Here is a 141442-nt window from a genome sequence, read left to right as displayed (position 1 = left end):
GCTGGTCACCATAGCAGCACCCACCTGTAGCACGCGCTCCAGCAGGTATATCTCTCTGGTCACCCTCAAAACCAATTCCTCCTTTGGCCGCCTCTCCTTCCAGTTCTCTGCTGCCAATGACTGGAACGAACTCCAAAAATCTCTGAAACTGGAAACACTTATTTCCTTCACTAGCTTTAAGCACCAGCTGTCAGAGGAGCTCACAGATTACTGCACCTGTACATGGCCTATCTATAATTTAGCCCAAACAACTACCTCTTCCCCTACTGTATTTTTATTTTTATTTATTTTGCTCCTTTGCACCCCATTATTTCTACTTTGCACATTCTTCCACTGCAAATCTACCATTCCAGTGTTTTACTTGCTATATTGTATTTACTTTGCTACCATGGCTTTTTTTGCCTTTACCTCCCTTATCTCACCTCATTTGCTCACATTGTATATAGACTTATTTTTCTACTGTATTATTGACTGTATGTTTGTTTTGCTCCATGTGTAACTCTGTTGTTGTATTTGTCGAACTGCTTTGCTTTATCTTGGCCAGGTCGCAGATGTAAATGAGAACTTATTCTCAACTTGCCTATCTGGTTAAATAAAGGTGGGGGAAAAAAAGAAAAAAATTGCTACATCAATTTTTGGATTTAGAAATTAATGACATTACAGTGCTTTCACAAAGTATTCACACCCATTGAATTTTTCCACATTTCGTTGTGTTGGATTCAAACCACCATTGCTTTTAACCAGGGCAAGGTGACTGGTAACATGACCGAATACAAACAGTGCAGCTATTCCCTCCGCAAAGCTATCAAACAAGCTAAGCGTCAGTATAGAGACAAAGTAGAATCTCAATTCAACGGCTCAGACACAAGAGCTATGTGGCAGGGTCTACAGTCAATCACGGACTACAAGAAGAAAACCAGCCCAGTCACGGCCCAGGATGTCTTGCTCCCAGGCAGACTAAATAACTTTTTTGCCCGCTTTGAGGACAATACAGTGCCACTGACATGGCCTGCAACAAAAACATGTGGACTCTCCTTCACTGCAGCCGAGGTGAGTAAAACATTTAAACGTCTTAACCCTCGCAAGGCTGCAGGCCCAGACGGCATCCCCAGCCGCACCCTCAGAGCATGCGCAGACCAGCTGGCCGGTGTGTTTACGGACATATTCAATTAATCCCTATACCAGTCTGCTGTTCCCACATACTTCAAGAGGGCCACCATTGTTCCTGTTCCCAAGAAAGCTAAGGTAACTGAGGTAACTCATCATGAAGTGCTTTGAGAGATTAGTCAAGGACCATATCACCTCCACCCCTACCTGACACCCTAGACCCACTCCAATTTGCTTACCGCCCAAATATGTCCACAGACGATGCAATCTCAACCACACTGCCCTAACCCATCTGGACAAGAGGAATACCTATGTGAGAATGCTGTTCATCGACTACAGCTCGGCATTCAACACCATAGTTCCCTCCAAGCTCGTCATCAAGCTCGAGACCCTGGTTCTCGACCCCGCCCTGTGCAACTGGGTACTGGACTTCCTGACGGACCGTCCCCAGGTGGTGAGCGTAGGCAACAACATCTCCACCCCGCTGATCCTCAACACTGGGGCCCCACAAGGGTGCGTTCTGAGCCCTCTCCTGTACTCCCTGTTCACCCACGACTGCGTGGCCACGCACGCCTCCAACTCAATCATCAAGTTTGCGGACGACACAACTGTGGTAGGCTTGATTACCAACAATGACGAGATGGCCTACAGGGAGGAGGTGAGGGCCCTCGGAGTGTGGTGTCAGGAAAACAATCTCACACTCAACGTCAACAAAACTAAGGAGATGATTGTGGACTTCAGCAAACAGCAGAGGGAACACCCCCCTATCCACATCGATGGAACAGTAGTAAAGAGGGTGGTAAGTTTTAAGTTCCTCGGCATACACATCACAGACAAACTGAATTGGTCCACTCACACAGACAGCATCGTGAAGAAGGCGCAGCAGCGCCTCTTAAACCTCAGGAGGCTGAAGAAATTCGGCTTGTCACCAAAAGCACTCACAAACTTCTACAGATGCACAATCGAGAGCATCCTGGCGGGCTGTATCACCGCCTGGTACGGCAACTGCTCCGCCCACAACCGTAAGGCTCTCCAGAGGGTAGTGAGGTCTGCACAACGCATCACCGGGGGCAAACTACCTGCCCTCCAGGACACCTACACCACCCAATGTTACAGGAAGGCCATAAAGATCATCAAGGACAATAACCACCCGAGCCACTGCCTGTTCACCCCGCTATCATCCAGAAGGTGAGGTCAGTACAGGTGCATCAAAGCTGGGACCGAGAGACTGAAAAACAGCTTCTATCTCAAGGCCATCAGACTGTTAAACAGCCACCACTAATATTGAGTGGCTGCTGCCAACACACTGACACTGACTCAACTCCAGCCACTTTAATAATGGGAATTGATGGGAAATGATGTAAAATATATCACTAGCCACTTTAAACAATGCTACCTAATATAATGTTTACATACATTTACATTTACATTTAAGTCATTTAGCATTATTCATCTCATATGCATACGTATATACTGTACTCGATATCATCTACTGCATCCTTATGTAATACATGTATCACTAGCCACTTTAACTATGCCACTTTGTTTACATACTCATCTCATATGTATATACTGTACTCGATACCATCTACTGTATCTTGCCTATGCTGCTCTGTACCATCACTCATTCATATATCTTTATGTACATATTCTTTATCCCCTTACACTGTGTATAAGACAGTAGTTTTGGAATTGTTAGTTAGATTACTTGTTGGTTATTACTGCATTGTCGGAACTTGCAGCACAAGCATTTCGCTACACTCGCATTAACATCTGCTAACCATGTGTATGTGACAAATAAAATTGGATTTGATTTGAAATTGATTTAACTGTAATTTTTTTGTCAACTATCTGCACAAAATACTCTGTCAAAGTGGAAGGAAAATTCTAACATTTGATTTTTTTTTATTCAACCCCACAAGTCAATGCATGTTAGAATCACCTTTGGCAGAGATTACAGCTGTGAGTCTTTCTGCGTAAATCTCTAAGAGCATTCCAAACCTGGATTGTGAAACATTTTCCCAGGATTATATTCAAGACTATTCAATTTCTTTGTGAAATTGGTTGTTGATCATTGCTAGACAAGCATTTTCAGTTCTTCCATAACATTTTCAAGCAGATTTAAGTGGAAACAACAATTCGGCCACTAAGAAACTGTGTTCTTGGTTTTTGTCTCCAGTGTAGATTTGGACTTGTGTCTTAGAGTATTGTCCCGAAGAAAGGTGAATGCATCTACCAGTGTCTGCTGGAAAGCAGACTGAACCAGGTTTTCCTCTAGGATTTTGCCAGTTCTTAACGGTTACAAGCATACCCATAACATGATGCAGCCAGCACTATACTTGAAAATATGGAGAGTGGTACTCAATAACGTGGTGTATTAGATTTGCCCCAACCATAACACTTTGAATTCAGGATTTTTATTTTTTTGCAGTATTACTTCAGTGCCTCGTTGCAAACAGGATGCATGTTTTGGATTATTTTTATTCGGTACAGGTTTCCCTTTCACTCTGTCAATTAATTAGGTCAGTATTGTGGAGTAACTACAATGTTGGTCCATCCTTGGAGTTTAATGGATGTGATAGGAGAAAACTAACTGTTTTAATGTCTGCTTTAAAAATGTGTACCCATCTACCAATAGGTGCCTTTCTTTGCAGGGCACTGGGAATCCTCCCAGGTCTTTGTGGTTGAATCTGTTTGAAATTCACTGTTCGACTGAGGGACCTTACAGATAATTGAGTGTGTGTGGTACAGAGATGATGTAGTCATTCAAAGATCATGTTAAACACTATATAATTGCACACAGTCCATGCAACCTATTAAGCACATTTTTACTACTGAACTTATTTAAGCTTGCCCTTACGACAGGGTTGAATACTTATTGACTCAAGAAATTTCAGCTTAATTTGTAAAAAATAAAAAATATCCACTTACATTATGGGGTAGTGTGTGTGTGTGTGTGTGTGTGTGTGTGTGTGTGTGTGTGTGTGTGTGTGTAGGCTAGTGACAAACGAATACATTTTAAATTCAGGCTGTAACAACAAAATGTGTAAACTCAAGGGGTGTGAATACTTTCTAAAGGCACTGTATATCCTCATGACTTATGAGCTTAGTTCAACCGTTTTCCCCTATCAGAACCCATAATATAAGCATGCTTTACTGTCTGTTAACAATGTAAATGTAAACAAACGCTGTATAGCCATAAAACATGGTTAAAACTATAATTGTTATATCACGGATGGTCAGTCCTTGCATCCATAACTCTGTCTATGAATTTGAGTGGTTGCAGTATCTACGCCCATACCTCAGCTTTTAACCAAAACAGAGGCGGGGTGGACACTTAGAAGCCATAATTGAAACAAGAACTATCTTTGAACCATGTAATCTCTTCACAGTGGCCATGATACAGCCAGTACTTCTACTCCTGCTACTGGGTAAGAGATCAGATGGGATGAATATTCCTCTCTTGGTATTATCAACCAACCTGCTATGACTTATCTAATGAGTCTCAGTTTAACCAACATTTACAGAATTTACAGACATTTACAGAACTCTCTCCTTGAGTGGACACGGTTGTATTCCAACTTCATAATCACTGAACTGAAAGAAATATAAGTCCTAAGGTTGATGTCAGTGTCACAATCTTAACAGAAAAAGAGATTGACGGTCCCAAAAATAACTGATGTGACATTTATCCCCACAGCAGCCAGGTTCTCACCAGTGTTTGGGACTGAGATATCAGTACTGGAGGGAACCTCTGTGACCCTTGTCTACAGATTTCCCAGTGAGGAGAATCACATACTTTATACAACCTTGAGTGAAACCAGTCCTTGCAAATGGTGGTCCTGTTGTAATCACACAGCTGTGACAACAATACCTACAATCGCACAAGAAAACAAATACAGATGTATAACTGGAGTTGAGATGGTGAACTTCACCATTTTAGACCTTCAGCCTGCAGACAGTGGGAATTACTTTTGCAGATCAGCGATCTCTACAGTGTTAAATAAACCTTCAGAATTCTACAGCCTGAGGGTAGTGAAAGGTATGTGTTGCACTTCATACTACTGATTGTCAATATGGATTTTGTTCAGTGCACATGTCACCATAAAGTAGGAAGGAACATGAAGGGTTGATCAACTTGTGTGTATTGTGAGGTGCACAAGCCAAAACCCGTCATGGTCAATGCTGTCTGTTACTGAATTTGAATTGAATCCTAACATTTTGTGTGTATTGAATGTTTGTGCACACCTACGACTTCCATCAAAAAGGCAAAAGTCAATGATTTGTGTCTTCATCTCTATGTATGAATGTTGCATTTATGCATCACTATTGTGCTCTTTCCCTAACAAAGTCGGAACTGCTGGTAATGTCATTTTTTTCCTGTCCCTTCCTGACGGTCTGTATCGTGAAATGCTTACAGGTCACACAGGTTGCAACAGGGATTTACTGGACGGATTGGAATTTCTGGGAAAAGATATTGAGAATCAGCCAATCCCAATCCAAAGTGCAAGTCAGTGCAGACAGGAATGCACCAATATTTACAAGTGCCAGTACTTCACATTCAGTTGGACGGAGACAGAAATGAGGTACATGCTCAAAGATTTTCCCCTTTGTGATTGGGCAAATTAGGACAGCCATATACTTTTTAGTTCAGCACCAGTCGTCTTTGTAACTACTACCACATTTTGTGATATTTATTCCTCAGAAACAAATGTTCCTTGAAGGCCTCAACTGGTGATCTGTTGAACTCAAGAATTACAATACAGCGCCTCCAAAATGCAACCTCGGGCTATTCCCTGAAAAACTGCAGTGGTAAAGGTGACTACAGACATGTACTAGATTCATATAGTATACGGTACCTAATGAGCAGAGATTGTTAATAGGTCCTAATAAACAGGGTAGTGTCATTGATACCAAACTCTGTTACACTGTTTCTGTATACATTACATCTGTTGAAGGTGTAATTTAAGGTACTGTACATCATCAAGCAAGCACCACAGCGCTCTGAGAGAAACTTTAAACTACATACCAACGATGTGTGATTTGAGTCTTTATTCTAGTGCCTGACGAATACACAGCAGAAAGTTGTCTCCACCCTATGTATATATTACATTTTTCTAAACACATACATATTCATAATAACTGACAGACTTTGGTAGGAGTTCGCAAATGTATTAATTTCTCCATGCCCCAGACATGGCATCTGTTGCTTTCATCAATTAAATCGATATCTCTATGTTACTCTCCTATCACACAGTATGTGTTGCCTATATTTCAGAATAGATAGTGGAAGCGAAACATAATGTTTGTCACTCAACACAACAAGCAGTCTGATAATCATTTTCCTATATTTCAAACAGTCACCTACTCAGCCAAAAAGTACAGCCTTGTCCTTAAGTGGAAAAACTGGACTGAAGCACAAGAGTACTGCAGACAACACTACACAAACCTGTCCATCATACACACAGAAGAGGATTGGAAGGCAATTCAATCCACTCTGAGTCATTTTAGTGGTGATGTGTGGATTGGCCTTAATGGAAATGGGCCTGTTCAAACTAAAAAGTGGAGTTGGTCTGATGGGGAGGAGTTGATGTTCTTAAACTGGGATGGTGGTTTTGGCAGCGTGCTCAACATTCATTGTGCCGTTTCAGTTTCTTCTCGGTTTCGACAACAGTTGTGTTACACCTCATTACCCTACATGTGTCAATACGGTATGGGCTCTCCCTTTCAGTCTCTAAAACCGTTATTGTTTCCATTTCAAATCACTGGATGTCAGATCTCAAAATATCCCCTGTAATTGACTTCCTGGATATTTTTCTTATTAACTGTTTTATGAAATCTGATAAATTACTTTTCACCTTTCCTCCTATAAGTTCGTCATGTCAATGGAGTAACAGAGAAGGTGTATCAGCTGATAATCAAACCAAAGAACCAGGAGGAGGCTGTGAAAGACTGCAAAGATCAACAAGGAGAACTGGCGAGTATCTGTAACCAGAAAGAGCAAGATGCCTTTGATGAGTTGAATAAAGGGATCACCTGGATTGGATTAAAGCATGAGAACAACACATGGAATTGGTCCAGTGGGGAACCATTTCAGAAATGGGACTATCCAATGCATTTGGGAGACGGAAAGTGTGTGAAGCTGAACTCAGAAAATGACAGAAAATGGACACCAGAAAATTGTTCTACTCAAAGTCCTTTCCTGTGCTATGGGGGTAAGTTGAACATCGTGAGAGTGTTATAAAACTAGTGTTGACATCATCAATGGCTAGGTTGTATCATCTATGACTAGGATGTATAGAATCTCCCAAATAATAAAAATGATTACAATTAGGATTACAATATTTCAGTATCACTGATACACATGACCGGAAACAGGCAGTAATTTGCATGTATTCTACTTATTTTTGACAGATGAACGTCCACTTAATAACACCACTGGGGATTTGACCACTCCTGTTGCCCCTGAAACCACCTGGCCTACTTCAACTGGTCCTCCCTCTACCAAAACCTCCACCACAACACCTACCACTTTACTACCTACTACTACTAATGGACAGTCCACCACCTCACCAACTACCACTACTAATGTACAGTCCACCACCTCACCAACTACCACTACTAATGTACAGTCCACCACCTCACCGACTACCACTACTAATGGACAGTCCACCACCTCACCAACTACCACTACTAATGGACAGTCCACCACCTCACCAACTAGCACTTCTAATGTACAGTCCACCACCTCACCAAATGCCACTCTTAATGGACAGTCCACCACCTCACCAACAACAACCACTACTAATGGACAGTCTACCACATCACCACCTACAACTACTAGCGGACAGTCCACCACCTCACCACCTACCACTACAAATGGACAGTCCACCACCTCACCAACTACCACTACTAATGGACAGTCTACCACCTCACCAACTACCAATACTAATGGACAGGCCACCACCTCACCAACTACCACTACTAATGGACAGTCCACCACCTCACCAACTACCACTACTAATGTACAGTCCACCACCTCACCAACTACCACTACTAATGCACAGTCCACCACCTCACCAACTACCACTACTACTAGACAGTCCACCACCTCACCACCTACCACTACTAGTGGACAGTCCACCACCTCACCACCTACCACTACTAGTGGACAGTCCACCACCTCACCAACTACCACTACTAATGGACAGTCCACCACCTCACCACCAACTACAACTAATAATGGACAGTCCACCACCTCACCACCTACCACTACTACTGGACAGTCCACCACCTCACCACCTACCACTACTACTGGACAGTCCACCACCTCACCACCACCTACCCCTACTAATGGACAGTCCACCACCTCACCACCAACTACAACTAATAATGGACAGTCCACCACCTCACCACCTACCACTACTAGTGGACAGTCCACCACCTCACCGTCTACCACTAATAATGGACAGTCCACCTCCTCACCAACTACCAATTCTCAGGGACAGTCCAACATCTCACCAACTACCATTACTAATGGACAGTCCACCACCTCACCAACTACCACTAGTAATGGACAGTCCACCACCTCACCACCTACCACTACTAGTGGACAGTCCACCACCTCACCAACTACCACTACTAATGGACAGTCTACCACATCACCAACTACCACTACTAATGGACAGTCTACCACATCACCACCTACAACTACTAGCGGACAGTCCACCACCTCACCACCTACCACTACTAATGGACAGTCCACCACCTCACCAACTACCACTACTAATGGACAGTCTACCACATCACCACCTACAACTACGAGTGGACAGTCCACCACCTCACCACCTACCACTACTAATGGACAGTCCACCACCTCACGAACTATCACTACTAATGAACAGTCCACCACCTCACCACCTACCATTACTAATGGACAGTCCACCATCTCACCAACTACCACTACTAATGGACAGTCCACCACCTCACCAACTACCACTAGTAATGGACAGTCTACCACATCACCACCTACAACTACTAGTGGACAGTCCACCACCTCACCACCTACCACTACTAATGGACAGTCCACCACCTCACCAACTACCACTACTAATGGACAGTCCACCACCTCACCACCAACGTCAACTTCCAGTGGACAACTGAGTTCATCAAATCCCACCTCCACAGACAGGGATCCCACATCCTCTCCCTGTTGTCTGTCTTCTCCACTCCATCCTGGTGAGTGTTAGACATGGAGCTACATTCTCTACCAATCTGCACAAAGGTGCACAAGTGGCAGTCGTTGTACATTTAATGGCAGATAAGAGCTTGAGTGTATTTGTATTCAGTGGTGTAAAAAGTACCCATTTGTCATCAGGTAAGATGACAATTGGTTAGTAATATACTACTTGAGTAAAATTATTTGGTTCTGAATATACATAAGTATCAAAAGTAAAAGTACATCTCGTTTCAAATTCCTTATAAAGTTTTTTATTTATTTTTTTAGTCAGGGGCACATTCCAACACTAATTGACAAATGAAGCATTTGTGCTTAGTCTGCCAGATAAGATCCAGAAGGGATGACCAGGGATGATAATTTGACCATTTCTGTCCAGCTAAGCATTCCAATTGTAACAAGTACTTATAGTTGTCAATGGAAAATGTAAGGAGTAAAACATATATCATTTTCTTTAGCAATGTAGAGAAGTAAAAGTTGTCAAAACTATAATAGTAAATTAATATACAGATACCCAACAAAAATTACTTTAGTGTCGTAGCTGAATCAGAATTAGTTCGGTAGCATTGATAAATAAGATGTTTTATTTACTTTCATAATATTCTTATGTGAGATAGTCACTTCGGGCCCAGAGATGGGAGAGGTCAGGATTGTCTTCATATTTGAATGTGTCTAACTATTCCTAAACCATGTGAAGGGCTCCACCATGTCTGTACTCCAGTCACTCCCTCCTTTTACCATTGGGGGAAGGATTATGGCAGTGTCTTGAACCATTGTATTACCCCTCTGATGTTGCATGAATCTTGACCTAGTATATGACCTAGAGGCTCACTCCCCTCTGTGAACTTGCCCAGGAGAGGGTGTATTTGAGATGGGAGTATCTAGAATTGACAATTGATATATGCCATTTTATGAGGTAATGTTTTGGTAATATGAAGTACCGAGAACGAGAAGTAGAACCCAGTCTACGTAGAGACCAAACTGAACGATAATTTATAGCTAATGCTATCTTGCTGTGGGATACTCCTCTTTCAAGTAAAAGGCTCTTTGTGAAGTTCCTAAGATCTGTGGTTCGTCATGTGAGTTGAGGGGTTTTTGTAAGCACTCTCGGAGAATTCATTTATAGACACTGAATTGATCTGAGAGTCACAGGACTATGGTGAAGCTCATATAATTAAAGATTAAGTTTGCAGTAGTACTTTCAAGTATTTTTATTTAGGTACTTTACACCACTGTGTGTTTTTTGGTTTATGAACTGAAATTTTAACAATTGCAATTTCATGTGTTTGTTTTGTCCATACAGATTATCTGCAATACATCAACAAGTCCAAGAGCTGGATCAATGCCATGGAGTTCTGCAGAAGCCGTGGCTCCAAGTCCAACCTGGTGCACATCACCAACCAGACTGTGCATGCTGACGTGACCCAGCTCATTGCCAATGTGGAGCTGGCATGTGGGGGAGTGTGGATTGGTCTGGAGCGGTCCATCTTTGAGTGGAACGCCCCCTGGCTGTGGACCAGTGGTGATGTTGATAAGGTGGTGAAGTACAGTGAGTGGCACAGCTGCTTCCCCCTCAACCCCATCAATTACCACTGTGGTAAGATGGTCCGGGTTGGTAACGGAGAACTGAAGTGGCTGGATGCTTCCTGTCATCAGGAATTACCCTTCATATGTCAAGGTACATTGCTCAACTTTGGAGCTCCTATTTTAGGGCTTGTTCTGTGAGGTGGGATATTCAAACCGCTGCAGATAAACAAATATTACATAGAACTGTCATGGTTTTGCAACGGCTTTCTTTAGGTGAAGTAGAGGCGGACCAAAACGCAGCGTGGTGGTTATTCATGTTTTTTAATAAAGACACTAGACATGAATAAACTAATTAATAAAAACAATAAACGTGGAAAACCAAAAACAGCCCTATATGGTGCAAAACACAGAGATGGGAACAATCACCCACAAACACACAGTGAAACCCAGGCTACCTAAATATGGTTCCCAATCAGAGATAATGACTAACACCTGCCTCTGATTGAGAATCATATCAGGCCAGACATAGAAATAGACAAACAAGACATCCAACATAGAATGCCCACTCAGATCACACCCTGACCAACCAAAACATAGAAACATACAAAGCAAACTATGGTCAGGGTGTGACAGGATTACTGCAGAATAGAGATGTCTTGACTGTCATGTCATCTCTATGAAATGTATTACTTTATGCAATGCTCTGATTATTCCTCCTTATTGAATAAGGCTCAACCCACATCCCAGAAACCCCCTCTCTACAGTTGGCTACTATCTGCATTGCTCTTTCCTCCCTTTAACTCCCTCCCTTTTACATTCTAGACTCACTCTACTAGTAATAGTCTTTAGAATGAGCCAAAACATAATGGCAAGTCCTGGACGTATACGATACATCAATGTCCTCTAATCCTGTATGTGATGTTTTAACAGATCTCCACTAGTGGGCTCTACATGGCAGCCTGGACAGTCTGCAGCCAGACACCACACTGATCTACCAGAGAGACTTCCACACTCATGGTCTGGAAGGAACCTGCATTTCAATTCATTATATTTTACACCAATATAACTATTACTATTATTAGGACTTTTTATTGTCATATTTTACATGATATTACTTAATGATACTGTACTTACATATACTGACTCGTAAGCATTGTTATTTGACCTATAGTTTACTGTAATACCTTGATTGTTTTAAAATAGAGTAAAGAAAGGTAAAGTAAAAGGTATTAACTGAACATGCAGTATTTAACTCCTGTGTGATATGTACTGTTACAGAACACTATTTAGTTAGAATGTAATTATTGTTATTTTGTATTTCCTTTCGTCTCTGCTCTGATTAAACATTCATTTACAGTTTGTTCAGTGTGGAATTTCATTCTTCATAGAAAGTGAATTGAGTGATTAAAATGGTCATAATATGACCTTGTTATTTGAGAGGTGTTCAGTGATCTCTAGCCTAAATTGACTTTATGATTATTTCCATCAGGACTGAAGGAGTCCATCTCAACTGCCAGGGACAATGAGCCTGGTATCTCAGAAAACAACTGAGATGTCTGAGACATCTGAGCCTTGGTCTTCGTATTTTGTGTTTTCTTTCTTTATTTGGTCAGGCCAGGGTGTGACATGGGTTATTGTGGTGTGTTTTTTGTCTTTGGGTTTTGTGGGGTGTCTAATTAGTCTATGGCTGCCTGAGGCGATTCTCAATCAGAGTCAGGTGATTATCGTTGTCTCTGATTGGGAGCCATATTTAGGCAGCCATATTCTGTGAGTGTTTCGTGGGTGATTGTTCCTGTCTCTGTGTCGTTTCACCAGATAGGCGCGGTCACTTTGGTTTTTCTTTTTCACGTGTTTTGGAAGAAGAGAACGAGTGCCATTCTCCTTGCGGAGATGGTGCTAAATACATCTACACGGTCGGTCCCTGGGATTGGGCTGGCCAACACGATTCGGTTTGCTTGGAAGGAAAAGGAGATGGAGCCTTTAGGACGGGAATCCTTTGGAAGGATAATATTGATGGGGATTCTAAAGCTGACGGTGAAGGACGTGTTTTGTTTCCAAGGCAACTCGTTGGAGGGAGCATACGACGTGGCGCTATATATAGAGGAAAAACACGATGATATCCTGAGAAGGGCAAGAGCGGTGGGAGGTGAGAGGCCGATGTGCCACTACGAAATAACAAGCCTGGCGAAGAATAACTTTAGGGTTGTAACTGTCAACATTTACAACCCTTACGTTAAGGACGAAGATGTGAGGGCTTTTCTGGGGAGATACATCGATAACGTCTCCTCAGCAAGGCACCTCAAAGACTCTCTTGGGTTTTGGAATGGGAGGAGAGGCTTCCAGGCCCTCCTCAGAGAGGACCCAAGGGGACATGGTGGCTACCTCCATCCTCCTGCTATGTTCTCCCTAGGGGCTGACAGGGGGACGTTGTTTTATGCACGTCAGCCCCCATTTTGCAGGCGCTGTATGGCCTACGGTCACATATTCGCCTCGTGCAGTGCAAGAAAATGCAGATTTTGTGCATCTGAGGATCACGAGGCGAGGGATTGTGACAAGCCTAAGACGTGCTATGGGTGTGGCTCGTCAGCACACCTGTGGAGGGGGTGCCCGGCCCGTCAGAGGTCCTATGCGTCTGCGGCTGGGGGGGGAACAGGAGCGGGTGATGGGGGAAGAAGAGGAGGGGAAGGAAGCACGCCTCATGACCAGAGTTCAGGTCCAGAGGGGAAGGCCACAAGGAAGGAGGAGGAGCCAGAAGCGGCGGATGGAAGAGAGAAGGAAACGGAAGGCACGGGAAGTAGGAGAACCAGAAAAAGCGGCGGAAGAAGGCAACCGAGTGGAGGAGCAAAGCGAGGGAGGAGTGGTGGAGAAGGAGACGGTGGAAGAGAAAGTGGACTGGGGGGAAAGTGCCCTGGTGGAAGAGATGAGGGGTATGGTGGAGGAGCTGGCGGGGGGGGTGGTATCTCTCCACTGCCGCCATCACCAAAGAAGAGTATGAAGAGGAGGGGCGATTGGCCAACAGTGAGGGGGAAGGGATGGCCAATAGAGTGATGGGGGCGGGAGAAACCTCTGGGTTGCTGCTGGTTTCCCCAGGCCCTCAACTTCTGTTGGGTGGGGACACACATAACAAGACTCAGGACTGGGTACAAGAGGAGGTGGGGAGTTTTTTGTTTGGGGTCTGCCCCAATTTTTTTCCAAACCAGCTGCAACACTGGGGAGGGGGAGGATTGTGGGGGTAGACCCAGGGTGCAGGGCACCCCGGAGCCAAACACTATTCCTGCATCCTGGGATGGTGTGATGGAGGAAGAGGGGGGGATGTCGGGATTACGAATGATGTTCTCACCAGTAGATATCTGGGTCTGTCTGGGTTTAGAATTTGAGTGCTTTTGTTGACTGGTTTTATGGTTTCTTTTGGAGGCTTGAGGGCCTCCGGTCCATGTGCGAGGGGGTGTTAGAGTGGTGGGAATTAGTTAAGGTGAGGATTAGGGCTTTTATAATAGGGTATTGCAAGAGGAAAAAAAGGGAGGAGAGGAGGGAGGTGGATCGTATCCAGAGGTTAATTGAACTCGAATACGAGGCAGGCAACCTCTGCGGTTCGTTTGACTGGCAGAGATCCGCAACCCTAAAGGCGCAGCTCATGGAGTTGCAGGAGTGGAAGGCTCGAGCTTTCCTTGAGCGTGCGCATAGTGGCTTTCTAGAACATAATGAGACTTGTTCTGCTATGTTCTTTAAGTTGGTTAGGGCAAGACCGAGTAGGAAGGTAATGCATGGTGTTAGGGAAGAAAATGGTAGTATAGTTAGAGAACCATAGGATATGGTTAGGGTGACAACTGATCATTTCCAATGTTTATTTAAGGAAAGGGAAATAGATGTAGAGCAGGGAAATGTGTATTTAGAACACTTGTCCAGGCAGTTGCCGGAGGACATTAGAGAAGTGATGGAGGCCCAGATCTCACTAGAAGAGGAAGATGGGAAAAGGGAAGGTGCCTGGGATAGATGGGCTGCCGACTGAGTTTTATCTCAAGTTTTGGGGTATACTTGGACCAGTGGTCCTCGAAGTCTTGAAGGCCATCCTTGAGACGGGGGTCCCGGGGGGATCAATGGCTGTTGGTGTGCTGTCACTTTTATATAAGAAGGGGGAAGTAACAGACCTTGGCAACTGGCGGCCGTTGACCATGCTGTGTGTAGATTACAAGCTACTTGCAAAGGTTTTAGCAGACCGGTTGCGCACAGCCCTTCCCTACGCTGTTCATGAGGATCAGACGTGCGGGGTAGAGGGCCGCTCTATTAGATGGAACCTACAGTTAATCAGGGACTCCATCGCTTGGGTTGAAGATAGAGGTCTGCCTTTAATGGTAGCAGCGCTAGATCAGGCGAAAGCCTTTGATCGCGTGAATAGATCCTTTTTATTCAGAGTGTTAGGTCGATTAGGATTTGGGGAGAAGTTTATAGGATGGATTCGTACATTATATGTCGGAGCGGGGTGCCGAGTTAGTGTAAATAGTCACTTGGGTGACGTTTTTGACCTCTCGTCTGTGGTCAGGCAGGGGTGCCCACTCTCGGCTCTCCTCTTCGTTCTGTACATGGAGCCTCTGGGGGCTGCCATTAGGGCAGACGCAGGGGCGGAAGGCTTGCTGATCCCTGGAAGTGGTGGGCTGTGTGTTAAGATGACGCAGTACGCCGACGACACTTCCTTGCTGTTGTGCAAGGACTCGTGCCTGACAAGGTCCCTTGCCATCTTTGGGGATTTCACTCGAGCGTCGGGAGCAGTTCTGAACCATGCAAAGTCTTCCGTCAAGTTTTTCGGAAGATGGCGCGGTAGAACGGATGTGCCTGGGGGGTTATCTCTCTGTGAGGGGGCCCTGAGGATTCTCGGGGGTCCATTTTGAGACCTCTGGCTCAGCGACGCTAAACTGGAACATGCGTATCGCAGTGGTACAGAGGAAGCTAGCGATGTGGAAAGCTAGGTATTTGTCTTTTATGGGCAAAGTCCTGGTCCTAAAGGTGGATGTGTTGCCGTCTCTTTTGTATTTGGCGTACATCTACCCATTGCCGGCGTGTCTGAGGAGGCCTCTAGTGAGGCTTGTGTTTCAGTTTATGTGGAGTGGCAGGTGCGAGTGGGTCGCCAGGGCACGCATGATCTGTCCCATCGGGGAGGGAGGTAGGGGGGTACCACATTTCCCCCTCAAGCTGGACACAATTTTTGTTTCTTTTTTGTTAACGGAGCTTGCTCAGCCAGTGATACACCCGTCCGGTTATCTCCTGCGGGTGTTTTTCTCGTATCAGGCGAGAAGCATAATGGTGTGGTCTAACACGGGTCCTCGGGCGGAACAGCTGCCGTGGCACTTTGGTCATGCGGCCAAGTGGCTGTGTGCGCACCCTGAGGTTGAAGTTGCCCGAGTAGGTTTAGATCACAGGCACCTGTACGAGGAGGTCAGAAAGGCAGGGAGTCCGGCGCCTGTAGTGGGCATCTCGGAAGTGGTCTGGGAGGGAGTGCAGGCGCGGGGTCTGGATAACAGGCTCAATGACCTGAATTGGTTGAGCCTTCATAAGTGTTTGCCGGTACGTTCCATCTTGTACCGGTATAATTTGGTGCAATCCCCCACCTGTCTAAGATCCTCTTGTGGCAGGGAGGAGACTGTGCGCCATGTCTTTTGGGACTGTGCCTTTGCAGGAGTAGTATGGGCTAGGGCACGGGTGTTGTTAGGTTTGGTAAATGGGGATTTTGTATTGACATGTCCCAGGTTAGAGAGGGGTGTAGGGAGAGCGAGAGGGACGGATAGGGACAGGTTTCTGCTCTGGCTTCTCATGAGTCTCTTTAAACGGGGGCTGTGGGAAGCAAGGCAGAACATGGTGAAGACAGGGAGAGATTGGGGGGTGGAAGGGATAGTGAGGAGGGTGGAAGGAGATTTGAGGGGGAGGATGAAGAGGGAGGAGAGGAAGTGGGGGCAGCATGCTGCTCGGGAGAGGTGGAAGGGGGGTTTAGGGCTGGGTGTCATTTAGATTTGTAAGAGGATAGATTAGGGACGGGGAGATAGGGAGAGGTATTTTGTAGGGTGACGGGGAGGGAAGATGCTCCCCTGAGGTTTTGTTTGGGGTTTATGTTTAGTTTAATTAGTTTATTTAAAATACCATTATTTGTGTATGTATGTAAATTATGAGTTGTAAAGAATGAATGGTATTGAAGATAATAAATGATTTTTTATAAAAAAAATAGGTTTTTCGCGTTTCGTTTGTTGTTTTGTTATTTAGTTATTTCATGTATCGTTCAGTTTTCATGAAAGAACATGAGTAACCACAACGCCGCATTTTGGTCCGACTCTCTTTCAACAGACGAACGCCGTTACAACATCTGTAATGTTGACACACAATTGCACTGATGGGCTATATTTATGCAACACTGCTCTCCAAACCATAGTCAAATCTGTTTCCCAGGTGCAGCCCCTGATCTCTTCAGCCAGCAGTCCTTGGATGAGTCCTTTGGTGATGTCTGAGCGGTCGACCCATGTGGGTGTATATGCTTATATACTGTTTGGTTCTGAGAATATGAAATATACTTATTCATGTCACTGAGGAGGAGCGGGTAAGATTTACATTATGTCAGAATATGTTATTTTTAGCCATCAGGGATCCTATGGGAGAGATCCTATGGGAGGAGATGAGACACTGTCTGGTACCAGTCACCATAACATCTGTGAGTTGGGTAGGAGTGAGCACTTTGGGGCAGAGGCCAGATGAAGTGAGGAAGAACATATCACTAAGGTTCTGTCTAGCAACAGAGATGCATTGGCTTTTCAGATGTGTGGGAGGAGACTCAGCATAGTTAAATAGTGCAGATGTTACCTTACAGTAGGAGGGAACATGAAGGTTTAACATCTTCATCTCCATGTATAAATTGTTGTATAGTTGTATTTCTGCATCACTATTGAGTATCAGTTTGTTCTGTCACTAACAAAGTCTGCACTACTGGTAATATTATTTTGCTGCCAAGTTGTGCTTTATCCTGTGTCCCTTTCTGATGGTCAGTGTGGTGAAATCCAGTATGTCTTGGTTACAGGTTGTGAGAGGGACCTACAGGACAAAGTCAATATTCTGGGAATTAATATTGTGAATCAGCCATTTACAACCGAAAATGCAAGTCAGTGCAGGCAGGAATGCACCAAAAATGACACGTGTCAGTTGTTCACATTTGTTGGGGAAACGGCAGATATAATAGTCCACAGGTACATGCTCAATTTTTTAATTTTTTAATGCTTGGGCAAATAAAGGCAGCACTATCATTTTTGAATCAGCACCATTCTGATAACTACTACCACATTCATTGTGATATTTATCAAACAGAAACAAATGTTTCCTGAAGGTCACAACTGGTGATACACCCGAAATTACAATACTGCACCTCCAACATGCAACCTCAGGGTACTCTCTGAGACACCGCAGTGGTAAAGGCGAGTACCTACAGTTAATGTATATTTGAGTTGTCAATTATTTTGGCCATTGAATATCTAGTCAATATCTAATAATCACAGAGGTAGACTTTACTAATAGGCCCTCTTAAACAGGATAACATAGACATGGATATCAAACTCTGTCATGTTGTGTTTCTGTTGATTCCATCATCTCTGTTGAAGGTGTAACTTAGTGAAGGTCATCAATCAAGCATCAGAGCTCTTTAAAGAGGGCTTTTACAGACCAATGATGTGTAAAGTCTATATTCTGTAGTCTATCGAGTAGAATACAGTACTAGCACTACTATTTATTCACTATTCGTCATTGATGCAGAGGACAAGTCCATATTCATAAAACAAATTGGTTGAAGGTTTGAGTTTGCAAATGTATGAATTTGCCTCTGTCACATGCTTCTACTACTCTGCTATCGAACATTGTGTTGCCTATATTTTAGAATAGATAGCGGAAGCTAAAGATGCTAATGTTTGCCACTCAACACAGCAAGCAGTATGAAGAGCATTTTCCTCTGTATTTGAAACAGTCACCTACTCAGCCAAAAAGTACAGCATTGTCCTTGAGGAGTTAAACTAGACTGAAGCACAAGAGTTCTGCAGACAACACTACACAAACCGGTACATCATACACATAGAAGAAGATTGGAAGGCAATTCAAACATCTTTGGGTAATTTCTTTGGTGATAAGTGGATTGGGCTCCATAGGTCTGGTCCAACTGAAAAGTGGAAGTGGTCTGAGGGAGAGGACTTCATGTTCTGTAACTGGGTAAAAGGTGTTGGTGTCCACGCCGTGGGTCATGACTGTGTTGTCTATTTCATCTCACTGGAAACCAGTGGCTTGTGCAGCTCAAAGACAGTATATGTGTCAACGAGGTAAGGACTGAATCACTCACTGTCTCTTTTTATCAATGGAAAATCCAATTTGTCATTTAACAAATGGGATTGATTGATTGCACAACACCTACTCAAAACCTGTATTCCTCAAGTAATCAGATCTCAAGCACTATACTAATTAGGTTATCACCTGTAACTTCCAAGTTATTTCTTATTGTGTGAAGTCATTAACTGTCTCATGAAATCTGATGCACAACTTTTCCCCTTCCCTCCTAGAAGTTCATCATGGTAATGGAACAACAGAGAATGTGTATGATCTGATGCCTGGGACAAAGACGCAGCAGGATGCTCTGAAAGACTGCAGGACAAACAAAGGCAGTGAACTGGCGAGTATTTGTAACCAGAAAGAGCAGGATGTCTTTGAGGTGACTAAAGGGATCACCTGGATTGGACTAAAGCATGAGTACAAGCTATGGGAATGGTCAAACGGGAAACATTTCAGCAATGCTAACCGACCTGGGGAGGTGGAAACCGTGTACAGCTGAACAGACAGAAAATGGACATCAAAAGATTTCTCTAATCAAAGTGCTTTCCCTTGCTATGGAGGTGAGTTCAACATTGCAAGAATGTTTTCAAACTTTTCAAACAATCTGTCATGTGAATAAATTGTATATAATCTCCACAAAGGTAATCCTAGTTTACTAGGCATACTTTGTTTTTGTATCAATGATAAAAATGACAGGAAACTTCAAATGTACTTAAATGTGTATGTATTCTACTTCATTCTTACAGATGAACATCCACTTAGCACCGCTGGAGATTTGACAACTCCTGTGACCCCTGAAACCAGCAGCCCTACTTCAACTGGACCTCCCTCTATCAAGATGTCCACCACAACACCTACCACTTTACTACCTACTACTACTAATGGACAGTCCACCACCTCACCACCTACCACTAGTAATGGACAGTCCACCACCTCACCACCTACCACTAGTAATGGACAGTCCACCACCTCACCAACTACCACTACTAATGGACAGTCCACCACCTCACCAACTACCACTACTAATGGACAGTCCACCACCTCACCAAATACCACTAGTAATGGACAGTCCACCACCTCACCAACTACCAGTACTAATGGACAGTCCACCACCTCACCAACTACCACTACTAATGGACAATCCACCACCTCACCAACTACCACAGCTAATGGACAGTCCACCACCTCACCAAATACCACTAGTAATGGACAGTCCACCACCTCACCAACTACCACTACTAATGGACAGTCCACCACCTCACCAACTACCACAGCTAATGGACAGTCCACCACCTCACCAACTACCACTTCTAATGGACAGTCCACCACCTCACCAAATACCACTAGTAATGGACAGTCCACCACCTCACCAACTACCACTACTAATGGACAGTCCACCACCTCACCAAATACCACTACTAATGGACAGTCCACCACCTCACCAACTACCACTACTAATGGACAGTCCACCACCTCACCAACTACCACTAATAATGGACAGTCCACCACACCACCAACTACCACTACTAATGGACAGTCCACCACCTCACCAACTACCACTAGTAATGGACAGTCCACCACCTCACCAACTACCACCACTAATGGACAGTCCACCACCTCACCAACTACCATTACTAATGGACAGTCCACCACCTCACCAACTACCACTACTAATGGACAGTCTACCACCTCACCAACTACCACTACTGGACAATCCACCACACCACCATCCTACAACTTCCAGTGGACAACTGACCTAATCAGTTCCCACCTCCCCAGACAGGAAGCCCACACCCTCCCCCAGTAGTACACCTTCTCCACTCCACCCTGGTGAGTGTCAGACTCACCAGAGTGAGCTACATTCTGTACCAATCTGCACAATGGAATACAAGTGACAGTTGTTGGGCTTTTATTGACAGACAAGTCCTTGAGAGTGTTTGTGGTCTTGTGTTAGTGAACATGCATTAACATGTATGCCATTACATGTGAGTTTGTGTCTTTTCCATGGAGATTACCTGCACTATTTCAACGAGCCCAAGAGCTGGATCAATGCCCTGGCGTTCTGTGAAAGACATAGCTCCAACCTGGTGCACATCACCAACCAGACCGTGCAGGCTGACTTGGCCGAGCTCCTGGCCAATGTGGAGCTGCCATGTATGGATTGGTCTAGAGCAGTCCGTCTTTGAGTGGAGCGCCCCCTGGCTGTGGACCAGTAGTGACGTTGATAAGGTGGCAAAGTACAGACAGTGGCACAGCTGCTTCCCCCTCAACCCCATCAATTACCACTGTGGTAAGATGTTCCGGGTTGGTAACGGAGAACTGAAGTGGCTGGATGCTTCCTGTCATCAGGAATGACCCTTCATCTGTCAAGGTGCGTTGTTCAACTTTGGAGATTTTGTTTTGGGCTTGTTCAGAGGGGTGGAACATTCAGAATGTTGCAGATAGACCAATGTTACATAGAACTGTCATGGTTTACTGTGGAATAGAGATTTACTGCCTTGACTCATTTCAGCTCAATTCAATGTATTACTTTATGCAATGCTCTGATTATATGAGTCAAAACATAACGGCAAGGCCTGGTCATATACAATACTGTACATTGATGTCCTCTTATCCATGTCCTCTTGTATATGATGACATGTATATGATGTTTCAACAGACCTCCACTAGAGGGCTCTCCATGACAACCTATGACAGTCTGCAGACAGACACCACACTGATCTGCTAGATAGACCACCACAATCATGGTCTGTAAGGAACCTGCCATTCAAATCATTATATCATTACACCACTATAACTACTATTATTAATAATACTATTATTACTATTACTATTACTTTTCTTATTATTATCATCTCTATTGCATGATATTACTTAATGATACTTAAATAGACTGACTCATTAGCATTGTTATTTGACCTATAATTTACTGTACTACTTTGATTGTTTAAAAGTAGAGTAAAGAAAGGTAGAGTAAAACTTATTAACTGAAAATGTACTATTTAACTCCTGTGTGATCTGTACTGTTTGAGAACGCTATTTAGTTAGAATGTAATTATTGATATTTTGTACTTCCTTTCAACTTTGTTCTGAATAAACATCCATTTAGCATTTGATCAGTGTGGAATTTCCTTCTTCATAGAAATTACATTGAGTGATGAATCAAAAGCAATTAATTAATTATTTTTGTAACTACACAATCAGCCATCCCGGATCCGGTATTGTGACTACAGCCTCAAGCTCATTACCATAACGCAACGTTAACTATTCATGAAAATCACAAATGAAATGAAATTAATCTATTTGCTCTCAAGCTTAGCCTTTTGTTAACAACACTGTCATCTCAGATTTTAAAAATATGCTTCTCAACCATTGCAAAACAAGCATTTGTTTAACAGTATTGATAGCTAGCGTAGCAGTTAGCGTTAGCATTCAGCAGGCAACATTTTCACAAAAACCAGAAAAGCATTCAAATAAAGTAATTTACCTTTGAAGAACTTTGGATGTTTTCAATGAGGAGACTCTCAGATAGCAAATGTTCAGTTTTTCCTGAAAGATTATTTGTTTAGGACAAATCGCTCCGTTGTCTGCGTCACGTTTAGCTACGAAAAAAACCTGTATCCAGGATTGTGTAAATCTATCCGCAAGCTCATTAGCATAACACAACGTCAACTATTCATGAAAATCGCAAATGAAATGAAATGAATCTATTTGCTCTCAAGCTTAGCCTTTTGTTAACAACACTGTCATCTCAGATTTTCAAAATATGCTTTTGAACCATAGCTAAACAAGCATTTGTGTAACAGTATTGATAGCCTAGCATAGGATTATGCCTGTCTTTCAGCATGCAACATTTTCACAAAAAGCAGAAAAGGATTCAAATAAAATCATTTACCTTTGAATAACTTCAGATGTTTTCAATGAGGAGATTCTCAGTTAGATAGCAAATGTTCCTTTTTTACAAAAAATATTATTTGTGTCGACTAATCGCTCCGTTTTGTTCATCACGTTTGGGTAAAAAATACAATTAAAATAAGTAAAGAAAGAAAGTCATTAAAACGCGAACTTTTTTCCAAATTAACTCCATAATATCGACAGAAACATGGCAAACCGATGTTTAGAATCAATCCTCAAGGTGTTTTTCACATATCTATCGACGATAAAATCCTTCGTGGCAGTTGACTTTCTCTTCTGAAGAAATGGAACGCGCATGGACCTACAGATTACGCAATAATTTCGACACAGGACACCAGGCGGGACACCAGGTAAATGTAGTCTCTTATGGTCAATCTTCCAATGATATGCCTACAAACACGTCACAATGCTGCAGACACCTTGGAGAAACGACACAAAGGGCAGGCTCATTCCTGGCGCACTGACAGCCATATAAGGAGACATTGGAACACAGCGCCTTCAGAATCTGGGGCATTTCCAGTATGACACTTCATCTTGGTTTCCCCTGTAGCATTAGTTCTGGGGCACTCACAGATAATATCTTTGCAGTTTTGGAAACGTCAGAGTTTTGTCTTTCCAAGGCTGTCAATTCCATGCATAGTCGAGCATCTTTTCGTGACAAAATATTGCGCTTAAAACGGGCACGTCTTTTTATCCAATAATGATATAGCGCCCCCATAGGTTGAAGAGGTTAAGAACAAATTCTAATTTACAATGACGCCTAGGAACAGTGGGTTAACTGCCTTGTTCAAGGGCAGAATAACAGATTTTTACCTTGTCAGCTCAAGGATACGATCAAGCAACCTTTCGGTTACTGGCCCACCGCTCTAACTACTAGGCTACCTTGCCGCCCCGAATAATCCAACCCTATGATTTAAGTGGTCTAGTCTAAATCGACTTGATCAATATTTTCAGCCGGACTGAAGGAGTCCATCTCAACTGTCAACGACAATGAACCTGACATCTTAGAAAACATATTTGGACCTAGTACTGTCTTTTGATTTGCAGGGGGGCGAGATGTCCCTATTGAATAAGGCTCAACCCACATCCCAGTAACCCCCTCTCTACAGTTGGCTACTATCTGCTATCTCCCTTTAACTCCTTACCTTTACCCCCCCTCCCTTTACAGTATAGACTCACTCTACTAGTAATAGTCTTTAGAATGCGCCCAAATAATAATGGCAAGGCCTGGACGTATACGATACATCAATGTCCTCTAATCCTGTATGTGATGTTTTAACAGATCTCCACTAGAGGGCTCTACATGGCAGCCTGGACAGTCTGCAGACACTCAGGGTCTGGAAAGGGCCTGCATTTCAATTCATTATATTAATAAACCACAATTACTATCATTACTATTACTTTTACTTATTATCAACTCTATTAGATTATATTACTTAATGGTACTATATTTACATATACTGACTCATAAGCATTGTTATTTTACCTATCATTTACTGTAATACTTTGATTGTTTAAAAACAGAGTAAAGAAAGGTAAAGTAAAAGGTATTAACTGAAAATATAGTATTTAAGTCCTGTGTAATTATATAATTATTCATCTATGTTCTGGGCTCCCGAGTGGCGCAGCAGTCTAAGGCACTGCTTCATCGAGAGCGTGACTGGTTGCATCTCAGCCTGGTATGGCAACTGCTTTGCATCCGACCGCAAGGCACTACAGAGGGCCAAGCTTCCTGCCATCCAGGACCTCTATACCAGGGGGTGTCAAAGGAAGGCCCTAAAAATTGTCAAAGACTCCAGCCACCCTAGTCTTAGACTATTCTCTCTGCTACCGCACGGCAAGCGGTACCGGAGCGTCAAGTCTAGGTCCAAGAGGCTTCTAAAATAGCTTCTACCCCCAAGCCATAAGACTCCTCAACATCTAGTCAAATGGCTACCCAGAGTATTTGCATTGCATTCCCCCCCTGCCCCCCTCTCCCCCTCTTTACACCACTGCTACTCTCTGTTTGTCATCTATGTAGTCACTTTCATAACTCTACATGTACATACTACCTCAACCAACTGGTGCCCCCGCATATTGACTCTGTATCGGTACCCCCCCTGTATATGGTCTCGCTATTCTCATTTTACTGCTGCTCTTTATTTACTTGTTACTTTTATCTCTTATTCTTATCCATATTTTTTGAAGCTGTATTGTTGGTTAGGGGCTCGTAAGTAAGCATTTCACTGTAAGGTCTACACCTGTTGTATTCGGCGCATGTGACTAATAACATTTGATTTGATCTCAGTGCTAGAGGTGTCATTACAGACACCTTGTTATTCAAGTTGTGAAAATTAGCTTCCTCTTATGAAATACAAAACAAAAATATAAAGTAAGTGTCACAGTCTGTTCTTTTTTTAATGTTGTGTTTGTATTTGGCCTGGTATGGTTCTCAATCAGAGGCTGGTGTCGTTCGTTGTCTCTGACCGAGGTGCTGGGAGGGTGCAGTGCGTTCTATGCCTGGTGAATGTGGGTATTGAGCCTTAGGGAGAGGTGCGAGTGGTATGCACCAGATCTCCAGTGCTCACCCACAGCCCGATTCAACCTGTGCATACACTCTGGATAATCCGGGCTAAAATGGTGATCCAGCCAGGAGGAGTGGTGCCACGGCTGCGCACCAGGGCTCCAGTGCTCCTCCACAGCCCGGTCCATCCGGTGCCTCCTCCATGCACCAAGCCTCCTGTAGGTCTCCCCAGCCTGGTGGGTCCTGTGGCAGCCCCACGCACCAGGCAGTCTCTCCGTCTCCTCCCTCCAGGTACGCCCGTCTGTCCTGAGCCGCCCGTCTGTCCTGAGCCGCCAGAGCCGCCCGTCTGTCCTGAGCCGCCAGAGCCGCCCGTCTGTCCTGAGCCGCCAGAGCCGCCCGTCTGTCCTGAGCCGCCCGCCTGTCCTGAGCCGCCCGTTTGTCCTGAGCCGCCAGAGCCGCCCGTCTGTCCTGAGCCGCCCTTCACTCCGGGGCTGCCGGAATCGCCCTGCACTCCGGACCTGCCCAGAATTGACCTACACTTCGGAGCTGCCGGAATCGCCCTTCACTCCGGAGCTGCCGGAATCGCCCTTCACTCCGGCGCTGCCGAAGTCTCCCGCCTGTCCGGCGCTACCGGAATCTCCCATCCATTCGGGACCCATGGCAAGGGTCCCCAATCCGAGGTCGGCACTCCCAAGGCGCCACTTAAGTGGGCAGAGACTATGGTGGAGTGGGGTCCACATCCCGCGCCAGAGCCGCCACCGCGGACGGGGGGGGGGGGGGGGGGGGGGGGGTACTGTCACGTTCCGACCTTAGTTCCTTTACTATGTCTTTGTGTTAGTTTGGTCAGGGCGTGAGTTGGGGTGGGTAGTCTATGTCCTTTTTTCTATGTTGTTTTTGTTTTTGGCCTGGTATGGTTTTCAATCAGAGGCAGGTGTCGTTCGTTGTCTCTGATTGAGAATCATACTTAGGTAGCCTGTTTTCCCCATTTTAGTTGTGGGTGATTATTTTCTGTTTAGTGTTTTCTGCACCTTGCAGGACTGTTTCGGTTTTTTTCACGTTGTTATTTTGTATTTCAGTGTTCAGTAATAAAACAACATGAACACATACCACGCTGCGCATTGGTCTGATATTTCATACTCGTCGTCAGGCGACGAAGACAACCGTTACAGTGAGGCTAGATTTAGATTTGACTATATTTTACTAATGCAACATACAATTATAATCTAGATGTTTTGTTGGTATTTGAACGTATTGTGATAAAGCTTGTTGGGCAATTTGATTAGTGAAGAGAAGTGGATTTTTAAGTTTGTAGTTAAAACATGTATAGTGACAGTGAAGGATTGTCAGAGTGTAAAAGTCTTCATAATGATGTTACACAACTCACTCATGTAACTGTTGACATTCTGACATAAAATATGTTTGGTTAGTGACATCAGTATTATCATTATTTTCACCCTCCAGCAAGAATGGTGAGATGGGACACAAATCACAACAATGTAGAATTACGTGCCCACTTCCAGGTTGCATGGTTCAGAGAACTGTAAAGAAGGAGACAGACAAACTCTTGTAGGTGTAACAGAATCCATGTTATGAAGATAATCAACGTTTGTATGTTCATTAGTTTTCCCTGGTGTGATGGTTTGTTGACTGTGTCAGCTATTGCAGTCATAAACACTGGCTCATGGATAGCAGGGGAGAGGTGTGGGGTTCTTGCCCTTATTCATGTAGTTGATGGCTGTTATACATGAATCAGTTAGTGAAGGTTCAAAAGATGACACCCTACATTTCTTGAATGATGTAGTCATTTAGCATTTATCCAAATTGACAAAAAGACAGGGAAGTAAAACCATATAGTAACTACTTGTAACACTAAACTCCAACTAAGTAAGCTATCAGGAACTATGGGCTTTGGAAAATACAGAATTACATAGCACTTTGTTAACACAATTGGGTATTAGGCTGCCATAGCCCTGCAGGTACCACAAATAAAACAGGACTTGATATACAATCACTGGAAGGTCTATAATACTCATGTATTCAAACAGCATGTTTCTAGCTATTGGCATAGACAGGGGTAATTGTAATTATACTGTAGTATGCTATTATTGTAGCATGTACAGGCTACTGCGGTCTAATTTTGATCAACTGACCTCTGATCTTGAACTCCCTCCCTCTAGTAAATAAAACGGATTGATTGGTCTGGCTGGGGCCCCAATGCTTTCCCTCACCTCGACGCTCTGAACACTGTGGCGTGCGTTATTATTGTAATGTAATATGTGGTTATCATATTGTTCAATATGTGCGCCCATGGCCTTAAAAGGCAAATGGCAATGGCCATGCATGCTTGATATGTTATTTAAAGTCACTAAAGGAAACCTAACCTAGTCAAGAGGGCCCAAAAATTAGTATACCTCTTCCAGAAAGACAGATTTAGGGTTAATACCATTACAGGGGAAGAACTGACGTGAACATTTTCTACTGAGATTTACCCATCATTTCCCTAAGCGCAAAGTCTTGATTTCCCAATCAAATGAAGAGCAGAACATATCATGTTATCTGAACTGAGTGGACAAATTATTAGGAACACCTTCCTAATATTGAGTTGCAGTTCTTGACACACTCAAACCGGTGTGCCTGGCACCTATTACCGTACCCCTTTCAAAGGCAATTAAATATTTTGTCTTGCCCATTCACCCTTTGAATGGCAGGCACACAATCCATGTCTCAACTGTCTCAATGCTTAAAAATAATTCTGTAACCTGTCTCCTCCACTTTATCTACACTGATTGAAGTGGATTTACAAGTGACGTCAATAAGGGGATCATAGCTTTCACCGGGATTTAGTCTATGTCATGGAAAGAGCAGGTGTTCCTGATGTTTTGTGCCCTCGGTGTATATCTCCTTGGGGATTGGAACTCTTGTCTTGGTCATATGCCAACCAAAAATAAATTGTTATCTTCATGTAAATGTTGGAATTTTTCAAATGTTTTGGCTCCTACCAGAACTTAAAAATTGTATAAAGTGACACTTAAAAATAAAAAATAAATCTATTACAGACTACAACATATTAATTAAATACAATTTAATTAAACAAATACAAATTTACAATTTACAATTTAAGTGGAGTCTCCCTTTTAGGTCATTTGATTTACAATATAGGGATATTAACACAGTTTTGGTGGGTCCACTCTTTCTAGAAGGATCTTTCAGCAAGACAACAGGGCGGAGGCTTGATGATGTTGACTGACACAAGGGTGTGTTCAAAGGAGGAGGAGAGCAGATCCTCTTCATAAACACTCCAGCTACAGTACTTCTCCACCTGTCTACTCATCAAAACCAAAGAAGCCTTGCAGAGAGAGGAGCCATAGAGGTATGTTTCATTTTACTTTAACTAATGGGATATTACAAGCCTTTTCTCACTATAACATCTCACATCATGACTGATATTTTGGTGTCAAAAAGCATTCTTTTAAAGTTGTTATCTTGTAAATATGCCTAGGTTGGATCACAGTGACTCTCATAATGGAATATTTATCAAGCAGAGAGTCAGTCAGAAAATGTGTTGTTTAAAAATAATTATGTAATGTAATACTGCACCAGCATGCCAGCTATAATTTTATCATATCACTTAACTTGATCAATGACATACGGTACTATTTGTTTCTAATCTATATAGCTCAAGTTAAAAAAAGGGATTCTGTCCGCAAAATATATTGTTTTACTTAAATAGTTAACAGAGCATTAATTTATGATCCCTAGTGTAACGGTTGTTGGAAGGAGAGGACCAAGATGCAGCGTGGTAAGTGTCCATGTTAGATTTATTTCGATAAGTGTACACTGAAACACAAAGTAAACAAAAGAGCAACCGAAACACTCCTGTCTGGTAGAGACACAGAGACAGAAAACAACTACCCGCAACTGCCTAACTTTGGTTCCCTAACTTCAGGCTGCCTAACTTTGGTTCCCAATCAGAGACAACGATTGCCAGGTGCCTCTGACTGGGAACCATACCAGGCCAAACACATAGAAATAGAAAACATAGAACACAAAACATAGAATGTCCACCCCAACTCACGCCCTGACCAAACTACAATAGAGACATACAAAAGGAACTAAGGTCAGGACGTGACACCTAGCCAGCTGTGTGTCACTTTGTCAAATATTGAATGCCTCATTACAGAATAGTTTTTTCCAAAAGATTCAGAGGTAGAATTTGAGCAAAACAGACGTTTTCCTGTTCAAGGTGAAAGGCAAAGGTACAGTTACTCCTGATTTCACTCAAAATCATCCAAAACAGTACATTTTTATGTCATAATACGAATATTTAAAAGCATCACAACACAACAAACGTTTCATATTTCTTGAGGACAGAAGGAGGAGCTGAAAGGTTGAATCAAGTCACTTTAGTCACTCTTTCCCTGTCAAATTAGTCAGAGTATCATACTCCATTTGCCTAGTTAAATCCACTGGCTATTTTACATACTGTAGTTTTTACATTCATCTTGTTCATCCAGAAACAAATCAGCTGCTCAATGTTCAGGCTGTCACGAGAGACTTCTCTTCCATAACAGTTTGCATTCGGCATCTCTTTTCTCTATCACAAAATCCTTATTTATCATCTTGTTTCTTTTACATATTTATTAAATATTTTCTAAAACAGGCAAACACCTTCTTGCCCCTTTTACATCTTTTCAGTGGCTATGTGGCTCCCAACAGTGTTGGCAGTGTTTCTGGGTAAGAATTGTCTTCCCTTTTCTCCAACATCTTTAAACTAAAAACATCAGCTAGACTGACCACAGTATGCTGATATAGTTACCTTATTTGCTCTATTGTGATACATATCCATGTTTTTAGATCTCACTATCTATGTACATGTTATACATGTGTAACAGATACAACATACGCATTACTTTTTGTGATCTTTCTTGTTAAATTTACAGTGTGGGAATGTTTTATTTGCCCAGGTGCAGCCCCTGACCTCTTCTTCAGCCAGCAGTCCTTGGATGAGTCCTTCAGTGACACCAGAGCAGTTGAACCATGTGAGTGAACATGTTAAAATGCTTTATAAGATAACACATATCCTTCATGGTTTAGTGTAAATCAATCTAAAATTGTAATATTGAGCATGGACAAAGCCATTTCTGTCACTATTGTGGTAGTCCTTTTCATTTACTTGTAATCTAATTGAAAACCACATTTGCCCCTATTCAACAGCTCACTGCTCACAGGGAATCAAGGTGGACAAAGACTTTGGTGGGAATGACATTCTGTCGGTGTATGAACGGGACCACCATCATTGCCAGCTTGCCTGCACTCAGAACCCTCAGTGTTCCTGCTTCAGCTACGTGGTTAAAGAGTATAATCTATTTGAGTATTTGGGTTGCCTGTTTGGGTGGTGGTCACACCACTTCTTTCCGTAAATAGTTGAAGGATAAATAGTTGAAGGCTAGAGAAATGTCACCTCTCTCATGGACTGACTATGCATGAGATCAAAATGATATACAGTATTTGTTTACAACTACATTGATTACAACTTTTTTTTACATGTAAAATAGAAATTAAATAGGAAGTGCATCAGTATTGTCTTTTCCTTTCATAACAGATTCCATTGCTATCAAAAGTATTCCTCTGGTCAACCAACTATGACAAACAATCCAGGAATCATATCTGGTTACACTAGGAAGGAATGCAGTGAAGGTATGGACCAATATAACAAACTGTACACATATTACTTACAATTCTTAAACATGTTTTCAGCATTCACATTGTCGATGAGTTGTAAATGAGCTCTAAATTGAGATGGAGTGATCTAGCTCAACAACATTAGTATGAAATGAGGTTCATTGAGTTTCAAATAACTTCAGCTCCATTTTAAATCCAAAGTCGTTTTATATTAACATTGATGTCAGATCGTGGGTGATTCCTACCAAAACCCAAACAAAAGTTTCATCCATAGAGGTGTCCTTTAGAGGAAGGATTGTTGAATTGAACAGTATTTGGCATTTGTACCTTGAAGCAGAGTTGAGAAGATTCTTTCTGAAGTTGGAATATTTGTGACATTCTGACCTTACTCAGTCTTCCTTTAAGACTCCAAGTGGAATTATGTTTATATATTTTTTTTTTACATGAATCAAAAATGAAAAGCTGTAATCTCTTGAGTCAATAAGTATTCAAACACTTTGTTATGGCAAGCCTAAATAAATTCAGAAGCAAAATGGCCTGAACAAGTCACATAATAAATTACATGGACTCACTCTTTGTGCAATAATATAGTTTAACATAATTTTTTAATCCCATAACGCTAAAAGTAGCAGAGATCCCAGTCTGGAACTTTGATATGGACGTAGAGTATATTATGAGTTGCACCCCATTTTGCCCTCAGAACAGCCTCAATTCGTCGGTACAATTCGTTGGGGAATCTACAAGGTGTCGAAATCGATCCACAGGGATGCTGGCCCATGTTAACTCCAATGCTTCCCGCAGTTGTTTCAGGTTGGCTGGATGTCCTTTGGGTGATAAACATTGTTGATACACATGGAAACTGTTGAGCTTGAAAAACCCAGCAGCTTCTTGACATACTCAAACAGGTGTGCCTGTCAACTACAACCATACCCTGTTCAAAGGCACTTCAATATTTTGTTTTGCCCATTCACCCTCTAAATGGCACACATAAACAATCCATGTTGCAATTGTCTCAAGGCTTAAACATCCTTCTTAAATATTTTGTCTTGCCCATTCATTCACCCTCTAAATTGCACACAAGCAATCCGTGTTTCAATTGAAAGGCTTTAACATCCTTCTTTAACTTCCTCCCCTTCATCTACACTGATTGAAGTGGATTTAACAGGTGACATCAATGAGGGAACATAGCTTCACCTGAATTCACCTGGTCAGTCTATGTCAAGGAAAGAGCATGTTTTGCACACTCAGTTTGTGTCAACAATTCTTCCTCTAACGGACCATTCTATGGATTATATTTAGTGATAATCACCAAAAGTTCTGTATTTATGTGGTTCTAGTTTCATGAGGAATCACCCCGTGCTTTGTCTGTCCACACAGGTCCAGCAGTAGAGATACCAGTGTTTACTCTGGTTAGTGAGGGGAGGAGCATGGTGGAAGCCCAGAAGTTCTGCAGGGAGTACTACGAGGAACTGGCCACCATCTTCAATGCTGAGGACCAGATAGCAGCTCTGAGAGCAGTGTCAGCACAGAGCCTCACTGACGCTGCCTGGGTGCACTCCCAATACAATGCTTTTTGTCCCAGAGTGGGCTTTTGGAATCCACCACATGCAAAGTGTGTTGTTCGTGGACAAAGTGCAAAAGTATGGGGTTTGAGAGATTGCACAAATCCATGTCAATTTGTGTGCCAGAAAAGTAAGTTGATTTTGCATCCATCCTCTCCCTTGTCTGATATTTGTAAACTATTACTCCAAAGTAATGTAAACACTTTACTTGAATAGGGTTATTCATTCAGAACACCTTGGGAAAGTACATAGTACATTTCAAATAATGTATCCTTTGACAACTATTTAGGTACATTTATTTAACATCAATGTCTGTGTCTTTCAGACATTTTTAGGACAATTGTGTATCTTCTGTCCTTAGGCACACAATCAAAAAATTCCTCAGAGCTTAAATATTACATGGGTCAAGGTTCATTGACGTGGGAGGGGGCACAGACGACTTGCCGAGCCAATGGAGATGACTTAGCGAGCATCCTCACCCAAGAGGATTACACAGCATTCCAAAGCATAACAGAGACACAGCAGTTTGATATGTGGATCGGACTCTACTGGAAGACTTCTACCAGAATGTGGCAGTGGTCCAATGGGGACCCCTTTCCATACTGTGTGTCTGAGCCTCAACTGGGTGCTAGTAACTGCTGCTCCCTGACCCGTCAGGGCCATGGACAGACTGAACACGCCTCCCTGGATAAGATAAACTGCTCTCTGAAGAGGCCGTTCCTTTGCACTGGAAGTAAGACTGACTTCTTTTATTGAACAGATAGAGAGAGGAAAATACAGGCAGAGGTTGAGTCAAAGGGCACTAGACAGGATTCAAACCTTTTCTGTCACCATAGACGTGTTCCAGAGGCTGTGGCATCACCACTAGACCAGACAGGACATAAGACTGCCATCTCAATGGGGACATTGGGGGTCGTAATACAGGGACAGGGACGGCATTTTTGCGCCAGTAGGATCCCACTGCAGTAAACACTGTCACATGGGACATTGAGATGCTACATGTAGCCTATTCCAGCCACCTCTCTCTCCCCACTCTCACTAGGAACAAATGCAAATGTTTGTTCATGTGGTTTCTATTATGATATGATAGTTCCATACTGGTAAACGTAGAACACAGAGGATTGCTACTACACAGTTACTAAGTAATTTACAGCCTTTAAAGAACATTGGAAGAAAAGTTTATTATTTATTGACAAATAAGCTGAATCTCATTTGAGTAGCTTTCTCATCGTATCATTCATATGTTCCTCTAGAAAAGAGAATGAAGCAGACCATTGTAAGGATGTCTCTGAAATCTAACTCAGGAGCTGACCTCAATGACCCAGTGGTAAAGGAACAGATGTTGGAGCAGGTACAGTAGTCCTACATCTCCCACATCAGAAATCAACATCATGCTCACTCATTTCACTCTTCTCATGATTAGGAATAAAACTAAAATCACATAGAATTACATTTAGGATGCTGTATTAAAATGAGGGCTGCTGACATTATCTGGTCTGATCATATCTCACAGATCAGAAAGGAGTTTGCCAAGAACGGGCACTTCCTCAAAGACCTGCGCTGGAGAGAACTGCCGAATGGAGACGTTTTTCACAAAATAGTTGAACTTGGAAGCCCTGAAGAAGGTAAACACTTTTTTTTGTTGGTTACGAAAATGACCCTCCTTAAGATTAGTATGCTGTTCAGAGTCCCTTGTACAGTGTGTTAGGTTTTGCATCCCATTGACAGTATGGAAATGAAGCAAGGTGTTCATGAACTAATTCCGGTGAGAGTCTTTGTACTGTTGTGTTTGTTTTCTAAGGTCACTGTGGGTCTGGATGAAGAGGACCAACCATGATGATGCAACAGGAGAGGGATGGAAGGTCCAAGAAAACTAAAATAGTCAAGCTCTCTGTAAATAATCCTAGTACCTCATAATATATGACCGTATATCAAAAACATTGTCTTAGAAATAAGATGTTATGTTGGGCTAGTTTTAAACTCTACAATGTTTTACTATTGTAAAATCAAATTAGACTTGGTGTATGAATTTAATGTAATAATGTTTGCTGTACATAAGGTCAATTTGATTAATGAAGAGAAGTTTGTAGTTTAAACATGCATAGTAACACCTTTTAGTGAGGGATCTGCATTGTATAATTCTTCATAATGATGTTACACACTCACTCATGGATGTAACTGTCGAATATGTTTTAATTAGTGGCATCAGTATTACCATTTGTTTCACCCTCCAGCAAGAATGGTGAGATGGGGACACAAATGACAACATAGAAGTACGTGCCCACTTCCATGTGGCATGGTTCAGAGAACTGTAAAGATGGAGACAGAGAGAATGTTGTGGGTGTGACAGAATGACACTATCCATGTTATCAAGCTAATCAAAGTTTGTATATCATAATTTTCCATTTTGTCATGGTTTGTTGACTGTGTCAGCTATTACAGTCATAAACACTGGCTCGTGGATAGCAGGGGAGAGGTGTGGGGTTCTTGCCCTTATTCATGTAGTTGATGGCTGTTATACATGAATCACCTTGATAAACCAAACACCACAGATCAGTTTGTACCTTCACTAAGATTTGACAACCTACATTTAATTTATCTTGTTGTTATTTAGCATGTATCTAAATTGACATAAAGACAGGGAAGTAAAAGCACATCCTAACTACTTATGACACTAAACTCCAACTAAATAGGATATCAGGAACTATAGGCTTTTGTACGTCCAGAATGGCATTTCACTTTGTTAACACAATTGGGTATTAGGCTGCCATAGCTCTGCAGGTACTGCATAGAAAACAGGACTTTACTTATGATCACTGGATACTATGATACTCCTATATTCAAACAGCATGTTTCTAGCCAAATGCATAGACAGGGGTAGTTGTAATTATACTGCAGTATGCTCTTATTGTACTATGTACAGGCTACTGCTGTCTAATTATGAAATATCTTGATCAACTGACCTCTGATCTTGAACTCCCTCTCTTTTATATTCAAAATACTGGTAAATATTTTTCAGACCGAAGATATATACTCTAATTGATTGCTCTGGCTGGGGCCCATGCTTCACCTCACCTAGCTTCTCTAAACACTGAGGTTTGAGTTATGATTGTAATGCAATATGTGGTTATCATATTGTTCAATATGAGTGTCCAATGGTCTTAAAAGGCAAATGAAAATGGCTAGGAATGCTTGCTAAGTTATTCAATAGAGTCTCCAAAGGAAAATTAGCCAAAAGGGCCCACAAACAGTGTACCTCTCCCAGAAAGACAGGTTTAGGGTTAATTCCATTACAGGGGGAGAACTGGCATGAAAATTGTCAATTAAGATTTACCTATAATTTCCCTGAGCCAAAGCCTTGATTTTACCAATCAAACGAGGAGCAGGACATATCAAGTCGTCTACATTGAGTGTACAAAACATTCGAAACAACTTTCGAATATTGATTTCCCACCCCCCCCTTTTCCCCTCAGAACAGCCTCAACTCTACAAGGTGTTGAAAGCAGGGGATGCTGGCCACAGTTGTGCAAAGTTGGCTGGATGTCCCCTGGGTGGTGGACCATTCTTGATACACACAGGAAACTGTTGAGCATGAAAAACCCAGCAGCGTGACAATTAATGACACAAAACGGCACGCCTTGCACCTACTGTTCAAAGACCCTTAAATGTTTTGCGCTGCATATTTACCCACTGAATGCACACACATACAATCCATGTCTCAATTGTCTCAAGGATTAAAAATCCTTCTGTAACCAGTCTTCTCCCCTTTATTAACATTGAAGTGGATTTAACAAGTGAGATCAATAAGGGCACATAGAATTCACCTGGATTCACCGTGTCAGTCTACTGTATGTCATGGAAATAGCAGGTGTTCCTATTGTTTTGTACACTCAGTGTATAACACCACGGTGATTTGAACTCTAGTCTTGGTCATATTCCATCCAAAGAATAGCTAATTGTAATTGGATTATTCCAAGCATAAGTTATGTTTATGTACAGTATTTGGGAAATGTTGATCTTAGGTTATGTTGATCCTACATGATCTTAACAATTATTTTGTAAGATATTATACCACCTAGAGCCCTGGTGCATGAAGTTAAGCAACATAATAAATAAAAAAATCACCATCAAAATATGTCAGTTTAATTTAGAGATGTCTGTTTATTTATGTGTCACACACACGCCTATGTCACACTTCCATATCTGTGGTGGAAAGTGGCAGAGCTACAGCCCTGTTCGTCAGTCCAGGAGACATCCTGAAAAATCGGTCTTCTCATTAAAAATGTCTGTAGTATCTGAACGGTTAGGCCTACAACTAATGAGAGACCGCAGATATGGAAGTGTGACATAGGCGGATGAGGTGGATTAAGATGCAGAACATGTAAATAAACAGATATCCCTAGCTGAAACTGACAGATTTGAATGGGTTTTTTTATGCTGTAGCTGAAACTGACAGATTTGAATGGGTTTTTTTATGCTGTAGCTTAACTTGACACACCTGTGCTCTAGGGGTATAATATATTATAAAATAATTGTTAAGATCCTTTAGGATCAAAACGTCCTAAGATCAACATTTACTAAATACTTCATAGAAAGGAGACATTCTCACAAACACGATGTTGTTTTGCTCTACAACCCACACAAGCCCCACAGGACCCGTCTGAAGTTGGCAATACTGATGTTTTGTCTGTACATTCCAAACCATTTGGGCTGCAATCTACTAAACTGAAAAAGCACAACATGCAACAATTTCAAAGATTTTACTGAGTTACAGTCCATATAAAGAAATCCATGTAAAGAAATCACATGACTGGGAATACAGATATTCATCTGTTGGTCACAGATACCTTAAAAAGAGGGCAAGGCACATGGATCATAAAACCAGTCAGTATCTGGTGTGACCACCATTTGCCTCATGCAGTGCCTGTGTTGCCTGTAGAATGTTGTCCCTACTCCTCTTTAATGGCTGTGCGTAGTTGCTGGATATTGGTGGGAATTGGAACACGTTGTCGTACACATCGAACCAGAGCATCCCAGTTTAGAACCTCCCCCTCTCCAACAGCTTAGATGCTTAAGAATTTTAAACTAACAATATATTATAACTTACTATACTACAACACATTTATTTCATATAATTTACTCAATGTGGATAAGTGGTGTCTCCCTTTCAAGTGGTTTGATTTACAATATAAGGACATAAACACAGTTTTGGTGGGTCCACTCTTTCTAGAAGGATCTTTCAGCAAGACAACAGGGAGGAGGCTTGATGATGTTGACTGACACAAGGGTGTGTTCAAAGGAGGAGGAGAGCAGATCCTCTTCATAAACACTCCAGCTACAGTACTTCTCCACCTGTCTGCTCATCAAAACCAAACAAGCCTTTTTAGAGAAAGAGAGGAGGAGCCAAAAAGGTACAGTATGTTTTAATTGAATTTTACTAATGGGATATTTGAAGCCCTTTCTCACTGTATAACATCTTACATCATGACCAATGTTTTGGTGTCAAAAAGCATTATTTGTTATCTAGTAAATATGTCTAGTTTGGATCACAGTAGCTCTCACAATGGGATATTAATCAAGAAAAAAAACAAGTCAGAAAATGTGTTTTGTTGCAGCATAAGTAAAGTGAATATGTATTGACATATATAATCACTTGATCAATGACATACAGTACAGTTTGTTTCTAATCTATATAGGTCAAGTAAAAAAAAAAGGAAATCTGCCTGCAAAATATATTGTTTTACTTAAATATTCAACAGAGCATTCATTTCTGATCCTTAGCCAGATTGGGTGGAGTTGAACTCATAAATTAGGGATCAGTCCTTAGTCCTAAATAACTTTTGGTTCACACGGTCTGCAGCTAAACTCACTACAATGACACACAAGATGATGTATCACTGACATTAACAGATTGACGCCTCATTATATAATATTTGTTCCAGAGGATGCTGAGGAAGAAATATCCTGTTAAAGGTGACAAGTAATGGCCAAGTTAGTCCTGAAATCACATAAAATCATCCAAACCACTATTTTATATAATAACATTAATTTTTATAAGCATCAAAACACTACAAACTTTTCATATTTTTGGGAGAAGAGAAGTGGGAGGAGAAAGGTTGAATTCATCCACTTCAGTCACTCTTTCCCTGTCAAATGAGCCAGAATAACATCCTATATTTGCCTAGTTAAATCCCCAGGCTTTTTCATTAAATATATTTTTTTTTAATGGAAAGTTTGTTGCTTTCAGTGGATGGAAGCAAACTTTTTTTTTTGCAAACTTTCTACTTTTAAACTTGGACAAAACAGAGATGCTTGTTCTAGGTCCCAAGAAACAAAGAGATCTTCTGTTGAATCTGACAATTAATCTTAATGGTTGTACAGTCGTCTCAAATAAAACTGAAGGACCTCGGCGTTACTGTGGACCCTGATCTCTTTTGACGAACATATCAAGACTGTTTCAAGGACAGCTTTTTTCCATCTACGTCACATTGCAAAAATCAGAAATTTCTGTCCGAAAATGATGCAGAAAAATTCATCCATGCTTTTGTCACTTCTAGGTTACACTACTGCAATGCTCTACTTTCCAGCTACCCGGATAAAGCACTAAATAAACTTCAGTTAGTGCTAAATACGGCTGCTAGAATCCTGACTAGAACCAAAAAAATGGCTAATTTTACTCCAGCGCTAGCCTCCCTACACTGGCTTCCTGTCAAGACAAGGGCTGATTTCAAGGTTTTACTGCTAACCTACAAAGCATTACATGGGCTTGCTCCTACCTCTCTCTGATTTGGTCCTGCCGTACATACCTACACGAACACTACGGTCACAAGACGCAGGCCTCCTAATTGTCCCTAGAATTTCTAAGCAAACAGCTGGAGGCAGGGCTTTTTCCTATAGAGCTCCATTTTTATGGAATGGTCTGCCTACCCATGTGAGAGACGCAAACTCAGTCTCAACCTTTAAGTCTTTCAGACTCATCTCTTCAGTGGGTCATATAATTGAGTGTAGTCTGGCCCAGGAGTGTGAAGGTGAACGGAAAGGCTCTGGAGCAACGAACCGCCCTTGCTGTCTCTGCCTGGCCGGTTCCCCTCTCTCCACTGCAATTCTCTGCCTCTAACCCTATTACAGGGGCTGAGTCACTGGCTTACTGGTGCTCTTTCATGCCGTCCCTAGGAGGGGTGAGTCACTTGAGTGGGTTGAGTCACTGATGTGATCTTCCTGTCTGGGTTGCCCCCCCCCCCTCTTGGGCTGTGCCGTGGCGGAGATCTTTGTGGGCTATACTCGGTCCTTGTCTCAGGATGGTAATTTGGTGGTTGAAGATATCCCTCTAGTGGTGTGGGGGCTGTGCTTTGGCAAACTGGGTGGGGTTATCCTTACTGTTTGGCCCTGTCCGGGGGTATCATCGGATGGGGCCACAGTGTCTCCTGACTCCTCCTGTCTCAGCATCCAGTATTTATGCTGCAGTAGTTTGTGTCGGGGGGCTAGGGTCAGTTTGTTATATCTGGAGTACTTCTCCTGTCTTATCTGGTGTCCTGTTTGAATTTAAGTACACTCTCTCGAATTCTCTCTCTCTCTCTCTCTCTCTCCCTTTCTCTCTCTCTCTCTCTCTCGGAGGACCTGAGCCCAAGGACCATGCCCCAGTCCACCTGGCCGTGCTGCTGCTCCAGTTTCAACTGTTTTGCCTGCGGCTGTGGAATCCTGACCTATTCACCGGACGTGCTATCTGTCCCAGACCTATTATTTGTCCATGCTGGTAATTTATGAACATTTGAGCATCTTGGCCATGTTCTGTTATAATCTCCACCCGGCACAGCCAGAAGGACTGGCCACCCCTCATAGCCTGGTTCCTCTCTAGGTTTCTTCCTAGGTTTTGGTCTTTCTAGGGAGTTTTTCCTAGCCAATGTGCTTCAACTCATGCATTGCTTGCTTTTGGGGGTTTTAGGCTGGGTTTCTGTACAGCACTTTGAGATATCAGCTGATGTACGAAGGGCTGGTCCTTCTGTAGCTCAGTTGGTAGAGCATGGCGCTTGTAACGCCAGGGTAGTGGGTTCGATCCCCGGGACCACCCATACGTAGAATGTATGCACACATGACTGTAAGTCGCTTTGGATAAAAGCATCTGCTAAATGGCATATATATGTTATGCTGGTGAATGAGGACCCAAAAGCGACTTAACAGAAACAGAGTCTTTATTCCAGTCTTTAACAAAAACGATAATCCTGGAAATTATCTCAGGAAAATACAAACAGGAAAACTGAAATCCTCTCGTCAGTAGAGAGGAACGACTAGAGACGCGACCACAGACTGCAGGTCGCTTCGGGAAGGCACAGGCCGTAGCTGACATAGACACCTGCTCACACGCAGCATCTGAAGAAGGCAAAAACACGACGGAACAAGAACACAGCACAGCAAACATCAAACAATGATCCGACAAGGACAGAAGCGGAAAACAGAGGGAGAAATAGGGACTCTAATCAGAGGGCAAAATAGGGGACAGGTGTGAAAGAGTAAATGAGGTAGTTAGGAGAATGAGGAACAGCTGGGAGCAGGAACGGAACGAGAGGGAGAGAGGGAGGGATAGAAAGAGGGAAAGAACCTAATAAGACCAGCAGGGGGAAACGAACAGAAGGGGAAGCACAAGTACAAGACATGACAATATATGACAAAACATGACAGTACCCCCCCACTCACCGAGCGCCTCCTGGCGCACTCGAGGAGGAACCCTGGCGGCAACGGAGGAAATCATAGATCAACAAACGGTCCAGCACGTCCCGAGAAAGAACCCAACTCCTCTCCTCAGGACCGTAACGGGAGACGATGAAGAGGGAATCTAGGGCTATTACTCTTATAAAAATGAGACACGGGTAGAGAACTGTAAGCGTTAGAGCAATCAGGACCAAACAGGCCAGGAGAGTAACAACTAGGGACAGACTGAGACACAGCAAGGCTAAGACCAGGAACAGGAGAGAGGCGGTGGCTGTGGACAGACTGAGACACAGCAAGTGCAGAAGCAGAACCAGGATAGATGCGGTGGCAGGGGACAGACTGAGACACAGCAAGGGCAGGAGAGATGCGGTGGCTGGGGACAGACTGAGACCCAGCAAGACCAGGAGCAGAAGCAGAAAAAAAGTTACCGGACTTATTCTGCGCGCAGTCCGAACAAGCAACCACGAAACGGCGCGTGTCACGCTCCTGAGTAGGCCACCAAAACCGCTGGCGAATAGAAGCAAGCGTACCCCGAACGCCGGGGTGGCCAGCTAACTTGGCAGAGTGAGCCCACTGAAGAACAGCCAGACGAGTAGAGACAGGAACGAAAAGAAGGTTACTAGGACAAGCGCGCGGCGACGGAGTGTGAGTGAGTGCTTGCTTGACCTGTCTCTCAATTCCCCAGACATTCAACCCGACAACACGCCCCTCAGGGAGAATCCCCTCGGGATCTAGACGCTACAGAAGAACTGAAGAGACGGGATAAAGCATGAGGCTTGGTGTTCTTAGTACCCGGGCGATAAGAAATCACGAACTCGAAACGAGCGAAAAACAACGCCCAACGAGCTTGACGCGCATTGAGTCGTTTGGCAGAACGGATGTACTCAAGGTTCTTTTGGTCAGTCCAAACGACAAAAGGAACGGTCGCCCCCTCCAACCACTGTCGCCATTCGCCTAAGGCTAAACGGATGGCGAGCAGTTCGCGGTTAGCCACATCATAGTTACGTTCCGACGGCGACAGGCGATGAGAAAAATACACGCAAGGGTGGACCCCATCGTCAGTATGGGAGCGCTGGGACAGAATGGCTCCCACGCCCACCCCCGACGCGTCTACCTCGACAATGAACTGTTTAGTGACGTCAGGTGCAACAAGGATAGGAGCGGATGCAAAACGCTTCTTGAGGAGATCAGTACAACAATCATACGACCGGTGAGGAGGGAGGGAGGTGGCTCTAGACCGACTGAAGACCGTGCGCAGATCATGATATTCCTCCGGCCCTCCTGTCAAATCACCAGGTTCCTCCTGTGAAGAGGGAGCAGAAGAAACAGGAGGAATAGCAGACATTAAACACTTCACATGACAAGAAACGTTCCAGGATAGGATAGAATTACTAGACCAATTAATAGAAGGATTATGACATACTAGCCAGGGATGACCCAAAACAACAGGTGTAAAAGGTGAACGAAAAATCAAAAAAGAAATGGTCTCACTATGGTTACCAGATACTGTGAGGGTTAAAGGTAGTGTTTCACATAATATACTGGGGAGAGGACTACCATCCAAGGCGAACATGACCTTGGGCTCCCCTAACTGTCTGAGAGGAATGTCATGTTCCCGAGCCCAGGCTTCGTCCATAAAACAGCCCTCCGCCCCAGAGTCTATTAATGCACTGCAGGAAGCTGCCGATCCGGTCCAGCGTTCCTGGGAGCAGGAATGGAACGATAGAGAGAGAGAGAGAGAGAGAGGGAGAGAGGGAGGGGGAGAGAGAGGGATAGAAAGAGGGAAAGAACCTAATAAGACCAGCAGGGGGAAACGAACAGAAGGGGAAGCACAAGGACAAGACATGACAATATATGACAAAACATGACAATATATATATATATAAATGGATTTGATTTGATTTGATTTATGCATAGATAGTCAACAGCCAGTAGTTGCAGCAGTATACAAAACAAATGGAGGGGTGAGGGGTCAATGTAGTAGTCCGCTGGCCATTTATGACGCATCCTTCATCGTTTAGTGTACATCAATCTAATACTGTAATATTGAGCATGGAAAAAGCCATTTGTCACTTGTGGCAGTTTATGTTATCCAAATTAACCACATGTGCCCCTATTCAACAGCTCACAGCTCACAGGGATTCCTGGTTGACAAAGACTTTGGTGGGAACGACATTCTGATGGTGTATGAACGGGACCACCATCATTGCCAGCTTGCCTGCACTCAGAACCCTCAGTGTTCCTACTTCAGCTAGATATTACTGCATTGTCGGAACTAGAAGCACAAGCATTTCGCTTCACTCGCATTAACTTCTGCTAACCATGTGTACGTGACCAATAAAATTGGATTTGATTTTAAGTAAGACTGACATGTTTTATTGAACAGATAGAGAGAGGAAAATACAGGCAGAGGTTGAGTCAAAGAGCACTAGACTGGATTCAAACCTTTTCTGTCACCATAGACGTGTTCCAGAGGCTGTGGCATCACCACTAGACCAGACAGACCACAAGACTGCCATCTTATTGGGGTTATTGGGGGATGTAATACAGGGACAGCATTTTACCCCCAACAGGGTCCCACTACAGCAAACACTGTCACATGTCAGACACAGAGATGCTACATGTAGACTACTCCAGTCACATTTCTCTCCCCACCTTTCAGATATATATGTGGTCATGTGGTTTCTATTATGAGATAATAGTTCCATACTGGTAAACATAGAATACAGAGGCTTGAACTACACAGTTCCAAAAGTAATTTACAGCCTTTAAAAGACAGGGGAAGAAAAGTAACTTATTTATTGTCAATAAGCTGAATATCATTTGAGTGGCTGTCTCATCTTATCATTCCTATGTCCTTCTAGAAAAGAGAATCAAGCAGACCATTGTAAGGATGTCTCTGAAATCTAACTATGAATCATATTATTAAACTCTGATGCTTGATTAAAATAGGAGGGCTTCTGGCTTTATCTGGTTTGATCACATCTCACAGATCAGAAAGGAGTTTATGAAGAATGGGAACATAATCCAACCCCTACGCTGGAGAGAACTGCTGAATGGAGACGTTTAATGCAAAACAGTTCAACTTGGAAGCCCTCTAAGCACTTTTTTTTGTGTCACAGTCATGAAAATGACCATCCTAATGTTTAGTCTGTTCTTTAGATTCCCTTGTATAGTGTGTTAGGTTTTGCATCCCATTGACAGTATGGAAATTAAGTAGTGTGTGTTTTCTTACAGTAGGTCAGTATATGCAGAGGACGAGCCATGAAGGTGCAACAAGACATGAATGGAAGGTCTAGGAATACTAAAATAGTCAAGCTTACTGTAAGTAACCCTAGTACCTCATAACATATTATATAAATAACATTATTTTAGTTCACAGGCAATGATTTTCAAATGCAAGTTGTGTTTTTGTTCAAAGGTTTTTTTAAACATCGAATGATAATCTATGATTTGTTGGTGTATGAATGTCATAATAAAGTGTGTTGTATAGGGCAATTCGATTAGTGAAGAGAGGAGGAATAAAAGAGACATTTGTGATTTTTGATGTTTGTAGTTTAAACATGTATAGTAACACATTTTAGTGAGGGATTTGCAGAGTGTAAAATTCTTCATAATGAGAAAAATAGGTTGCACACTTTTCATGGACTTGTAGGGTTTAAGTTGAATTTGGGGGTCTTCTAAAGGCCCCCACCATTGATTATGTTGTTATTAATTTGCTTATGTGCCATTGTACTTATGCTCACTGTATAGCTGAATGTTGAGGCCTCTCTCTGTGTCTAGCTCTGCCCTGTGTCTGTGAGAAAGGTGAGAAAAGGGACTGAGGGTGATAGCGAGACACAGAGAGACAGCTTCTGTTTTTCTCAGAAAAAAAGGGCAGATTTGCATACCGCTGAGACAGGTTCTCAGAAACCTTGTGTTAAGAATAACTTGTTCTTTAAACTGAACATGCAGGGTTTGACATAGGATAAGGTGTGATCTCGGGTATATAAGATGCTGTCTTTTTATTGTTCGGGGCAGAACTCAGGAGAGACATCAGTTGTATGTTGATATGACTTCTGTCTACAACTGTATTCTAATTAAAATCTTATTTTTTTTAGTCTTGGTCTTTAGTCTTGGTAAACTCTAACTCTACTCTAACCTGGTCTTACAAGCCACTTCATCAGTTTTTCATTCACACTCACTTATGGATGTTACTGTCGACATTCTTAAATAAAACATGTTTGATTAGTGACAACCGTATTACCATTATTTTCACCCTCTTGCATGAATGGTGAGATGGAGGCACAAATCGAAACAATGTAGAACTATTTGCCCACATCATGGTGGTATGGTTCAGAGAACTGTAAAGATTGAGACTGTTGTAACATCATTATAATAATTAGGTATGTGCTTACATTCGTCCTATTTCAAACAATTCTATTTTTCTTTTTGCACATCCCTCTCCCACTGAGAGGAATGTTTAGACTGCTTTCTTTGCCCAAGTGCAGCCCCTGACCTCTTCTTCAGTCAGCAGTCCTTGGATGAGTCCTTCAGTGATACCAGAGCAGTTGAACCATGTGAGTTTATATGCTTATATAATATACAAGACAGATCCTTCATTGTTTAGTGTAAATCAATCTAATATTGTAATATTGAGCATGGACAAGGCCATTTCTGCCACTTTTAATTAATAATTTACTTGTAATCTAATTGAAAATAATATTTCCCCTATTCAACAGCTTACTGCTCACAAGGATTCCTGGTTGACAAAGACTTTGGTGGGAATGACATTCTGATGGTGTATGAATGGGACCTACATCATTGCCAGCTTGCCTGCACTCAGAACCCTGGGTGTTCCTACTTCAGTTACGTGGTTAAAGAGTATAATCTATTTGAGTGTTTGGGTTGCCTGTTTGGGTGGTGGTCGCACCACTTCTTTCTGTAAATAGTTGAAGGATGGGGCTAGAGAAATGTCACCTGGACTGACTATGCATGAGATCAAAATGATACAGTATTTGTTTACAATTACATTTAAATAGAATGTAAAACAGAAATGACTGGGAAGTGCATAAGTATTGTCTTTTACTTTCAAAACAGATTCTGCTTTCAAAAGTATTCCTTTGGTCAACCAAACCATATCTGGTTACACTAGGACGGGCTGCAGTGAAGTTATGAACCAATCTAACCTACAATATGAATATTACTTACAGCTGTTAATAAACATATTTTCAGCGTTCAGTGTCAAGGAGTTGTAAATGTGTAACGGCAGATTTCCTCCTCTTCGTCTGAAGAGAAGGTATAGCAGGGATCGGACCAAAACGCAGCGTGGTAAGTGTCCATATCGTTTATTATAAAACAAACGGAACACTAAGAAACACAAAACAATAAATGTGAACATGAACGAAAACCGAAACAGTACCGTGTGGTGACAAACACAGACACGGAAACAAACACCCACAAACCAACAGTGAAACCCAGGCTACCTAAATATGGTTCCCAATCAGAGACCAAGACTAACACCTGCCTCTGATTGAGAACCATATCAGGCCAAACACAGAAACAGACAAACTAGACATCCAACATAGAATGCCCACTCAGATCACACCCTGACCAAACAAAACATAGAAACATGCAAAGCAAACTATGGTCAGGGCGTGACAAAATGAGCTCTAAATTGAGATAACGGAGTGATCTAGCACAACAACATTAGCATGTTCCTTTATAAATCCAATGTAGTTTTATATTAGTCATTGATATCAGTCCGTGGATGATCCTCACAAAACAGATAGTAAAAAAAAAAAAATTCATTCATAGGTTCCTTTGGGGGAAGGATTGTTAAAATATACAGTATTTGACATTTGTACCTTAAAGTATGTTTGAGAAATAATTACCTGAAGTTGGAATATGTTTTTGCATTTTGGCCTTACCAAGGCTTCCTTTATTAAGACGCCATAATCTGTAGGTGCTACAAAGTAAAAGTTGGTTTCACATGGACCTTTATCGCTTGTTCTATGATATGACTAGTATTTTTATTTCATTAACACATTTCTTACATATATTTTTCAATATTCATAAATGTAACCACGAACATAAAAAATTGAGGTACCCAGGGTCACAGCTTCATTGCTCCAGACCACCACAAGGGGGAGTTAGAGCACTCGTTATGCATTTGGGTTCCAATGACGAATTTGAAGCAAGCAACGGGTCCCTGGTGACTTTCTTAAGCAAAGATGGCTGACAAAACATTACGGTGGAAGAAAAAGTAAGTAGTTATAACGTCATAGTGAGTCAAGCAAAAAACGTACTATTGAGAGGAATATGTTAGTTAAATGTAGAGACAAATGATTGTGCCAATTATTTTGTCATAAAGTTAATTTACGAAAATTGCTATTTAGCAAGTTAGCTGACTAGCTAACATTATCCAGCTGGTGTAATTACATGGGTATGACATTGTAATTCGTGTTTAATGTTTTAGGGACTCCTGAGAAAACCAGCAAACCAGGCTGTCGTCTTGGGAAACAGTGGATGTTAAGAATCTAGCTAGCTAAAGCATTTACTGCAAATTGAATGTACATTTGTGTAAGATTGTCTTGCAATGCAGCTGAAGTAACATAGCTAGCTAACTATTTACTTGTTTATTGTGTAGTGGAGGATAAAATAACTGTATGCCTATTCAGGTGTAGCTCGCTATAGTATATAGCCGATCTGTGTATGAACCCTAAAACGTTAGTTTCTGAACTAATATTCATACCAATCTATGAACCTCAACTATCATAGTTGCTGTATCAATTTCAAGTCTGAATGGCATTAATGAAGCCTATGGATTGAGTAGAATATAATAACTTTATTGTGCCAATGATACAAGTCCTATATGCATGTACTGTAGTTATTACCACGCATGAGTTCCCCACATTGTAGCCTGTACATTGAATATATTCACTAATCATGTACTTCTATGGCAAATAAAGGTGTGGTTCAGGTATGCCCAGTACTGTACACCGTCACATTGTACAGCGCCATATTTTCCGTTCCATCCTAACAGAAACCCAGAGGGTTTTTAGTTTTTTATTGAATAGAAACAGCATAATATTAATCAAATGGCGCCGGAGCAGAAGGCAGACATTTTACGTGCCCCCAACCAAGTGTTTTTTTGTTTGTTTATCTGCATTGTTTGTTACTTATTTTTGTACTATTTATGTACATAATGTTGTTGCTACCATCTCTTATGATCGAAATTAGCTTCTAGACATCAGGACTGCGATTACTCACCATGGACTAGCAGAATCTTTTTTCTTCTTTCACGACTCTGACGAGCCCGAGGTGGAGGATAGACGGCTCCCTCGGGAACAGGCCCCGACCCCCGTGATCTGTGTGAAGAGGAGGCGGAGAAAGAGAGGCCAGAGCGGGCTGCCTTCTGAGGAGTAGGAGGCGATCGAATAAACCCCCACTTCCCTCAATTCTGCTCGCAAACATGCAATCATTGGACAATAAAATGGACAAGTTATTGGGAAGATTAAACTACCAACAGGACATTAAAAACTGTAACACAGAGTCATGGCTGAACGACTACAATATCAAAATACAGCTGGCTGGTTATATGATGTACCGGCAGGATAGAACAGCACATCTGGTAAGACAAGGGGCGACGGTCTATCTATTTTTGTAAACAACAGCTGTGCACGATATCTAAGGAAGTCTCGAGCTACTGCTCGCCTGAGGTAGAGTTGCTCATGATAAGCTTCAGACCACATTACCTACCGAGAGAGTTCTCAAATATATTTTTTGTAGCTGTTTACATACCACCACAGTCAGAGTGTCACGAACGTCGTCAGGGAAATGACCGGACCAAGGTGCAGAGTGGTGAGCGTACATTTTCTTTTAATGTTATCAATGTCGCCAACAAAACAAGAAACAACAACCCGACCGTGAAGCTGACTAGTGCTATACAGGCCACTAACACAGACAACTACCCACAACTAAGGTGGCAAAAGAGGCTGCCTAAGTATGATTCCCAATCAGAGACAATGATTGTCATGTTTTGTCTTATATCATCTTGTCATTTTGCTTTTCCTTCTGTTCGTTTCCCCCTGCTGGTCTTATTAGGTTCGTTCCCTTTTTCTATCCCTCTCTCTCCCCCTCCCTCTCTCTCCTCTCTCTATCGTTCCGTTCCTGCTCCCAGCTGTTCCTATTCCCCTAATCATCATTTAGTCTTCCCACACCTGTTCCCGATCCTTTCCCCTGATTAGAGTCCCTATTTATTCCTTTGTGTTCCGTTCCTGTCCCGTCGGTTCCTTGTTTTGTATTCACCATGCTGTGATTGTGTTTCGCCCTGTCCTGTCGTGTTTTTTGCCTTCATCAGATGCTGCGTGTGAGCAGGTGTCTCTGTCTACTACGGCCTGCGCCTACCCGAAGCGACCTGCAGTCTGTGGCCGCTTCTCTTGTCATTCCCCTCTACAGACTAGAGGATTTCTGTTATTCCCTGTTTGGACTTGAATAAACTCTGTTTCTGTTAAGTCGCTTTTGGGTCCTCTATCATCTGCATGACAGAAGGAACCGACATAGGAATGGACCCAGCGACTTCAGACGCTCGTTACACTGCCGTCAAGATCCAAGGAGCTATGCTCGGCAGACACGAGCAGGAATTGTCTGCTGCTCGCCATGCCGTGGAGAACCTGGCCGCTCAGGTTTCCGACCTCTCTGGACAGTTCCAGAGTCTACGTCTCGTGCCACCTGTTACTTCCTGGCCTGCCGAGTCTCCAGAACCTAGGGTTAATAACCCACCTTGCTACTCCGGGCAGCCCACTGAGTGCCGCTCCTTTCTCACGCAGTGTGAGATTGTGTTCTCTCTCCAACCCAACACATACTCTAGAGAGAGAGCTCGGGTTGCTTACGTCATTTCACTCCTTACTGGCCGGGCTCGAGAATGGGGCACAGCTATCTGGGAGGCAAGGGCTGATTGCTCTAACAAGTTCCAGAACTTTAAAGAGGAGATGATTCGGGTTTTTGACCGTTCAGTTTTTGGTAGGGAGGCTTCTAGGGCCCTGGCTTCATTATGCCAAGGTGAACGGTCCATAACGGATTATTCTATTGAGTTTCGCACTCTTGCTGCCTCTAGTGAGTGGAACGAGCCGGCGCTGCTCGCTCGTTTTCTGGAGGGACTCCACGCAGTGGTTAAGGATGAGATTCTCTCCCGGGAGGTTCCTTCAGATGTGGACTCTTTGATTGCTCTCGCCATCCGCATAGAACGACGGGTAGATCTTCGTCACCGGGCTCGTGGAAGAGAGCTCGCATCAACGGTGTTTCCCTGCTCCGCATCACAACCATCTCCCTCCTCTGGCTTTGAGACTGAGCCCATGCAGCTGGGAGGGATTCGCATCTCGACTAAGGAGAGGGAACGGAGGATCACCAACCGCCTGTGCCTCTATTGCGGAGTTGCTGGACATTTTGTTAATTCATGTCCAGTAAGAGGCCAGAGCCCATCAGTAAGCGGAGGGCTACTGGTGAGCGCTACTACTCAGGTCTCTTCATCTAGATCTTGTACTACTATGTCGGTCCATCTACGCTGGACCGGTTCGGGTGCTACATGCAGTGCCTTGATTGACTCTGGGGCTGAGGGTTGTTTCATGGACGAAGCATGGGTTCGGAAACATAACATTCCTTTCAGACCGTTAGACAAGCCTACGCCCATGTTTGCCTTAGATGGTAGTCATCTTCCCAGTATCAAATTTGAGACACTACCTTTAACCCTCACAGTATCTGGTAACCACAGTGAGACTATTTCTTTTTTGATTTTCCGTTCACCGTTTACACCTGTTGTTTTGGGTCATCCCTGGCTAGTATGTCATAATCCTTCTATTAATTGGTCTAGTAATTCTATCCTATCCTGGAACGTTTCTTGTCATGTGAAGTGTTTAATGTCTGCCATCCCTCCCGTTTCTTCTGTCCCTACTTCTCAGGAGGAACCTGGCGATTTGACAGGAGTGCCGGAGGAATATCATGATCTGCGCACGGTCTTCAGTCGGTCCCGAGCCAACTCCCTTCCTCCTCACCGGTCGTATGATTGTAGTATTGATCTCCTTCCGGGGACCACTCCTCCTCGAGGTAGACTATACTCTCTGTCGGCTCCCGAACGTAAGGCTCTCGAGGATTATTTGTCTGTGTCTCTTGACGCCGGTACCATAGTGCCTTCTTCTTCTCCGGCCGGGGCGGGGTTCTTTTTGTTAAGAAGAAGGACGGTACTCTGCGCCCCTGCGTGGATTATCGAGGCTGAATGACATAACGGTTAAGAATCGTTATCCGCTTCCCCTTATGTCATCAGCCTTCGAGATTCTGCAGGGAGCCAGGTGCTTTACTAAGTTGGACCTTCGTAACGCTTACCATCTCGTGCGCATCAGAGAGGGGGACGAGTGGAAAACGGCGTTTAACACTCCGTTAGGGCATTTTGAGTACCGGGTTCTGCCGTTCGGTCTCGCCAATGCGCCAGCTGTTTTTCAGGCATTAGTTAATGATGTTCTGAGAGACATGCTGAACATTTTTGTTTTTGTCTATCTTGACGATATCCTGATTTTTTCTCCGTCACTCGAGATTCATGTTCAGCACGTTCGACGTGTTCTACAGCGCCTTTTAGAGAATTGTCTCTACGTAAAGGCTGAGAAGTGCTCTTTTCATGTCTCCTCCGTTACTTTTCTCGGTTCCGTTATTTCCGCTGAAGGCATTCAGATGGATTCCGCTAAGGTCCAAGCTGTCAGTGATTGGCCCGTTCCAAGGTCACGTGTCGAGTTGCAGCGCTTTTTAGGTTTCGCTAATTTCTATCGGCGTTTCATTCGTAATTTCGGTCAAGTTGCTGCCCCTCTCACAGCTCTTACTTCTGTCAAGACGTGTTTTAAGTGGTCCGGTTCCGCCCAGGGAGCTTTTGATCTTCTAAAAGAACGTTTTACGTCCGCTCCTATCCTCGTTACTCCTGACGTCACTAGACAATTCATTGTCGAGGTTGACGCTTCAGAGGTAGGCGTGGGAGCCATTCTATCCCAGCGCTTCCAGTCTGACGATAAGGTTCATCCTTGCGCTTATTTTCTCATCGCCTGTCGCCATCTGAGCGCAACTATGATGTGGGTAACCGTGAACTGCTCGCCATCCGCTTAGCCCTAGGCGAATGGCGACAGTGGTTGGAGGGGGCGACCGTTCCTTTTGTCGTTTGGACAGACCATAAGAACCTTGAGTACATCCGTTCTGCCAAACGACTTAATGCCCGTCAAGCTCGTTGGGCGTTGTTTTTCGCTCGTTTCGAGTTTGTGATTTCTTACCGTCCGGGTAGCAAGAACACCAAGCCTGATGCCTTATCCCGTCTGTTTAGTTCTTCTGTGGCTTCTACTGATCTCGAGGGGATTCTTCCTTATGGGCGTGTTGTCGGGTTGACAGTCTGGGGAATTGAAAGACAGGTTAAGCAAGCACTCACGCACACTGCGTCGCCGCGCGCTTGTCCTAGTAACCTCCTTTTCGTTCCTGTTTCCACTCGTCTGGCTGTTCTTCAGTGGGCTCACTCTGCCAAGTTAGCTGGTCATCCCGGTGTTCGAGGCACTCTTGCGTCTATTCGCCAGCGCTTTTGGTGGCCGACTCAGGAGCGTGACACGCGCCGTTTCGTGGCTGCGTGTTCAGACTGCGCGCAGAAGAAGTCTGGTAATTTTTTTCTGCTTCTGCTCCTGGTCTTGCTGGGTCTCAGTCTGTTCCCTGCCATCGCATCTCTCCTGTTCTTGTCCCTGCCCTTGCTGTGTCTCAGTCTGTCCCTAGTTCTCATTTTTTTTTAGAGTAGTACCCTAGTTTCCCTTTTTATCGTTTTTCGTTACGGTCCTGAGGAGAGGAGTTGGGTTCTTTCTCGGGACGTGCTGGACCGTTTGATCTATGATTTCCTCCGTTGCCGCCAGTGTTCCTCCTCGAGAGCGCCAGGAGGCGCTCGGTGAGTGGGGGGTACTGTCATGTTTTGTCTTATATCATCTTGTCATTTTGCTTTTCCTTCTGTTCGTTTCCCCCTGCTGGTCTTATTAGGTTCGTTCCCTTTTTCTATCCCTCTCTCTCCCCCTCCCTCTCTCTCCTCTCTCTATCGTTCCGTTCCTGCTCCCAGCTGTTCCTATTCCCCTAATCATCATTTAGTCTTCCCACACCTGTTCCCGATCCTTTCCCCTGATTAGAGTCCCTATTTATTCCTTTGTGTTCCGTTCCTGTCCCGTCGGTTCCTTGTTTTGTATTCACCATGCTGTGATTGTGTTTCGCCCTGTCCTGTCGTGTTTTTTGCCTTCATCAGATGCTGCGTGTGAGCAGGTGTCTCTGTCTACTACGGCCTGCGCCTACCCGAAGCGACCTGCAGTCTGTGGCCGCTTCTCTTGTCATTCCCCTCTACAGACTAGAGGATTTCTGTTATTCCCTGTTTGGACTTGAATAAACTCTGTTTCTGTTAAGTCGCTTTTGGGTCCTCTATCATCTGCATGACAATGATAGACAGTTGTCACTGATTGAGAACCATACCCGGCCAAAACATAGAAACAGAAAACATAGAAATAAAGAAACTAGAATGCCCACCCTAGCCACACCCTGGCCTAACCAAAATAGATAATAAAAGCCTCTCTATGGCCAGGGCGTGACTCAGAGGCTGGGACTAAGATAGCATTGAATGAGCTGTATTCCGCCATACTCCACACACAGAAATGCAAAGCTCTCCCTCGCCCTCAATTTGGCGGATCTGACCATAATTCTATCCTCCTGATTTCTGCTTACAAGCAAAAATTAACGCAAGAAGCACCAGTGACTAGATCAATAAAAAAGTGGTCAGATGAAGATGCCAAGCTACAGGACTGTTTTGCTAGCACAGACTGGAATATGTTTCGGGACTCCTCCAATGACATTGAGGAGTACCCCACATCTGTCATTGGCTTCATCAATAAGTGCATCGATGTCGTTGTGAAAATCCCCAAAAGTTCTGAACTTTTTTGGTTCTAGTTTCATGAGGAATCACCCCTGTGCTTTGTCTGTCCACACAGGCCCAGCAGTATTGATCCTAGTGTTTACTCTGGGTAGTGAGGGGAGGAGCATGGCTGAAGCCCAGCAGTTCTGCAGGCAGGACTATGAGGAACTGGCCACCATCTTCAATGCTGAGGACCAGATAGCAGCTCTGAGAGCAGTGTCTGCACAGAACCTCACTGATCCTGTCTGGGTCCAATACCAATACCATGCATTTTGTTCCAAACTGGGATATTGGAATACACACAATGTAACGTGTGCTGCTCATGAATGTATAACAAACGTATGGGGTCCTTTGTTTGACAGAAAAGTAGGTTGATTTTTCATCCATTCTCTCCCTTGTCTGATATTTGTCAACTATTACTCAACTAAACACTTTACTTAAAGGGGGTTAATCATTCGTAATACCTTGCTACAGTACATAGTACATTTCAAATCATGTCACCTTTATGAGTTACAGTATCCTTTGACTACCATCTAGGTACATTATTTAACATCAAAGTCTGTCTCTTTCAGGACATTTTTAGGACAAATGTGTATTTTCTATCCTTAAGCACACAATCAAACTCAGAGCTTAAATATTACATGGGTCAGGGTTCATTGACGTGGGAATGGGCACAGACTGTTTGCCGAGCCAATGGAGATGACAGAGAGAATCCTCACCCAAGAGGATTACACAGCATTCCAAGCAAAACATAGACACAGCAGTTTGAAATGTGGATCGGACTGGAAGACTGGAAGACTCTACTGGAAGTCTGCTACCAGAATGTGGCAGTGGTTCAATGGGGACCCCTTTCCGTACTGTGTCTGAGCCTAACCTGTGTGCTAGTAACTGCTGCTCCCTGACCCGTCATGGCCGATGTACAAGTTCCTTACTTTTTTCCCCTTCTATACCTGCCTCTTCCATTTTTGTGGTAATGCTTGCCCTGGAAACGAACCTGGCGACCCAGCAGTTGCAAGGAGAGAGAGTGCTGACTGGAATGAGATAATGGATTATTATTGGTTGTAATTTGGGTAGAGCAGACATTTCCATATGTCTGTGTTAGCTGCATGTGTGACATAACTCCACCAGTCCGATTTATGATATCATTCACAAATATTATACATTTTTTTAAATTCTTCAAAAAATACATTTTTGTAATCAATTAGTATATTTGAATGTAACCACACTATTTGTTGTATTATTTGTTCTGTCTTTTCAGGTGGATTAAACTGAAATTGCAAACAACTTTCTAAGGCTTGTTTAAAAAAATAAAGATATTTTGGAGATTATTTCCTTTTCAAACAATCGAAAGTGGGCGGGTGTAGTATGAATAAAGGGGAAAAGGCCCTTCTTGAACATAGGATGAGACATTCGCACCAATTTACTAGAGAACCAGTTTGGATTTAAGTATACGTTGTGTAGTGGAAAATCGGCTCAAGTACAACGCATACCAGAACTTTGTGAAATCAATCAGGCTTTAATACAACAGCATAACAAGCCGGAGAGACCCGCTGGACCCACCCCTTTCCAGAGCTCTCACTCTTCATTTTATACCCACACATACATCATCAGTTCATCCCCCAATGCAAATACAGTTACATCCCAATCCGTGCATTCTGCTTGTTCAGCCCAGTAACGCCCACATCTGCTTTCCTTCAGATTATAATGATGACAAGACCCTTTGCTTTGACCTAAAGATAATATACATCCCTCTTTCCTGTGGCCTGTGTTTAGACCCTGTAATTAACTCCATGTGTCATTTTGTATGTGTCTTTCATCTCCTCTAACTTTAGGGTGTCCAGCTGTTCTGGTGTCCATGTGTCACCTTCTCTTCATATGGTTGTCTAAGATCAAACAGACTTATGTGTCTCCCCTGTGATGTGATTGGTGTCTGTAATCCATCAGTTGGTCATTTGGCTGACCCCCTCCTTTGTATATCCCTCTGATCTTTGGCTTCCAGCTGGTCTAGGCGTCTATGTGTCTGCATTTTTAGTGTTTCCAGCTGTCCCATCCTCCCATGGCCTTTCTCTGGCTTGCTGCCCTATACAATAGACAATGCATTTTACCAGAACGGGAAATGAACCCATAAGTGTATCTTTCTCTTGTGTTACAATATTTATGTATATATTTTCTCCCATAGTTGTAACGGCTCTCTTCTATCTCCTCCTCTGACGAAGAGGTGGAACAAGGATCGGACCAAAATGCAGCGTGATGGTGATTCATGATATATTTTAATGAAGGAAATACTATACATGCAGAAATTTCAAAAATAATTAAATGAAATAATGAAAACCGAAACAGCCCTATCTGGTGCAAACACAAAGATAGGAACAATCACCCACAAAACATTGGCTGCCTAAATATGGTTCCCAATCAGAGACAACAAAAATCACCTGCCTCTGATTAAGAACCGCCTCAAGGCAACCATAGACTTTCCTAGACAACCCTACTCAGCCACAATCCCAATACCTACTAAAACCCCAATACAAAAACACACTACAAAATAAACCCATGTCACACCCTGGCCTGACCAAATAAATGAAGACAAACATACATACTTTGCCCAGGGCGTGACATACGTTTTGTATGACTGATGCCTTTAGTGAGAGGTCTAATGCTTTAATATTTCATAATTTCTGCCCTCCGAATTCATATACGTTATATAAATATGCCCTTTTAATTTTATCTGGCTTGTCGTTCCAAATAAAATTGAATATTTTATGTTCATATAATTTAAAAAGCAGGTCACTAGGTGTAAGCATATAGGTAAACTATGATATGACTAAAGAATTAATCAGGGTGATTTTTCCACAAATAGACAGGTATTTTCCTTTCCATGGTAGCAAAATCTCATCTATTTTTTGCTAACTTTCTATAAAAATGTATTGGAGTGAGATAATTTCTTTCTTTTGGGTTTTGTATACTGAGTATGTCCACATCTCCATCAGACCATTATATTGGTAAACTACATGTAAAATGTAAAATGTGCATTTCTTTAGTGATCAAATACGTAATATTACCAATACCCATTTAATTGGTAATATTACCAATTACCAATATTACCAATACGTAATTTATCATAATTTGGTTTTAATCCAGAGAGCAATAGCAAAAGTAATTGTGGTTTTAAAAGAAAACATGGATCATCAGCGTACAATGACACCTTAGTTTTTAAATCATGGATTTCTAATCCTTTAAGATTAGATCAAACAATAATAAAAATGCGGCACTTCCTGTTTGGATTTTTTTCACTGTGAGTCTGGATGAAGAGGACCAGCCATGATGATGCAACAGGAGAGGGATGGAAGGTCCAAGAAAACTAAAATAGTCCATTATAAATAATATATTACATTATTTTTAGTTTACGTTATTCAAGTTGTGAAAGTTAACTTTCTCTTATGAAATACGAAACAAAAATATAAAGTATATTTATGTAAGGCTACATTTAGATTTGACAATACTTTACTCATGCAACATACAATTATAATCTAGACGTTTTGTTGGTATCTGAACGTATTGTGATAAAGCTTGTTGGGCAATTTGATTAGTGAAGAGAAGTGGATTTTTAAGTTTGTAGTTAAAACATGTATAGTGACAGTGAGGGATTGTCAGAGTGTAAAAGTCTTCATAATGATGTTACACAACTCACTCATGTAACTTTTGACATTCTTAAATAAAATATGTTTGATTAGTGACATCAGTATTATCATTATTTTCACCCTCCAGCAAGAATGGTGAGATGGGGACACACATCACAACAATGTAGAATTATGTGCCCACCTCCAGGTGGCATGGTTCAGAGAACTTTAAAGAAGGAGACAGACAAACTCTTGTAGGTGTAACAGAATCCATGTTATGAAGATAATCAACGTTTGTATGTTCATTAGTTTTCCCTGGTGTGATGGTTTGTTGACTGTGTCAGCTATTGCAGTCATAAACACTGGCTCATGGATAGCAGGGGAGAGGTGTGGGGTTCTTGCCCTTATTCGTGTAGTTGATGGCTGTTATACATATATCAACTTGATAAACCAAATACCATGAATCAGTTAGTGAAGGTTCAAAAGATTTGACACCCAACATTTTTTGAATGATGTAGTCATTTAGCATTTATCCAAATTGACAACAAGACAGGGAAGTAAAACCATATAGTAACTACTTGTAAACACTAAACTCCAACTAAGTAAGCTATCAGGAACTATGGGCTTTGGAAAATACAGAATTACATAGCACTTTGTTAACACAATTGGGTATTAGGCTGCCATAGCCCTGCAGGTACCACTTGATATACAATCACTGGAAGGTCTATAATACTCATGTATTCAAACAGCATGTTTCTAGCTATTGGCATAGACAGGGGTAATTGTAATTATACTGCAGTATGCGCTTATTGTAGCATGTACAGGCTACTGCTGTCTAATTTTCATCAGCACAATCAAACTCAGAGGTTCAATATTACATGGGTCAAGGTTCATTGACATGGGACGGGGAACCGGGAGCTTGCCGAGCAAACAAAGATGACTTAGCGAGCATCGTCAACCAAGAGGATTACACAGCATTCCAATGCAAAACAAAGACACAGTGGTGTGATATATGGATCGGACACAACTGGAAGACTTCTGCCAGAATGTGTGTGTGAGCCTCAACTGCGTGCTAGTAACTGCTGCTCCCTGACCCGTAAGGGCAATGGACAGACTGAACATGCCTCCCTGGGCAAGATAAACTGCTCTCTGAAGAGACCGTTCCATTGCACTAGAAGTAAGACTGATATGTTTTATTGAACAGATAGAGAGAGGAAAATATAGGCAGAGGTTGAGTCAAAGGGCACTAGACTGGATTCAAACCTTTTCTGTCACCATAGACGTGTTCCAGAGGCTGTGGCATCACCACTATACCAGACAGGACATAAGACTGCCATCTTATTGGGGTTATTGTGGGATGTAATACAGGGACAGGGATGGCATTTTACCCCCAACAGGGCCCCACAGCAGCAAACACTGTCACATGTCAGACACAGAGATGTAGCCTACTCCAGCCACCTTTCTCTCCCCACCTTTCAGATATATACAGTTGAAGTCGGAAATTGACACACTTAGGTTGGAGTCATTAAAACTTGTTTTTCAACCACTCCACAAATTTCTTGTTAACAAACTATAGTTTTGGCAAGTTGTTTAGGACATCTACTTTGTGCATGACAAGTCATTTTCCAACAATTGTTTACAGACAGATTATTTCACTGTATCACAACTCCAGTGGGTCGGATGTTTACTTACACTAAGTTGACTGTGCAGCTTGGAAAATGCGAGAAAATGATGTCATGGCTTTAGAAGCTTCTGATATGCTAATTGACATAATTTGAGTCAATTGGAGGTGTACCTGTGGATGTATTTCAAGGCCTACCTTCAAACTCAGTGCCTCTTTGCTTGACATCATGGGAAAATCAAAAGAAATCAGCCAAGACCTCAGACATTTTTTTGTAGACCTCCACAAGTCTGGTTCATCCTTGGGAGCAATTTACAAACACATGAAGGTACCACGTTCATCTGTACGAACAATAGAACGCAAGTATAAACACCATGGGCCATCAGCCATCATACTGCTCAGGAAGGAGATGCGTTCTGTCTCCTAGAGTTGAACGTAGGTTGGAGCTAAAAGTGCAAATCAATCCCAGAACAACAGCAATGGACCTTGTGAAGACGCTGGAGGAAACAGGTACAAATGTATCTATATCCACAGTAAAACAATGAGTCCTATATCGACATAACCTGAAAGGCCGCTCAGCAAGGAAGAAGCCACTGCTCCAAAACCTCCATAAAAAAAAGCCAGACTACAGTTTGCAACTGCACATGGGGACAAAGATCATACTTTTTGGAAAAATGTCCTCTGGTCTCATGAAACAAAAATAGAACTGTTTGGTCATAATGTTTGGAGGAAAAAGGGGGAGGCTTGCAAGCCGAAGAACACCATCCCAACCATGAAGCACGGGGGTGGCAGCAATATGTTGTGGGGGTACTTTGCTGCAGGAGGGACTGGTGCACTTCACAAAATAGAAGGCATCACAAGGAAGAAAAATTATGTGGATATATTGAAGCAACATCTCAAGACATCAGTCAGGAAGTTAAAGCTTCTGGGTGTTCCAAATGGTCAATGACCACAAGCTTACCACCAAAGTTGTGGCAAAATGGCTTAAGGACAACAAAGTCAAGGTATTGGAGTGGCCAACACAAAGTCCTGACCCCAATCCTATAGAAAATTTGTGGGCAGAACTGAAAAAGCTTGTGCGAGCAAGGAGGCCTACAAACCTGACTCAGTTACACCAGCTCTGTCAGGAGGAATGGGCCAAAATTCACCCAACTTATTGTGGGAAACTCGTGGAAAGCTACCCGAAACGTTTGACCCAAGTAAAACAATTTAAAGGCAATGCTATCAAATACTAATTGAGTGTATGTAAACTTCTGACCCACTAGGGATGTGATGAAAGACATAAAAGCTGAAGTAAATAATTCTCTCTTTGATCATTCTGACATTTCACATTTTTACAATGAAGTGGTGATCCTAACTGACCTAAAACAGGGAATTTGTACTAGGATTAAATGTCAGGAATTGTGAAAAACTGAGTTTAAATGTATTAGGCTAAGGTATATGTAAACCTCCGACTTCAACTGTATGTGCTCATGTGGTTTCCATTATGACATAATAGTTCCACACTGGTTATTAACATAGAACATAAGAGTCTTGCTACTACACAGTTCCAAAAGTAATTTACAGCCTTTAAAGGACAATGGAAGAAAAGTAACTTATTTATTGTAAATAAGCTGAATATCATTTGAGTGGCTGTCTGATCTTATCATTCCTATGTCCTTCTAGAAAAGAGAATGAAGCAGACCATTGTAAGGATGTCTCTGAAATCTAACTCAGGAGCTGACCTCAATGACCCAGTGGTAAAGGAACAGATGTTGGAGCAGGTACAGTAGTCCTACATCTCCCACATCAGAAATCAACATCATGCTCACTCATTTCACTCTTCTCATATGATCTCAAGTTTATATTCCTATGAATCATATTATTAAACTCTGATGCTTGATTAAAATAGGAGGGCTTCTGGCTTTATCTGGTTTGATCACATCTCACAGATCAGAAAGGAGTTTATGAAGAATGGGAACATAATCCAAACCCTACGCTGGAGAGAACTGCTGAATGGAGACGTTTAATGCAAAACAGTTCAACTTGGAAGCCCTGTAAGCACTTTTTTTTGTGTCACAGTCATGAAAATGACCCTCCTAATGTTTAGTCTGTTGTTCAGAGTCCCTTGTACAGTGTGTTGTTAGGTTTTGACAGTATGGAAATGAAGCAAGGTGTTCATGAACTAATTCCAGTGAGAGTCTTTATACTGTTGTGTTTGTTTTCTAAGGTCACTGTGGGTCTGGATGAAGAGGACCAACCATGATGATGCAACAGGAGAGGGATGGAAGGTCAAAGAAAACCACATGATGTATTATATACCTTATAATACAATATTATTTTAGTTAATGTTATTCAAGTTATGATAGTTTGATGTGTATGAAGTAAATGTATATTAGGATAGTTTTAAACTCTACAATGTTTTACTAATGTAACATCAAATTATAAAAATATTTTTGTTGGTGTATGAATGTAATGTAAAAAAAATATGTGTGTAGTACAGGGCAATGTGATTAGTGAAGAGAATAGGAATAAAAAGGATATGTGTGATTTGTAGTTAAAACATGTACGAGTAACATGTTTTAGTGAGGGATTTGCAGAGTGTAGAATTCTTCACAATGAGAAATATTTGTTACACACTTTTCATTCATTCTTTGATGTGAATACAATATCAAATTGCATTTCCTGAACGAAGATGGCCTCCTGGTCAGACTCTATAAAGATGGCCTCCTGGTCAGACTCTATAAAGATGGCCTCCTGGTCAGACTCTATAAAGATGGCCTCCTGGTCAGACTCTATAAAGATGGCCTCCTGGTCAGACTCTATAAAGATGGCCTCCTGGTCAGACTCTATAAAGATGGCCTCCTGGTCAGACTCTATAAAGATGGCCTCCTGGTCAGACTCTATAAAGATGGCCTCCTGGTCAGACTCTATAAAGATGGCCTCCTGGTCAGACTCTATAAAGATGGCCTCCTGGTCAGACTCTACAAAGATGGCCTCCTGGTCAGACTCTATAAAGATGGCCTCCTGGTCAGACTCTATAAAGATGGCTGCCGAGCACACCAAACATTATGTGGTATGGCAGACATCAGAGGACTTTCATCCAGTATCAGTTCATGACAAAAACATACTTTTGCCAGTTCTCTATGAATGTGTTTTGCCCTCTGTGCTAAGATGGTTTTTGGTGCCACAATAAATTGGATTCTTGTCCACCTCACTCTCTAGCCAGATCCCAATTGGCTGTTATCATCCAACAACTAGTCTTTAGTCTTGGTACACTACAACTCTACTCTAACCTGGTCTTACAAGCCACTTCATCAGTTTATTTCATTCACACTCACTTATGGATGTTACTGTCGACATTCTTAAATAAAATATGTTTGATTAGTGACAACTGTATTACCATTATTTTCACCCTCTAGCATGAATGGTGAGATGGAGGCACTAATTGAAACAATGTAGAACTATGTGCCCAGATCATGGTGGTATGGTTCAGAGAACTGTAAAGATGGAGACTGTTGTAACATAATTATAATAATTAGGTGGGTGCGTGCGATTGTCCTGTTTCACAAATTAATTGGAAATATGCCGTTTTTGCATATCCCACTCCCCTTGAGACACCCTCAGAGAGTGGGGTCACAGCCGGAGATCAGCCATTATTGACAGTGACCCTGGTGTGCAATTAGGGTTAAGTACCTTGCTCAAGGGCACATTGACAGATTTTCACCAAGTTGGATTGGGGATTCAAACCAGCAACCTTTCCGTTACTGGCCCAACACTCTTAACCACTAGTATACCTGCCGTTATGGGTGTGACCGTATGACAGATATGCATGTCATGAACCTAATCAAGATTTGGATATTATAATTTTCCCTGGTGTGATGGTTTGTTGACTGTGTCAACTATTACGGTCATAAACACAGACTCGTGGATAGCAGGGGAGAGGTGTGGGGTTCTTGCCATTATTCATGTAGTTGATGGCTGTTATACATGAATCAACATTATAAACCAAGTCATCATGTTGGCCTAGTTATTTAGCAAATGCTTTTATCCAAATCAACACAGAGACAAGGAAGTAAAACCACATCCTAACTACTTGTTCTCTAGCACTGAACTCCAATAAATAAGCTATCAGTATGGACTATAACGTGTCTAATATCAGGAACTATGGGCTCTTGTACATCCAGAATTACATTGCACTTTGTTTAAACCATTTGGGATTAGGCTGCCATAGCCCTGCAGGTACCACATAGAAAACAAGACTTTATTTGCATTGAGCTGTAGGAAGGCGACCTGCTTTGCATGAAGCTGTGAGAATGCACTGACACGGGTTACAATTATATTTTTGAATTTCTTTGTTTTTTAACCACATATCTTCATATCTCGTATATGAGGTCAGTGGATATTGTTCTGTACCAGACTCGTTAGTGAAGCACATGTCCAATGCAAATACAATAACATTTGCTGGTTACCAAATGTACTGCAAACTATTGAGACAAATATGAACTTGATACACTAACCAAAATGTACATTCGATCAGATAACGTAGATGTACTGTATTTCTAAAAAACAATGTCAACTAATGTAATAACGTAGTAACTGCTGCTCTCTGACCCATGAGGGCCATGGACAGATTGAGCACTCCTCACTGGACAATAGAGACTGCTCTCTGACCCATGAGGGCCATGGACAGATTGAGCACTCCTCACTGGACAATAGAGACTGCTCTCTGACCCATGAGGTCCATGGACAGATTGAGCACTCCTCACTGGACAATAGAGACTGCTCTCTGACCCATGAGGGCCATGGACAGATTGAGCACTCCTCACTGGACAATAGAGACTGCTCTCTGACCCATGAGGGCCATGGACAGATTGAGCACTCCTCACTGGACAATAGAGACTGCTCTCTGACCCATGAGGGCCATGGACAGATTGAGCACTCCTCACTGGACAATAGAGACTGCTCTCTGACCCATGAGGACCATGGACAGATTGAGCACTCCTCACTGGACAATAGAGACTGCTCTCTGGAGAGATCATTCATTTACACAGGAAGTAAGACTATCATATTTTTTTGTTTTAAATTATTTTTTTCTATAAACAGATAGAAAGAGAGGATGACAGTAGAGAAAGATAGACAGAGGTTGCATCAAAGATCACTAGGCCAGATTCAAACCTTATCAACACCATAGACATGTGTTCCAGAGGCTGTGTCATTACCACTAGACCAGATAGACCACAAGACTGCCATCTTATTGGGGTTTGTATCTGTAAGACAGGTGCAGGGATGGCATTTTAGCACCAATAGGGTCCCACTTTAACAAGCACTGTCAGATGTCGGACAGGAATGCTTCATGTAGCCTAATCCACTTTCAGATGCCACCTCTCTCTCCCCATTCTCACTAGGGATTACATAAAAATATGTGTGCATGTGGTTTCTATTATGATATAATAACTCCTTCTGTAGCTCAGTTGGTAGAGCATGGTGCCTGTAACGCCAGGGTAGTGGGTTCGATCCCCGGGACCACCCATACGTAGAATGTATGCACACATGACTGTAAGTCGCTTTGGATAAAAGCGTCTGCTAAATGGCATATATTATGGTAAACATAGAACAGAGTCTTGCAGCTACACAGTTCAATATGAGGAATATAAGCATGCAACATTTGGATATCATTAGTTTTCCCTGGTGTCATGGTTTGCTGACTGTAGCAGCTATTGCAATCAGAAACAAAGGCTCATGGATACCAGGGACACAAGGGGAAGGTTTTTGCCCTTGTTCATGTAGATGACTGCTGTTATGCATGAAACATCTTGATGAATCGACAACAGGTTTCTAGCTTCAGCATGTTTACTAGCCTAATCTGCGCATGTAATATATAGGTACGGATTCCCACAAGGGCCATCCTATTGTCACGGCAGATTTCCTCCTCTTCCTCTGAAGAGGTGAAACAAGGATCGGACCAATATGCGGCGTGGTAAGTGTCCATATTGTTTTTAATAACAAAAACACTGAACACTATGAATACAAAAACAATAAACGTGAAACGAACGAAAACCGAAAACAGTACCGTGTGGCGAACAAACACAGACACGGAAACAATCACCCACAAAATACCCAAAGAACACGGCTGCCTAAATATGGTTCTCAATCAGAGACAACGAATAGCACCTGCCTCTAATTGATAACCAATCTAGACAACCATAGACTTACATAAACACCTAGAAAGGCAACAGCCCCATAAACATACAAAACCCCTAGACAAGACGAAAACACATACATCACCCATGTCACACCCTGACCTAACCAAAATAACAAGGAAAACAAAGAACACTAAGGTCAGGGTGTGACACCTATTACATCTTCCATAACTGAAATGCAATTTGGAAACCAGTATTATTCTCTTTAACATCCTACTTCACATCCTGAACCAGTATTGTTCACTTTAAAATGCTACTTCACATCCTCACACCAGTATTATTCTCTTTAAAATGCTACTTCACATCCTGAAACCAGTATTATTCTCACAGGGCTTGTGGCTCTGTGAGAATGCTTTTTGGACAAGCTTGTGGCTCTGTGAGCATTCCTTCTCCTTCTTGCTCTTTTTGTGCGTTGTCTTTGGCCTCCACAGCATGTGTGGCTGGTAGATCTGGAAGAGCTCTGGAGGTGTGTTTTGTTCCTCCATGTCTCCTCTGTCGGAGCCCGTTTCCACCACATAGGAGTGTGGAGCATCCACTTTCCTCAGCACTACTATTGTTGTCTTTGAGTTTGTAATCCACACACCTTGACCTTCTGTCATCTCTGGCTTCTCTGTAGCACGATGTCTCCGATTAAAGTCTCCGGTTTGTGTTTGTCTCAGCCGTTTGTCCCTCTCAGTGAAGGCCTTCCTGTTAGGCCATCGGGGTTTGAGCTGAGCTGGCAAGACAGGCAACGGGGAGCGTAGCCTCCTGCCCATCAGGAACTCGGCAGGCGACGGCCCATGATGCAGTGGTGTAACTCTAAGCTAACAGAGACCTGTATGGATCCTTGTTATTTTTCAGCAGTCCCTTGACTGTTTTTACAGCTCTCTCTGCCTCACCGTTGCTCTGTGCAGTGTAGAGGCTTCTGGTCACATGTAAAGTCATATACTGCGGCAAAAGCAGAAAAGCAGCTTGCTGAGAACTGGGGAGCGTTATCTGTAACCAGGACGTCAGCGACCCCTTACCTGGAAAAAATGGACTTTAATCCATTGATAACACCAGCTGATGTAGTTATGGGTGTCTTTGCTATATCAATGTATCTTAAATAGTAATCTACCACTAGCAAATAAGTGTAATTTTTCCAATAGAACATATCCACCCCTACCTTTTGCCATGGCCGTTTTGGCAGCTCCGTTGCCATCATTGGTTCAGGATTGTAATATTGCCTTTGTGTAGCTGGTGAAGAGGAGTCAGGCGCAGGACAGCAGATATTACATTTACATTTAAGTCATTTTGCAGACGCTCTTATCCAGAGCGACTTACAAATTGGTGCATTCACCTTATGACATCCAGTGGGTTGCTGATAATGGGCCTCTGTACGCCTACGTAGATATTCCATTAAAAATAAAAATCAGACGTTTCCAGCTAAAATAGTCATTTACAACATTAATGTCTCCACTGTATTTCTGATCAATTTGATATTATTTTAATGGACAAAAATGTGATTTTCTTTCAAAAACAAGGAAATATCTAAGTGACCCCAAACATTTGAATGATAGTGTATATTTTTACAAATTTGCAAAGATTTGTGTGTAGATGAATGTGGAAAAAGTCAAGGGGTCTAAATACTTTCTGAATGCACTGTACAATGTAGTTGCAAACGGGTGCTTTGAACACAATAGAAAGTGGTTCAAAGTGGTTCAAAGATAAGTTACCTTAGGGGAAAATAGTGAAATGACACAATGTGTAGTGCAAACAGAGTAGAGGCACAGACATGCTACAACATCAAGAAATAAACAAACATGGATCAAAATGGATAACGTATCTATTCAAAACGGTTTGTTCCCAGAAAGGAAAGAGGAAGTGACACAACAGAATGTGTCATGATTAACAATCATTGCTTTTCCCATATTTAGTGAGTAGTGTACAGTATCATTCCCCCAGGGCACCTATCCATGGCTGACAAGTTTCAAGTAGTACTGGGGAATTATTTAGATCTAGCTCAACATCTTGAGTAGCGGATGGGGTATGAGTAATGAACAATATTTACTCAAGTAATTACAAATGCAACACAAGAATACGAGCCCACAATAACAGACCGTATTACAACCAAATAATCACTCACAAACAAACATGGGGGAGCAGAGGTTAACAGAGGTTAACAGGTTAAATAATGAACAAGTAAATGGCGGGATTGAAACCAGGTGTGTAAGACAAAACAAATGGAAAATGAAGAGTGGATCGGTGATGGCTAGAAGGCCGGTGATGTCAACGACGAACGTCGCCCGAACAAGGAGAGGGACCGACTTCGGAGGAAGTAGTGTCAACGATGACAAGGTCGACATTTTGCACACACCTCACACCGGGCCACCAGCTTGGCAATCTGCGTACTCAGACCAAGACACCACACCGACTGTTGAGCCCTCAGTCTGCATTTGGTTATCCCCATGTGTCCCTCATGATGTCTGTTTAGCATTTCTGGTTGTAGAATCTCTGGGATCACTATCTGTTGTCCTTTCATGAGAAGGTATCCATTACAGTGGAAGTTACTTTAGTGCACCCAATAGGGTTTCAGCAGCTGAGGCAGTTCCTGCCTGGGCCATCCCTTTTTGCACTGCTGTACTATCTGTCAGCAGATGGGGTCTCGTTGTTGCTCCTCTGCAATCTGCAGTTTGGTCTGAGATGCAGATAGGCTGTCCCTTATTCCATTAATGGACACCTGTACCTCACCCTCTAGACATTGCTCCTCCTCTGTTAAAACTTCTTATGGCTTAGATCCCGCTAACGGGATCGATATGACAACAGCCAGTGAAAGTGCAGGGCGCCAAATTCAAAACAACAGCAATCTCATAATTAAAATTCCTCAAACATAGAATTATTTTACACCATTTTAAAGATTTTAATCCCACCACAGAGTCCGATTTCAAAAAGGCTTTACGACGAAAGCACACCAAACGATTATGTTAGGTCTGCACCTAGTCACAGAAAAACACAGCCATTTTTCCAGCCAAAGAGAGGAGTCACAAAAAGCAGAAATAGAGATAAAATGTATCACTAACCTTTGATGATCTTCATCAGATGACACTCATAGGACTTCATGTTACACAATACATGTATGTTTTGTTCGATAAAGTCACATTTATATCATATATATATCATATTTATATTTTTTTTAAAGTTTACTTTGGCGCGTTATGTTCAGTAGTTCCAAAACATCTGATGATTTTGCAGAGAGCCACATCAATTTACAGAAATACTCATCATAAATGTTGATGAAAATACAAGTGTTATTCATGGAACTTTAGATAAACTTCTCCTTAATGCAACCGCTGTGTCAGATTTCAAAAAGCACACCATGCAATAATCTGAGTACAGCGCTCAGACAACAAAATAAGCCATACTGTAACGGCGTTCGTCTGTTGAAAGAAGAGAGTCGGACCGAAATGCAGCGTGTAGGTTACTCATGACTTTAATGAAATAAATCGCGGTACATGAAATAACTGAATACTAAATACAAAAACAACAGAACGGAACGAAACTAATTACAGCCTATCTGGTGACTACAACACAGAGACAGGAACAAACACCCACGAAATACAAAGCGAACTCAGGCTGCCTAAATACGGTTCCCAATCAGAGACAACGATAAGCACCTGACTCTAATTGAGAATCGCCTCAGGCAGCCAAGCCTATACCACACCCCTAATCAACCGCGATCCCAAATAATACAAACCCCAATACGAAACACAACATATAAACCCATGTCACACCCTGGCCTACCCAAACATATAACAAAAACACAAAATACAATGACCAAGGCGTGACACATACAGATATCCGCCATGTTGTGGAGTCAACAGAAGTCAGAAATAGCATTATAAATATTCACTTAACTTTGATGATCTTCATCAGAATGCACTCCCAGGAATCCCAGTTCCACAATAAATGTTGATTAGGGGTGTGGTATAGGCTTGGCTGCCTGAGGCGATTCTCAATTAGAGTCAGGTGCTTATCGTTGTCTCTGATTGGGAACCGTATTTAGGCAGCCTGAGTTCGCTTTGTATTTCGTGGGTGTTTGTTCCTGTCTCTGTGTTGTAGTCACCAGATAGGCTGTAATTAGTTTCGTTCCGTTCTGTTGTTTTTGTATTTAGTATTCAGTTATTTCATGTTTGTTCGATAAAGTCCATCAATGATGTCCAAATACCTCCTTTTGTTCACGCATTTAGCCCAGTAATCCAAATTCATGAGGCGCGAGCAGACGAAAAGTCCAAATGTTCCGTTACAGTCCATAGAAACATGTCAAATGATGTATAGAATCAATCTTAAGGATGTTGTTATTATAAATCTTCAATAATGTTCCAACCAGAGAATTCCTTTGTCTGTAGAAATGCAATGGAATGCAACTCTCACGTGAACGCACGTGGTCACCTCATGCCTCTCTGGCAGACCTCTGACTCATTCAGCTCCCATTCCCCCTTCCTTCACAGTAGAAGCATCAAACAAGGTTCTAAAGTCTGTTGACCTCTAGTGGAAGCCTTAGGAAGTGCAATATGACCCCATAGACACTGTATATTCGATAGGCAATGACTTGAAAAACTACAAACCTCAGATTTCCCACTTCCTGGTTGGATTTTTTTCTCAGGTTTGTGCTTGCCATATGACTTCTGTTATACTCACAGACATCATTCAAACAGAAAACACTGCAGTTTCTAAAACTATCTAAATCTACTAATAATATGCATATATTAGCAACTGGGCCTGAGCAGCAGGCAGTTTACTCTGGGCACCTTATTCATCCAAGCAAACATACACCATCTTGTAGGTGAACTTCAGCAATCTAAGGTGGAAGCGCAGAACTCTGGGAGGCAAGTGATCCAGTGCTTTTGTCCCTAAGCCAACAGTGGTTTGTGGTCAGTCTCTGCTGTAAACTGCTGGCCAATGAGTTATTGGCTGAGCCTTTCACATGCCCATGAGATAGCCAACGCCTCCTTCTCCACTTGTGCATACCTTTGCTACGTGTCGGATAAGCTTTGTAAGGTGTATGATATTGGACGCCACTCCATGTTGTCCTGCATCTTGTGTGAGGACCGCCCAAAGGATGATGCACCTGTTGTTTTTTAACCTTTATTTAACCAGGAAAGGCTCATTGAGATTTAAAATCTCTTTTTCAAGAGCGTCCTGGCCAAGATAGGCAGCACCAAGTCATTACAAAAATTAGACAAACAACAAGAAAAACTACAAGTAATCTAGTAAAAACGATAGAATTCACAGGAGTATAACAAAATCAAAAACAGCAAATTAAAAACATTGACAGGTCAGGGAATCAGTCTCAAGATCATTCATCAGTGATTTAAAAATACCAGTTTACCAGTACCAGTTTAAAAGTATTTTGTAAGGAGTTCCAAGACGTACATAATAGCCCTTTTACTAAATTCAGTTCGGACATTTGGAACAGTTAGCAGGATAAAGTCCAGCAAAGAAAGAGAGTACCCACCACATTTCTGAACAATACAAATGGCCAAATAAAAAGGTAATAAACCCAAAATGGCTTTGTAAATAAAAGTATACCAGTGCCTGAGCCTACGAGTGACTAGAGAAGGCCAGCCAACCCTGGTATACAAAGTGCAGTGGTGCATAAGGGTTTTGCAGTTTAAAATAAATCTCAAAGTGCCATGGTAAAGGGTGTCAATTTATCTTAAACACTGAGCGGAGGCATTCATATATAAAATATCCCCATAGTCTAGTAAAGGCATAAATGTAGCTGATACTAGCCTCCTGGCTTCAAATGAAAAACAGGCCTTATTCCTAAAATAAAATCCCAATTTCAGCTTAAATTTTTTTGTAAGTTGTTGAATATGCAATTTAAAAGAGAGGCCGTCATCAATTAAAATTCCAAAATATTTATATGAGGTTACAACCTCAATCTCCTTGCCCTGACAGGTAGTAATAGGTGAAAGGTTCAGAGGTCTATTTCTTGCTTTAGAAAACACCATTAGTTTAGATTTTCAGTATTGAGGATAAGCTTCAATTGACAGAAGGTATGTTGTTGCCTTTGTCTTAGGGTGGGGACGGTACTGGGCCAGCACTCTCTGTGAGGCCAGGTCTCCTTTGATTTTATCAAACGCCACCTGTTGCATGTGACCCCATGACCAGTCATTCTCTTTGGCTAGTAAGTCTCTCAGGGGTTTGGTTGTATCTGAAAACTGTGGGAGGAACTTATCCAAATATGTGGTCATGTCTAAGAAGGTCCTGATTTCAGCCAAGTTCTGGGGGACGGGCATATCATGTTCTGCTCTGTCCCATCCGCACACGAGCACGTCGTCTGCATGGACGATGATGCCACTCAGCCTATCCAAAAGTTGGGACATGCGTCTTTGGAAATGCTCAGGACCGGAAGCGATTCCAAATGGTAAAAGGTTAAAACAGTACAGTTTATAACGGTGTTATAAACGTCGTGAGCGTCCTACTCTGGTGACAAGGGCATCTACCAGAAGACTGATCCGGCATCCAGCTTTGTGAAGACTTTTGAGCCATCCAAATGAGCCAGTGGCTACTTCACTGATGTGTCTCTCTCTGCAGATTGCCTCAAGTTAGTCATGTCCACACAGATCCTTATGTACCCATTGGCTTTTGGGACCACCACCATCCCTGCACACCAGTCAGTGGGACTCTCTATTTTAGATACAGACCCAATTTCTTCCATCCTGCCGAATTCTTCCTTTACTTTGACCAATAAAGGGATAGGCACGCATCGGGGGGGGGGGGGGGGGGTGGTAAGGGATTAGGGGACCACATCCTCTTTCAGGTGGATTTTCTAGTCCCTTTTTAACCTTCCTAGGCCAGAAGACACTTTTGGGAATGTATGTTTAAAAACCTCCCCTGGGTCCTACAGTTCGCCCACTCTCTCTAGGAGTTGCAAAGCTTCAATTGCTGGTAGCCCCAGCAACGGTCTGACCAGAGAGTCTATGACGAAGACAGGCTGGATGGCACTTTTGTCTTTACTCTCCAGTTTACTCACCAACTGCCCTACCACTGGTAATATCTTATTACTGGGCCCGTACATTTTTTTAGTTTGTAGAGAGCAAAGGGCCATCGCTACTATAGCTATACAGCCTAGTTGGTATTGCTGTCACTGCTGCCCCTGTGTCTAGTTTAAATGACACAACCTCCCCATTGAGATTAATGTCTGAGTGCCAGCCAGCATCGTTTTCCCTTACTGCTCCCTGAAAGATGCTGTCCTGCCATAGCTGCTGTTCCTCCTCTGAGACCTCATGCATTTGCTTTGATCAACAGACAGCTGAAAAGTGTCCTCTCCTGTGACATTTCCTGCATTCCGCATCCTTTGCTGGGAAATCTATCCAGCTGTGGAAAGGAGATTTCCCACGTTTGCGACAAACACTTGAACTAGCTACTGGCGCTGTCTATGGTGGTTTTCTACAAGTCTGTCTCTGTTCGGTGTTCCCCTGTTTTTTTTAGCTCGGTATGAAAACACATTTGTTTCCTCACTTTCTTCGCTCTGCAAGGAGCTGCTGCGGCGCAGCACGTCTGCTGTCTTTTTACTGACTCACTCTTCCTAATCTGGTTTACAGCTTTGGACAAGGTAGGCTGGGAAACTAACTAACTTTTCAGAAAGTGAGATATTTCTTATTCCCACCTCAATCCAATCTCGGATCAGCATTTCCCTGACATCGCCAAACTGACAGTTTTCCGCTGGCTTGTGAACAGCTGTGATAAAACTGTTGTTGTTTTCACCCTGCTCCTGCTTGCACACATTAAACCTAGCTCTCTCAAATATAATGAGGCCCCCATTTTATAAGCCATATATAATTATTATTTTGCGAGAAAAAAAAACTAAGTTAGACAGGCCCACTGGGCTAAAATGGACCAGCACATCTGGCATTTGCCCAGAATTCCATTGCACCATTTCTGGGAATTAGAATGCCATATAGCCATGCAGGTAACACATAACAGTAGCCCTTCTACATTTGATTTGCATTGGGTTTTCAGAAGGCTACCTGCTTTGCATGAAGCTGGGAGAACGCACAAACACAGGTTACAAAGATATCTTTAGTGGTTTTCTTCGTTTTTTTAATCACATATATTTGATTTCTCATGAAGCATATGTCAGTGGGTAATTTACTGTAGCCGTCTCTTTAGTGCAGTCCATGTCCAGTGCAAATACAATGAACTGGGTACCAAATCAAATGTACTGCAAATTATTGTTACAAATGTGAACTTAATATGCAAACAGACATGTACATTCAATCAAGCAATTTAGATGCACTGTATTTCTGAACTACACTGTAGTAAGTCCACTGTAATACATTCGGCCTAATGGTCAATGTTTTTTAATGTAGAGGGAGATGTTGGAACTGAAGTTTTAGAATCACCTGGGTGTGTTCACCTGGTCAGCAGAGAGGGAGGAGAGAAATACACCTCTATAAACTCCTCTCTTTCCCCTGTCTCCACATCCATCTCACCAAATCTGGGGAGGTAAAGAAGACAGCTAACTGGGTAGGTGTGCCATCATTTCAAGTTGCATTATAATAAAAAATGTCCCGATATTTTTTATATTTTTTTCACCTTTATTTAACCAGGTAGGCTAGTTGAGAACAGGTTGAGAGCAGGTTGAAACACTGTGCTTTTCATTGAAGAGGTAATAATTCAGTATGTTTAGCACCTTTGTAACTTACTGTTCAAGATGGTATTTTGAAAACATGAAATGATTTTGCACTCTTCTTTTCTTTGATGAGGTACTTATTCACACATTGTTAGCAACCCTTTGTAACTTTTTTTAAATGATTAGGATGGTGCTGTGTATTTTAATCAAGTTGAGACTTAATAGAGGTCAAATCTAATATTAGATGAAAATGTGTGGGTTGTTTATATGATACTTCTTAAGCATATCATAGACAATGTGGAAACCAATAGATTGGGATACTCTGAGACATTTGTGTTGATCTCCATCAGATCATTTACTATAGAATAACTAGGTTGATTTCATATTTATGTTACATTTTTAAATTGCATGTTTGGTTAATCAAAGTGTATGCCATATAGCTGTACCATAGAGTAACTGCAATGCTACTTTGGTAGTCATATAATCATAACTTCCTTGTCATTGTTTTGTTTACCTGGGAAGTTACTCTCGGAAGGAAATTGTGCACATTAGTTCAGACTTTAAATTAATCTCCAAGACACAGACAATACTTTCTTAGACATTTTCTTCTACACAAAATCTCTGAAACATGTGGGAATTGGCAAATTGTTGTGCTTTTAAAAAAAATTATGTTTCTTTCTAAATAATGCTATAAAAAAATCTTAACTAGAATGCTTGGGAGCCCTGATGGCTTGTGTTTTAAACCATTTGATATGTTGTTCACAGTGGCAATGATACAGGAAATACTTCTACTCCTGCTGCTGGGTAAGAGATCAGATGGGATGACTATTCCTCTCTAGGTGTTATCAAGTAGCCCCTCCATTGTTATGACTTTTGACAAAATAGTAGTTTGTCACTACTGTTAACATCCATGAGTCACACATGAGTCACATGAGTATGGCAATGAAACATATAAGGCATTTTTTTCTATCTTCATGTCACAGTATAATGTCAACACATAAATGCAATATAATTTCAATCCAAAAGCTACAGTATCTTCCAGTGTCTAAAAACAGAATCAGGGACTTTGATCAAACATAGCAGTCTCCTTGTACTGTATGTGGACAACTCTGTGTCAGTGACACAATCTAAATGAAAACAGAGCCTTAATATCCAAGTAACAACATTTTCCTGATGTGACCTTTGACCCCACAGCAGTCAGGGCCTCACCCGTGTTGATGGCTGAGGTGTCAGTACTGGAGGGAAGCTCTGTGACCCTTCTCTGCGGATACTCTGTGAAGGATCACGGGTATGACACACGCTGGGGCAGAAACTGTTATGACAAATTCTGGGGTGAATGTGGATGTTCTAAACCCAGAGTGATCAAGAAAGCTGCCATCTCACCTAATGACCCCAAAAAATACAGCCTCAGCGGGGAAAAACTCACCATTTCCAACCTTCAGTTGAAGGACAGGGGGAGTTACTGCTGTTGTGTAGATATCACAAGTGTATTTTCCCAAGACTGTACAGAATATTACAATCTAAAGGTAGTAAAAGGCAAGTGTTCATGATTCATTGTCATTGCTTGGTGCATGTATTCTAATTGTGAGCAAAATTTAGTTTATTTACATTAAATACTGTAAACTACACTGCAACATGCTGCATTGTTGATTGGACATTGGCATCCATTGTCCAGGTAGAACACCTGAATATACCACTTGATACCTTTTGTCTCTCTAGTCCAGTGTTGTTTATTCTGCGTTCTGTCCTTCTAGAGACTACTGTAGTGCTGATCACATATTTTTGGTTGCCTAGTTGACTTGAGTTGTTTCAACAACAACAAAAATCAAGCTGTGTCAAATGTAAAATGTCTCTGTTACACAGGTTGTGAGAGGAACCTAATGAAAGGAGTGGATTTTGGGATAAATAATATGTTTCAATCGCCGCCATTCGTAACTAATGCAAGTCAGTGCAGGCAGAAATGCACCGAACATTACAATTGCCAGTACTTCACATTTGTTTGGAAAGAAGCAGGAATAAATAACCAAAATAACAGGTAGCCTACATGCTCAAAAAGCTTCTTTTTTTTCTTCAATATGTGCTCGAGGCAGCTAGAGAATTTTTAGATCAACACCATTCATGTTGTTCATTTCTGATAACTACTACCAGATTCTGTGTGATATTTATCCCACAGACACTTATGTTTTCTGATGGCCTCAACTGATGATATGCCTGTCACAATACAATACCTTGAACATGCAACCTCAGGCTACTCCCTGAAAAACTGCAGTGGTATCAGTAAGTACACACGTATTTCGATTCATATAGTATATCTAATGAACAGAGGCAGATTTTGTTAATAGGCCCTAATTGTCACGCCCTGACCCTCCGGGTTTCTCTATGGTGTTTTAGGTCAGGGCGTGACTAGGGGGTGTTCTAGTCTGTATTTTCTATGTTGGTGTATTAGTGTGGATCCCAATTAGGGGCAGCTGTTTATCGTCGTCTCTAATTGGGGATCATACTTAAATTGTTCATTGTTCCCACCTGCTTTGTGAGATATTGTTTCAGTTAGTGTCTAAGTGCGAGTTGTACTTCACGTTCGTTGTATGTTTGTAGTTTCACTTTGTATTAAAATATGTGGAACTCAACTCACGCTGTGCCTTGGTCCACTCATTTAAACGATTGTGACAGAATATACCACCACCCAAGGACCAAGCAGTGTGCCATGGAGGGAAAGAAGAGTTGGACATGGGAGGAAATCCTAGGAGGATGTCCCTTCCTTGGAGGGAGTCGGCAAGGAATATAGGAGGACAGCGACGATGCCGGGGTCCGCGGCCACAGAAACCCCAATAGAGAAAAAAATTTTTGGGGGGCACAAGGGGCGGTCGGTCGAGGAGAGAGCCAGAGCCCGTCTGGGGGTCGATGTAGCAATTTAAGGAGTGATATCAGAGAGAGGTGTTAGCAAGGAGTATGCTACTGCGCAGGCGTTTAGAATAGCGTGTTATCAGTCCAGTGAAACCTGTGCCGGCCCCACGCACCAGGCCTCCAGTGCGCCTCCCCAGCCCGGTACGTCCTGTGCTGGCTCCCCGCACTCGTCCTGAAGAGCGTGTCATCAGTCCAGTGAAACCTGTGCCGGCTCCACGCACCAGGCCTCCACTGCACCTCCCCAGCCCGATACGTCCTGTGCCGGCTCCCCGCACTCGCCCTGAAGAGCGTGTCATCAGTCCAGTGAAACCTGTGCTGGCTCCACGCACCAGGCCTCCAGTGCGCCTCCCCAGCCCGATACGTCCTGTGCTGGCTCCACGCACCAGACCTCCAGTGCGCCTCCCCAGCCCGATACGTCCTGTGCTGGCTCCAGGCACCAGACCTCCAGTGCGCCTCCCCAGCCCGATACGTCCTGTGCTGGCTCCACGCACCAGACCTCCAGTGCGCCTCCCCAGCCCGATACGTCCTGTGCTGGCTCCACGCACCAGACCTCCAGTGCACCTCCCCAGCCCGATGCGTCCTGTGCTGGCTCCACGCACCATACCTCCAGTGCGCCTCCCCAGCCCGATACGTCCTGTGCTGGCTCCACGCACCAGAACTCCAGTGCGTTATGTACTTCACGTTCGTTGTATTTTTTTTTTCTTCACTTTTTATTAAAATATGTGGAACTCAACTCACGCTGCGCCATGGTCCGCTCATTTCGATGATCGTGACACTAATAAACAGGATAGCGTAGACATTGTGACGAAACTCAGTCTATAAAGTATATATAGTTGAGTCTGTAGCCTATGTATTTATGATTTTACAAAACACATCCACATTCATAAAACATTTTTAGAATGAGTTTGCAATTTTTTTAATTTCTCCATGCCCCCCGACACATGCTCTGTTGCTTTCCTCAATTACATCCATATCTCTATATTACTCTGCTATCAAACAGTATGTGTTGCCTGTATTTTACAATAGAAAGTGGTAACTAAAGATGGTAATGTTTGCCACTCAATACAACAAGCAGTCTGATTAGCATTTTCTATTTCAAACAGTCACCTACTCAGCCAAAAAGTACAGCCTGGTCCTTGAGGAGAAAAACTGGACCGAAGCACAAGAGTACTGCAGACAACACTACACAAACCTGTCCATCATACACACAGAAGAGGATTGGAAGGCAATTCAATCTTCTTTGGGTAATTTCATCGGTGATGTGTGGATTGGGCTCCATAGGTCTGGTCCAACTGAAAAGTGGAAGTGGTCTGATGGAGAGGACTTCATGTTCTTTAACTGGGAAAAGGGTTTTGGTGTCCACACCGTGGGTCATGACTGTGTCTTGTCTATTTCATCTCACTGGCAACCAGTCTCTTGTGCAACTCAAAGACAGTATATGTGTCAACGAGGTAAGGACTGACTCACTCATCCTCTTCTTATCAATGGAAAGTCCAACTTGTCATTTAACAAATGGGATTGATAACAACTAACCTGTATTCTTCATCTAATCAGATCTCAAACACTTTTAATTAGATTATCTGTAACTTCCTAATTATTTCTTATTGTGTGAAGTCATTAACTGTCTCATGAAATCTGATGTGTCAGTTTCTTCTTCCCTCCTAGAAGTTCATCATGGTAATGGAACAACAGAGAAGGTGTATGATCTGATGCCAGGGACAAAGACGCAGCAGGATGCTCTGAAAGACTGCAGGAGCAAAAGCAGAGATCTGGCGAGTATCCTGAACCAGAAAGAACAGGAAGCCTTTGATGAGGTGACTGAAGGGGAAACCTGGATTGGACTTGAGCACAACAACAGCAACACACTATGGGAATGGTCAAATGGAGAACCATTTCAGCAATGGGAAAACACCAGGGTAGATGGAAACTGTGTACAGCTGAACAGAAAATGGAGACCAAAAGATTGCTCTCGTCAAAGTGCTTTCCTTTGCTATGGAGGTAAGTTGAACCTTGTGGGATTGTTATCAAACTAAATGGTCATCATCTATGAATACGTTGTATGGAATCTACACAAAGAAAATCCTAGTTTTAATGTGAGGAAATATTTGATAAAGATTAGGAATACTTTGTTTTTGTGTCAATTATAAAAACAGGAAACTTCAAATGTGCTGAAATGTATTCTACTTCATTCTAACAGATGAACATCCACTTAACAACACTGGGGATTTAAACACTCCTGTTACACCTGAAACCACCAGCCCTACTTCAACTGGACCTCCGTCTACAGAAATGTTTACCACAACACCTACCACCTCACCAACTACCACTACTAATGGACAGTCCACCACCTCACCAAATACCACTACTAATGGACAGTCCACCACCTCACCAACTACCACTACTAATGGACAGTCCACCACCTCACCAAATACCACTACTAATGGACAGTCCACCACCTCACCAAATACCACTAGTAAGGGACAGTCCACCACCTCACCAACTACCACTAGTAAGGGACAGTCCACCACCTCACCAACTACCACTAGTAAGGGACAGTCCACCACCTCACCAACTACCACTACTAATGGACAGTCCACCACCTCACCAACTACCACTAGTAAGGGACAGTCCACCACCTCACCAACTACCACTAGTAAGGGACAGTCCACCACCTCACCAACTACCACTACTAATGGACAGTCCACCACCTCACCAACTACCACTAGTAAGGGACAGTCCACCACCTCACCAACTACCACTAGTAAGGGACAGTCCACCACCTCACCAACTACCACTAGTAAGGGACAGTCCACCACCTCACCAACTACCACTACTAATGGACAGTCCACCACCTCACCAACTACCACTACTAATGGACAGTCCACCACCTCACCAAATACCACTACTAATGGACAGTCCACCACCTCACCAACTACCACTAGTAAGGGACAGTCCACCACCTCACCAACTACCACTAGTAAGGGACAGTCCACCACCTCACCAACTACCACTACTAATGGACAGTCCACCACCTCACCAACTACCACTAGTAAGGGACAGTCCACCACCTCACCAACTACCACTAGTAAGGGACAGTCCACCACCTCACCAAATACCACTACTAATGGACAGTCCACCACCTCACCAACTACCACTAGTAAGGGACAGTCCACCACCTCACCAACTACCACTAGTAAGGGACAGTCCACCACCTCACCAACTACCACTAGTAAGGGACAGTCCACCACCTCACCAACTACCACTAGTAAGGGACAGTCCACCACCTCACCAACTACCACTAGTAAGGGACAGTCCACCACCTCACCAACTACCACTAGTAAGGGACAGTCCACCACCTCACCAACTACCACTAGTAAGGGACAGTCCACCACCTCACCAACTACCACTAGTAAGGGACAGTCCACCACCTCACCAACTACCACTAGTAAGGGACAGTCCACCACCTCACCAAATACCACTACTAATGGACAGTCCACCACCTCACCAACTACCACTAGTAAGGGACAGTCCACCACCTCACCAACTACCACTAGTAAGGGACAGTCCACCACCTCACCAACTACCACTACTAATGGACAGTCCACCACCTCACCAACTACCACTAGTAAGGGACAGTCCACCACCTCACCAACTATCACTATTAATGGACAGTCCACCACCTCACCAACTACCACTACTGACAGACAATCCACCACACTACCAACCTCAACTTCCAGTGGACAACTGACCTCATCAGGTTTCACCTCCCCAAACAGTCAGCCAACATCCTCCCCCAGTAGTACAACTTCTCCACTCCATCCTAGTGAGTGTCAGACATGGTGCACAAGTGAAAATTGGGTGCACAAGTGACAATTGTGAGCGTTTTAATGGCAAATAAGACCAAAAGTGTATGTGTATTTGTGGTTTTGTGTTTATTAACTTACATTAACGTGTGCAGTTTCATGTGTGTTTGTCTTGTCCATGCAGATTACCTGCACTTCTTCAATGAGTCCAAGAGCTGGATCAATTCCCTGAAGTTCTGTAAAAGTCGTGGCTCCAAGTCTAACCTGGTGCAAATCACCAACCAGACTGTGCATGCTGACGTGACCCAGCTCCTGGCCAACGTGGAGCTGCAATGTGGGGAAGTGTGGATTGGTCTGGAGAGGTCCATCTTTGAGTGGAACGCCCCCTGGCTGTGGACCGGTAGTGATGTTGATAAGGTGGTGAAGTACAGTGAGTGGCACAGCTGCTTCCCCCTCAACCCCATCAATTACCACTGTGGTAAGATGGTCCGGGTTGGTAACGGAGAACTGAAGTGGCTGGATGCTTCCTGTCATCAGGAATTACCCTTCATCTGTCAAGGTGTGTTGCTCAACTTTTAAGCTCCTATTTTGGGGCTTGTTCAGAGGGTTGGAACACTCAGAATGTTGCAGATAGACCAATGTTACATAGAACTGTCATGGTTTACTGCGGAATAGAGATTTACTGCCTTGACTCTCATGTCAGCTCTATGGAATGTTTTACTTTATGCAATGCTTTGATTATACCTCCCTATTGAATAAGGCTCAACCTACATCCCAGAAACCCCCTCTCTACAGTCGGCTACTATCTGAATTGCTCTTTTCTGCCTTTTACTGTAGCCAATAGTATACTGTAGTTTAATAGTCTTGAATAAGCAAAAACAAAATAGCAAGGTCTAGTCATTAAAGATACATCAATGTCCTCTTATCCTGTATGTGATGTTTGAACAGATCTCCACTAGAGGGCTCTACATGGCAGACTGGACAGTCTGCAGACACTCAGGGTCTGGAAAGGGCCTGCATTTCAATTCATTGTATTATTAAACCACTATTACTATGATTAGAATTATTATAATTATTATTACTATTTTTACTTATCATTTTTACTATTACATTATATTACTTAATGATACTGTATGTTTACTCATAACCATGGCTATGACTGTTATTAAGTGTACTAATTTGATTGTTTAAAAGTAGAGTAGATAAAAGTAAAGAAAATATTATTAAAATTAAAATGTAGTATTTAGCTTGTGTGTGATCACTGTATCCTATTGTTGGAGACAGCTACATAGTTATAATGACAATATTGGTATTTTTTCATGTATGCATTTCATGCTATAACTGTGACTTCTGTGAAATTGACACGGCTGCACTGATGGCCATATTGATGCAACAAGGTGCCATAAACTCAAATCAACTGAACCATTGAGCTTTGCAAAAACATGCATTGGAGACATAATCCCATTTTCATAAAAATACAAATAAATGATAAGGTTTACATAGGCTATGGGTAACACTATTATTTGCAGTAGCCTATCCTAATAGATTAATGAGATGAATCACTCCCCTATCTCACCACCCCCCCTTCCACTCAGCACCCCCCCCATGTCTGAGACATCGTGCTCAGAATGTATTACCAGCTCTCTCTACTTACACTTCCCCCTTCACAGAAATATCGAGAGAGAAAGATACTTTGTTTATTGTCTACTTTGTTTATTGTCTACTTCACTTGCTTTGGCAAATGTAATTTTAAAATAAAGCCCGAGAGAGAGAGAGAGAGAGAGAGAGAGAGAGAGAGAGAGAGAGAGAGAGAGAGAGAGAGCCGCTCCCATCTGTGCACCCAGTCGGAGACAGTTACCACGGATTGTGCAGACAGAGCAATCAGTCCAGTACTGAGAGCTCGTTTTATTTACGGTAAAAATGTCGGCCAGACCAGGCTACTATCGGCAGGAGCTGAACAAGACTGTATGGGAGGTTCCCGAGCGGTACCAGAACCTGACTCCCGTGGGCTCGGGGGCCTACGGTTCGGTATGGTGAGTAGGCTATATGAAAGAGGAAGGGGCGAGGCTGCAAAGAAGTCCAGAAACACAATACAATGCAGAGGGAAAACATCATTTAGCCTTATTATTTGTATTATGAATATTCATTATTGGATAATATTGGAAATACAATAGGCCTATGCATAGCCTATTCTCATTATTATTATGCAATTACCAGTCTATTGTTATTATTGAGGCAGTTATTAGGCTGATTTAATATAATTAATGTTAATGTAGCTCAGTTAGTTGTTATGCACGAGAAAGTCATCAATGTTATTTTCATGTTTGTTCAATGTGGATTCACTAGACTACTCTAGTTGTATCAATATGATGCTGTCATATAAAGGCTTCGTTTTCCTTTTGATTGATTGATCTGTCGTTGACACCATTCCCAAATACTGGGCGTCATCACTCCAACGACAGACTGTCTGCAGTTGTTGCCTCTCGGTGCGGAGGCTTTAAACACCTCAATATAGCTGATTCGGTCTGCCCCATACGATTCCCATACCGAAAGAGGAAACAATTAGGAGTTATCGGCGCATGGCACCTGCAACCACGCGCTACGGGAGATCCTCTGAATCGTGACAGTTCTCAATAGGATACATTAGTTCCATAAGGTTTTGGGGGCTACTAATAACAGGGACAGCACTTCGGGGGGATCTGCACTGAACAACTGAAGGATGCATGACACATCTGTAAAGCCATGGGCATGTGTAGGGGGAACCTCAGTGTTTCTGACTGCAAATATCTTTAATTGTTTTTGTTTTTTTCAGACATTTGTGCTGTTATGGACTTTTGTCTTTGATATGCATATGTTCACTTCAGACAGTGAAGAGGGGCCTCTTAGAATACATCTCAACATTGTATTCATGACTACCAGTCTTTTGACCGAATAACAGACTTCAATTTCACAACCTGATCTCCTCCCCATACAGTAAACACTCTCTCTCTCTCACGCACACACACACACCGCTGTCTAGCCCAATGAGGTGGTTCTTATAGTCCATTTCCACATGAACAAGTTCCTTTTTTCTCACAAGTGGGTTGGGCAATATTTCCTTGTTTTAATTTTGGATCACTCTTTGTCTGTTGCGGGAGAAGAGACACCGTTGCCATGGCGAGGTGTCATGGTGATATGTGCACCTCGGGCTTGAGTGTCATACACACAATCCATATTGATCCATGCATGGGAAGGGAAATGAAGTGCTTGGCGGTATCAATGTCTGCTTTTACTATAACAGCACTGGTAGATAGATTAGATTTACATTGTGGACACATCTCTCTTTGTTTATATGCTGGTAAAACAGACAACCATGGCCTGTCAAGCCAATGCTTTTGCATCTCCTAGGACAGAGGGAAGTGAGGATGTGATCTTCTGAGTATCAGCCCAGGGAGACAGACAACAGACATCTGTGATGCAGCAGACATGGAAGAGAAGGGAGGCACAGAAATATCTAAGCCTTAATTGGTCAATTATATTTAATGGAAGTTTAGCCTAGCTGATTGATGGGAAGAACTGCAGTGTTTTACTACTCCACTGAGAAATCATGGTGAAATCGGCACAGTTGTCTGTTTGATTTGATAAAGACCTTGGAAGCTGAGTAGATAGACATGATAGCATAGCAACAATTTAAACAAAGACCATCCCTGTGTCTGCTTCTTTTGACGAATACAATTCTCTACAGTTAAAAACAAAACTCGTTATTTATGTGGATTCACAAACACATTTAAAACACCATCAACCAAGATGCAGAGAAATGCAGTCGTGTGATCTGCTACACCTACAAAATGGCACCACTGCTCATAGTAACAGTCTAGCCAGCAAGGACACTCACATTCTTGCACACAATCTCCCTCTCTCTTTCTCTCCCTCTCTCTCTCCCTGCATTGTTCAAGCTGTGCTCCAGTCATTGTCACCGTTTTGTCCATGGCAGAGCTGATTGATTAGCAGAGGGGTGGGTGTTTGGGAATTGGGAAGGTATTTTATAGGGGGTTGGGATGAGGTGAGCCAGGGACATTACTTCTGAGGATACAGAGAGAAATTGGAGTCATTATATTCATCCTTGGTGCTCCTCAATCTCCCTGAAAAGCTTCCTGAGATTGTTTGCCTGTCAATTATCTGAAAGGCCCATATTATGCATATCATCAGATCAAATCAGAATGAAATATTTGTCACATGTGACTAATACAACAGATGTAGACTTTACCGTGAAATGCTTACTTACGAGCCCTTTCCCAAAAATGCAGAGTTAAAAGGTAAGAAAAATATATACATGGAGCACCGGTACCGAGTCAATGTGCAGGGGTACGAGGTAGTTGAGGTAATACAGTATGTACATGTAGGTAGGGGTAAAGGTGACTAGGCAATCAGGATAGGTGATAAACAAAGTAGCTGCAGCATATGTGATGAGTGTGAAAGTGTGTCTATCTGTGAGTGTATGTATGTGTGTGTATGTGTGTTGGAGTGTCAGTGTAGTATATGTGAGTGTGTGGGTATAGTCCAGTGAGTGAGCATAGAGCCAGTGTGTGGGTTTAGTCCAGTGAGTGGGTATAGAGCCAGTGTGTGGGTATAGTCCAGTGAGTGGGCATAGAGCCAGTGTGTGGGTATAGTCCAGTGAGTGGGTATAGAGCCAGTGTGTGGGTATAGTCCAGTGAGTGGGCATAGAGCCAGTGTGTGGGTATAGTCCAGTGAGTGGGCATAGAGCCAGTGTGTGGGTATAGTCCAGTGAGTGGGCATAGAGCCAGTGTGTGGGTATAGTCCAGTGAGTGGGTATAGTCCAGTGAGTGAGCATAGAGCCAGTGTGTGGGTTTAGTCCAGTGAGTGGGTATAGAGCCAGTGTGTGGGTATAGTCCAGTGAGTGGGCATAGAGCCAGTGTGTGGGTATAGTCCAGTGAGTGGGTATAGAGCCAGTGTGTGGGTATAGTCCAGTGAGTGGGCATAGAGCCAGTGTGTGGGTATAGTCCAGTGAGTGGGTATAGTCCAGTGAGTGAGCATAGAGCCAGTGTGTGGGTTTAGTCCAGTGAGTGGGTATAGAGCCAGTGTGTGGGTATAGTCCAGTGAGTGGGCATAGAGCCAGTGTGTGGGTATAGTCCAGTGAGTGGGTATAGAGCCAGTGTGTGGGTATAGTCCAGTGAGTGGGCATAGAGCCAGTGTGTGGGTTTAGTCCAGTGGGTGGGTATAGTCCAGTGAGTGGGCATAGAGCCAGTGTGTGGGTATAGTCCAGTGAGTGGGTATAGTCCCGTGAGTGGGCATAGAGCCAGTGTGTGGGTATAGTCCAGTGAGTGGGCATAGAGCCAGTGTGTGGGTATAGTCCAGTGTGTGGGCATAGAGCCAGTGTGTGGGTATAGTCCAGTGAGTGAGCATAGAGCCAGTGTGTGGGTATAGTCCAGTGAGTGGGCATAGAGCCAGTGTGTGGGTATAGTCCAGTGAGTGGGCATAGAGCCAGTGTGTGGGTATAGTCCAGTGAGTGGGCATAGTCCAGTGAGTGGGCATAGAGCCAGTGTGTGGGTATAGTCCAGTGAGTGGGTATAGTCCAGTGAGTGGGCATAGAGCCAGTGTGTGGGTATAGTCCAGTGAGTGGGCATAGAGCTAGTGTGTGGGTATAGTCCAGTGAGTGGTCATAGAGCCAGTGTGTGGGTATAGTCCAGTGAGTGGGCATAGAGCCAGTGTGTGGGTATAGTCCAGTGAGTGGGCATAGAGCCAGTGTGTGGGTATAGTCCAGTGAGTGGGCATAGAGCCAGTGTGTGGGTATAGTCCAGTGAGTGGGCATAGAGCCAGTGTGTGGGTATAGTCTAGTGAGTGGGCATAGAGCCAGTGTGTGGGTATAGTCCAGTGAGTGGGCATAGAGCCAGTGTGTGGGTATAGTCCAGTGAGTGGGCATAGAGCCAGTGTGTGGGTATAGTCCAGTGAGTGGGCATAGAGCCAGTGTGTGTGGGTATAGTCCAGTGAGTGGGCATAGAGCCAGTGTGTGGGTATAGTCCAGTGAGTGGGCATAGAGCCAGTGTGTGGGTATAGTCCAGTGTGTGGGCATAGAGCCAGTGTGTGGGTATAGTCCAGTGAGTGGGCATAGAGCCAGTGTGTGGGTATAGTCCAGTGAGTGGGCATAGAGCCAGTGTGTGGGTATAGTCCAGTGAGTGGGCATAGAGCCAGTGTGTGGGTATAGTCCAGTGAGTGGGCATAGAGCCAGTGTGTGGGTATAGTCCAGTGAGTGGGCATAGAGCCAGTGTGTGGGTATAGTCCAGTGAGTGGGCATAGAGCCAGTGTGTGGGTATAGTCCAGTGAGTGGGCATAGAGCCAGTGTGTGGGTATAGTCCAGTGAGTGGGCATAGAGCCAGTGTGTGGGTATAGTCCAGTGAGTGGGCATAGAGCCAGTGTGTGGGTATAGTCCAGTGAGTGGGCATAGAGCCAGTGTGTGGGTATAGTCCAGTGAGTGGGCATAGAGCCAGTGTGTGGGTATAGTCCAGTGAGTGGGCATAGAGCCAGTGTGTGGGTATAGTCCAGTGAGTGGGCATAGAGCCAGTGTGTGGGTATAGTCCAGTGAGTGGGCATAGAGCCAGTGTGTGGGTATAGTCCAGTGAGTGGGCATAGAGCCAGTGCAACTAAAAAAGGGGGTCAATGCAAATGGCAGTGGTGGAAAAAGTACCCAATTGTCATACTTTGAGTAAAAGTAAAAGATGCCTTAATAGAAAATGACTGAAGTAAAAGTTAAAGTCATCCCGTAAAAAACAACTTGAGTAAAAGTCTAAATGTATGTGGTTTTAAATACACTTAAGTATCAAAAGTAAATGTAGTTGCTAAAATATGCTTAAGCATCAAAAGTAAAAATCATTATATTAAGCAAACCAGACGACACAATTGTCTTTTTTTAAATTCACGGATAGCCAGGGTCACAATCCAACAGAGATCATTTACAAACAAAGCATTTGTGTTTAGTAGGAATAACCAGAGAGGTTCTCTTGATAAGTGTGTGAATTGGACCATTTTCTGTCCTACTTAACATTCAAAATGTAACGAGCACATTCAGGTGTCAGGGAAAATGTATGTAGTAAAGTAAAAGTTGTCAAATATAAACAGTAAAGTAAATTACAGATACCCCCCAAAAAAAAGACTTAAGTAGTACTCTAAAGTATTTTACACCCCTGGCAAATAGTTAGTGTAGCCATTTGAAGAACTGTTCAGCAATCTTATGGCTTGGGGGTAGAAGCTGTTCAGGAGCATTTTGGTCTTAGAATTTGGTGCTCCGGTACCGCCTGCCCTGTGGTAGCAGAGAGAACAGTCTTTGACAATTTTTAGGGCCTTCCTCCCACACCGCCTGCCACACCGCCTGGTATAGAGGTTCTGGATGGCAGGTTAGCTTGGCCCCAGTGATGTACTAGGCCATACGCACTAATCTCTGTAGTGCCTTGCGGTCAGATGCCAAGCAGCTGCCATACCAAGCGGTGATGCAGCCAGCCAAGCCGTCTGAATGGTGTAGCCATCAGACAGAGGTATTATTGTACCTGCACTAAAGCAGACTAATATCCCACATTGACTGCATACCATGCAGAACATCACATAGACACATGTATTAGTTTTCCATCATTACACCAGCAGGCATCAAAACTCATATCTGAATGAAAATGCACATTTAAAATGCATTGGAATGTCTGAGATTTTCACAAATGTGGTTGCTACTTCAAATAGAATTTATTCCAATAACTGGAAAGCTTTTCCTAGACTGCAAAACACCAGTCACGCGTAATGACAATAGTTGTCATTCTTGAGACATCGTACTGCCACTTCCCTTTGCTTTCCCAAGTCGTATCATTTCTCATTTCCCGCTCAGCATGCAGACTGCAAACCCCTAATTCAATCTCAATGGTTACTTTTCCTTCCATCGGTCTCCTGAAAGGAAATTGGAACGTCTTGGCCAGTAATATAACTCTAATTCGTTCTGACTGATGGGTTTAGAACTTGTCCATGATACTGAACATATTCTTCACAATGGAACTGGGAAACTCTGTTGGTGTAACGTTATGTAACAGTAATATAGCGTTGTGCAAATGTTTGCGCTTGCATCATGAATGCTTCATTTAGTCAAAATAACTCAATTCCATGTGCCCATTTCAACTGTTGCAGCAACACTATGCAAAGTATGGCTACTGTGAGTGTGTGGTATTTGTAGGGGTTTGGCTGCTTAAAGAGCTATTATCATGTCGCTGCGGTGCCATTTAGCCGACGCTGTTGTGCAGAGTTTGTTTACAACGTGAGAGGACAAGCGATGACTGCCGAAGCTCTCGGATGAACGCACACATGAAATAGAATCTCAAGTACATGGAACTGTCTATCAGTGTTAACATGCTGTGGGGAGCAAGATGCTGGAGAATAAAAGCAAGCATCCTTCATTTTGAATTCTAGGTGCAAACAAGATGCTCTGGCAGATGCTTTCATGTATGCCCCACTATTTCCGTTGAATTATTGCATATGCTTAAGTCTAAAGTCAATATAGATAGCTAGATGAAGAGAGAGAGAGAAAGTGAGAGAGAAACCAAATGACTTTGCATCAGATATTGCGCTGCATTACTGTAACGGCTGATAAAACGTTCTGAGATGGAAGACCGTCAGTTGCAGAAATCGATGCACAGCCTGCCTGTGGAGTTGTGGGCAGTGAGGTGGACAGCCATGTATGGAAGATGAGATGGCAGAGTGTGTGTGTGTGTGACGGAGAGGTCTGGCTTGTGTCATGGAAAGATGGTATGCTAGCTGCCTGTTTGGCTAACATTTAACAGGGGCATCTGGGGAAGCAGCAGGTGCTTCTGTGGCTGTGCATGAAATGAATGCATTTGGCCTTGTCTGAAGGCGATGCCTTCAGGTATGTGCATGGCCTTTTGTGTTGTACACATGGCAAGCCGCAGGTAACAACGTAGTAATGGTGTAGTGCTCCTCACAGGCTGGTTAAAGGGGTTAAAGGTCAGGTTGATAATGACAGTGATTTAAGTGGTTGTTTTAACTTCTCGTGCCGTTGTGGTTCTGTGCTGCCTCTCCTTCCCCTTTACTTCACAATTCCTCTTTCTCATCTCCTTTACTGCTTCTTCTTTCCTTCTGTCCAGTTTCTTTCGATTTCTCAAACACTTTTATTTCCTGTCTGGTACTTCCTGTCCCCTCCCTCATCTCTTGCTCTCCCTCAATCTCTCTCTGACCTTCTCCACTCCTTCTACAGTACACTCCTTTGTCTCTTCATTCCTCTATAATGTTATTGCCTAGTCTCTTTTTTTCATTTCCCCTAACACTCCTTCTCTCTGTGCAACATCGGAATTGAGTAAGATGTTGCTCCAAATGCTGCCTAAGTAGAAATAACACTCAACAACGAAGACGGCAGCGCAACACCAGTACACTACTCAGACATACATTTGCACTTCAAAGGAAACAATAATGAATCTAATCATTTAATGATCAACATGTTTAAAAGCAATGCATTTCATTTTGTAATCTGCTGTCGCTCATCTCCCCCCTACACACACACAGCTCAGCATATGACGTGCGGCTACGACAGAAGGTGGCGGTGAAGAAGCTGTCTCGGCCTTTCCAGTCCCTTATCCATAGTAGGCGCTCGTACCGTGAGCTCCGGCTACTCAAGCACATGAAACATGAGAATGTGAGTAAGGAGTGGTTGAAGACCTCCCGTGTTGGCTAGTTGACCAAAATTGCCTTGATAATGCACAATAGAGTTGTAACTCTTTGGCATCACCATTCTCCCTCAACAGGTAATAGGACTACTGGATGTATTCTCCCCTGCTGCATCACTAGAGGACTTCCATGAAGTGTGAGTGACTACTGAAAGAGCACTAGGATGTCCAACATACCCCATACAGTGATTATACTCTCATGGTTATTCTGATGATAACATGTTGCATTTAAATAGAGCTTTTCACCAGGATTCAAGGCATATACTGTCTAACTGAAATGGAACATCTCCACGCACTGTTCTAAAAGTCCCCTCCTCCTCCTCCTCCTCCTCTTTCCAGCTACCTGGTAACCAACTTGATGGGGGCAGACCTGAACAACATAGTCAAATTCCAGCGTCTCTCTGATGAGCATGTGCAGTTTCTTATTTACCAGCTGCTCAGGGGCCTCAAGGTAGTTAACCCCCCAACGCATCATGTTTAGACATGTTTTTATACATGCTATCCCATACACTCGCAGTACAAAGCAACCTTCCCTGATTAGAATTGTTTTAACTCAAAGGCAACTGTTACGTATTTCAATGTGCCACAATTGAACCTCAAACACCATGATGATCCTTTTTATACTATAAAACTACTGGCTATAATTTACTAGAAAATCCCTTAACATCCTCTGAAATGGTATATATACTGTACCCTGACATTTGATTATAAACTCGGATATACTGCTAATTTTGAAAGCTACATTATGCCTGGCTCACTAGGTAGTACAGTTAACAGGGGACTGACCAGCCAGCCAAGTAACTAGCAAACCTAGTTACCAAGGAATTAACAAAAAATGTAGACCCTTTTAGACAGGGGCCAATGTTGGAATACACTGTAGACCTCTCTCTCTCTCTCTCCTTTCTTCCCTCTCTCCACCCACTCCTCCCCCAATCCCGCTGCCATGTCCCTTTTCCGTCTCCCCCTGAACAGTACATCCATTCAGCAGGACTGATCCACAGAGTGAGTGGTGGCTTTCCTCTTCTCTTCTCTACTTGCCCACTCTTTACATTTTTCCTCATCCCCTCTTTTCATAAAGGCAGTCTCCTGGATAGCAATTGCCTATCCTGAGTGCTTTATTGCCTTTAAAGGCAATTCTGTATTTAAAATGTACCGGTATGTGTGAAAGTAGATCATATCATATTGTGTGAGTGTGTTAGAGAGAGATTGTCTGTCTGTCTGTCTGTCTGTCTGCCTGCCTGCCTGCCTGCCTGCCTGCCTGCCTGTCTGTCTGTGTCTGCCTGCCTGCAAGGCTTTCTCCCTTTCTTTTCCCCTGTCCCTCAGACAGTCCCTGTGTTGAACGTTCTGTCTTTTCATGTGTCTGTCTCACAGGACCTAAAACCAAGTAACGTGGCAGTGAACGAGGACTGCGAGCTGAGGGTAAGACCAGTGGCCCAGCCACCCAACGCCTCAGACAATCACAACACAACCCCCCCCGCCCCCCCAACTTGGTAATGGCTATCACCATGACAACCTGTGTGTCTCTCTCTCCCCCAGATCCTTGACTTTGGATTGGCCAGACAGACGGATGATGAGATGACGGGGTACGTGGCGACTCGCTGGTATCGAGCGCCAGAAATCATGCTTAATTGGATGCACTACAATCAGACAGGTACAGATCCACACTCACACAACCCAAAAATGATCATAAAACCAAGATTCTCATTTCACACCACACATTACCAGACACCTTCTAATATAACAACCAAACACATACTCTATCATCATGCAGTTCTATCCAGAAAGAGAAATTAGCTAGCTATATCTGTGCCGTTATGGCTAATCGTAAAATCCTGTTGTTATGACGACTGAATGTTAACGCCTCTGTTACAGTGGATATCTGGTCAGTGGGATGCATCATGGGAGAGCTGCTGAAGGGGAAGGTCCTGTTTCCAGGCAACGACTGTATCTTTCACTAACACGGACATGGCTTGAGACTGAGTGCACTACACTCCACAACCGCTCTCCAGCGCTGTTACCACCAATACTGCTCTATGGACACACATCAGCTCCTCCCATATTTGCATCACAATCCCATCTAGAGATATAGCCTTTCTGTCTGAAGGGGAAGTGTATTGAGAGTGACTGAAAGGAAAGGAAGTTCACAATGGACTGAATTGTATTGGCTGTCACTGCACAGAGTCTAAAGACTGAAACAAATAGGAATGTGATTTACTGCTTTGTATGTCTGTATTGGGTCCTCAATTGTAGGAGTATGCTGTCTGCATAAAACTAACAAATGACTTTTTCACGATCATGATGGCCCTTAATTAACCCCTCCTGATCTAAGATATCGACCAGCTGAAGAGGATTATGGAGGTGGTGGGCACCCCGACCCCTGACCTTCTACAGAAGATCTCTTCTGAACATGTGAGAAGATGGAGAAATAGAGGGAGAGATGGGAAAGTTGAATGGATCATTTAGCTATAGCAATGCTTTAATGATACTGATGATCCCCTGACATCCATTGATCGGTGTAATTGATTGACTAATTTGATGATAGATTATTCAATATTTTGCTTGTAGCATGATTGATTTCTCAATTGATGGATCAGTTGGCCCTGCAATGTACTGTTCACATTGTCACGTGTGTCGTTGTACATTGCTTCCTATTCATAGGCTCAGAAATATATCCAGTCTCTACCCTTCATGCCCCAGCAGGACTTAGAGAAGATGTTCAGAGGAGCCAACCCAATGGGTGAGACTGAGTCATACCCGATAACTTAATTTGCTGGAGGCAAATTTTAAACCAAGGCTATGGATTACATAAGGCAGCTTTGTTAGAATTTTTCCCTTTGTGCCTGCATCTTAATCTCTGTCTACATCTTTCTCTCTGCATCTTTATTCTTCTCTCTCCCTCCCTCTCTCCCTCAGCTGTGAATCTACTGAAGCGCATGCTGGTTCTGGACTGTGATGGGCGTATCTCTGCCAGTGAGGCTCTCTCCCACCCTTATTTCTCCCAGTACCACGACCCGGACGACGAACCAGAGGCCCTGCCCTACGACCAGACGCTGGAGAGCAAGGACCGCACACTAGAGGAGTGGAAAGGTGAGAGAGCGAGAGAGAGAGAGATGGAAGGTGGCTGGAGTAGAGGAGTTTAAGAGGGATTTTCCATTTTAAAGATTCAACAGTTATTTTCTGCTGTGTTCTTGACCAGATATAAATGTTCTCTCTTCCTCCTCACCTTTTGTCCATCCATCTTTCTTCACCTCATTCCCCCCCCCCCCCCCATACAGAGCTGGTGTTCGGGGAGATGAAAGGACTCAAAGCGCCTGTCAGCGAGACGAGTAGTCTACAGGTGGAACAGTGAAAGACAAAACCCCGCCTCCTTCTGCTCGGTCTGTCCCGTCAGCTGAGGAAGGACCGCCGTCTTGTCTCAGTCTGTCTGTCGGCCGGCGTTGGGGAGGCGGGAGGTTCCGGGAGAAAGAGAGAAACAACGCTGTGTCCCCTAGAGGCATGACACCCCTCCCCTTGCTCACTGTGACTGGCTATTTGATTGCCTGTCTTGAGTTTTGTAAAAGGGGAGCAGGGAGAGGGGAGGTCTGGTTGAACTGAAAGTGATGAGAATATGCACATTACGACGATTACAGGGAGCATGCTTTGATAGGTATATGTTTACAGTCTGTTGAAGAGAGGTAGGAGAGAGACAGACAGAGACAGAGAGAGAAAGTAGCACTAGGGTTTTCAAACCTACCTAAGGGTCCAACTGGTAAATCGTCATTGGCTATAGGTTACTGGAAATCTTTCGTCATGAAGACATTTTATAAGCAGTCATAACGGATGTCAGTTTAAGTCTGCTTATAACACCTGTTATGTCATGGTAATGACAGTTTTATGACATAGGGTTCTAGTGAATTGTTGTCAAGAATTTTCCACACATTTTATCATATTTCTATTTTAGTTGTAGCAAATATCTGTTATTTCACAGAAACTTACATAAGATGGTTCCTCCCTCGATATAGACCAATGAATGCTCTTTGTGCTGTTACTGCACAACATCCCCCAACACTCACCAATATGCCACTGAATGACCAATGACAAAGATATCCTGTACATGGACAGGATTAGTGTCTGTAGGGTTTAAGACTTTGCATTATGTACAACTATTGGCCAGATTCCCTAAGCATTTACAACTGTTTTTACAGAACAACACCGGTGGTAGTGTTTTGTTTACGGAGACATAACTGCATTGCTGCAAATGCTATGTAGATATGTCCCAATGTACAGGTAACTGCCAACATAAAGAATCCATCAACATAAAGGGTTTTAATAGGGCCTTGGGCCAACACAAGCCAGAGCAGATTCAGTGCACCTTGGCAAAGTGTCTGGAACTCTATTGGTGGGATGCGACACCGTTCTTCCATGGGAAATTCCATCGTTTGGTGTTTTGTTGAGGGTGGTGGAAAACGCTGTCTCAGGCGCTGCTCCAGAATCTCCCATAAGTGTTCAATTGGGTTGAGATCTGGTGACTGAGACGGCCATGGCATATGGTTTACATCGTTTTCATGCACATCAAACCATTCAGTGACCATTCGTGCCCTGTCGATGGGGGCATTGTCATCCTGTGGGGGCATAGTCATGGTGGCCAAAATAATGGCCTGCCCAGAATTTTTATACATGACCCTAAATGGAATGTGGAAGCACCTGTTTTCAATATGATTTGTATCTCTTATTAACTCAAGTGTTTCCATTATTTTTGCAGTGACCTGTATGTAAGCATGTATGCATTTGTTGCTGGTATCACCCATTTCAAATTCCACTTGGCTCCAGTCCAACAGGTTTTACTAGTCCCTGGCTCTGTTGAGAAACCCAAACCTATAGCTGAAGTTTACATCTGAACATTCAACAGATACTATTACCCACAGTGACTCCCACAGATACCATTACCCACAGTGACTCCCACAGATACCATTACCCACAGTGACTCCCACAGATACCATTACCCTCAGTGACTCCCACAGATACCATTACCCTCAGTGACTCCCACAGATACTATTACCCACAGTGACTCCCACAGATATCATTACCCACAGTGACTCCCACAGATACCATTACCCTCAGTGACTCCCACAGATACTATTACCCACAGTGACTCCCACAGATACCATTACCCTCAGTGACTCCCACAGATACCATTACCCACAGTGACTCCCAGATGCATTATGCAGATTAAATTGGATATACAATAGGTCTGAATGTTGTCGTTTCAGAGGTCTAATATTCAGCATGTTATAAAGGGGCGTACTGAGGTGAACGATTTACAGGGGAGTAAAATAATTCAATTTTCAGTAAAAAACATGTTCTGGAACTGCAACATATACTACCCCAAGAACTTCAACATCAATCATATACACAATGCCTCAATTACAGTAGAGATCATCCAAAATACTCTTTCTCGATTGATGTTTGACTATTTACGGTCTTGTATGTGTCATGTACAAATGTTGATTTTGGAAACTTGTTGGATTTAAATAGAACTGCAAAAAATATGAATGTATACAAAACTGTATGTTTAAAAAACAAGTGTCTTTTCATTCTATGGTGGCATGAATTTGAACTGTACAATTTCTGCCGTATGCATTTCCAATCAATAACCGAATGTCACCTCTGTGTCATAATGCAATGACAACTCATGACAGTTGATGTCAACCAACTCAACTCTATTACAACAGTTATAACACCATTATGCAGCATGAACAAGTAAACATTTGGTTACACATATTCAGAATAAATCAAATCGATCTATTCCCTGTCTTGGTAACGTCATGAATATGTGCATCAATCCAGTCTTGTTTTCTCCCAAAAATGATTAAGTCTGTTGTTGTATGGATACATTCCTTAATGTTTCCAAGTATCACGCAGCAGCCTATCAGCCGGTATGCAGCACTATGTCAGTGGTGAGAATCTGTCATGGGCATAGCATGTTGTGGCATTATGAAAGAACACTTTACTCCAGAGTTATGGCCTACTCATTCCTCCTCCACATGGCCAAAGTTCCATCAATACTCCCAGCCCACACAAACAGTAGCTTTCCAGTGCTTTATGGGTTCCAAGTCTGAGTATACATGGCATTTTCTGTGTGTGTGTGTGTGTGTGTGTGTGTGTGTGTGTGTGTGTGTGTGTGTGTGTGTGTGTGTGTGTGTGTGTGTGTGTGTGTGTGTGTGTGTGTGTGTGTGTGTGTGTGTGTGTGTGTGTGTGTGTGTGTGTGTGTGTGTGTGTGTGTGTGTGTGTGTGTGTGTGTCAATTTGCCTTCAAGGTCCATTCCTGCATGTTTCCAACAAAACATGCCTGCAGGCATCAAACTATGTCATAATCTCTCAGCCACAGAACAGAGACAGTATTATGAGAGACCATCATGACGACGCATGTATCCTCTTCTTCCTCGTCCTCAATAAAAGCTAAATTCATCACCAGTTACCATACTGTGTGTGTGTGTGTGTGTGGGGGGGGGGGGTACATTCTTACTTCTGAGCCTGTATATAAACGGCAACAACACTATCAGCAAAGCAGAAAGGAAGGGAGGCCAGGGAAATACTAGAATAACTTTCATCCCTATCTTCAGGCTAGGCTAGCTCTCTTCGCTATCTCATGGCAACAGACAGCATTTTGGCAACATTCCTTATAACTTGTAAGACAATAAGGAGCCAGGGCTGCAGGTAGCCTAGCTGTTAAGAGTGTTGCTGGTTCGAATCCCGGAGTCGACTAGGTGAAAAATATACCCATGTGCCGTTGAGCAAGGCTCGTAACCTTAATCTGGATAAAGAGCATCTGATAAATTACTAAAATGTAAAAATGAGCCTGGACACAGACACACCCATCAATAGCACAGGGCGACTAGTGTTTACCTTTTTCTGTGTGTGTTCACCAGTGATACCATTGAGGTTTTAAAAACGAGTGAGACCAGTCACTGGTTACGGTTCTTTATTCGTGTCACTGGAGACCACTGTCGGGCAACGGAATGCATTGCGCATTTCCCGAGTGCTAGAGTGTATAGGTGGTGGTGGCTGCATGAGAGCAAATGAACGAAGTGTCTCATGCACAACAACGCCTCATTATCCCCGAAGTTAAGACTTAGCTGGAGAAACATTGACCCCCAAATCGATTTGGATATGTCGGTCCGCACGCGGACAGGATTTTACCGTCAGGAGGTAAACAAAACGGCATGGGAGGTTCCAGAGCGATACCGTGAGCTAAAGCAGGTGGGGACTGGCGCGTATGGGACAGTATGGTGAGTTTTATACGAGTTTAATCATCAAACATGGGTAGGCTACTCTTCGTAAATGTCGAATTTAGAGTTAACAATAGCCTATGTTAAGGCAATACAAACCACGCCACAACAAGACGTGACTCGTTCCTAAAATAAGCATCGTGTTTTTGTTTTTTTTACTGTTCATCATGCATTCTTCATGTGGTTACTTCAAAAGGAAGTTTTTGTTCAGTGGAGCGCTGGATTGTGTCCGAATTAAGTCATCAACAAACATCGCTGCTATTTGATGAATTACATTATGCGGTTTCTGTTTCATTCCTAAGCATAGTTTACACGGCAGGGACTTTTTTGGCTTTGTGAAGTCGGGAAAAGCATAACAAAGAACCCCCATTGGCCTCATTGTTTGTTGGGTTTTATTGAGCAGAAGATTTAGATTTAAGTGCATCGGCCTACATCTGTTCTGGGTCTTTGCGCAATGTTTCTTGGGATATAGACCGACCAAATGTTTCTACTTGAATTCCAGAAATACCCAAGGATGTCTTTGAAGTAGGCCTAACCACTTGATTATAAAACATGATATTTGGATGTATATTATTTTAAATAAATAATTAATCAAGCATTCAATAAAAAATACAATAAGTGTGAGTTGGGTCCTTCTTCAGTAGGCTACCACCAATGGCCTACATTGCTAAAATGTTTTCTTCCCTTTACCTACATGTCTTGCTGCAGTTCCGCCCAGGACCACAGGACTGGGGTGAGGGTGGCCATCAAGAAGCTCCACAGACCCTTCCAGTCAAAGCTCTTCGCCAAGAGGGCCTACAGAGAGCTCCGGCTCCTCAAGCACATGAAGCACGAAAATGTGAAGGCCTTTCCTGAAATACGCACCTCATGATTCATTCTCATAAATAGAAAAGGTGTCTGTTTCACACCACTAATTAGGCTGTGTCTAAAAAGGAAATGGCCCAACTCTACAGTACTCCATTTAAAACTCACTTTTATCCATAGCAAACTGTTCAAATCCTTATGGCCTAGGCTGCGTGCAGAGAGCAGTGACAGTTTCTTTTTTTGCACACAGTGAGACAAACACAGCTGTTCCTTATGATTGGCAATTAGTCAGTAGCAGAGTAGTCAGAAAGATCACATTGGTAATATTCACATCACAACCCATAATACTAAACAGAAACACATCATATCAAGATTATAGAGATATTAATTTGAGGCAGGCACAGGTTTTGAGTCTTGATTGGAAAAGTTGAATCAGGCATTCAACTTGGGGTGGCAGATAGCCTCGTGGTTAGAGCGTTGGGCCAGTAACCGAAAGGTTGCTGGATTGAATCCCTGAGCTGACAAGGTAAAAATCAGTCATTCTGCCTTTGAACAAGGCAGTTAACCCACTGTTCCCCCGTAGGCTGTCATTGTAAATAATCATTTGTTCTTAACTGACTTGCCTATTTAAACAAAAGTTTCAATACATGTTGTAGCTCTTCTGGACCAGGGTTGGACTTGGTGACCACTGATTTCAGAGGTCTACTGGGTATACAGGGAGTAGGTAGAGTTTAATAATGGTACACAAGGAAAGGCTGAGAAGGAAGCCAATCCATGTTGCGGAATAAATGCCTCATAGCAACATCTACTTTAGTCAGTGGCTCACTCTAGAACGACACACCCCGTATCACAATTGTGTGTGTGTGTGTAACTTCAAGTGGGAATCATTTCCTGATGCTGTAATTGACATACATTATGCACAAAAACAATTCTCCAGTTAATCTATAATTGAGGTATTCTATTTATTTTCTGTTATTCTTTGATTGGCTTGGATTAGGTGATTGGGCTGCTGGATGTGTTCACTTCTGAGATCTCATTGGACAGGTTTCATGACTTGTAAGTACCTCTTTGTCCAATACCCTTCCTGTTCATATATTGAATGTTTTTATTCACAATAAAGTATGTATTTTTTCCTTTTCCCCTGTCATTCTCAGTTACCTGGTAATGCCACTCATGGGTACTGATCTGGGGAAACTGATGAAGATGGAGAGATTGTCACAGGAGAGGGTGCAATTCCTTGTCTATCAAATGCTGAAAGGACTCAAGGTTAGAGTTGCATACATGCACTCAAAAGAACTATATATATATATACAATTCTAAGCAGTTTAAAAGATATGCCTACAAATGCTCATTTTATCCCCAACATTCAAATATGATACAACATAAAGGCAGTTTATACAGAAGGTTTAAATGTTTCCCAGAATATACTTGAATACCATCTTCTTTTTCTAATTTTAAGACTTTCTCTTTTCCTGGTCTTTTGTGTCTCCCCACAGTATATCCACTCTGCAGGGATCATCCACAGGGTGCGTAAACTCTGACCTTTCAACTATGTGCATTGGTGTTGGGGCCCTTGCTCTTTTTCACGCCCACTGCTATTCATGCCGTTTTCCATATCAGAAGCTCTTTGTGTGTGTACTTGCGTGTATTTGCGTCAATCTGGCAGCATGATAATGTAATTTTTCTAAATACCAACAGGATCTCAAACCTGGAAATTTATCTGTCAACGAAGACTGTGAGCTGAAGGTACTACATATATATATATATATATATATATATTGCTACCAGACCTGTGATAGGCACTGTGCTCTCCCTGTTCAGTCTCGCTCTCTTTCAATTTAAATGTAATCCACTTTATTGAAGTGGAGGCTGCTGAGGGGAGGAGAGATCATACTAATGGCTGGAATGGAGCAAATGGAATGGCTTGGCATTAAACACCTGGAAACCATGGATTTGATACCATTGTACTATTCCACTCATGCCATTACCACAAGCCCATCCTCCCCAATTAAGGTGCCATCAACCTCCTGTGCTTTATTGTCATAAAAGGGACAATCCAATGTAGCCAAAGCAATTCTCTCTCTGTCTGTCTCAGATCCTTGACTTCGGGCTGGCTCGGCAGACGGACACAGAGATGACTGGGTACGTCGTCACTCGCTGGTACAGAGCTCCCGAGGTAATCCTCAATTGGATGCACTATACCCAGACTGGTGAGTCTCTCTCAATCACTCATTCCTGACTGCCTTCTTTGTCCACAAGATGGCAGTACTTTCTAATGTCAACATCTGTGTTATCACCATGATTAATCATGCTATTGTAACCCGAAAAATATCCTACAGTATGAGGTCCTATGGAGATCTATCTCTTTGTACAATTTGTGTACAATATCGCTGTAATTGAACCCACTGGTATGGTAGCAGTTTGGTAGCAATGTGGTACTGAAAGACCATTCAGTCCTATGTATGTCTTTGTCCTCCTCTATCGTCAGTGGATATCTGGTCGGTGGGCTGCATCATGGCGGAGATGTTGCTGGGGAAGCCGCTGTTCAAAGGAAATGACCGTATCCTTTTTCAGTGTTTACTACTCTCTGTCTTCACCCCACACAACTATTGCAGAATAATGATCCTGCCAGGCAAATTAGCATAATTATATGTTATCAACCTGTCAAAGACTAGTTCTGTAAGCTTATTATGGCTAAGCATATATAGTATGAGCAGCATGTGAATGTGACTTCCTGCACCACATGAGCTATGACCCTTGACGTCTGGGTGAGCACAGACCTGGACCAACTGAAAGAGATCATGAAGATTACTGGTACACCCACTGCAGACTTTGTTACGAAGCTACAAAGCCAAGATGTAAGTCATGTGGGCACTCAAAATACATTCAGATAGTACACATTCAAAGCAAACACAGCCTACTAGAGTACATAGGAATAGAATACACATACACTCCCAGGTAAATCTGCTCCTCTTCCAACAGGCCAAAAACTACATACGGAGCCTTCCCAAAGTACTAAAGAAAGATTTGCACTTTCTTTTTTCCAAAGCTAGCTCAGACGGTGAGCAGACGTTCAATACAATGATGTGAACACGCAGTTAGTTGAATTTGACAGTCTATTACTAAAGGATCAAAAACGGTGGTTTACAAAACAGCAACTGTTTCTAACTATTGTCAGGAGTGTCCTTCTGACCATAACACCGCTAGAGACACTGTATACCTCTCTGTGTGGCAGCGGTGTGTGTGCTGGAGCGCATGCTGTTGCTGGACCCTGAGAGGCGGGTGAGTGCGTCGGAGGCGCTGGCCATGCCCTTTTTCAGCGAGTTCAGAGAACCAGAGGAGGAGACTGAGGCCCAGCCCTACGATCACTCCATGGACAACACAGACCTGCTCCTGGAGCAGTGGAAACGTGAGAGATGGTTGGAGGGAAGCTGAAGAAAGAGATGGAGAGCGGGGGGAGGGAGGAGGAAGATATGGGAGAGAGAGAGAGATATGCTGGGGAGGATGGATGGAGGGAGGGAGGGAGAGAGAAGAAGGAGATACAGGCAGAGTAAAAAAGGGGGAGAGATGGAGAATGAGGTTGCTGGTAGCCTAGAGGTAAAGACCATTGGGCAGGTACCTGAAAGGTCGTTGGTTCAAATCCCCAAGCTGGCAAGGTTGAAAATTATGCAATTCTGCCCATGTGCAAGGCAACAACTGCTCCCTGGGTGCTGATGATGTGGATGTTAAATAAGGCAGCCCCCTGCACTGCTCTGATTAAGAGGGGTTGGGTTAAATACAGAAGATGCTATTTGGTTGAACGCATTCAGCAACTGATTAGTTGTCTCTTTCCCTAGGAAGAGAGCTTAAGGAAAAACATTCCTTTGGCTATTCCACATGATAGAAGGAGAGCGATGATGAGGGAGATGGATGTGTGATAACATGTTCAGCTTGGGAGAAAGAAAGAGGAAGAAAAATCTATAGAGTCTACAGAGTAACTAATTAGTCATTTCTTGTGATATCTCCTACAGGTCACACATTCACAGAGATTCTGTCCTTCAGGCCTGCAGCAACAGAGACCAAGGACCACAAAGAGACATCACTCTGAGAGTACACACATACCTCTCAATACCTGTCAATGATGATTATAAGGCATTGTTGTATTGTTGTACAGATGTAATGCGAATCCAATGTACAGAATGTAGTTTATTGATTATAAATTGATTTTTTTGACAAACATTTTTGAAGATATTGTCAGTCTTGTGTAATTGTGGAACTACTGTAACAGCCAACCAATGAGCCCCTGGGAAAGAAATGATTACTTGCTTCCCCGTAAACCATGAGAATGACTGTAAGCTAAGACATCAAATGTTCATCAATAAAAGGCCACTCTAAAATGATCAGTTTTGGCTGAGCTCCCTGCCCAATCATGTGAGATCCATAGATTAGGGCCTAATGGATTTCAATTGACTGATTTCCTTAACTGTAACTCAGTTGTTGAAATTGTTGCAGGTTGCATGTTTGTTCAGTATAACGTGAATTGACTGAAATATTTTTTAGACTACAATACACCTGCTCAAACACTGGAATTACCCACGTACGTGGCCTAAGGTCCAGCAAGGACAAAGATCACCTCTGTCTATAAATGGAGCACCAACCTTGCTGATTTTAGTTTGGGCCCCTCAAAAGCCATGACGAGAGCCAACGTCTTTATTCTGCTTCTTGCTGGTGTGTTGGTCAACGGAAAAGGTATGCTTTATGTTACATGTGAGTTTGTGGAGTAAAGCCTGAGCATATGTGTAGCAGAGTAACTCAAAATGTGGACTTAATATTTAAATCGAATAGCAATGTGTGTGGTCAGAAATCTTTTAAAAAAGGAGAAAGAGGTGCTGATTACTACGGTAATCAATTAAGTTTTTATTGTGCCTTTGTTTGTGTGTTGCAGACCTCCGCTGGCAGAACAGCTATGACCAGCCTTTGGATTTTAATTGCCCATCAGGACAATCCATCTCTCGCATAGTGAGGTGATTCCTTATGTTCCATACAACCAATCTTCTCCAAAACCTGAATTCTGCACTGACTCACAAGCACAGGTTTCCAAATCAGAGTGAGCATTTTGCTGCTGCGGTGCTGAGTTAACCCTAATCTTTCTCAAACCCTTAGCAAGCTGTTGCATATCAACAGAGTTGCTGTTGATTCAGATTTGCAATTTTCCATTTTGAGAAATTTAAAGAGTTTAAAATTAGAGTTTAACTCTGTATTTTGGATTTAGGTTATTGCAATTGCATTCCGGACAAAATATGTTGGGCAACAATAAAACCTACAACATGCATAAATGTTTTTTTTTGTATAAATTCAACTATTAATTTGTGCATTGTAATGTATTTTTCCAATTTTAGTGAGCATGACAACAAATATGAAGACCGTCTCTGGGACTTTGGGTGCAAAGCCACGTTTGACTCAGCAACTAACTGCTTCACATCCTCCTACGTAAATGACTTCGACAAACCTTTCAACTACCAATGCCCAAGCCACCAGGTCATCACAGGGATGAACAGCTATCATGACAACAAGCACGAGGACAGAAGGTGAGATGTAAATTAATCACTATTCACATTAAATAAATACAAATCTTCAAGAAATGACTTTGTCAAATCAAACAAAATAACTAGGGCTTTACAATAATGGTAAAATTTAGAGATATTTGGGGATTAAATGGTGTAAAATCCTAAAAGTGACACAGGGTTGACGGAGGTACTGTTTTTGTTGAACAACCCTATTATAATGTGAATTACAAGGTCAATACAAAACATATATCATAATTCAAACCTCATTTCCACCCTTATACAGATGGAAGTTCACCTGCTGTGGAGCCAGCAACTTCTGTACTGATTCCTGCCAGTGGACCAACTACGTAAATTGGTTTGATGAGGCCTTCACTCTTAATGTCCCACCAAATTCCTACCTCATTGCAGCTGAAAGCTACCATGACAACAAGCATGAGTGAGTATGCTTATTCATTGGTACTGTATGCTAATGTATGCTAATGTAACGGATTCCAAGTATTTTCTCTCTCTCTCTCTGTGTGTGTGTGTGTATCTACGGTATCTGTGTGTCATATTCTTGCTGTTGAAATAAACAAGCTTCAGGAAAGGATGAATTGACTACAAAACTAACAGGAACAAAATGTATGTTTGCCTTGTGTACTTTCAGAGATCGTCGCTGGCGATACCAATACTGTACCAGAAGGTCATGCTGAATCTATAACTGATTCTTCCTACAATCAGATTATTTTATCCATTGTTGTCTCTTGATAATCTTGAAAGAAATTCATGATTAAAGATACATGCATCAAATGATTGTGTTTCATTTCACTGCACTAACGTTTAAATGATTGATTATGCTTGGTTTCTGGTCAAGATATAAAATCTATACAGTACTATAATGGAGGGCAAATGGTTATCTCAGACAATAATTACTAAAACATTGGGTCACACTTTATTTGGATAATCCCCTAATAGATGATCTACAGCGGAACAAACCATCAACAGACTATCAACTGCAACTCTGTTGATATGCAACAGCTTGCTATGGTTACGTTTAGGGTTAGAGTTAGTCAAATCAAATCCAATTTTATTCGTCACATGCACTGAATACAACAGGTGTAGTAGACCTTACAGTGAAATGCTTAACCAACAATGCAGTTTTAAGAAAATACACCAAAAAAAGTGTTGGGGTTAAAGGGAAAGTTCAGTATTTTACAACTTCATTTTAGATGGTTCCTGCCCCTGTAAGTAGTCTATGGATCAGGAGAAACTGTAATACATGGTTTGGTTTTTCTTCTAATAGCCACTACAAACTTCAGCTAACTTTAGCCTCTGCTGGTTTAAAATCAATGGGAGCGATGTGGGCATGCAGTGACTGTTAAAAAAGCCATAGACAAATTAACTGAATTATTTGGTTTGACGTAACTTTAAATGATTAGGCTTCTTAAATTCTTAAACATCTTAACCATGGATTACAGTTTCTCCTGGCCCATAGACAACCTTCACGGGGAGGATCCATCTAACAAGAAGGTGTAAAATACTAAACTTCTCCTTTAAGGCATTTACTGAGATACTGCTGTCGGGCTTCTACCCATTGAGAAAAGTGTATGCTGTTCTAGTCTGCCTAGTGGCTGTGTCCTCTCGAGTCTGCCTAACGGTCCTAAACTGACCTGATAATGTGATTTCCCCCCAGTTTGATTGGTAATGTAAAAATGTATATCTGGGCAGATGGGCTTAAATTGCTCTGAAACCTTTCAGGTTGTTAGGAAAACATCTAACTCTGTCATATTTGGACCGATCTTGTGGGACTGTGATGTACATAATGTACATAATGTAGTTTCTTGGTTTATTCATTATGAAGTTAACCTATTTAAACCTTTTCATTTTCAAAGATCTTCCCAATGGTGTCTGTTTCTTTTCAAACTAGCAGCCAAGTAACCCCTGACCCATTTACACTTGACCCATGGTTCTCACTGTAACACAGAGGTAAATAAATAAAAATAGTTTGGCCACATTTCTAGCATACAAAAACCATCCTGTTATGCAATTCCTGAGAGGTTATACTGTTATTTAGTGTATTTTTGTTAAACTTTTCCCTTTCAGCACACCTATTCAAACACTGAGATTACCCATGTACGTGGCTGAAAACGTACTTTTCCCAAAATGTGTTGTGTTTCAGCCTGAATTTAAAACGGATTAAATTGATATTTGTGCCACGGGCCTGCACACAATGCTCCATAGTGTCCAACTGGAATTGTGTTTTTAGACATTTTTGCAAATTCATAAAAAATGAAAAGCTGAAATGTCTTGAGTCAATAAGTATTCAACCCCTTTGTTATGGCAAGCCTAAATAAGTTCAGGAGTAAAAATGTGCTGAACAAGTCACATAATAAGTTGCATGGACTGTATGCAATATTTATTTATTTCACCTTTATTTAACCAGGTAGGCAAGTTGAGAACAAGTTCTCATTTACAATTGCGACCTGGCCAAGATAAAGCAAAGCAATTCGACAGATACAACGACACATGGAGTTACACATGGAGTAAAACAAACATACAGTCAATAATACAGTATAAACAAGTCTATATACAATGTGAGCAAATTAGGTGAGAAGGGAGGTAAAGGCAAAAAAGGCCATGGTGGCAAAGTAAATACAATATAGCAAGTAAAACACTGGAATGGTAGTTTTGCAATGGAAGAATGTGCAAAGTAGAAATAAAAATAATGGGGTGCAAAGGACCAAAATAAATTAATTAATTAAATACAGTTGGGAAAGAGGTAGTTGTTTGGGCTAAATTATAGGTGGGCTATGTACAGGTGCAGTAATCTGTAAGATGCTCTGACAGTTGGTGCTTAAAGCTAGTGAGGGAGATAAGTGTTTCCAGTTTCAGAGATTTTTGTAGTTCGTTCCAGTCATTGGCAGCAGAGAACTGAAAGGAGAGGCGGCCAAAGAAAGAATTGGTTTTGGGGGTGACTAGAGAGATATACCTGCTGGTTTACAAAACAGCAACTGTTTCTAACTATTGTCAGGAGTGTCCTTCTGACCATAACACCGCTAGAGACACTGTATACCTCTCTGTGTGGCAGCGGTGTGTGTGCTGGAGCGCATGCTGTTGCTGGACCCTGAGAGGCGGGTGAGTGCGTCGGAGGCGCTGGCCATGCCCTTTTTCAGCGAGTTCAGAGAACCAGAGGAGGAGACTGAGGCCCAGCCCTACGATCACTCCATGGACAACACAGACCTGCTCCTGGAGCAGTGGAAACGTGAGAGATGGTTGGAGGGAAGCTGAAGAAAGAGATGGAGAGCGGGGGGAGGGAGGAGGAAGATATGGGAGAGAGAGAGAGATATGCTGGGGAGGATGGATGGAGGGAGGGAGGGAGAGAGAAGAAGGAGATACAGGCAGAGTAAAAAAGGGGGAGAGATGGAGAATGAGGTTGCTGGTAGCCTAGAGGTAAAGACCATTGGGCAGGTACCTGAAAGGTCGTTGGTTCAAATCCCCAAGCTGGCAAGGTTGAAAATTATGCAATTCTGCCCATGTGCAAGGCAACAACTGCTCCCTGGGTGCTGATGATGTGGATGTTAAATAAGGCAGCCCCCTGCACTGCTCTGATTAAGAGGGGTTGGGTTAAATACAGAAGATGCTATTTGGTTGAACGCATTCAGCAACTGATTAGTTGTCTCTTTCCCTAGGAAGAGAGCTTAAGGAAAAACATTCCTTTGGCTATTCCACATGATAGAAGGAGAGCGATGATGAGGGAGATGGATGTGTGATAACATGTTCAGCTTGGGAGAAAGAAAGAGGAAGAAAAATCTATAGAGTCTACAGAGTAACTAATTAGTCATTTCTTGTGATATCTCCTACAGGTCACACATTCACAGAGATTCTGTCCTTCAGGCCTGCAGCAACAGAGACCAAGGACCACAAAGAGACATCACTCTGAGAGTACACACATACCTCTCAATACCTGTCAATGATGATTATAAGGCATTGTTGTATTGTTGTACAGATGTAATGCGAATCCAATGTACAGAATGTAGTTTATTGATTATAAATTTATTTTTTTGACAAACATTTTTGAAGATATTGTCAGTCTTGTGTAATTGTGGAACTACTGTAACAGCCAACCAATGAGCCCCTGGGAAAGAAATGATTACTTGCTTCCCCGTAAACCATGAGAATGACTGTAAGCTAAGACATCAAATGTTCATCAATAATGTTATGCAGGTGAATGAGGACCCAAAAGCGACTTGGCGAAAACAGAGTCTTTAATCCAGTAAAGTAAAATACAATCAAAAAACACAACTTCCACTCGTAATGACGAGAACCGACTGGAGACTCGATCTTGAACAGCAGGTTGCCTCGGGAAGGCACTTGAACCTAGCAGACTCAGACACCTGCTCACCACGCAGCATCTGAGGGAAACACGACACGACAGGGCGATACACAAACACAGCACGGTGAACAATAGATAAGGATCCGACAGGGCAGGAACGGAAAACAAGGAGAGAAATAGGGACTCTAATCAGGGAAAAGGATCGGGAACAGGTGTGGGAAGACTAAATGATTGATTAGGGGAATAGGAACAGCTGGGAGCAGGAACGGAACGATAGAGAGAAGAGAGAGAGGGAGGGGGAGAGAGGGGATAGAAAAAGGGAACGAACCTAATAAGACCAGCAGGGGAAACGAACAGAAGGGAAAGCATAATGACAAGACAATATATGACAAAACATGACAAATAAAAGGCCACTCTAAAATGATCAGTTTTGGCTGAGCTCCCTGCCCAATCATGTGAGATCCATAGATTAGGGCCTAATGGATTTCAATTGACTGATTTCCTTAACTGTAACTCAGTTGTTGAAATTGTTGCAGGTTGCATGTTTGTTCAGTATAACGTGAATTGACTGAAATATTTTTTAGACTACAATACACCTGCTCAAACACTGGAATTACCCACGTACGTGGCCTAAGGTCCAGCAAGGACAAAGATCACCTCTGTCTATAAATGGAGCACCAACCTTGCTGATTTTAGTTTGGGCCCCTCAAAAGCCATGACGAGAGCCAACGTCTTTATTCTGCTTCTTGCTGGTGTGTTGGTCAACGGAAAAGGTATGCTTTATGTTACATGTGAGTTTGTGGAGTAAAGCCTGAGCATATGTGTAGCAGAGTAACTCAAAATGTGGACTTAATATTTAAATCGAATAGCAATGTGTGTGGTCAGAAATCTTTTAAAAAAGGAGAAAGAGGTGCTGATTACTACGGTAATCAATTAAGTTTTTATTGTGCCTTTGTTTGTGTGTTGCAGACCTCCGCTGGCAGAACAGCTATGACCAGCCTTTGGATTTTAATTGCCCATCAGGACAATCCATCTCTCGCATAGTGAGGTGATTCCTTATGTTCCATACAACCAATCTTCTCCAAAACCTGAATTCTGCACTGACTCACAAGCACAGGTTTCCAAATCAGAGTGAGCATTTTGCTGCTGCGGTGCTGAGTTAACCCTAATCTTTCTCAAACCCTTAGCAAGCTGTTGCATATCAACAGAGTTGCTGTTGATTCAGATTTGCAATTTTCCATTTTGAGAAATTTAAAGAGTTTAAAATTAGAGTTTAACTCTGTATTTTGGATTTAGGTTATTGCAATTGCATTCCGGACAAAATATGTTGGGCAACAATAAAACCTACAACATGCATAAATGTTTTTTTTTGTATAAATTCAACTATTAATTTGTGCATTGTAATGTATTTTTCCAATTTTAGTGAGCATGACAACAAATATGAAGACCGTCTCTGGGACTTTGGGTGCAAAGCCACGTTTGACTCAGCAACTAACTGCTTCACATCCTCCTACGTAAATGACTTCGACAAACCTTTCAACTACCAATGCCCAAGCCACCAGGTCATCACAGGGATGAACAGCTATCATGACAACAAGCACGAGGACAGAAGGTGAGATGTAAATTAATCACTATTCACATTAAATAAATACAAATCTTCAAGAAATGACTTTGTCAAATCAAACAAAATAACTAGGGCTTTACAATAATGGTAAAATTTAGAGATATTTGGGGATTAAATGGTGTAAAATCCTAAAAGTGACACAGGGTTGACGGAGGTACTGTTTTTGTTGAACAACCCTATTATAATGTGAATTACAAGGTCAATACAAAACATATATCATAATTCAAACCTCATTTCCACCCTTATACAGATGGAAGTTCACCTGCTGTGGAGCCAGCAACTTCTGTACTGATTCCTGCCAGTGGACCAACTACGTAAATTGGTTTGATGAGGCCTTCACTCTTAATGTCCCACCAAATTCCTACCTCATTGCAGCTGAAAGCTACCATGACAACAAGCATGAGTGAGTATGCTTATTCATTGGTACTGTATGCTAATGTATGCTAATGTAACGGATTCCAAGTATTTTCTCTCTCTCTCTCTGTGTGTGTGTGTGTATCTACGGTATCTGTGTGTCATATTCTTGCTGTTGAAATAAACAAGCTTCAGGAAAGGATGAATTGACTACAAAACTAACAGGAACAAAATGTATGTTTGCCTTGTGTACTTTCAGAGATCGTCGCTGGCGATACCAATACTGTACCAGAAGGTCATGCTGAATCTATAACTGATTCTTCCTACAATCAGATTATTTTATCCATTGTTGTCTCTTGATAATCTTGAAAGAAATTCATGATTAAAGATACATGCATCAAATGATTGTGTTTCATTTCACTGCACTAACGTTTAAATGATTGATTATGCTTGGTTTCTGGTCAAGATATAAAATCTATACAGTACTATAATGGAGGGCAAATGGTTATCTCAGACAATAATTACTAAAACATTGGGTCACACTTTATTTGGATAATCCCCTAATAGATGATCTACAGCGGAACAAACCATCAACAGACTATCAACTGCAACTCTGTTGATATGCAACAGCTTGCTATGGTTACGTTTAGGGTTAGAGTTAGTCAAATCAAATCCAATTTTATTCGTCACATGCACTGAATACAACAGGTGTAGTAGACCTTACAGTGAAATGCTTAACCAACAATGCAGTTTTAAGAAAATACACCAAAAAAGTGTTGGGGTTAAAGGGAAAGTTCAGTATTTTACAACTTCATTTTAGATGGTTCCTGCCCCTGTAAGTAGTCTATGGATCAGGAGAAACTGTAATACATGGTTTGGTTTTTCTTCTAATAGCCACTACAAACTTCAGCTAACTTTAGCCTCTGCTGGTTTAAAATCAATGGGAGCGATGTGGGCATGCAGTGACTGTTAAAAAAGCCATAGACAAATTAACTGAATTATTTGGTTTGACGTAACTTTAAATGATTAGGCTTCTTAAATTCTTAAACATCTTAACCATGGATTACAGTTTCTCCTGGCCCATAGACAACCTTCACGGGAGGATCCATCTAACAAGAAGGTGTAAAATACTAAACTTCTCCTTTAAGGCATTTACTGAGATACTGCTGTCGGGCTTCTACCCATTGAGAAAAGTGTATGCTGTTCTAGTCTGCCTAGTGGCTGTGTCCTCTCGAGTCTGCCTAACGGTCCTAAACTGACCTGATAATGTGATTTCCCCCCAGTTTGATTGGTAATGTAAAAATGTATATCTGGGCAGATGGGCTTAAATTGCTCTGAAACCTTTCAGGTTGTTAGGAAAACATCTAACTCTGTCATATTTGGACCGATCTTGTGGGACTGTGATGTACATAATGTACATAATGTAGTTTCTTGGTTTATTCATTATGAAGTTAACCTATTTAAACCTTTTCATTTTCAAAGATCTTCCCAATGGTGTCTGTTTCTTTTCAAACTAGCAGCCAAGTAACCCCTGACCCATTTACACTTGACCCATGGTTCTCACTGTAACACAGAGGTAAATAAATAAAAATAGTTTGGCCACATTTCTAGCATACAAAAACCATCCTGTTATGCAATTCCTGAGAGGTTATACTGTTATTTAGTGTATTTTTGTTAAACTTTTCCCTTTCAGCACACCTATTCAAACACTGAGATTACCCATGTACGTGGCTGAAAACGTACTTTTCCCAAAATGTGTTGTGTTTCAGCCTGAATTTAAAACGGATTAAATTGATATTTGTGCCACGGGCCTGCACACAATGCTCCATAGTGTCCAACTGGAATTGTGTTTTTAGACATTTTTGCAAATTCATAAAAAATGAAAAGCTGAAATGTCTTGAGTCAATAAGTATTCAACCCCTTTGTTATGGCAAGCCTAAATAAGTTCAGGAGTAAAAATGTGCTGAACAAGTCACATAATAAGTTGCATGGACTGTATGCAATATTTATTTATTTCACCTTTATTTAACCAGGTAGGCAAGTTGAGAACAAGTTCTCATTTACAATTGCGACCTGGCCAAGATAAAGCAAAGCAATTCGACAGATACAACGACACATGGAGTTACACATGGAGTAAAACAAACATACAGTCAATAATACAGTATAAACAAGTCTATATACAATGTGAGCAAATTAGGTGAGAAGGGAGGTAAAGGCAAAAAAAGGCCATGGTGGCAAAGTAAATACAATATAGCAAGTAAAACACTGGAATGGTAGTTTTGCAATGGAAGAATGTGCAAAGTAGAAATAAAAATAATGGGGTGCAAAGGACCAAAATAAATTAATTAATTAAATACAGTTGGGAAAGAGGTAGTTGTTTGGGCTAAATTATAGGTGGGCTATGTACAGGTGCAGTAATCTGTAAGATGCTCTGACAGTTGGTGCTTAAAGCTAGTGAGGGAGATAAGTGTTTCCAGTTTCAGAGATTTTTGTAGTTCGTTCCAGTCATTGGCAGCAGAGAACTGAAAGGAGAGGCGGCCAAAGAAAGAATTGGTTTTGGGGGTGACTAGAGAGATATACCTGCTGGTTTACAAAACAGCAACTGTTTCTAACTATTGTCAGGAGTGTCCTTCTGACCATAACACCGCTAGAGACACTGTATACCTCTCTGTGTGGCAGCGGTGTGTGTGCTGGAGCGCATGCTGTTGCTGGACCCTGAGAGGCGGGTGAGTGCGTCGGAGGCGCTGGCCATGCCCTTTTTCAGCGAGTTCAGAGAACCAGAGGAGGAGACTGAGGCCCAGCCCTACGATCACTCCATGGACAACACAGACCTGCTCCTGGAGCAGTGGAAACGTGAGAGATGGTTGGAGGGAAGCTGAAGAAAGAGATGGAGAGCGGGGGGAGGGAGGAGGAAGATATGGGAGAGAGAGAGAGATATGCTGGGGAGGATGGATGGAGGGAGGGAGGGAGAGAGAAGAAGGAGATACAGGCAGAGTAAAAAAGGGGGAGAGATGGAGAATGAGGTTGCTGGTAGCCTAGAGGTAAAGACCATTGGGCAGGTACCTGAAAGGTCGTTGGTTCAAATCCCCAAGCTGGCAAGGTTGAAAATTATGCAATTCTGCCCATGTGCAAGGCAACAACTGCTCCCTGGGTGCTGATGATGTGGATGTTAAATAAGGCAGCCCCCTGCACTGCTCTGATTAAGAGGGGTTGGGTTAAATACAGAAGATGCTATTTGGTTGAACGCATTCAGCAACTGATTAGTTGTCTCTTTCCCTAGGAAGAGAGCTTAAGGAAAAACATTCCTTTGGCTATTCCACATGATAGAAGGAGAGCGATGATGAGGGAGATGGATGTGTGATAACATGTTCAGCTTGGGAGAAAGAAAGAGGAAGAAAAATCTATAGAGTCTACAGAGTAACTAATTAGTCATTTCTTGTGATATCTCCTACAGGTCACACATTCACAGAGATTCTGTCCTTCAGGCCTGCAGCAACAGAGACCAAGGACCACAAAGAGACATCACTCTGAGAGTACACACATACCTCTCAATACCTGTCAATGATGATTATAAGGCATTGTTGTATTGTTGTACAGATGTAATGCGAATCCAATGTACAGAATGTAGTTTATTGATTATAAATTGATTTTTTTGACAAACATTTTTGAAGATATTGTCAGTCTTGTGTAATTGTGGAACTACTGTAACAGCCAACCAATGAGCCCCTGGGAAAGAAATGATTACTTGCTTCCCCGTAAACCATGAGAATGACTGTAAGCTAAGACATCAAATGTTCATCAATAAAAGGCCACTCTAAAATGATCAGTTTTGGCTGAGCTCCCTGCCCAATCATGTGAGATCCATAGATTAGGGCCTAATGGATTTCAATTGACTGATTTCCTTAACTGTAACTCAGTTGTTGAAATTGTTGCAGGTTGCATGTTTGTTCAGTATAACGTGAATTGACTGAAATATTTTTTAGACTACAATACACCTGCTCAAACACTGGAATTACCCACGTACGTGGCCTAAGGTCCAGCAAGGACAAAGATCACCTCTGTCTATAAATGGAGCACCAACCTTGCTGATTTTAGTTTGGGCCCCTCAAAAGCCATGACGAGAGCCAACGTCTTTATTCTGCTTCTTGCTGGTGTGTTGGTCAACGGAAAAGGTATGCTTTATGTTACATGTGAGTTTGTGGAGTAAAGCCTGAGCATATGTGTAGCAGAGTAACTCAAAATGTGGACTTAATATTTAAATCGAATAGCAATGTGTGTGGTCAGAAATCTTTTAAAAAAGGAGAAAGAGGTGCTGATTACTACGGTAATCAATTAAGTTTTTATTGTGCCTTTGTTTGTGTGTTGCAGACCTCCGCTGGCAGAACAGCTATGACCAGCCTTTGGATTTTAATTGCCCATCAGGACAATCCATCTCTCGCATAGTGAGGTGATTCCTTATGTTCCATACAACCAATCTTCTCCAAAACCTGAATTCTGCACTGACTCACAAGCACAGGTTTCCAAATCAGAGTGAGCATTTTGCTGCTGCGGTGCTGAGTTAACCCTAATCTTTCTCAAACCCTTAGCAAGCTGTTGCATATCAACAGAGTTGCTGTTGATTCAGATTTGCAATTTTCCATTTTGAGAAATTTAAAGAGTTTAAAATTAGAGTTTAACTCTGTATTTTGGATTTAGGTTATTGCAATTGCATTCCGGACAAAATATGTTGGGCAACAATAAAACCTACAACATGCATAAATGTTTTTTTTTGTATAAATTCAACTATTAATTTGTGCATTGTAATGTATTTTTCCAATTTTAGTGAGCATGACAACAAATATGAAGACCGTCTCTGGGACTTTGGGTGCAAAGCCACGTTTGACTCAGCAACTAACTGCTTCACATCCTCCTACGTAAATGACTTCGACAAACCTTTCAACTACCAATGCCCAAGCCACCAGGTCATCACAGGGATGAACAGCTATCATGACAACAAGCACGAGGACAGAAGGTGAGATGTAAATTAATCACTATTCACATTAAATAAATACAAATCTTCAAGAAATGACTTTGTCAAATCAAACAAAATAACTAGGGCTTTACAATAATGGTAAAATTTAGAGATATTTGGGGATTAAATGGTGTAAAATCCTAAAAGTGACACAGGGTTGACGGAGGTACTGTTTTTGTTGAACAACCCTATTATAATGTGAATTACAAGGTCAATACAAAACATATATCATAATTCAAACCTCATTTCCACCCTTATACAGATGGAAGTTCACCTGCTGTGGAGCCAGCAACTTCTGTACTGATTCCTGCCAGTGGACCAACTACGTAAATTGTTGATGAGGCCTTCACTCTTAATGTCCCACCAAATTCCTACCTCATTGCAGCTGAAAGCTACCATGACAACAAGCATGAGTGAGTATGCTTATTCATTGGTACTGTATGCTAATGTATGCTAATGTAACGGATTCCAAGTATTTTCTCTCTCTCTCTCTGTGTGTGTGTGTGTATCTACGGTATCTGTGTGTCATATTCTTGCTGTTGAAATAAACAAGCTTCAGGAAAGGATGAATTGACTACAAAACTAACAGGAACAAAATGTATGTTTGCCTTGTGTACTTTCAGAGATCGTCGCTGGCGATACCAATACTGTACCAGAAGGTCATGCTGAATCTATAACTGATTCTTCCTACAATCAGATTATTTTATCCATTGTTGTCTCTTGATAATCTTGAAAGAAATTCATGATTAAAGATACATGCATCAAATGATTGTGTTTCATTTCACTGCACTAACGTTTAAATGATTGATTATGCTTGGTTTCTGGTCAAGATATAAAATCTATACAGTACTATAATGGAGGGCAAATGGTTATCTCAGACAATAATTACTAAAACATTGGGTCACACTTTATTTGGATAATCCCCTAATAGATGATCTACAGCGGAACAAACCATCAACAGACTATCAACTGCAACTCTGTTGATATGCAACAGCTTGCTATGGTTACGTTTAGGGTTAGAGTTAGTCAAATCAAATCCAATTTTATTCGTCACATGCACTGAATACAACAGGTGTAGTAGACCTTACAGTGAAATGCTTAACCAACAATGCAGTTTTAAGAAAATACACCAAAAAAGTGTTGGGGTTAAAGGGAAAGTTCAGTATTTTACAACTTCATTTTAGATGGTTCCTGCCCCTGTAAGTAGTCTATGGATCAGGAGAAACTGTAATACATGGTTTGGTTTTTCTTCTAATAGCCACTACAAACTTCAGCTAACTTTAGCCTCTGCTGGTTTAAAATCAATGGGAGCGATGTGGGCATGCAGTGACTGTTAAAAAAGCCATAGACAAATTAACTGAATTATTTGGTTTGACGTAACTTTAAATGATTAGGCTTCTTAAATTCTTAAACATCTTAACCATGGATTACAGTTTCTCCTGGCCCATAGACAACCTTCACGGGAGGATCCATCTAACAAGAAGGTGTAAAATACTAAACTTCTCCTTTAAGGCATTTACTGAGATACTGCTGTCGGGCTTCTACCCATTGAGAAAAGTGTATGCTGTTCTAGTCTGCCTAGTGGCTGTGTCCTCTCGAGTCTGCCTAACGGTCCTAAACTGACCTGATAATGTGATTTCCCCCCAGTTTGATTGGTAATGTAAAAATGTATATCTGGGCAGATGGGCTTAAATTGCTCTGAAACCTTTCAGGTTGTTAGGAAAACATCTAACTCTGTCATATTTGGACCGATCTTGTGGGACTGTGATGTACATAATGTACATAATGTAGTTTCTTGGTTTATTCATTATGAAGTTAACCTATTTAAACCTTTTCATTTTCAAAGATCTTCCCAATGGTGTCTGTTTCTTTTCAAACTAGCAGCCAAGTAACCCCTGACCCATTTACACTTGACCCATGGTTCTCACTGTAACACAGAGGTAAATAAATAAAAATAGTTTGGCCACATTTCTAGCATACAAAAACCATCCTGTTATGCAATTCCTGAGAGGTTATACTGTTATTTAGTGTATTTTTGTTAAACTTTTCCCTTTCAGCACACCTATTCAAACACTGAGATTACCCATGTACGTGGCTGAAAACGTACTTTTCCCAAAATGTGTTGTGTTTCAGCCTGAATTTAAAACGGATTAAATTGATATTTGTGCCACGGGCCTGCACACAATGCTCCATAGTGTCCAACTGGAATTGTGTTTTTAGACATTTTTGCAAATTCATAAAAAATGAAAAGCTGAAATGTCTTGAGTCAATAAGTATTCAACCCCTTTGTTATGGCAAGCCTAAATAAGTTCAGGAGTAAAAATGTGCTGAACAAGTCACATAATAAGTTGCATGGACTGTATGCAATATTTATTTATTTCACCTTTATTTAACCAGGTAGGCAAGTTGAGAACAAGTTCTCATTTACAATTGCGACCTGGCCAAGATAAAGCAAAGCAATTCGACAGATACAACGACACATGGAGTTACACATGGAGTAAAACAAACATACAGTCAATAATACAGTATAAACAAGTCTATATACAATGTGAGCAAATTAGGTGAGAAGGGAGGTAAAGGCAAAAAAAGGCCATGGTGGCAAAGTAAATACAATATAGCAAGTAAAACACTGGAATGGTAGTTTTGCAATGGAAGAATGTGCAAAGTAGAAATAAAAATAATGGGGTGCAAAGGACCAAAATAAATTAATTAATTAAATACAGTTGGGAAAGAGGTAGTTGTTTGGGCTAAATTATAGGTGGGCTATGTACAGGTGCAGTAATCTGTAAGATGCTCTGACAGTTGGTGCTTAAAGCTAGTGAGGGAGATAAGTGTTTCCAGTTTCAGAGATTTTTGTAGTTCGTTCCAGTCATTGGCAGCAGAGAACTGAAAGGAGAGGCGGCCAAAGAAAGAATTGGTTTTGGGGGTGACTAGAGAGATATACCTGCTGGTTTACAAAACAGCAACTGTTTCTAACTATTGTCAGGAGTGTCCTTCTGACCATAACACCGCTAGAGACACTGTATACCTCTCTGTGTGGCAGCGGTGTGTGTGCTGGAGCGCATGCTGTTGCTGGACCCTGAGAGGCGGGTGAGTGCGTCGGAGGCGCTGGCCATGCCCTTTTTCAGCGAGTTCAGAGAACCAGAGGAGGAGACTGAGGCCCAGCCCTACGATCACTCCATGGACAACACAGACCTGCTCCTGGAGCAGTGGAAACGTGAGAGATGGTTGGAGGAAGCTGAAGAAAGAGATGGAGAGCGGGGGAGGGAGGAGGAAGATATGGGAGAGAGAGAGAGATATGCTGGGGAGGATGGATGGAGGGAGGGAGGGAGAGAGAAGAAGGAGATACAGGCAGAGTAAAAAGGGGAGAGATGGAGAATGAGGTTGCTGGTAGCCTAGAGGTAAAGACCATTGGGCAGGTACCTGAAAGGTCGTTGGTTCAAATCCCCAAGCTGGCAAGGTTGAAAATTATGCAATTCTGCCCATGTGCAAGGCAACAACTGCTCCCTGGGTGCTGATGATGTGGATGTTAAATAAGGCAGCCCCCTGCACTGCTCTGATTAAGAGGGGTTGGGTTAAATACAGAAGATGCTATTCGGTTGAACGCATTCAGCAACTGATTAGTTGTCTCTTTCCCTAGGAAGAGAGCTTAAGGAAAAACATTCCTTTGGCTATTCCACATGATAGAAGGAGAGCGATGATGAGGGAGATGGATGTGTGATAACATGTTCAGCTTGGGAGAAAGAAAGAGGAAGAAAAATCTATAGAGTCTACAGAGTAACTAATTAGTCATTTCTTGTGATATCTCCTACAGGTCACACATTCACAGAGATTCTGTCCTTCAGGCCTGCAGCAACAGAGACCAAGGACCACAAAGAGACATCACTCTGAGAGTACACACATACCTCTCAATACCTGTCAATGATGATTATAAGGCATTGTTGTATTGTTGTACAGATGTAATGCGAATCCAATGTACAGAATGTAGTTTATTGATTATAAATTGATTTTTTTGACAAACATTTTTGAAGATATTGTCAGTCTTGTGTAATTGTGGAACTACTGTAACAGCCAACCAATGAGCCCCTGGGAAAGAAATGATTACTTGCTTCCCCGTAAACCATGAGAATGACTGTAAGCTAAGACATCAAATGTTCATCAATAAAAGGCCACTCTAAAATGATCAGTTTTGGCTGAGCTCCCTGCCCAATCATGTGAGATCCATAGATTAGGGCCTAATGGATTTCAATTGACTGATTTCCTTAACTGTAACTCAGTTGTTGAAATTGTTGCAGGTTGCATGTTTGTTCAGTATAACGTGAATTGACTGAAATATTTTTTAGACTACAATACACCTGCTCAAACACTGGAATTACCCACGTACGTGGCCTAAGGTCCAGCAAGGACAAAGATCACCTCTGTCTATAAATGGAGCACCAACCTTGCTGATTTTAGTTTGGGCCCCTCAAAAGCCATGACGAGAGCCAACGTCTTTATTCTGCTTCTTGCTGGTGTGTTGGTCAACGGAAAAGGTATGCTTTATGTTACATGTGAGTTTGTGGAGTAAAGCCTGAGCATATGTGTAGCAGAGTAACTCAAAATGTGGACTTAATATTTAAATCGAATAGCAATGTGTGTGGTCAGAAATCTTTTAAAAAAGGAGAAAGAGGTGCTGATTACTACGGTAATCAATTAAGTTTTTATTGTGCCTTTGTTTGTGTGTTGCAGACCTCCGCTGGCAGAACAGCTATGACCAGCCTTTGGATTTTAATTGCCCATCAGGACAATCCATCTCTCGCATAGTGAGGTGATTCCTTATGTTCCATACAACCAATCTTCTCCAAAACCTGAATTCTGCACTGACTCACAAGCACAGGTTTCCAAATCAGAGTGAGCATTTTGCTGCTGCGGTGCTGAGTTAACCCTAATCTTTCTCAAACCCTTAGCAAGCTGTTGCATATCAACAGAGTTGCTGTTGATTCAGATTTGCAATTTTCCATTTTGAGAAATTTAAAGAGTTTAAAATTAGAGTTTAACTCTGTATTTTGGATTTAGGTTATTGCAATTGCATTCCGGACAAAATATGTTGGGCAACAATAAAACCTACAACATGCATAAATGTTTTTTTTTGTATAAATTCAACTATTAATTTGTGCATTGTAATGTATTTTTCCAATTTTAGTGAGCATGACAACAAATATGAAGACCGTCTCTGGGACTTTGGGTGCAAAGCCACGTTTGACTCAGCAACTAACTGCTTCACATCCTCCTACGTAAATGACTTCGACAAACCTTTCAACTACCAATGCCCAAGCCACCAGGTCATCACAGGGATGAACAGCTATCATGACAACAAGCACGAGGACAGAAGGTGAGATGTAAATTAATCACTATTCACATTAAATAAATACAAATCTTCAAGAAATGACTTTGTCAAATCAAACAAAATAACTAGGGCTTTACAATAATGGTAAAATTTAGAGATATTTGGGGATTAAATGGTGTAAAATCCTAAAAGTGACACAGGGTTGACGGAGGTACTGTTTTTGTTGAACAACCCTATTATAATGTGAATTACAAGGTCAATACAAAACATATATCATAATTCAAACCTCATTTCCACCCTTATACAGATGGAAGTTCACCTGCTGTGGAGCCAGCAACTTCTGTACTGATTCCTGCCAGTGGACCAACTACGTAAATTGGTTTGATGAGGCCTTCACTCTTAATGTCCCACCAAATTCCTACCTCATTGCAGCTGAAAGCTACCATGACAACAAGCATGAGTGAGTATGCTTATTCATTGGTACTGTATGCTAATGTATGCTAATGTAACGGATTCCAAGTATTTTCTCTCTCTCTCTGTGTGTGTGTGTGTATCTACGGTATCTGTGTGTCATATTCTTGCTGTTGAAATAAACAAGCTTCAGGAAAGGATGAATTGACTACAAAACTAACAGGAACAAAATGTATGTTTGCCTTGTGTACTTTCAGAGATCGTCGCTGGCGATACCAATACTGTACCAGAAGGTCATGCTGAATCTATAACTGATTCTTCCTACAATCAGATTATTTTATCCATTGTTGTCTCTTGATAATCTTGAAAGAAATTCATGATTAAAGATACATGCATCAAATGATTGTGTTTCATTTCACTGCACTAACGTTTAAATGATTGATTATGCTTGGTTTCTGGTCAAGATATAAAATCTATACAGTACTATAATGGAGGGCAAATGGTTATCTCAGACAATAATTACTAAAACATTGGGTCACACTTTATTTGGATAATCCCCTAATAGATGATCTACAGCGGAACAAACCATCAACAGACTATCAACTGCAACTCTGTTGATATGCAACAGCTTGCTATGGTTACGTTTAGGGTTAGAGTTAGTCAAATCAAATCCAATTTTATTCGTCACATGCACTGAATACAACAGGTGTAGTAGACCTTACAGTGAAATGCTTAACCAACAATGCAGTTTTAAGAAAATACACCAAAAAAGTGTTGGGGTTAAAGGGAAAGTTCAGTATTTTACAACTTCATTTTAGATGGTTCCTGCCCCTGTAAGTAGTCTATGGATCAGGAGAAACTGTAATACATGGTTTGGTTTTTCTTCTAATAGCCACTACAAACTTCAGCTAACTTTAGCCTCTGCTGGTTTAAAATCAATGGGAGCGATGTGGGCATGCAGTGACTGTTAAAAAAGCCATAGACAAATTAACTGAATTATTTGGTTTGACATAACTTTAAATGATTAGGCTTCTTAAATTCTTAAACATCTTAACCATGGATTACAGTTTCTCCTGGCCCATAGACAACCTTCACGGGGAGGATCCATCTAACAAGAAGGTGTAAAATACTAAACTTCTCCTTTAAGGCATTTACTGAGATACTGCTGTCGGGCTTCTACCCATTGAGAAAAGTGTATGCTGTTCTAGTCTGCCTAGTGGCTGTGTCCTCTCGAGTCTGCCTAACGGTCCTAAACTGACCTGATAATGTGATTTCCCCCCAGTTTGATTGGTAATGTAAAAATGTATATCTGGGCAGATGGGCTTAAATTGCTCTGAAACCTTTCAGGTTGTTAGGAAAACATCTAACTCTGTCATATTTGGACCGATCTTGTGGGACTGTGATGTACATAATGTACATAATGTAGTTTCTTGGTTTATTCATTATGAAGTTAACCTATTTAAACCTTTTCATTTTCAAAGATCTTCCCAATGGTGTCTGTTTCTTTTCAAACTAGCAGCCAAGTAACCCCTGACCCATTTACACTTGACCCATGGTTCTCACTGTAACACAGAGGTAAATAAATAAAAATAGTTTGGCCACATTTCTAGCATACAAAAACCATCCTGTTATGCAATTCCTGAGAGGTTATACTGTTATTTAGTGTATTTTTGTTAAACTTTTCCCTTTCAGCACACCTATTCAAACACTGAGATTACCCATGTACGTGGCTGAAAACGTACTTTTCCCAAAATGTGTTGTGTTTCAGCCTGAATTTAAAACGGATTAAATTGATATTTGTGCCACGGGCCTGCACACAATGCTCCATAGTGTCCAACTGGAATTGTGTTTTTAGACATTTTTGCAAATTCATAAAAAATGAAAAGCTGAAATGTCTTGAGTCAATAAGTATTCAACCCCTTTGTTATGGCAAGCCTAAATAAGTTCAGGAGTAAAAATGTGCTGAACAAGTCACATAATAAGTTGCATGGACTGTATGCAATATTTATTTATTTCACCTTTATTTAACCAGGTAGGCAAGTTGAGAACAAGTTCTCATTTACAATTGCGACCTGGCCAAGATAAAGCAAAGCAATTCGACAGATACAACGACACATGGAGTTACACATGGAGTAAAACAAACATACAGTCAATAATACAGTATAAACAAGTCTATATACAATGTGAGCAAATTAGGTGAGAAGGGAGGTAAAGGCAAAAAAAGGCCATGGTGGCAAAGTAAATACAATATAGCAAGTAAAACACTGGAATGGTAGTTTTGCAATGGAAGAATGTGCAAAGTAGAAATAAAAATAATGGGGTGCAAAGGACCAAAATAAATTAATTAATTAAATACAGTTGGGAAAGAGGTAGTTGTTTGGGCTAAATTATAGGTGGGCTATGTACAGGTGCAGTAATCTGTAAGATGCTCTGACAGTTGGTGCTTAAAGCTAGTGAGGGAGATAAGTGTTTCCAGTTTCAGAGATTTTTGTAGTTCGTTCCAGTCATTGGCAGCAGAGAACTGAAAGGAGAGGCGGCCAAAGAAAGAATTGGTTTTGGGGGTGACTAGAGAGATATACCTGCTGGTTTACAAAACAGCAACTGTTTCTAACTATTGTCAGGAGTGTCCTTCTGACCATAACACCGCTAGAGACACTGTATACCTCTCTGTGTGGCAGCGGTGTGTGTGCTGGAGCGCATGCTGTTGCTGGACCCTGAGAGGCGGGTGAGTGCGTCGGAGGCGCTGGCCATGCCCTTTTTCAGCGAGTTCAGAGAACCAGAGGAGGAGACTGAGGCCCAGCCCTACGATCACTCCATGGACAACACAGACCTGCTCCTGGAGCAGTGGAAACGTGAGAGATGGTTGGAGGAAGCTGAAGAAAGAGATGGAGAGCGGGGGAGGGAGGAGGAAGATATGGGAGAGAGAGAGATATGCTGGGGAGGATGGATGGAGGGAGGGAGGGAGAGAGAAGAAGGAGATACAGGCAGAGTAAAAAAGGGGAGAGATGGAGAATGAGGTTGCTGGTAGCCTAGAGGTAAAGACCATTGGGCAGGTACCTGAAAGGTCGTTGGTTCAAATCCCCAAGCTGGCAAGGTTGAAAATTATGCAATTCTGCCCATGTGCAAGGCAACAACTGCTCCCTGGGTGCTGATGATGTGGATGTTAAATAAGGCAGCCCCCTGCACTGCTCTGATTAAGAGGGTTGGGTTAAATACAGAAGATGCTATTTGGTTGAACGCATTCAGCAACTGATTAGTTGTCTCTTTCCCTAGGAAGAGAGCTTAAGGAAAAACATTCCTTTGGCTATTCCACATGATAGAAGGAGAGCGATGATGAGGGAGATGGATGTGTGATAACATGTTCAGCTTGGGAGAAAGAAAGAGGAAGAAAAATCTATAGAGTCTACAGAGTAACTAATTAGTCATTTCTTGTGATATCTCCTACAGGTCACACATTCACAGAGATTCTGTCCTTCAGGCCTGCAGCAACAGAGACCAAGGACCACAAAGAGACATCACTCTGAGAGTACACACATACCTCTCAATACCTGTCAATGATGATTATAAGGCATTGTTGTATTGTTGTACAGATGTAATGCGAATCCAATGTACAGAATGTAGTTTATTGATTATAAATTTATTTTTTTGACAAACATTTTTGAAGATATTGTCAGTCTTGTGTAATTGTGGAACTACTGTAACAGCCAACCAATGAGCCCCTGGGAAAGAAATGATTACTTGCTTCCCCGTAAACCATGAGAATGACTGTAAGCTAAGACATCAAATGTTCATCAATAATGTTATGCAGGTGAATGAGGACCCAAAAGCGACTTGGCGAAAACAGAGTCTTTAATCCAGTAAAGTAAAATACAATCAAAAAACACAACTTCCACTCGTAATGACGAGAACCGACTGGAGACTCGATCTTGAACAGCAGGTTGCCTCGGGAAGGCACTTGAACCTAGCAGACTCAGACACCTGCTCACCACGCAGCATCTGAGGGAAACACGACACGACAGGGCGATACACAAACACAGCACGGTGAACAATAGATAAGGATCCGACAGGGCAGGAACGGAAAACAAGGAGAGAAATAGGGACTCTAATCAGGGAAAAGGATCGGGAACAGGTGTGGGAAGACTAAATGATTGATTAGGGGAATAGGAACAGCTGGGAGCAGGAACGGAACGATAGAGAGAAGAGAGAGAGGGAGGGGGAGAGAGAGGGATAGAAAAAGGGAACGAACCTAATAAGACCAGCAGGGGGAAACGAACAGAAGGGAAAGCATAATGACAAGACAATATATGACAAAACATGACAAATAAAAGGCCACTCTAAAATGATCAGTTTTGGCTGAGCTCCCTGCCCAATCATGTGAGATCCATAGATTAGGGCCTAATGGATTTCAATTGACTGATTTCCTTAACTGTAACTCAGTTGTTGAAATTGTTGCAGGTTGCATGTTTGTTCAGTATAACGTGAATTGACTGAAATATTTTTTAGACTACAATACACCTGCTCAAACACTGGAATTACCCACGTACGTGGCCTAAGGTCCAGCAAGGACAAAGATCACCTCTGTCTATAAATGGAGCACCAACCTTGCTGATTTTAGTTTGGGCCCCTCAAAAGCCATGACGAGAGCCAACGTCTTTATTCTGCTTCTTGCTGGTGTGTTGGTCAACGGAAAAGGTATGCTTTATGTTACATGTGAGTTTGTGGAGTAAAGCCTGAGCATATGTGTAGCAGAGTAACTCAAAATGTGGACTTAATATTTAAATCGAATAGCAATGTGTGTGGTCAGAAATCTTTTAAAAAAGGAGAAAGAGGTGCTGATTACTACGGTAATCAATTAAGTTTTTATTGTGCCTTTGTTTGTGTGTTGCAGACCTCCGCTGGCAGAACAGCTATGACCAGCCTTTGGATTTTAATTGCCCATCAGGACAATCCATCTCTCGCATAGTGAGGTGATTCCTTATGTTCCATACAACCAATCTTCTCCAAAACCTGAATTCTGCACTGACTCACAAGCACAGGTTTCCAAATCAGAGTGAGCATTTTGCTGCTGCGGTGCTGAGTTAACCTAATCTTTCTCAAACCCTTAGCAAGCTGTTGCATATCAACAGAGTTGCTGTTGATTCAGATTTGCAATTTTCCATTTTGAGAAATTTAAAGAGTTTAAAATTAGAGTTTAACTCTGTATTTTGGATTTAGGTTATTGCAATTGCATTCCGGACAAAATATGTTGGGCAACAATAAAACCTACAACCTGCATAAATGTTTTTTTTTGTATAAATTCAACTATTAATTTGTGCATTGTAATGTATTTTTCCAATTTTAGTGAGCATGACAACAAATATGAAGACCGTCTCTGGGACTTTGGGTGCAAAGCCACGTTTGACTCAGCAACTAACTGCTTCACATCCTCCTACGTAAATGACTTCGACAAACCTTTCAACTACCAATGCCCAAGCCACCAGGTCATCACAGGGATGAACAGCTATCATGACAACAAGCACGAGGACAGAAGGTGAGATGTAAATTAATCACTATTCACATGAAATAAATACAAATCTTCAAGAAATGACTTTGTCAAATCAAACAAAATAACTAGGGCTTTACAATAATGGTAAAATTTAGAGATATTTGGGGATTAAATGGTGTAAAATCCTAAAAGTGACACAGGGTTGACGGAGGTACTGTTTTTGTTGAACAACCCTATTATAATGTGAATTACAAGGTCAATACAAAACATATATCATAATTCAAACCTCATTTCCACCCTTATACAGATGGAAGTTCACCTGCTGTGGAGCCAGCAACTTCTGTACTGATTCCTGCCAGTGGACCAACTACGTAAATTGGTTTGATGAGGCCTTCACTCTTAATGTCCCACCAAATTCCTACCTCATTGCAGCTGAAAGCTACCATGACAACAAGCATGAGTGAGTATGCTTATTCATTGGTACTGTATGCTAATGTATGCTAATGTAACGGATTCCAAGTATTTTCTCTCTCTCTCTCTGTGTGTGTGTGTGTATCTACGGTATCTGTGTGTCATATTCTTGCTGTTGAAATAAACAAGCTTCAGGAAAGGATGAATTGACTACAAAACTAACAGGAACAAAATGTATGTTTGCCTTGTGTACTTTCAGAGATCGTCGCTGGCGATACCAATACTGTACCAGAAGGTCATGCTGAATCTATAACTGATTCTTCCTACAATCAGATTATTTTATCCATTGTTGTCTCTTGATAATCTTGAAAGAAATTCATGATTAAAGATACATGCATCAAATGATTGTGTTTCATTTCACTGCACTAACGTTTAAATGATTGATTATGCTTGGTTTCTGGTCAAGATATAAAATCTATACAGTACTATAATGGAGGGCAAATGGTTATCTCAGACAATAATTACTAAAACATTGGGTCACACTTTATTTGGATAATCCCCTAATAGATGATCTACAGCGGAACAAACCATCAACAGACTATCAACTGCAACTCTGTTGATATGCAACAGCTTGCTATGGTTACGTTTAGGGTTAGAGTTAGTCAAATCAAATCCAATTTTATTCGTCACATGCACTGAATACAACAGGTGTAGTAGACCTTACAGTGAAATGCTTAACCAACAATGCAGTTTTAAGAAAATACACCAAAAAAAGTGTTGGGGTTAAAGGGAAAGTTCAGTATTTTACAACTTCATTTTAGATGGTTCCTGCCCCTGTAAGTAGTCTATGGATCAGGAGAAACTGTAATACATGGTTTGGTTTTTCTTCTAATAGCCACTACAAACTTCAGCTAACTTTAGCCTCTGCTGGTTTAAAATCAATGGGAGCGATGTGGGCATGCAGTGACTGTTAAAAAAGCCATAGACAAATTAACTGAATTATTTGGTTTGACATAACTTTAAATGATTAGGCTTCTTAAATTCTTAAACATCTTAACCATGGATTACAGTTTCTCCTGGCCCATAGACAACCTTCACGGGGAGGATCCATCTAACAAGAAGGTGTAAAATACTAAACTTCTCCTTTAAGGCATTTACTGAGATACTGCTGTCGGGCTTCTACCCATTGAGAAAAGTGTATGCTGTTCTAGTCTGCCTAGTGGCTGTGTCCTCTCGAGTCTGCCTAACGGTCCTAAACTGACCTGATAATGTGATTTCCCCCCAGTTTGATTGGTAATGTAAAAATGTATATCTGGGCAGATGGGCTTAAATTGCTCTGAAACCTTTCAGGTTGTTAGGAAAACATCTAACTCTGTCATATTTGGACCGATCTTGTGGGACTGTGATGTACATAATGTACATAATGTAGTTTCTTGGTTTATTCATTATGAAGTTAACCTATTTAAACCTTTTCATTTTCAAAGATCTTCCCAATGGTGTCTGTTTCTTTTCAAACTAGCAGCCAAGTAACCCCTGACCTATTTACACTTGACCCATGGTTCTCACTGTAACACAGAGGTAAATAAATAAAAATAGTTTGGCCACATTTCTAGCATACAAAAACCATCCTGTTATGCAATTCCTGAGAGGTTATACTGTTATTTAGTGTATTTTTGTTAAACTTTTCCCTTTCAGCACACCTATTCAAACACTGAGATTACCCATGTACGTGGCTGAAAACGTACTTTTCCCAAAATGTGTTGTGTTTCAGCCTGAATTTAAAACGGATTAAATTGATATTTGTGCCACGGGCCTGCACACAATGCTCCATAGTGTCCAACTGGAATTGTGTTTTTAGACATTTTTGCAAATTCATAAAAAATGAAAAGCTGAAATGTCTTGAGTCAATAAGTATTCAACCCCTTTGTTATGGCAAGCCTAAATAAGTTCAGGAGTAAAAATGTGCTGAACAAGTCACATAATAAGTTGCATGGACTGTATGCAATATTTATTTATTTCACCTTTATTTAACCAGGTAGGCAAGTTGAGAACAAGTTCTCATTTACAATTGCGACCTGGCCAAGATAAAGCAAAGCAATTCGACAGATACAACGACACATGGAGTTACACATGGAGTAAAACAAACATACAGTCAATAATACAGTATAAACAAGTCTATATACAATGTGAGCAAATTAGGTGAGAAGGGAGGTAAAGGCAAAAAAAGGCCATGGTGGCAAAGTAAATACAATATAGCAAGTAAAACACTGGAATGGTAGTTTTGCAATGGAAGAATGTGCAAAGTAGAAATAAAAATAATGGGGTGCAAAGGACCAAAATAAATTAATTAATTAAATACAGTTGGGAAAGAGGTAGTTGTTTGGGCTAAATTATAGGTGGGCTATGTACAGGTGCAGTAATCTGTAAGATGCTCTGACAGTTGGTGCTTAAAGCTAGTGAGGGAGATAAGTGTTTCCAGTTTCAGAGATTTTTGTAGTTCGTTCCAGTCATTGGCAGCAGAGAACTGAAAGGAGAGGCGGCCAAAGAAAGAATTGGTTTTGGGGGTGACTAGAGAGATATACCTGCTGGAGCGTGTGCTACAGGTGGGAGATGTTATGGTGACCAGCGAGCTGAGATAAGGGGGGACTTTACCTAGCAGGGTCTTGTAGATGACATGGAGCCAGTGGGTTTGGCGACGAGTATGAAGCGAGGGCCAGCCAACGACAGCATACAGGTCGCAATGGTGGGTAGTATATCCTCTTAGGGATAGGGCTGTCTACTGCCCCCGCTGGAGTAATTGCGTGCCCATGGTAAACATAATTATTTTTTGTCAAAAGTTGCTAATATATGCAAATAAAAAATATTATTGAATAGAAAACACTCTAAAGCTTTTAAAACCGTTTAAATTGTGTCTCTGTGTAAAGCAGAACTCTCAAAATATGCATTCTCCCAAACTATCTCTTCTCATCAGAAAACTTATGCCACCTTTGAGTCATCACAGACACCCTCCACAAACAGTTACCGCTCCCAGAACAGTATCCACGTGTTCAGCGTGATCTCAGCTTTCAATGGGGCTTGTCATTGTGAGAATCGCCTGCTCGGGAGAGTTTGAGCACGCGGTATGCTCCCAGTCAATCAAAAACAGCTGTCACTTTTCTGTGCGCAGGGTAAAGTACTCTCTTTCTTCCAAGATCGATTGAACGGTGCCTGTGTTTCTGTTTGTTCTCAAAATTGCTGTACACCTTTATAACATGTTAAAGCTTGATTATGAAGTTAGTTTGACAAGTTAACTAGACATATAATATATAATTTCAACGTTTTGGTGCGCAACTACATCAATTTTGCGTAAATTTCGACCGAAATGTGGGTATTTTGAGAATCGAAAGACGTAGACTTGAAAACTAAATGCTGGTTTGGTAAGTATAATCCCTTCCAGGTCGTTTGATGGAAGAACAACAAAGGTAAGGGAATATTTAATGTATTAATTTTGGGTTTCTGTCGACTCCAAGATAAAGGAGTCATGATGCTACTGTGGGAGCGCCGACTCCATATTATAGTCTAGTGAATGCAAAATGTAACGTTAAAATTAAATGTAACAATGCAATTGCATTTAGAAGAAGTGTATCTTGCTATACATATGTAAAACATGCATATTTAGTCAAAGTTTATGATGTGTATTCCTTGTTAGCTGACGTTATCTGCCGGGGCTATGTCATTTCTCAGGACATTTGGGTAGCATTTTTTGAACGATGCATCATTGTAAACAGAGATTTATGGATATATATAGCATATTATTGAAAAAAAAATGAATGTACTGTGTAACATGTTATATTACTGTCATCTGATGAAGATTTCAAAAGGTTAGTGAAATGATTTTTCTTTTAATCCTGCGTTTGTTGATTGCATATTTTTTCCTACTTGGCTATGCTAATGAGCTATGTCTGCGGTGGTGGTTTGACATAAATATGTGCTATGTTTTCGCTGTAAAACATTTTAGAAATCTGACTTGCTGGCTAGATAAACAACTTGTTTATCTTTCATTTGAGCTATTTTACTTGTTAATGTGTGGAGGTTAAATATTTTTAGGAATATTTCTTGCGTTCCCTGCGCCACATTCCAGCTGGGGGGGTGGGGGCGCGTGTCCAAATGGGAACTGGTGTCTCTAACAGGATATGGGGCTTTGGTGACAAAACGGATTGCACTGTGATAGACTGCATCCAATTTGTTGAGTAGGGTATTGGAGGCTATTTTGTAAATGACAACGCCAAAGTCGAGGATTGGTAGGATGGTCAGTTTTACAAGGGTATGTTTGGTAGCATGAGTGAAGGATGCTTTGTTGTGAAATAGGAAGCCAATTCTAGATTTAACTTTGGATTGGAGATGTTTGATATGGGTCTGGAAGGAGAGTTTACAGTCTAACCAGACACCTAAGTATTTGTAGTTGTCCACGTATTCTAAGTCAGAGCCATCCAGAGTAGTGATGTTGGACAGGCGGGTAGGTGCAGGTAGCGATCGGTTGAAGAGCATGCATTTATTTTACTTGTATTTAAGAGCAATTGGAGGCCACGGAAGGAGAGTTGTATGGCATTGAAGCTTGCCTGGAGGGTTGTTAACACAGTGTCCAAAGAAGGGCCGAAAGTATACAGAATGGTGTCGTCTGCGTAGAGGTGGATCAGGGACTCACCAGCAGCAAGAGCGACCTCATTGATGTATACAGAGAAGAGAGTCGGTCCAAGAATTGAACCCTGTGGCACCCCCATAGAGACTGCCAGAGGTCCGGACAGCAGACCCTCCAATTTGACACACTGAACTCTATCAGAGAAGTAGTTGGTAAACCAGGCGAGGCAATCATTTGAGAAACCAAGGCTGTCGAGTCTGCCGATGAGGATGTGGTGGTTGACAGAGTCGAAAGCCTTGGCCAGATCAATGAATATGGCTGCGCAGTAATGTTTCTTATCGATGGCGGTTAAGATATCGTTTAGGACCTTGAGCGTGGCTGAGGTGCACCCATGACCAGCTCTGAAACCAGATTGCATAGCAGAGAAGGTATGGTGAGATTCGAAATGGTCGGTAATCTGTTTGTTGACTTGGCTTTCGAAGACCTTAGAAAGGCATGGTAGGATAGATATAGGTCTGTGGCAGTTTGGGTCAAGAGTGTCCCCCCCTTTGAAGAGGGGGATGACCGCAGCTGCTTTCCAATCTTTGGGAATCTCAGACGACACGAAAGAGAGGTTGAACAGGCGTGGCAACAATTTCGGCAGATAATTTTAGAAAGAAAGGGTCCAGATTGTCTAGCCCGGCTGATTTGTAGGGGCCCAGATTCTTCAGCTCTTTCAGAACATCAGCTGAATGGATTTGGGAGAAGGAGAAATGGGGAAGGCTTGGGCGAGTTGCTGTTGGGGGTGCAGTGCTGTTGACCGGGGCAGGAGTAGCCAGGTGGAAAGCATGGCCAGCCGTAGAAAAATGTTTATTGAAATTCTCAATTATGGTGGATTTATCAGTGGTGACAGTGTTTCCTATCTTCAGTGCAGTGGGCAGCTGGGAGGAGGTGTTCTTATTCTCCATGGACTTTACAATAATAGTGTTTAACATTGAATGACTTCCTCATCTCTGTACCCCACACATACAATTATCTGTAAGGTCCCTCAGTCGAACAGTGAATTTCAAACACAGATTCAACCACAAAGACCAGGGAGGATTTCCAATGCCTCGCAAAGAAGGGCACCTATTGGTAGATAGGTAAAAAATATTTAAAGCAGACCTTGAATGTCCCTTTGAGCAAGGTGAAGTTATTGATTACACTTTGGATGGTGTATCAATACACCCAGTCACTACAAAGATACAGGCGTCTTTCCTAACTCAGTTGCCAGAGAGGAAGAAAACCACTCAGGGATTTCACCATGAGGCCAGTAGTGACTTTAAACATTTAATGGCTGTGATAGGGGAAAACTGAGGATGGATCAACAACATTGTAGTTACTCCACAATACTAACCTAATTGAGTGAAAAGAAGGAAGCTTCCAAAAACATGCATCGTGTTTGCAACAAAGCACTAAAGTATACAGTGTTATGTTTGGAGCAAATCCAATTCAACACATTACTGAGTACCACTCTCCATATTTTCAAGCATAGTGGTGGCTGCATCATGTTATGGGTACGCTTGTAATCGTTAAGGACTGGAGAATTTTTCAGGGTAAAAAATACATGTAATAGAGCTAAGCACAGACAAAACCTGGTTCAGTCTGCTTTCCAACAGATACTGGGTGTCAAATTTACCTTTCAGCAGGACAATAACCTAAAACACAAGGCCAAATATACAAATATCTTGCTTACCAAGATGACATTAAATGTTCCTGCGTGGCCTAGTTACAGTTTTAACTTTTATCGGCTTGAAAATCTATGGCATGACTTGAAAATGGTTTGATGAATATTAAAAAGAATGATGTGCAAATATTGTACAATCCAGGTGTGCAAAGCTCCCAGAAAGGCTCACAGCTGTAATCTCTGCCAAAGGTGATTCTAACATGCATTGGCTTAGGGAATTGAATACTTATGTAATGAAGATACATTAGTGTTTTATATTTCATTAATAATTTACAAATGTTAGAAGAAAAAAAATAGCTTTGACAATACAGAGTATTTTGTGTAGTTCGTTGACAAAAAATGACATTTAAATTCATTTGAATTCCACACAACAAAATGTGGAAAAAGTCAAGGGGTGTGGATACTTTGTGAAGATACTGTAGCTATTTGTCAGTCTTATGGCTTGGGGATAGAAGCTGTTCATGAGCCTCTTGGTGTCAGACTTGATGCACCAGTACCACTTGCTGTGCGGAAGCAGAGAGAACAGTCTATGGTTTGGGTGGCTAGAGTCTAAAATGATTTTCAGGGCGTTCCTGATATAGAGGTCCTGGATAGCAGGGAGCTCAGCCCCAGTGATGTATTGGGCCGTCCGCACCACTCTCTGTAGCGCCATGCGATCGAGGGCAGTGCTGTTGCCATACCAAGCAGTGATGCAGCCAGTCAGAATGCTCTCAATGGTGCAGCTGTAGAACCTTTGGGGGATTTTAGGGCCCATTCCAAACCTGTTCAACTACCTTAGGGGGGAAGAGGTGCGGTCGCACCTTCTTCACGACTGTGCACATGTGACTGGACCATTTTAAATCATTAGTGATTTGGACACCGAAGAACTTGAAGCTCTTGACCTGCTCCACTGTAGCCCTTTTAATGTGGATGTGGGCAAGCTCCCCCCCCCCCCCCCCCCCCACTTTTCCTGTAGTCCACAATCAGCTCCTTGGTCTTACTGACGTTGAGGGAGGGGTTATTGTCCCGGACCACACTGCCAGTTCTCTGACCTTCTTCCTGTAGTTTGTCTCATTGTTGCCGGTGATCAGGCCTACCACCGTTGTGTCGTCAGCAAGCTTAATGATGGTGTTGGAGTCGTACATGGCAACGCAGTCATGGGGTGAACAGGGAGCACAGGAGGGGACTAAGCAAAAAATGACCGTGAATATGCCTGCCAGCTGATCTGCTCATGTTCTGAGAACATACCCTGGAATATCGCTCAAGGCTAGCAGCTTCTCTTTGAGCGATTCTCCGCATGATCCTAAAGCCAGCCGATCAATACACCTAACAGCCGTTGCATTTGAATCCGGACGGGAATGACTGGTTTGTTAATAAGACACAAACAATATAGCTTTGGGATATTTAAAAAGAAATGTTTATCTCAAGGAATGTAATTCATTGACCACTAGATATATTATCTTACATTAAGTGCTATTTGTATATGCAGATCATATATAATGTACCCTGCAATACTGTTCTATTTATTTTTGAGCTGACAGAAAACAGTCTTTTTCATAGTTCATATTTTCAATGGACAATCAAGCTACTGTATGCACTGGGAAGATTGTTTTCTCATTGTACATTTAATGTTTATTACAGTCATGTAAACTGGCTTAAATTTCAGAAAGACCTTTGTATATAGACGGAATCAACAACAAAAAAGTGTGTCGCTTTGTGTGGTAAATTACTGGCTTGATAAGATGGCTCATGCAATGTTTATTATGCAACAGATCCTACTTCACACTCTTCAAAATGTTGTCACAGGTATGTAGCTATGCCTTCTCACCTTTTACCAGAGATATCGGATCTGTCAGATGATTGGGTAAGTAGATTTAATCACATGTGATTATTACCTAATGTACAGTACGGGTATAAAATAGCATCACTTGTCTAAGGAGACAACATTTCCTGCAGAGAGCCAAACATAGAGAATCCCTTCATCAGGCTTCATCCTTATGACAGGTAAGAGCAGTCATCTCGATCCATTTACTGTGGTGTATGGATGACATTGCCAATGGTTACATTCCAATGTCCATATTAGCAGACCACTTAGAATGAACTAAATTAATTTGGCACACATTCTAAGTGGTATGATGGTGTGGATATTGGAACTCTGGTGCCAACAATTTGGTCTTGCAGGGTGGGATAATGACTTTGATGCACCGTTTATGTCCTTTCCAATCTATGTAGTTATTAAGGTAAAAGGGGTGACTGGTAGGAAATATTAGTGTTTCATGTGTTATGGAAAACATTTTATTTTGCCCCAATTGTAACTGTTATGCTGAAGAGATGCTTAGTCAGTATTGGCCATACCTTTTGTTTTATAGTGATGTATGCTGACTTATACCATCTGATATTATTTTGTTTCAGATACCACAGTAACCACCACGAGGACAGGTTATGCTAATAACTACGAGAACTTTATGGACTTTACATGCTGAATCTACCATGCAATTGCTGGGGTGTACAGCTATCACAGTAACCACCACGAGGACAGGATGCGAGTCTCTTCATTTCAGTACATAGAACAATCACATTCAGATTTTCAGGCATTTTGTGAATTTGTGAATTGTAATAAGTCAGATGAGGCCTAAGAAACATTACAGTACCTTCTTTACTCAGTTTATCTAGTATCCTCGGTTACAAATGTCTGAGAATCCTGATCAACTACCAACAAGATCAGTGGCCTCATGTTAATCCACTCTCCAGTACTTAACTGCCAAAATAAATGTTTAATGAATGGAGAAAGTATAGTCAATTAACCCACATTAATATGAATTTATTGTCTGTCCCTTTTCAGTTGGAGGTTTTACTGCTGTTCTGTCCTTAAGATTTGTACCTTTGACTGCCAGGTTACACCCTGGGTCAACTACAGTACTGGGATGAGGCATTCACCGACAAAGCCACCAGTACCAACGATCTCCTTATTCCACATTATGTTGTATTACAGCCTGAATTCAACATTGATTAAATTGATTGTTTTTCTCACCAATCTACACACAATATCCCATAATGACAAAGTTGAATTATGTTTTTTTTTTTTATAATAATTTAATGAAAATTAAAAACAGAAATATCTCATTTACACAAGTATCCACATCCTTGAGTCAATACTTTGTATGTTTGAAAATACCCTTGAGCATGGTGAAGTTATTAATTACATGTTGGATGGTGTATCAATACACCCATTCACTACAAAGATACAGGCATCCTTCCTAACTCAGTTGCCGGAGAGGAAGGAAACTGCTCAGGGATTTCACTATGAGGCCAATGGTGACTTTAAAACATTACAGAGTTTAGTGGCTGTGATAGGAGAAAACTAAGGATGGATCAACAACATTATAGTTATTCCACAAAACTAACCTAAAGAAAAGAAGGAAGCCTGTACAGAATACAAATATTCCAAAACCTACATCCTGTTTGCAACAAGGCATTAAAGTACAATTGCAATACATGTGGCAAAGCAATTAACTTTTTGTCCTGAATACAAAGTGTTATGGTTGGGACAAATCCAATATAATCTACAGAGTACCACTGGTGGCTGCATCATGTTAAAGGTATCCTCGTAAACATTAAGGACTGGGGAGTTTTTCAGGATAAAAGGGAAATGGAATTGACATAAACACAGGCAAAATCATAGAGGAAAATCCTAGTGGTTCAGTTTCCTTTCCTAAAGCTAAAGTTAAAAGTCTGTATTATACACAACCTTTTGAGGTTAAATGTAATTACATTATAAGAACTAAAGGTATGCCATCAATGCACTGTATTTGACTTTTGATAAGAGATTCTGGTACAAGCCATGCACTGAAACCACGTTCTCGACACTCCTAAATTCGTCATACACTCATGTATTACACATATGGTCTCATATCTTTCCCTCCAATTGGTTCTGTCTATTAAAAATAGTATATTAATTGACTTCAGCTCCCCAGGAGCAGGGATGGAGAGTTGGAGACCATTTATTTGATTCCTCAGTACATTGCCCTCTACATGTTAGTTCATAGTAAAAGTTGCCAGTTCTGTTTCACCTTATTTAATGGTCACTACAGAAATAATGTATTTTTAATGGGCAGGTTTGAATCGGCAGGGCAGGTTCGCTCTCAGTCTGTTCTTTCTGATAAGGTGTGTTTGTTTACCTTCTCACTCTACTGCTTGACTCTGTAACAGTCCCATATTCCTAGTATCGAATTCACCTCACTCCATCTCTGCGAGACAATGAAGGATACACACACCCTGCTTAATCTACTTCTGCTGCTAGTGTACCTAGCAGGTAATATGATTTTTTTTTTAAATATAACAACATTGTTTTATGATAACATTTCTTTTTGAGGATGCCAAAGTTGGTTTAACATCAGTCAGTAGGTCTGGACTCTTCCTGTTAAGCTCTATAACTACATTTACTTTCAATGTCTACGGAGGTCCAGCTTTTGTTTGGGTGAAAATAGTGTTACATTATAATGTGTTGATTATAGCCTGTGGCTGTTTTGATGAACTTCCAGGATCAGCTTTGACCACTGATGGAGGGAGTGGCAGTACCAGTAAGTGAACCACATCACATAATAGCCAAGACAAATTATTACAGGATGGAACACATCGCTGCATTGATGGGAATGTTGGGTACTTTGAATAATGACTGTGATCGTAGGGTAGTGCTATCAGCTAGCAGCTAACTACAGGCGTTTTATTGGATTATCGTTGTAGTAATTTATCACTGTTACAAGAATACATTTACACCCTGTATCCAATGCATCCTTTATTCTTAAACAGGTAGGCCTACATTGCCTGATTGTGCACTGTAATTTTCAGATGGTCCCTTGGAACTAACCATTGTGGGACCTGACTTTGTTAAAGTGGGTGTGCCACACAGCTTTGACTGTTCCGCCCAGTGCTCTCCCTCCTGTAGCTACAGAATGAGTATCGACGGGCAGATTTGGCATGGCAACGAGCTGTTGTTCACAGCTCGCCAGTGGGAGGAGTCCCTAAACCTCACATGCACTGCAAGGAATGATTACTCTGGGAGGTCCTCCACAGTAACAAAGATACTGCAGGTTTTAGGTGCGTGGGTGGTTTGTTGTTTTTCTAACACTTCACTTGAAATTAAAGGTGATGGTCTTTATGATATTAGGAATAGAGGAATAATTACATGTGTTGTAATTTATTGACAAAATGTCTGGATTACTGGATTAGTGCTAGATAAAAATTATTTTGCTAATGTTTTTCACATTGGTCATAGGATCTAGAGACTATTATCTAAATGTCTATGTGTTCCTTCTATTAGCTGGACCTACCAACATATCGATCACAGGCCCTGCCCTGATGACCCCAGGGGCCCCTCAAAGCTTCCAGTGTAACGCAGACTGCCGTCCCTCCTGCAACTACACCTGGAAGATAAAGGGCCGATGGCTCGGGGGGCAGGGGAACAAGATTACTGTAACTCCCGAAGAGTTGGCCACCTCTGCTACCCTGAACTGCAAGGCCATCAACAGTGTGTCTGGGCTCTATGCCATGGCAACCAGGACAATTCCTGTAACATGTAGGTTATTCTGAGATTTAGAGCTTCTAACAATTGTAGATTCCCTCTTGTTGTTAGTGTAATGCAATTGTCCATATCCACACCAATAGCTTCATCTATCAATATACATACATCCCCTTATATAGTATGTAGTCTATATTTGTTGGGGTTTTGGTTGAAGTGATACTTGAACCATTGTTTTCCTCTAATTTTTGTCTCCTATCAGCTGGTCCATCAGAGGTCCACGTCATCGGCCCAGACTCTGTTGCAGTCGGCTTCAAGTCCATGTTTCAGTGCACTGCCAAATGCATTCCCGCTTGTGACTACCGCTGGACCATTGATGGTCACACTGTCCACGGCAGTGAGATGGAGATGACGGTCGAGCAACATGTGAAGCCAGAGAAGATTATGTGCCACGCTCAGAATATGGTCTCAACTCATTTTGAGGTGGTCACCAAGTCCATACGGGTGGAAGGTACAACAGAAATCTCATGATTCTTCATTTTAGCAACTACCTTAACTTTTATGCTGTCATAAACATGATCTGACCTAATATCATGTTTTTTTGTGTTCCTTTTGGAATGGTTTTGCAGAAAATGACAAAAAGACGATCCTCTCCAAACAATATGGTTGTCAAGCTGTGTCCAGTTTGTGTTTGTCCAAGAAGACCATCTCTGGGAGGAAGCATCAGCATTGTACAGCAGCTGAAACCTGGTCCCGATTGAGTCCGAACATAGCTTGCTGACAACAACAAAAGGTTCCAGAGCATTAAAGCTGTAAAACAGGAATATAGACTAAAAATAGACAAGACATTAAAACCTTGAATACTGGCTAAAGTGACTTCAGAAAGTATTCACACTCCCTGACTTCCACATTTTGTTATGTTGGAGTCTGAATTTAAAATAGAATACATTTCAATTTTTTGTCACTGGCCTACACACAATACCCCATAGTGTCAAAGTGGAATTATGTTTTTGTTATATATACGCTACCGTTCAAAGGTTTGGGGTCACTTAGGAATGTCTTTGTTTTTGAAAGAAAATCACAATAACATCAAATTGATCAGAAATACAGTGTAGACATTATTCATGTTGTAAATGACTATTGTAGCTGGAAACGACAGATTGTTTGTGGAATATCTACATAGGCGTACAGAGACCCATTATCAGCAACCATCACTCCTGTGTTCCAATGGCACGTTGTGTTAGCTAATCAAATAGTACCCGTAAAACACCAGTCTCAACATCAACAGTGAAGAGGCGATTCCGGGGTGTTCCTCTGTCCAGTGTCTGTGTTCTTTTGCCCATCTTAATCTTTTCTTTTCATTGGCCAATCTGAGAGATGGCTTTTTCTTTGCAACTATGCCTTGAAGACCAACATCCCGGAGTCGCCCCTTCACTGTTGACGTTGAGACTGGTGTTTTGCGGGTACTATTTAATGAAGCTGCCAGTTGAGGACTTCTGTTTCTCAAACTAGACACTCTAATGTACTTGTCCTCTAGCTCAGTTGTGCACCGGGGCCTCCCACTCCTCTTTCTATTCTGGTTAGTGTCAGTTTGTGCTGTTCTGTGAAGGGAGTAGTACACAGCGTTGTACGAGAGCTTCAGTTTCTTGGCAATTTCTCGCATGGAATAGCCTTTACTTCTCAGAATAAGAATAGACTGATGAGTTTCAGAAGAAATTTCTTTGTTTCTGGCCATTTTGAGCCTGTAATCGAACCCACAAATGCTGATGCTCCAGATACTCAAATAGTCTAAAGAAGGCCAGTTTTATTGCGTCTTTAATCAGTAAAACAGTTTTCAGCTGTGCTAAAATAACTGCAAAAGGGTTTGCTAATGATCAATTAGCCTTTTAAATTGATAAACTTGGATTAGCTAACACAACGTGCCATTGGAACAGGAGGGATGGCTGCTGATAATGGGCCTCTGTATGCCTGTGTAGATATTCCACTAAAAATCTGCCATTTCAAGCTACATTTAAAAAATAAAATAAAATATTTATTTAACCAGGTAGGCAAGTTGAGAACAAGTTTTCATTTACAACTGCGACCTGGCCAAGATAAAGCAAAGCAGTTCGACACATACAACAACA

At 42.1% G+C, this 141442-nt stretch overlaps 14 protein-coding genes and 1 pseudogene across 19 annotated transcripts in view; all 15 read left to right on the top strand.

The window, feature by feature from the left end:
* Nucleotides 1-12229, top strand: part of LOC123995903 (uncharacterized protein PB18E9.04c-like) — a 12590-nt gene extending 361 nt beyond the window's left edge. Inside the window, exons 2-11 of the mRNA XM_046299570.1 lie at nucleotides 4500-4538; nucleotides 4808-5149; nucleotides 5528-5693; nucleotides 5813-5925; nucleotides 6468-6818; nucleotides 6981-7322; nucleotides 7522-8189; nucleotides 8226-9345; nucleotides 10647-11021; nucleotides 11801-12229. Of these exons, the coding sequence (XP_046155526.1) occupies nucleotides 4505-4538; nucleotides 4808-5149; nucleotides 5528-5693; nucleotides 5813-5925; nucleotides 6468-6818; nucleotides 6981-7322; nucleotides 7522-8189; nucleotides 8226-9345; nucleotides 10647-11021; nucleotides 11801-11811 (3522 nt within the window). The 5' untranslated portion in view covers nucleotides 4500-4504 and the 3' untranslated portion in view covers nucleotides 11812-12229. The remainder of the gene's footprint in view (nucleotides 1-4499; nucleotides 4539-4807; nucleotides 5150-5527; nucleotides 5694-5812; nucleotides 5926-6467; nucleotides 6819-6980; nucleotides 7323-7521; nucleotides 8190-8225; nucleotides 9346-10646; nucleotides 11022-11800) is intronic.
* Nucleotides 12230-28933: 16704 nt separating this feature from the next.
* On the top strand, nucleotides 28934-36949 carry LOC123995920. The gene is made up of 11 exons (XM_046299578.1): nucleotides 28934-28998; nucleotides 29388-29427; nucleotides 30324-30362; nucleotides 30593-30667; nucleotides 30843-30984; nucleotides 31231-31325; nucleotides 32688-33002; nucleotides 33234-33605; nucleotides 34126-34223; nucleotides 34386-34497; nucleotides 34674-36949. Exons 2-11 carry the CDS (start codon nucleotides 29418-29420, stop codon nucleotides 34691-34693), a joined length of 1278 nt encoding a protein of 425 aa, XP_046155534.1. The 5' UTR covers nucleotides 28934-28998; nucleotides 29388-29417; the 3' UTR covers nucleotides 34694-36949.
* Nucleotides 36950-72715: 35766 nt separating this feature from the next.
* On the top strand, nucleotides 72716-82744 carry LOC123994512 (cell wall protein DAN4-like). 5 transcript variants are annotated; one of them, XM_046297192.1, is made up of 10 exons: nucleotides 72718-74428; nucleotides 75300-75338; nucleotides 75729-76070; nucleotides 76398-76569; nucleotides 76708-76811; nucleotides 78542-78889; nucleotides 79104-79436; nucleotides 79636-81261; nucleotides 81426-81800; nucleotides 82190-82744. In XM_046297192.1, exons 2-10 carry the CDS (start codon nucleotides 75305-75307, stop codon nucleotides 82198-82200), a joined length of 3345 nt encoding a protein of 1114 aa, XP_046153148.1. In that variant the 5' UTR covers nucleotides 72718-74428; nucleotides 75300-75304; the 3' UTR covers nucleotides 82201-82744. The 5 variants fall into 5 exon arrangements, with proteins under 5 accessions (XP_046153151.1, XP_046153150.1, XP_046153149.1 ...); XM_046297195.1 differs by lacking the exon at nucleotides 82190-82744 and having other exon boundaries at nucleotides 72716-74428; nucleotides 79636-81313; nucleotides 81426-81559; XM_046297194.1 differs by having other exon boundaries at nucleotides 72717-74428; nucleotides 79636-80919; nucleotides 81426-82744.
* Nucleotides 82745-82833: 89 nt separating this feature from the next.
* On the top strand, nucleotides 82834-94433 carry LOC123994514 (mitogen-activated protein kinase 11-like). The gene is made up of 12 exons (XM_046297198.1): nucleotides 82834-83274; nucleotides 90785-90914; nucleotides 91024-91082; nucleotides 91285-91396; nucleotides 91918-91947; nucleotides 92317-92364; nucleotides 92482-92596; nucleotides 92818-92889; nucleotides 93275-93354; nucleotides 93604-93682; nucleotides 93859-94032; nucleotides 94221-94433. The coding sequence occupies exons 1-12, from the start codon at nucleotides 83162-83164 to the stop codon at nucleotides 94292-94294; spliced, it is 1086 nt and encodes a 361-aa protein (XP_046153154.1). The 5' UTR covers nucleotides 82834-83161; the 3' UTR covers nucleotides 94295-94433.
* Nucleotides 94434-97832: 3399 nt separating this feature from the next.
* On the top strand, nucleotides 97833-104527 carry LOC123994513 (mitogen-activated protein kinase 12-like). Its single transcript, XM_046297197.1, has 14 exons — nucleotides 97833-98212; nucleotides 98921-99050; nucleotides 100014-100072; nucleotides 100171-100282; nucleotides 100513-100542; nucleotides 100715-100762; nucleotides 101112-101226; nucleotides 101505-101576; nucleotides 101795-101874; nucleotides 101999-102077; nucleotides 102252-102425; nucleotides 103027-103762; nucleotides 103941-104019; nucleotides 104395-104527. The coding sequence occupies exons 1-12, from the start codon at nucleotides 98019-98021 to the stop codon at nucleotides 103101-103103; spliced, it is 1170 nt and encodes a 389-aa protein (XP_046153153.1). The 5' UTR covers nucleotides 97833-98018; the 3' UTR covers nucleotides 103104-103762; nucleotides 103941-104019; nucleotides 104395-104527.
* Nucleotides 102097-108585, top strand: LOC123994518 (mitogen-activated protein kinase 12-like). Its single transcript, XM_046297201.1, has 3 exons — nucleotides 102097-102158; nucleotides 107537-107803; nucleotides 108405-108585. Exons 2-3 carry the CDS (start codon nucleotides 107650-107652, stop codon nucleotides 108479-108481), a joined length of 231 nt encoding a protein of 76 aa, XP_046153157.1. The 5' UTR covers nucleotides 102097-102158; nucleotides 107537-107649; the 3' UTR covers nucleotides 108482-108585.
* Nucleotides 103687-105002, top strand: LOC123995902 (dermatopontin-like). Its single transcript, XM_046299569.1, has 4 exons — nucleotides 103687-103744; nucleotides 103941-104019; nucleotides 104395-104583; nucleotides 104846-105002. The coding sequence occupies exons 1-4, from the start codon at nucleotides 103687-103689 to the stop codon at nucleotides 105000-105002; spliced, it is 483 nt and encodes a 160-aa protein (XP_046155525.1).
* Nucleotides 108586-109491: 906 nt separating the features above from the next.
* Nucleotides 109492-111254, top strand: LOC123994515 (dermatopontin-like). Its single transcript, XM_046297199.1, has 5 exons — nucleotides 109492-109647; nucleotides 109844-109922; nucleotides 110298-110486; nucleotides 110749-110901; nucleotides 111112-111254. Exons 1-5 carry the CDS (start codon nucleotides 109590-109592, stop codon nucleotides 111155-111157), a joined length of 525 nt encoding a protein of 174 aa, XP_046153155.1. The 5' UTR covers nucleotides 109492-109589; the 3' UTR covers nucleotides 111158-111254.
* Nucleotides 111255-113445: 2191 nt separating this feature from the next.
* On the top strand, nucleotides 113446-114512 carry LOC123994517 (mitogen-activated protein kinase 12-like). The gene is made up of 2 exons (XM_046297200.1): nucleotides 113446-113705; nucleotides 114307-114512. Exons 1-2 carry the CDS (start codon nucleotides 113552-113554, stop codon nucleotides 114381-114383), a joined length of 231 nt encoding a protein of 76 aa, XP_046153156.1. The 5' UTR covers nucleotides 113446-113551; the 3' UTR covers nucleotides 114384-114512.
* Nucleotides 114513-114865: 353 nt separating this feature from the next.
* Nucleotides 114866-116629, top strand: LOC123994516 (annotated as a pseudogene).
* Nucleotides 116630-118820: 2191 nt separating this feature from the next.
* Nucleotides 118821-119883, top strand: LOC123995689 (mitogen-activated protein kinase 12-like). The gene is made up of 2 exons (XM_046299351.1): nucleotides 118821-119080; nucleotides 119678-119883. Exons 1-2 carry the CDS (start codon nucleotides 118927-118929, stop codon nucleotides 119752-119754), a joined length of 231 nt encoding a protein of 76 aa, XP_046155307.1. The 5' UTR covers nucleotides 118821-118926; the 3' UTR covers nucleotides 119755-119883.
* Nucleotides 119884-120239: 356 nt separating this feature from the next.
* LOC123995688 (dermatopontin-like) lies at nucleotides 120240-122000 on the top strand. Its single transcript, XM_046299349.1, has 5 exons — nucleotides 120240-120395; nucleotides 120592-120670; nucleotides 121046-121234; nucleotides 121497-121649; nucleotides 121858-122000. Exons 1-5 carry the CDS (start codon nucleotides 120338-120340, stop codon nucleotides 121901-121903), a joined length of 525 nt encoding a protein of 174 aa, XP_046155305.1. The 5' UTR covers nucleotides 120240-120337; the 3' UTR covers nucleotides 121904-122000.
* A 2192-nt stretch (nucleotides 122001-124192) lies between these two features.
* Nucleotides 124193-125228, top strand: LOC123995711 (mitogen-activated protein kinase 12-like). The gene is made up of 2 exons (XM_046299382.1): nucleotides 124193-124452; nucleotides 125048-125228. Exons 1-2 carry the CDS (start codon nucleotides 124299-124301, stop codon nucleotides 125122-125124), a joined length of 231 nt encoding a protein of 76 aa, XP_046155338.1. The 5' UTR covers nucleotides 124193-124298; the 3' UTR covers nucleotides 125125-125228.
* A 908-nt stretch (nucleotides 125229-126136) lies between these two features.
* On the top strand, nucleotides 126137-127898 carry LOC123995710 (dermatopontin-like). The gene is made up of 5 exons (XM_046299381.1): nucleotides 126137-126292; nucleotides 126489-126567; nucleotides 126942-127130; nucleotides 127393-127545; nucleotides 127756-127898. Exons 1-5 carry the CDS (start codon nucleotides 126235-126237, stop codon nucleotides 127799-127801), a joined length of 525 nt encoding a protein of 174 aa, XP_046155337.1. The 5' UTR covers nucleotides 126137-126234; the 3' UTR covers nucleotides 127802-127898.
* A 9939-nt stretch (nucleotides 127899-137837) lies between these two features.
* LOC123995971 lies at nucleotides 137838-140310 on the top strand. 2 transcript variants are annotated; one of them, XM_046299621.1, is made up of 6 exons: nucleotides 137838-138110; nucleotides 138313-138378; nucleotides 138647-138895; nucleotides 139119-139373; nucleotides 139579-139827; nucleotides 139946-140310. In XM_046299621.1, exons 1-6 carry the CDS (start codon nucleotides 138056-138058, stop codon nucleotides 140095-140097), a joined length of 1026 nt encoding a protein of 341 aa, XP_046155577.1. In that variant the 5' UTR covers nucleotides 137838-138055; the 3' UTR covers nucleotides 140098-140310. The 2 variants fall into 2 exon arrangements, with proteins under 2 accessions (XP_046155577.1, XP_046155578.1); XM_046299622.1 differs by having other exon boundaries at nucleotides 137852-138110; nucleotides 138340-138378.
* The last annotated feature ends 1132 nt before the right edge of the window (nucleotides 140311-141442 follow it).

This window comes from Oncorhynchus gorbuscha, linkage group LG14 (assembly GCF_021184085.1).
Source record: "Oncorhynchus gorbuscha isolate QuinsamMale2020 ecotype Even-year linkage group LG14, OgorEven_v1.0, whole genome shotgun sequence".
NCBI lineage: Eukaryota > Metazoa > Chordata > Actinopteri > Salmoniformes > Salmonidae > Oncorhynchus > Oncorhynchus gorbuscha.
Note: the sequence above shows the minus strand (reverse complement) of the source record. Positions and strands in the feature narration are given on the sequence as shown.

Coding starts and splice junctions, on each gene's coding strand:
- LOC123995920 (XM_046299578.1), top strand. Junction 30,668..30,842: donor CACCAGAGCAGTTGAACCAT/GTGAGTGAACAT, acceptor CCTATTCAACAG/CTCACTGCTCACAGGGAATC. Junction 34,498..34,673: donor ACTTGGAAGCCCTGAAGAAG/GTAAACACTTTT, acceptor TTGTTTTCTAAG/GTCACTGTGGGTCTGGATGA.
- LOC123994512 (XM_046297191.1), top strand. CDS start 75,305: ATGATACAGGAAATACTTCTACTCCTGCTGCTGG. Junction 76,071..76,397: donor CAATCTAAAGGTAGTAAAAG/GCAAGTGTTCAT, acceptor TCTGTTACACAG/GTTGTGAGAGGAACCTAATG. Junction 76,570..76,707: donor ATAAATAACCAAAATAACAG/GTAGCCTACATG, acceptor TTTATCCCACAG/ACACTTATGTTTTCTGATGG.
- LOC123994514 (XM_046297198.1), top strand. CDS start 83,162: ATGTCGGCCAGACCAGGCTACTATCGGCAGGAGCTGAACAAGACTGTA. Junction 91,397..91,917: donor AGCTGCTCAGGGGCCTCAAG/GTAGTTAACCCC, acceptor CCCCCTGAACAG/TACATCCATTCAGCAGGACT. Junction 94,033..94,220: donor CACACTAGAGGAGTGGAAAG/GTGAGAGAGCGA, acceptor CCCCCCATACAG/AGCTGGTGTTCGGGGAGATG.
- LOC123994513 (XM_046297197.1), top strand. CDS start 98,019: ATGCACAACAACGCCTCATTATCCCCGAAGTTAAGACTTAGCTGGAGA. Junction 98,213..98,920: donor GGCGCGTATGGGACAGTATG/GTGAGTTTTATA, acceptor GTCTTGCTGCAG/TTCCGCCCAGGACCACAGGA. Junction 99,051..100,013: donor AGCACATGAAGCACGAAAAT/GTGAAGGCCTTT, acceptor GGCTTGGATTAG/GTGATTGGGCTGCTGGATGT.
- LOC123995902 (XM_046299569.1), top strand. CDS start 103,687: ATGACGAGAGCCAACGTCTTTATTCTGCTTCTTGCTGGTGTGTTGGTC. Junction 103,745..103,940: donor TGTGTTGGTCAACGGAAAAG/GTATGCTTTATG, acceptor TGTGTGTTGCAG/ACCTCCGCTGGCAGAACAGC. Junction 104,584..104,845: donor AACAAGCACGAGGACAGAAG/GTGAGATGTAAA, acceptor ACCCTTATACAG/ATGGAAGTTCACCTGCTGTG.
- LOC123994518 (XM_046297201.1), top strand. CDS start 107,650: ATGCTGTTGCTGGACCCTGAGAGGCGGGTGAGTGCGTCGGAGGCGCTG. Junction 107,804..108,404: donor GCTCCTGGAGCAGTGGAAAC/GTGAGAGATGGT, acceptor TATCTCCTACAG/GTCACACATTCACAGAGATT.
- LOC123994515 (XM_046297199.1), top strand. CDS start 109,590: ATGACGAGAGCCAACGTCTTTATTCTGCTTCTTGCTGGTGTGTTGGTC. Junction 109,923..110,297: donor TCCATCTCTCGCATAGTGAG/GTGATTCCTTAT, acceptor TTCCAATTTTAG/TGAGCATGACAACAAATATG. Junction 110,487..110,748: donor AACAAGCACGAGGACAGAAG/GTGAGATGTAAA, acceptor ACCCTTATACAG/ATGGAAGTTCACCTGCTGTG.
- LOC123994517 (XM_046297200.1), top strand. CDS start 113,552: ATGCTGTTGCTGGACCCTGAGAGGCGGGTGAGTGCGTCGGAGGCGCTG. Junction 113,706..114,306: donor GCTCCTGGAGCAGTGGAAAC/GTGAGAGATGGT, acceptor TATCTCCTACAG/GTCACACATTCACAGAGATT.
- LOC123995689 (XM_046299351.1), top strand. CDS start 118,927: ATGCTGTTGCTGGACCCTGAGAGGCGGGTGAGTGCGTCGGAGGCGCTG. Junction 119,081..119,677: donor GCTCCTGGAGCAGTGGAAAC/GTGAGAGATGGT, acceptor TATCTCCTACAG/GTCACACATTCACAGAGATT.
- LOC123995688 (XM_046299349.1), top strand. CDS start 120,338: ATGACGAGAGCCAACGTCTTTATTCTGCTTCTTGCTGGTGTGTTGGTC. Junction 120,671..121,045: donor TCCATCTCTCGCATAGTGAG/GTGATTCCTTAT, acceptor TTCCAATTTTAG/TGAGCATGACAACAAATATG. Junction 121,650..121,857: donor TACCATGACAACAAGCATGA/GTGAGTATGCTT, acceptor GTGTACTTTCAG/AGATCGTCGCTGGCGATACC.
- LOC123995711 (XM_046299382.1), top strand. CDS start 124,299: ATGCTGTTGCTGGACCCTGAGAGGCGGGTGAGTGCGTCGGAGGCGCTG. Junction 124,453..125,047: donor GCTCCTGGAGCAGTGGAAAC/GTGAGAGATGGT, acceptor TATCTCCTACAG/GTCACACATTCACAGAGATT.
- LOC123995710 (XM_046299381.1), top strand. CDS start 126,235: ATGACGAGAGCCAACGTCTTTATTCTGCTTCTTGCTGGTGTGTTGGTC. Junction 126,293..126,488: donor TGTGTTGGTCAACGGAAAAG/GTATGCTTTATG, acceptor TGTGTGTTGCAG/ACCTCCGCTGGCAGAACAGC. Junction 127,546..127,755: donor TACCATGACAACAAGCATGA/GTGAGTATGCTT, acceptor GTGTACTTTCAG/AGATCGTCGCTGGCGATACC.
- LOC123995971 (XM_046299621.1), top strand. CDS start 138,056: ATGAAGGATACACACACCCTGCTTAATCTACTTCTGCTGCTAGTGTAC. Junction 138,111..138,312: donor GCTGCTAGTGTACCTAGCAG/GTAATATGATTT, acceptor TGTTGATTATAG/CCTGTGGCTGTTTTGATGAA. Junction 138,379..138,646: donor TGGAGGGAGTGGCAGTACCA/GTAAGTGAACCA, acceptor TGTAATTTTCAG/ATGGTCCCTTGGAACTAACC.